Source organism: Microchirus variegatus (genome assembly GCF_963457635.1).
Source record: "Microchirus variegatus genome assembly, chromosome: 13".
NCBI lineage: Eukaryota > Metazoa > Chordata > Actinopteri > Pleuronectiformes > Soleidae > Microchirus > Microchirus variegatus.
Window position 1 is genome coordinate 8,998,279 of NC_139814.1, and position 144,179 is coordinate 9,142,457.

The 144,179-nt window shown below is 40.2% G+C and overlaps 8 protein-coding genes across 8 annotated transcripts; 4 read left to right on the forward strand and 4 right to left on the reverse strand.

Moving 5' to 3' along the window:
* Positions 1 to 673: 673 nt before the first annotated feature.
* psmb2 (proteasome 20S subunit beta 2) lies at positions 674 to 15,149 on the reverse strand. The gene is made up of 6 exons (XM_083900269.1): positions 14,960 to 15,149; positions 14,345 to 14,467; positions 13,960 to 14,030; positions 2,450 to 2,612; positions 1,939 to 1,988; positions 674 to 886 (listed from the first exon to the last, which is right to left on the reverse strand). Exons 1-6 carry the CDS (start codon positions 15,048 to 15,050, stop codon positions 785 to 787), a joined length of 600 nt encoding a protein of 199 aa, XP_083756395.1. The 5' UTR covers positions 15,051 to 15,149; the 3' UTR covers positions 674 to 784.
* A 195-nt stretch (positions 15,150 to 15,344) lies between these two features.
* cdca5 (cell division cycle associated 5) lies at positions 15,345 to 16,115 on the forward strand (the record flags this gene model as incomplete). The annotated part of the gene is made up of 1 exon (XM_083899462.1): positions 15,345 to 16,115. One exon carries the CDS (start codon positions 15,345 to 15,347, stop codon positions 16,113 to 16,115), a length of 771 nt encoding a protein of 256 aa, XP_083755588.1.
* A 20,270-nt stretch (positions 16,116 to 36,385) lies between these two features.
* On the reverse strand, positions 36,386 to 37,687 carry c19h1orf216 (chromosome 19 C1orf216 homolog; the record flags this gene model as incomplete). Its single annotated transcript, XM_083899463.1, has 1 exon — positions 36,386 to 37,687. The coding sequence occupies one exon, from the start codon at positions 37,685 to 37,687 to the stop codon at positions 36,554 to 36,556; it is 1,134 nt and encodes a 377-aa protein (XP_083755589.1). The 3' UTR covers positions 36,386 to 36,553.
* A 15,157-nt stretch (positions 37,688 to 52,844) lies between these two features.
* clspn (claspin) lies at positions 52,845 to 68,581 on the reverse strand (the record flags this gene model as incomplete). Its single annotated transcript, XM_083899464.1, has 24 exons — positions 52,845 to 52,964; positions 53,667 to 53,828; positions 54,758 to 54,843; positions 55,383 to 55,503; positions 55,660 to 55,787; positions 56,085 to 56,206; positions 58,738 to 58,899; positions 59,014 to 59,132; positions 59,260 to 59,347; positions 59,467 to 59,500; positions 59,698 to 60,232; positions 61,809 to 62,002; positions 62,124 to 62,176; positions 62,268 to 62,455; positions 62,546 to 62,712; positions 64,241 to 64,429; positions 64,507 to 65,105; positions 65,323 to 65,425; positions 65,538 to 65,610; positions 65,698 to 65,760; positions 66,656 to 66,808; positions 67,063 to 67,472; positions 67,737 to 67,854; positions 68,555 to 68,581. 24 exons carry the CDS (start codon positions 68,579 to 68,581, stop codon positions 52,845 to 52,847), a joined length of 4,014 nt encoding a protein of 1,337 aa, XP_083755590.1.
* An 830-nt stretch (positions 68,582 to 69,411) lies between these two features.
* Positions 69,412 to 96,065, forward strand: ago4 (argonaute RISC component 4). The gene is made up of 19 exons (XM_083899817.1): positions 69,412 to 69,593; positions 77,501 to 77,672; positions 77,880 to 78,000; positions 79,815 to 79,996; positions 81,151 to 81,287; positions 82,231 to 82,365; positions 82,884 to 82,971; positions 83,128 to 83,275; positions 83,372 to 83,491; positions 83,677 to 83,805; positions 86,513 to 86,646; positions 86,736 to 86,920; positions 87,073 to 87,232; positions 88,283 to 88,454; positions 88,673 to 88,816; positions 88,921 to 89,055; positions 89,148 to 89,249; positions 90,322 to 90,521; positions 91,206 to 96,065. The coding sequence occupies exons 1-19, from the start codon at positions 69,575 to 69,577 to the stop codon at positions 91,312 to 91,314; spliced, it is 2,592 nt and encodes an 863-aa protein (XP_083755943.1). The 5' UTR covers positions 69,412 to 69,574; the 3' UTR covers positions 91,315 to 96,065.
* Positions 96,066 to 99,629: 3,564 nt separating this feature from the next.
* cldn35 (claudin 35) lies at positions 99,630 to 100,319 on the forward strand (the record flags this gene model as incomplete). The annotated part of the gene is made up of 1 exon (XM_083900130.1): positions 99,630 to 100,319. One exon carries the CDS (start codon positions 99,630 to 99,632, stop codon positions 100,317 to 100,319), a length of 690 nt encoding a protein of 229 aa, XP_083756256.1.
* Positions 100,320 to 101,405: 1,086 nt separating this feature from the next.
* Positions 101,406 to 104,353, reverse strand: airim (AFG2 interacting ribosome maturation factor; the record flags this gene model as incomplete). The annotated part of the gene is made up of 4 exons (XM_083899465.1): positions 101,406 to 101,455; positions 102,123 to 102,241; positions 102,328 to 102,507; positions 104,085 to 104,353. The coding sequence occupies 4 exons, from the start codon at positions 104,351 to 104,353 to the stop codon at positions 101,406 to 101,408; spliced, it is 618 nt and encodes a 205-aa protein (XP_083755591.1).
* A 709-nt stretch (positions 104,354 to 105,062) lies between these two features.
* Positions 105,063 to 114,105, forward strand: cdca8 (cell division cycle associated 8; the record flags this gene model as incomplete). The annotated part of the gene is made up of 10 exons (XM_083899466.1): positions 105,063 to 105,153; positions 106,660 to 106,788; positions 106,910 to 106,950; positions 107,064 to 107,139; positions 107,261 to 107,328; positions 107,415 to 107,491; positions 108,987 to 109,085; positions 111,285 to 111,414; positions 113,714 to 113,800; positions 114,076 to 114,105. 10 exons carry the CDS (start codon positions 105,063 to 105,065, stop codon positions 114,103 to 114,105), a joined length of 828 nt encoding a protein of 275 aa, XP_083755592.1.
* Between the last annotated feature and the right edge of the window lie 30,074 nt (positions 114,106 to 144,179).

Below are 144,179 nucleotides of genomic sequence, written 5' to 3' on the forward strand. Positions count from 1 at the left end.
GGATAGGATACTGACACTTACTGTAAATAAGATTAGAAAACCTATCTACAGCTTATTTATATTAACTAAGACATTAAGTGTCATTATTTCTTCAATATGAAACAAATTCATTGTACATTTGGAGACTATTTTTCACAAAAACATTAGGTCTGTAAGTGTCTTTTAAATAAAAAAGTAATGTGATTTCAGTTACAATAAACTGAAAGTGGTTTGTGGACAAAACATTCAAATATTGTCATTTTGAAGTCTGAGAAGAAATTATCATCATAAAAAAAACAACTTTGTTTTAGCTCTACAAGCCATGAAAATATTGAAACTTTGAAATCAAGATCATTTTTTAAGCATATTTACATATTTAAGAATGATCGACTAAATAGAACTATATGTTACACTTTTGAGGAGTTGAACTGGTTGAACATCACACGTCATGATTTTACTCCTTGCTAAACTTAACTTATTAACTACTCCTATTTTGATGTAGTTTTTGATGTTCAGTGACAGGAAGTAACATTCTACTCTTCACGTACAAACACGAGTGAGCGTACATTAGCCATGCACACACTTGTCGAGAACAACTGCACAAGTACATGGGGAAAAGTACACAGCCAGAAGGCTGTTCTTTCTCTTTCTATGTGCAGATGAGCAGAGAGGAAGCACCACAGGGACAAAGAGCTTGTATCTCAACTGTGTGTCACTTTTTATTGAAAGAGAAAGAAGGTTAACAGTACAAAAAAAAACTAGAGAGAGCAAGGGGCGTCATGGTTTGTAGTTAAGCCGTGAGTGGTCACTTGGCGCCAACGGTGATCTTCTCCAGGTCATGGATGCCCTCCTTGTCAATCAAACGGACAGTGAAGGAGGGGAGGTTCAGGATGAAACGCCGGTTCAGCTGGAGGAGGAAGAAATGTGAACATATGAAACACAATTAATTACCTTTTTAACAGTGTTTCTGGGGTCGTTGACACAAAAACGATAGGAAGGCCAGGTCATTTCTCTAACTACATTGACGATTATATATGGTTGAAGGAATATATAGACAAATGTAGATTAACCATGTCAAACAGAGAGAAAATCTAGTATTCTGAAGATCCTTCCAGAATAAGTGAACAGCTAATTGTCCAACTGGTTTATTATGTTCCTTTGGTGCTTCCAAATACTTTATTTTTAATTTATCTTTCTTTACAAAAATGAAGGAGTCCGTTGCAGTAATGCCTCCGTTTGATCCAAAGCATCATTGATTCAAATCAAGACCCTTTACATGGTTTATTGCTCCATTTGTTTTGTGCTATATTTTTAGCTATGAGCTTCTAGTTCATACAGTAACTGAAGGATCAATAAAAGAATGCTGGTTTCTTCTCATTGAGCCTGGGAAAATACTGGGTTACTTTTCTCCAGATGACCTGCTGTCCATCAGTCTAGTTGAGACAGTTTTCAAAATGGAGGGCAACGTTTTATATGGACTCTGAATACTTCACTGGCTCCTACGCAGAGTATACATTTTGCCTGTGAAAGAAGGTTTCTTGACTCCAGGTCAACCTCTGAACTGTTCTTGTTGCACAAACAACTTTATCCTGTCCTGGTCTCCAATTTGCCCAAGTTGGCTAGAGGTGTCCAATCACTTTCCAAAAGGACTGGTAATATCATATGTTCAGCATCTAAAAGCCCCTATATATTTACAGCTTGAAGAGTTTACACGCAGCTCATGGCTATGCTGCTGAAACAGCACTAATTTGGAAATTCTGACGATGAAGGAAAAAAGTAGGCTATAAACCTGTAGGCTGAACAAGGCCTGTGCAAATGTGTTATAAGAGTAAATCTAAATCAAATCACACAGCATACACAGAACAACATTAATACCCCAGCAATGTAATGAACTATGAAATAAAATGCTTTTTATTGTTATTTACACAAAAAAAGATGAGTAAAACTACTTGAACTCACCTCCTCAATGCACTTCTTCAGCAGATCCACAGCCTCATCTTTGGTCAGATCTGAAACAACAGAAACAAGAATTTAGATTTAAATAAAGCTGAAAATGTTCATCGTTAAAAAAAACAGGGAATATAATTTATACCAGGGGCTGAAAAATGTATAGTGTCAAATTGGAATCACAAAATTCAAACAAAGCAAATAGCACACTTTTATATAGTTTATTTTTACTTAAGTATAAGTGGAAGATGCAATATATACATGTTGGCATTTTGAATGTTCTCATCTTTGCATTAGAAAATGAAGTTAATATTGGCAAAGAAACTTGTGAATCAAAGCAATCTTTAAAGTAAAAAAAAAAAGAAAAGATATTTGGCCTGATTTACACTATGTATAACTACGGAATATGCTGAGGTACTGAAACACTCCATGGACCAATATTAGATCAGTTGTGCACAGACAGCAGCAACAACATACAGCCTAACAAAAAACAAACACGCATACGACATTTCTCTGCACTGACCTGGTTTGTAGTAGCGATCGAGAATGGATAGAGTGAGAAAGGCTCCGTAGCCGTGGGCAGCGAAGGGGGCCTTGGCCAGGGAAGATAGGTAGTCCATGTAGAAGAGACCTGGGCCATCTGTGTCATCATAGCCCGCCAACAACAGGTTCACATGATATGGTGTCTGGAGATGGAGGAGGAAGAGAGTGGAGGTATGTAAACTAGAGACTGAAGTGTTGATGAAACTGCTTTGAAGCCACTTTAACAGCAACTCCCTGGTACATGCACCATGTTGACAGAGCGTCTTATCTTAATCACGGCATCATCTAACATGGTGGTGAAAACACAGCAATAGGTTTGAAACTACTGTAAAAACAATCAGTGAATCAAATTACATTCACTTTTTAAATAATAAATAATAAATAGAAAGGACAAACTCAAAAATAGGACAGAAATCACAGGTCCTACAGTTTGAAAAGGACGACAATTACATAAATTTTATTTGGGAAACTTAATATGGACTCCTTGGCTATTTTTAATATTGAATCAGCCAATCACATTGTAGCAACAATGTGCAGTTTGGAAAGTAGACGTGGAAGTTTGAGATTGGACTTGATACACTAAGGCTATTTTGAAAAAATACAAAACAATACATACTGGTGAGCGGATTTGCAGCTGGATTTGTAAATATGAGAAGGCAGAATTCCTACATTTTCAGCGTAGATGCCACTTGATGTAGTACGACTAGAACTATTCTAAAAAAAATGTCTTCCATCACCCAAGAGTGAGAAATCTTACCACTTGAAAAGTACAACTTCTCAACTCCTTCCAAATAAATTGCTCTTAATTATCGACTTTTTCTACCTTGGCGCAGACGCGGAGTGACGCACAGTGGCAACATTAACACGGCATAAACAACAGAGAGAGAGTGAGAGGAGGGGGCTGGAGAGTGATGGAGGGATAGGAAAGGTGAAAGGGTGTTACAGGACAGAGGAGGTGTGTGTGTGTGTGTGTTCTTGTGCAGGAGCAAGGTGTCACCGGCTGTGTGACATCTGCTGGGAGTCAGCACCCCCTGTTGCTCCCTCCATCCCTCAATGATCCTCCCCTTTTTTCACTCCCCCCCATCCCACAATTCTCCCTCCCTCTCCACCGCCTTCAACCCTCGTGCCCTGGAGAAGTGCCAGGGCTCATTAAAAACTTCTAAAGTCGTTCCTCTTTTGCTCCCTTTACCCCCCCACCCCCTTTTTTAAATTACATCTTTTACGCTCCAAGCCTCTTATCCCCTCTCTTCCTCCAAAACACTAATTTTCTCCAGTCGTTTTTTTGCAAGCCCCTCTTCCTCCATTTATTAAAGCCAGACAATTTTCAAAGCGTTTCACAGCACAGCCTGAAATTTTTTTTTGCATGTAGTGTGTGATGGAACAAGAAAAATGTAACATGTCACGCAGAGAGAGGCAAATATGATCCAATGACGCCAGGAGAGCTGTGAACTGCACACCTGCCCTCTCATTTCTATTTAACTCACACACAACATGCTTATTTCTGTGACGTACGTGTGTGTGTGTGTGCGTGCGCGTGTTCCGGCCGGGCCGTGTTTGTCACAAGGGTAGTGATGATCGTTATGTTCCCTGTGGACTGGAGTCGGCTTTGGTGTACATATGTGTGTGGGATAACGATGGATTTTGAATAGACACAAATGCAAGTGAGAAAGGGAAACAGTGTGTTTGTGAGTACACACCAGGGGTGTGACTCTCAAGATGAATATCTTATTGTGCACGTGTGTGTGTTTTAATTCCTCTGTGAGCTTGCGAATGCCCCGGTGGCGTCACCCCCACCCACCACACACCTGCCTCACTGGTTACAATGTAACAATAATACTGACTTGGCATCAAAATAACCTTCCCATGTCACCTCAGCCAGGCACCTTGTTTAGGGCCCTATGATTTCCGTGTTAACGGAATCGCGGACGGAATCGCGGAATTGGCCAATAAAAACGGAATCTAATGTTAAACGCGGAATATCGCGGAAATTGACATAATGTGACTGAAATGCTGTCATCGTGAGGAGAAGGAACGTTTGTCTGGAGAAATGTTCCGGGGAACGCTCATTCGTGGCACCACCCGTGCATCTCCTCACAAACACTCACCCGGCCAGGGTCTCCCCCAGTGCGTGTTGCTTGTTTATTTACTTTATATACACTTTTTTTTTCTAAACCGCGGAACAAGTGCGCTGCGCCCGCATGTAACCGGCGAGCGTCCCCTTGTCCAGGTGCCGATTGAAACCCAAGTCACACCATCAAATACGCCATTATTACGGTTATATTGTTATTGTCAATAAAGATGTTATATTTAGGAATGCACCGATAATTCGGCGGCCGAAACACGGCGAGTAAACTGTGGAACATGAAATGCTGGAAAGTCTCTGCGCAAAAGTGAAACTTATGAACTCCCCGCGACTTTCACTTCACAGCAGAGAACATTCTCTCTCTTTGAACAGTTAACTAAAGACATCGGCTCATCTGATGCATCTGTTATTCCCTTAATTGCAGAGTTGTAGGGGTAATATTGCGTGTAGAGAAACGATCCAGTCGGATACGGAGAAGCGCACGGCGCAGGAGAGGGAGAACAGTACAGCGCAGGGGCGGTGCGCAGAAATCCGTCTGCACCAGATGAGGGGGCACTACCACTTTTTTATTTATGTTAATTATTTTACTTTTAAATGTGACCAGCATTGCATGGCTTGTTTTAAGATTCACTTGCATTTACTTAATTAGGATTTAACTTAAGTCAAAACAATTGAACAATTGAGAAGTCAGTGGATTCAAGAAGAAAGTTGCATTTCAGTGGACATTTTATTCACTGACACAAAAAGCACACATTCTATGGTGGTAAAGTAAGTATAAAAGGTAAAAAAAACAGAATAAAAAATAAATAAAACGGAAAAAACGGAATTCTAAAAAATTAAAACGGAAAAAACGGAATTTGGAAAAAAATAAAACGGAATTTGGAAAAAAATAAAACGGATTTCATAGGGCCCTACTTGTTAACCCTGCCACCTGAACTCACACCAAGGTTCTCATGCAAACAATGCACATAGTATTTTTTTTTTTCTTCTCGCACGCTCAGCCACACAAGGCAAAATGCAGTGTTTTGCTGAACAAAAGACACACCTGTGTGCACGCGTTACTACCGTCGTCTTCAGCAGAGACAAACCAGACCCAACTGGTTTTCAAGGAGCCGTCTTGACATTTTGGGTACTGTCACTTTGAAGAGAGTTATACGGATACTTCCGTCACATCTGTGGTAATACTGTATATAGCGGACGAAATTTGGCAAGGGAACTTGTAACTGGAACTGTCAAGGGCTGGACTCTCTGCACTGACCCCACACCCTTGTGCAGGTCCCAAGCCTGAATAATTGGGAGGGTTGCGTCAGGAAGGGCATCTGTCACAAAATCTCTGCCAAAACTAATATGCTACCTCGGTGATCCACTGTGGTGACCCCTTGAGAGGATGAAGCCAAAAAAATAAATAATAATAATTATTTGGTTACCAAATGGACCAGAACTGGGTGGGGAAATCTTAGTCTAGGCAACAGTCTGACACATGTCAATGTAGTGAAATAGGATTAAAGGTCCACTGTGTAAGAACGGGTGATACCCAATGGTGAGAATACAAACTGCAACACCTCCGCCAAGCAAGTTTTTCCCTTAGTGCGTCAGGGAACTAGAGTGTCTTCAACATTTGCGTTTTTGATTCATTAATTGTGTATTGATGCAACTCTAGTGTTTCTTGGTTTTGGAGCTGTTGGTGTGGAATTCTTTTGTTAAGACAGAGACATAGAAGATGTATAATGTCTTTATGCTAATGGACAGAAGAGTGAAATCAATCTCCTCATCCAACTCTGGTCAAGAAATGTTGAACTATTCCTTAAGGGTAGCACATTCAGAACAAAGGCAGCAGCTTTGGCTGCGACACAAATTAAGGTCATGTTGCGACTACACCACCACAAACTCATCCCCTATCTCCTCTTCCACGTTCCAGCATTCCCTCCCCTCTTTCTTTCCTTCCTTCCCTCTCATCCCTCCCCCTATTTTTGTACTCCGCCCTGGGGCATGTTCTCTTTATTGGCATTTCTTCTCAATCTGCTTGTATTAATTGTTCATCTGTGCAGGAGCAGGGGAGCTGCATGCAATATGGCACCAGTAATTATTTGCGCCCACTGTGTGCTACAAAATATTTTACAAACCCATATGGGGCCAGCTGTGGATCACCGCAGCACAGAGGCTAACTGTTGCTGTGGCCTTACAAAAAAAGAGCTTTATTTACCAAACCATACATGGAGTTCAAATCTAACAGACAGAAAACGTTTCATCATCACCTGACAGCAGCAAACAACCACATATTTACACAAAAACAGGAGACTGCGAGGCTTTTACATGAAATGTGATATTTATAAATTCTCTGCCTCTCGCAGATTTTTTGTTGTTTGTTTGTTTTAATTTCACAAACAAACCAATGCTGTTCAACTTTTTTTCTCTTTATTTTTACCTCAGTGGTGAACCTGTCAATTCTGTATCAATTAATTTAATCTGTATTCATTTAATATACAACTATATCAGTGCACATAAAACAGGAGAAACAAACAGAATCAGAGCTGGAGCTGAATTTCTATGCCCCCGAAACTTTGCAGTTGTTGTTTTGTTCTGAATTTCATGTGTATCATTACTGATATTCATGCGGCAGAGTCGAGGCCTCAGGTGATTACACTTACCGCTAGTGTGTGTGTGTGTGCGCGAGAGTGTTTTTTCTTTGTCTGCTCTCTAAAGCTTGAGTGAATACAGTACTCCAGAGGTTAGAGGAGTTGTTTTTCTGGACAGCGGGCTGGTAAAGTACAACAGGCTTAAAGCCCAATTTATACTCCTGCGTAAAGTGCTCTGCGTAGCTACGCAGAGTCCTCTGCGTCGACGCAGAACCTGTCGAAGAGCCTCTGCGTCGTCTCCGGGTGCACGGAATATTTTTTAAGTGTCCGTCACTCCGTCAAGGGACTACGGAGACGGCAAGAGCTGCGATTGGTCCTCAGGACAGGCCGAGCTAAGCTGCTCTGTGCCGGCTCTCAGTGCGCTCCGGGCGTCCTGACAGAGGCGGAGCTGATCCCCGCCGATAACGCCGCTGCCGAACTATAAATACGTCATATCTTAACACACACAGCACATGTTTAGACTCTAAATGGCCAATTTCTCGCCTCAAATTATCTTAAAACTGCGTTCCGTGACACAGAAAAGTGAGAAACGGCCACTTTTTCAACAACAACAGTCTTTCTCTCTCTTTCTTTCTCGGACGCCATTGCTCACTGTAGCCAGAAGCACAACAACCTTGCGCAGCGACCCCTACTGATCGGGCGGGAAATTGCAGCGAGTGTCCGTCACCACGACGCAGAAGTATAAATGCTCGAGGCGTCTCCGTGGTGACGCAGACGGATAACGCATACGCAGTCGGAGAAGTATAATGTGGCCTTAACTCTGCTCTTACATGAGCTGCTGACGTTAACTAACCTCCTGGAGGTCAGAAGACACTTGGGTAATTTCATCTGTAATTGATCCTGCAGGAAAGAGGCCATTAGAACTAACAATATACAACTGATTAATTTATCAGTCAGTACTTGTTTTAACCCAAGGGTCTGGACATGCTGGCGGGATTATGGGATGGTTTGGTTTGTGTGTTAGGGGGTCATTATGATTATTTGTGATCATTATCTTGCCTTTCTGTCTGGGTTAAATTTACATCTGCAATGATTTAATCAGATTAATTAAAACATATGCAGTCAGCTGCTTCCCCAGACATGAAGTGAGAGAGGCTGTAAGTTGAATTTTCTCGAAGACAGCAAATGAGCTTAATCCATGTCTGAGAGACAAGCCTGTAGGCTCATATATCATCTATGCTGCACATAGCATACATCATTTATGGACAACAACAAGTTCACCTTTAACCTTTTTTTGTCTTATCTTTATAAGGAATGTTTGTCTCCATAACTCTATACTACATATAAATGGACACTAAAAAAAGAGATTCCTTTCAAAATGGGAGAAACTGTAGGTTTTGATTAATTTTTAAGTGTTATGGCTTCTGTCTCCACAAATGGAGGATGTCCTCCTTTTCTGTTGGTTCAAATCCTCATAAAAAAAGAAATTTGTCTTTATGTGCCAAAAGGTATCTATAACAGAGACCGTAGCTTAATTGCCGTTGAAAATAAACTAACCAAAAACCATAAACTAACCAAAAATGTAATTCCCAGCATCAGAAGTAATTCTAGCTGGTTTAAGGTGACATACATACTTTAAAAAGATAATTATTGGCTTAAATTAGGTAAAAGAAAAGCCAGACTGAAATTGTTTCTACCTTATGATAACTTCTCCTGCAATTGTATTCAATACCAAACAGCTGAAATTTTTGGCCGTCGATTTCTTTCCTTGTTTCACATTCAGATGGACAACACACATTACATATTCTACAGATTCAGAATGTTCTGTGTGTGTGCGTATGGGGGGACGACGCCATAAAAAACTGTTTATACAAAATAATTTGCAAATGTCCGTGTTCTCTGGAGATTGATGAATGTGAAAAGAACATAGCTGGAGGAAGGTGTGGGATGATGCACAGGAGAAACTGCTACTCCAACACTTTCTGCAGCACTCCTGAGAACATGGCATTGGTGATTCCTGCACTTGTAAAACCAAATTCATAACCGCGAGGCACAAATATAGCGATACAGCTACAACTTATGACAAGACTTGAATATAAATGTTATCCTCCACAACATGTACAGTACAACCTTGACTGAATAACACAATCCTATAGGTCCCTCTGTGTGCATGCTTATTGTAATCATGTGCATTTTGACTCGTTGTCTTTCTCACACTGTGTGGTGTTGTCTACTGGGCCCGCTTGTTCTCCCCCAGGACCCCCACTCCTCCTCCTCCTGCTGCTGCTGCTCTATCCCTATCCCCCGTTCGATGTGTCCCACATTCCCTTCTCTGCCGCACTAATTGTTTTTTGTAATTATTTTTACCCTTCTGCTATTGTGACAGGCAGCGGCTGCACTACTCTTAACAAATTAGTGCAAAAGATGCATTGAATTGAAGATAAATGGAGCTGAGAGCACATGCAAGCAACAAGAAAAACTATATGTTAGGAGAAGAAATTAATTACAATTCCAAGTAGTTTCTTGATTTTTTTTTTGTAAAAAAGGAACATACCATTTTCTTTTTATGATAAAACCATGGTTGATGACATAATGTATATAACATAATATTGAAATTACTGTCACACGATCAATAAAAGCAACAACTCTTCACAAATTAGCTGGAACAGCGACATGTTTGTCTATTGTGGCTGGTTATTTTTTGCTATAAATTGTTTAGGCACTAAAACTTTAAAAGTTGTACTGCAAATGAATTGATTTATCATTAGGAATGACAAATTGATCACCATTTGAACACTAATTGGTTGTGGCCTTACAATGTATCTGAACAGTTCCAATTCAAACAAGACCCAGAGTTCAAATAAATCAACAGATACTTAATTTAGGGATGTTGTTGTCAGTATGTTTAACATACAGTACAAAAGTCAACCCATAATTTAGCTACAGCACTTACTTATACAGCAAAGCAAATTCACAAAATAAAAAGTGACACAAGCGAGGGATACGTGTGCCAAGTGAATCACAACTATATTTATAATCAATAAAAGTGTAACAAAAACTTATTTTTTTTGGGGACGCCTGAAAAATCTCCTGTGGGCCCCAACATATTGCTGATGCATAAAACCATTCATACTCATTATTGACACCTCTTGGCAAGTTGTGGTCATCTCTTAAGGCCACATTATACTTCTCCGACTGCGTATGCGTTATCCGTCTGCGTCACCACGGAGACGCCTCGAGCATTTATACTTCTGCGTCGTGGTGACGGACACTCGCTGCAATTTCCCGCCGATCAGTAGGGGTCGCTGCGCAAGGTTGTTGTGCTTCTGGCTACAGTGAGCAATGGCGTCCGAGAAAGAAAGAGAGAGAAAGACTGTTGTTGTTGAAAAAGTGGCCGTTTCTCACTTTTCTGTGTCACGGAACGCAGTTTTAAGATAATTTGAGGCGAGAAATTGGCCATTTAGAGTCTAAACATGTGCTGTGTGTGTTAAGATATGACGTATTTATAGTTCGGCAGCGGCGTTATCGGCGGGGATCAGCTCCGCCTCTGTCAGGACGCCCAGAGCGCACTGAGAGCCGGCACAGAGCAGCTTAGCTCGGCCTGTCCTGAGGACCAATCGCAGCTCTTGCCGTCTCCGTAGTCCCTTGACGGAGTGACGGACACTTAAAAAATATTCCGTGCACCCGGAGACGACGCAGAGGCTCTTCGACAGGTTCTGCGTCGACGCAGAGGACTCTGCGTAGCTACGCAGAGCACTTTACGCAGAAGTATAAATTGGGCTTTAATCCTAACCGTGTGTTTGGACTACAAGAGGAAGCCAGTGTACCCACAGAAAACCCACACTTTCACAGTGGACCAGTAGACATGTACCTTAATCTCACGTGTGCCTTACATTGTGCTGCAAGTTTGCCTCTTTGGTCTCAAATAACAGCCTTCTAAATGAAGCACAAATGTATTACAGTTATTACAGGTATGTGTGTGTGCTGCTAAAGGCTCAGGTGTTGCCATGAAGTCTCTGAGGGGAATAAGTCATGACTCCCAACAAGCTGACAAATGTGCCTGCCTCTGTCAAAATGCATCTACTTACAAACACACAGGTACAATTACAGGTGACATCTGATTCCCACCTGAACTTGACTGCGACACCTCTATCACCATGACCACAGCTGTGTACTGTGTACAGCATCGAGACAAAAAAAGGCCTCTGCAGTGATTGTTTTCATTCTTTGTTTTTAGCCACTAATGCATTTCAAACAAAAATTTAAACATACTGCTGATATACATACAGTGAATTTTGCTGCAATTTGAATTAAGCATTATTTTAAATAATGGAAATTAGCCTGTGAGGCCATCATTAGTTCCCTTGGGCAAAATGAGACTGAAAATGCTACAGGATGTAATTAAATTTAAACAACAAAATTAAAATATGTATAGGTATACTTGCTTAACACCCGACAATGAATATGCATAACTCAGAGGATGACCACTGGTGCAAGGGATTAATTAACTTCTGTTTTTTTAAACTGAGAAAAGACAGGAGAATACAGACGTTATAATTATTTGACTTAGAAAAGACTAACGGATGAAATGGGAAAATTAAAGATAAAGAAGGAACAACTTTGCAAAGTGGATTTACATTTGTGGAGATGAACACTGCACACTGGACTGCGGTGTTTGTGGTGTGAATAAAACTGTGATGCCAAGATTGAAGATAACCCAGTATATTATGAAAAAACACAAATGACAGAAGTATTTATTGTTGAAATTAAATAATTTTGTTGGATGCCTTTTTTTTTTGGCACAGCAACTATATTTATGTTCAAATTAATGTGGCAATTAAATTCTCTTAATCTTGACCACCATTTCAGCTCATGACAATCATGAAATGATCAGCTGTGTTGATTTCAGAGGATTCTCAATAATATTGCATGTACAAATCATCTGAATATACACTTACATTTCCTTTATCAAAATTTAAAAGCTATAATTTGTAATGCTTTAAGAAATCTGGCCCACTAAGATTATTTATGTTGTGTGACTGTGAGGTTCAACCCCTAAACGCCAAAGAAACACTGAAATAAAAGCTACAAGTATTATTTTTATGGATCATAGTTCCTTAACAGACAGCAAAAAGTGCAGTATTTACATAAATTCAGTGCCAAAGGGGAACAAACTATGCATTATTTCTATTACATGTGCCAGGTAAAACGAACAAAATATTTTCTGCACTTTATTATGCTTTTTTTCTTTTTTCAGGGTCTCTGCAGGTTTCAACAAGTCAAACTCTTTAAGACTTTTTTAAGACCATAATGAATACAATTTACTAATTTCACACCCATACTGACAAAAAAGTACCAAAGCCATGAAGGAAAATTGGAGCAAAAAATCTTTGAACTTGCAATTCGGCTTAGCTGTGGGCTTTCTAGCACATTAGATAGTGGTGCTCGATAAATTCTCACCAGGCAGCACAGGTGGCCTACTTTAGTTCCGTGTTGTTACGTTATCGCATTCTCAAAAATAGAAAAATTTCAAAGCGAGACTGAAGTTTATGCACGTTTTAAATAAAAGTAACGTTAATAGACCTTTCGATATTGCATTTAAGACATTTTATGAGATTGTAGGAAAATGTAAGACATTTTAAGCCCTTAAATTCAAATTATTGGATTTAAGACTTTTTAAGACCTCGCGGATACCCAGTTTTTAAACTATAACCATACATACTCATTATATTATGCTATACTGCTTTAAGGATGGTAGGAGTTTTCAATGTATTGTAAAAAGACAGCTTTGATCTATTGAAGACAGTTAGGAGCTGGTTTTGCTTCAGTTTGCACAGTATATGAATTCCATATAAATTAATTCTACTACTGAAAGTTGCATGGTCGGTGGTAGAACATTTAGCTACCAGGCTCCTCTCCTGTGGAACCAACTTCCGCTTTCAGTCAGACAGTCTGACTCGGTCTCTGCCTTTAAGGTGAGACTGAAAACCTACCTTTTTAACATAGCCTATAGTCGAAGCTAGATCAGGTATGTCCTGATAAGAATAGTCTATCTTATGCTGCCATAGGCTTAGACTGCTGGGGGAATTTCCCATCATGCACTTAGAATGAGCACACAGACTTTGCACGAGCCACACTTTCTCTACCCCGTCCTCGATTTTTCATCCCTCACCACTTACCTGATGTACCCCCATGAGATGTAGCACATAAATCTACATATAGCACATCTCTAACTGATTTTAATCTCTTACAGTTCTGCTGACACCAGTGAACGACATGAGGTCAGGACAGGAAAGAAGACTCCGTCATCCTCAAGTCTCTGACCACAACAGTCTTCACTACAGGCTGTGATAAACCCAGTGATCCAGATGATCCTGGCATTTAAAGACTTTTTTTTTTTCACTTTTTATTCTTGTCATTGTGTATTGTATGTTTTGGGTAACATCTATTGCACGTCTGTCCGTGCAGGGAGTGGATCCCTCACCTGTGGTTCTCCCTAAGGTTTCTACCCTTTTTCCCTTTTACAAGGGTTTTTTTTTTTTTTTTTCCTGGTAGTTTTTCCTTACCCTGGTCGAAGGTCTAAGGACAGAGGATGTTACCAACCCTGTGAAGTCCCGTGAGACAAACTATGTTTTGTAAACTGTGGGCTATATAAATAAAGATTGATTGATTGATTGATTTGAATATGTTATTGATTTTAGCAAAATCCCAAATGGAAAGCATCCACCATTCATTCCCATAGTGCTGATTTACTATATGTGATAAGCACAAGTTATTCAGTTGTAGCCAGTTTCCCTCTGAATAAATGGATTGTGTTTCAGGAATAGTTACCCTGCTCCGAAGGTAGTCTGCAAGGTTCTTCCGTGTGAAGTTCGCTGCTGCTGCTGGACTGAGCTCATAACCTGAGAAATAAGGATAGGAATATGGCATCAGAAAAAAACTTTGAGTGAATATTATTGAGCAAATGCACTTTTCTATAAAAGATACCATCGTTAATTACTGGGGCAGTAAAACAAAATAGGGCCTGTTTTGTTAAATCATTTGTTAAATTACATATTTTTCAAAATAGTGCATCAAAAATAATAATGTCATAATAATGTGGTCACACAGGCCTTTCGTAAATGAATGCAAAACAACACCCAGCACTGTTAAAGACTAGATCATTTGTAGGATTATGCCACAGCCACGTAATATTCAGAACTTCTGTAGTTCTTACCATTCCTCATTTTGTAAAGCTGGACATTCTTCTGGATGTACTCTGCAAACTGTACCGTGTCTCCAGCTTCTCCGACACACAGCATCAAAATCTTCTCACTGAGCTTGAACATTTTGTCATAGTCTAGAGAAAAAAAATACACAAATCACACGAAATTAATGATTTAATTGACGTACTGTAAATATCCTGAGCACCAGTTCCGTACACGTTAATGTGGTATTACTTTCACTTTCACTACTGTAAGCCAAAAACGGTTTTAAAAACGTTTACGACTCGACTAAATTAAAACATCGCGTACATGGACACTCGACGTGTATTATTACATGTTACTGGGATAATATAAAACTCAAACGTCACAGAATCAAAGCATAATGCTAGAGATTCATGTGCTACTTAGCATAGTGCATGATAGCGTATTTATTTAGCTCAAGACACAACCAGAAACCAACCAGAAACTGTGATTCAGTCGAGGTTGAAAGCAGTGTTGTAAATGTACAAATAACGTTATATAAGACGGGAAATAAATGGTGAGTACTTGTCAACTGAGAAAAATAAGATTTGTGTTAACTGAGCAAGCTGCTCAGTGGCTAATGCTAAGCTAACGCATTGTCATACCATGTTTCATTTGAATGATGGAGCTGGCTGCAATATTATCAGCGGCGACGAGGACAAAATCCCGTCCTTGGATCCCCAGCAAATATTCCATCTTCAATATAAGTCGTACGGTGAAATAATTATAAAATACTATCAAACCGCAGGTGCTTCTTAGCCGGTGATACACGGATTACACAGCAAAAGTTACTCAGTACATAGACAGCGCAGGCGAATGTCGTCACCGGAAAACACTATTTTGTCATTTCCGCGCGACAAAGGCGGGCGATTTGAGCGGACTCACCGAAACTAACACAGCAGCGTTTTTATTTTTGAAAATAAAAACGACAAATTACACAGTTAATGCGAACTGGATGTCCGCGCGAACGGCGGAACGCATCGATACAAAATGCCCGAGTCGAATAAGCTCGACGTCTCGCTGCGGAGACGGTCTCCGCGGTTGAGTTCTCCTCTACAGACTATCGTAAAAACGGATACGAAAGCGGCGCAGGGCCCTGTGGCTGTAAAACGCTCGATAACTGTGAGGAAAATTGCTCCCAGAAAAACAACTGCGCCATCGGAGCATAACAAGGAGAATACACCAAGGTTGTCAGAGAGCGATGACAGCCAGCAGAAGAAACACAGGGCGCCGGACCCGGTTCCCATTCGGACCCGCAGCAGCAGCTCCTCGAGTGGGAAGAAAGAGAAGAAGAAGGCCGCTATGCCCTCACCGATTCTGCCCTCATCACCGCCGCCCTCTCGCCCCCAACAGCCGGCGGTGGATCCAGAGGACGCGGTGTGGTCACAGAAAGTTCGCCGGTCCTACAGCAGGCTCAGTGACAAGTCATTCAGCAGCCCCGACTCAAAAGAGACTTTATTCGGCTTCGATAAGTTGCGCACCCCGGAGGTTTTCCAGAGAGTCCGACATTCCAAGGCAGATCTTGAAGGCTCTGAGTCCTTGTCTGGTCTCAACTCGTTCATGTCTATGCTCGAGGCGGACGACCGCGGTTCGGGTTTCCCCGAGCAGGATCCAAACATCCCCGGAGTGGCTGTGGCGAAGGAGAAGAAGAAGAGAAGGAGGAAGGTGCAGCAGATCGACACCACGGAGCTGGACGCACTGGCTGCAGAGATGAACGCAGTGTTCGAAGAAGCAGATGAGTTTGATCTGGTTGTGGAGTAAAATATTAAAAACATGACACTTGGACAAACTAAAGGAACGATTCTCTCATTGTGGCATGTTGATTTTCTCACGGACATGATGGAATATTAGTTTTTGGGAGTGTTTTGTATCCATCGGAGACGGTTTTTTTGTATATTGGAAGTTCCTTACAATGTACATGTTTCTTTGACGTTTGCTGTTTTGCTCTTAATGGTGAGGTTTAGATCCTTTATGTAGACAGACGAGTGTTGTTTTGATTCCAAAGTGACTACTAGTAGTTAGATAAGTAAACCAAAAACATGTTCCTTTTTCCTATTGAATGTTAACTCTAACAATGAATAAATAAGTTAACAATCTGCAGTCATTTCTGACTGATGGTTGTTTTAGTCACATTTCAAGCAAAACAAAGTGCCACATACTCTGTTGATTCATGCCTCTCAGACATGGTAATCCATTGTGTTTCTTTAGGATATTTCATATTTGACATAGATAGTAGTGTTTCTGATACAAACCAGATAATGACAATAATCTGTGTAAGACACTGCTATGAAAACCAGTACTGGTTGCGTAATATAGTCACATTTGAATCTTAATCAGATTATGATGTCCTGATTAATTGTTTGCAGCAGTGGACGTAATCTAGAACACAACAAGTCATTATCACAATTATCAGCAGTTTAAATCAAACATTTAAACTGCAATATAAATGCAACAGTCCCTCACAAAGTAATGTAAACATTATAACCAGAATAATATCTCCTTCAGAACAAGGTCAGGATGGATTATCTGTCTTCATTTACATGTAGCCATGATAAACTGAATAACTCTGGTTTAACTCTGGACGTCATACTTTGTATTAATTAATAATGAGAATATATATATGCCGCCCTAATTATCCTTACTTTTTACCTTGATTTAGAGTGATTAAACTCCATTTGTATGCTTGTTTATAAACAGGCTTTGACCATGTTTACTGTCTCCAATTTGTACTGGTTGATTGTTCAGAAGATCCACTGTGGAAGACAAAACAGTTTAAACGGTCTGAAGTTAATAAAAGAATAGTTCCACTCGGGAGTTTTGTCTTTTATAACTTGAACTAGCATTACCCTTTCATAGTGTCTTCTGATTCTCAAAAGACTATTAGATGGCGTTTATCTATGCTTGATGGTTTGTATAAATGTATTGGAGAATGAGTTTTAAATGTAAATAAATCACCTTTAATAACCGACCATACCAACATATTTACAGGTTATTTAAATCACTCCAATTTCACTTTTTTCCTTTTTTTTAAAGCAATGTTTGGTTTTTGTGACTGATTTTAGTGATACTACTATCAACAAAAGACGTTCAGAGTATATATATATATATATATATATATATATATATATGTACAGTTAGGCCCATAAATATTTGGACATCGGCACAGTTCTCTTTATTTTGGCTCTATACACCACTACAATGGATTTGAAATGAAACGAACAAGATGTGCTCTAACGGTACACTTTCAGCTTTAATTTGAGGGCATTTACATCCAAATCAAGTGAACGGTGTAGGAATTACAACACTTTCTATATGTGCCTCCCACTTTTTAGGGGACCAAAAGTAATTGGACAAACTAAACAATCATAAATCAAACTTTCATTGTTTAATTCTTGGTTACAAATCCTTTGCAGTCAATTCCAGCCTGAAGTCTGGAAGGCATAGACATCAACAGACACTGGGTTTCATCCCTGGTGATGCTCTGTGAGGCCTCTACTGACACGCTCTTCAGTTCATGCTTGTTCTTGGGGCATTTTCCCTTCATTTTCAACAAGTGAAACGCATGCTCAATCAGATTCAGGTCAGGTGATTGACTGATAACATTCCATATTTGCCTTAAAAAACTCTTTGGTTGCTTTTGCAGTTTGCTTTGGGTCATTGTCCATCTGCACTGTGAAGCTCCGTCTAATGAGTTCAGAAGCATTTGGCTGAATATGAGCAGATAATATTGTTGGACTTCAGAATTCATCCTGTTGCTTTTGTCAGCAGTTACATCATCAATAAATACAAGGAAACCAGTTCCATTGGCAGCCATACATGTCCACGCCATGACACTACCACCACCATGCTTCACTGATGAGGTGGTATGTTGTGGATCATGAGCAGTTCCTTTCCTTCTCCACACTCTTCTCTTCCCATCACTGTGGTACAAGTTGATCTTGGTCTCATCTGTCCAGAGGATGTTCTTCCAGAATTATAACGGCTTTTATAGGTGTTGTTTGGCAAATTCTAATCTTGTCTTCCCGTTTTTGAGGCTCACCAATGGTTTACATCTTGCGGCGAACCCTCTGTACTCACTCTGGTGAATTCTTCTTTTGATTGTTGACTTTGAAACACATACACCTACCTCCTGGAGAGTGTTTTTGATCTGGCCAACTGTTATGAAGAGGTTTTTCTTCACCAGGGAAATAATTCTTCTGTCGTCCACCACAGTGGTTTTCTGTGGTCTTCTAGGTCCTTTGGTGTTGCTGAGCTCACTGGTGCGTTCTTTCTTTTTAAGAATTTTCCAAACAGTTGATTTGGACACACCTAATGTTTTTGCTATTTCTCTGATGGGTTTGTTTTGATTTTTCAGCCTAATGATGGCTTGCTTCACTGACAGTGACAGCTCCTTGGATCTCATATACAAAGTTAACAGCAACATATTCAAAATGCAATTGTCACTCCTGGAATCAACTCCAGAACTTTTACCTGTGTCATTGAAGATGAAATAATGAAGGAATAGCCCACAATTGTCCATGAAATAGCTTTTCAGTCGATTGTCCAATTACTTTTGGTCCCCTAAAAAGTGGGAGGCACATATAGAAAGTGTTCTAATTCCTACACCGTTCACTTGATTTGGATGTAAATATTAAAATTAAATTAAAATTAAATTAAAAAATCAAATTAAAGCTGAAAGTGTGCAGTTAAAGCACATCTTGTTTGTTTCATTTCAAATCCATTGTAGTGGTGTATAGAGCCAAAATAAAGAGAACTGTGTCGATGTCCAAATATTTATGGGCCTAACTGTATATATATATATATATATGTATAAATATATATATATATATATATATATATATATACATATGCTTTAAAATTGATTTGTTGAGCTGAAATAGTTGAGGTTGACGCTCTCATCCATTATTACTGAGTAAACATGATTGGGGTCTAATATGAAGCTGCTGGTGGAGTCTGTTGACTAACAACACAGTCCTGTTCACAGTCTCTAGTGACGACGACGATGAGGCAGACTGAATAAGTGCGTGGATGATCAGTCTGCCTTTAATGAGAATGGTGGACAGGTAGAAAGACTTTCCTCCAGAGTCTCTTTAACTGGACGTGTTGCATAATTTACACTAACAAGGACCCACCTGTATGTGTGAATGTAAACACAGAGAACCACCAGTGTAGATCAGAGCACTCTCTGTGGCAGAATAATTGATTCATAAGAACAATTACTGCCAACACAGTGCGGGGCAATAACAGGGTTTCTCTTTAGTGTTTCCTTTGATTTCATCACCATGTATTATATTTAAAGTTCTATTGCTCAGCAGTAATTATGGCTCTCAAAACTGGAACAGAATGTTTATTTTACTGATTTCTGCAGGTACAAAAATGTAACAAATATGAAAAAGCAACTATACACAGGCACATTTTACCCTCGTGATATTATTACATAGAGGTTTTGGGAGACACATGCACTCATTATTAAGTATGTACAGTAGGTAAATCACAAATCAAATTACTATTATGGCCATTGTAACAAGGTTCCTGGACTAATGTTCGTTTTTTTGGGGCCTCACTGTTTTCCCTGTCCTGGCCAGGTTCATCATTTCTTCTGACCCCAGAAAGCAACCACAAGATTATGTGGAGGAGGATTAGGGCCACATCTGAAATTTAACTCAGAATTCAGACCAAAAATGGCAGAAAATCTGATATTTTTTCTCTGGTGTCACACACACTGATGAATGAATGAAATTAGTAATTGAAGAAGAACCATGTTTATTGGTTTCAGCTTTGTATTTCTGATAAAAAATAACGCTCTTTGTAGTTAAATTCTCCAACCCACAAGCTGGAGGCCTCCACCATAGCTAATATTTTACTTTAATTCACTACATTTGTTAAACAATCAGATTATTGAGTCCCTGTGTGTCCGTGGCTCACGTTTAATCAACCCCCTGTTGTTAAAAACCGCCACAGCTTTCACTGTGACACAGTACTATCAGGCAGAATCATGATAAATAAACCATGAGGATCCATATTTAAATGATGCACATTGTCGTGGAGGATGCTGACAAGTATATATTCACCTGTTAGAGAGAGAGAGAAAAGAAAATCCCATGAATAAGCTATGAAGTCAGATGTTTACCTCTGCTTAGACGTGTGTGAATGAGGACGAGGCACGCAGAGAAATAATGAGTGAGTGAGTGAGTGTGTGTATGTGCGCGAGTGTGTTTTTGAGCGTGTCGCATATATAGTGAGCGAGAAAATCCACAATTTGCTCATGCATTTGTTTTCTTCCTTAGGTGCCATTTCATCTTCATCCTCTTCATTTGACATTTCAGCTCCTGAGGAGAGGAGACATTTTCTTGTCTGAGTTTTTTTTTTTTTTTTTTTTTTGCAGACACACACATATTGAGGCTTGACTTAGGTATAGTTTTAACAAGGTGCTCATGTGTACTTTATACTAAGACTGAAACCAAGTGAAGAAGGAGGGTTCTTTTGAGTTGCCACTGCCAGAAACTGTTATTGATTCACACTACTGCTGCTGCTGCTGCTGCTGCTTTGGAGTCTGTTCACTTTTTGGGGGAGGTTGGATGTTTTACATGCCCCCCCCCACCACCACCACCACACACGCACGCACATGCACCATCACCACCACATTTCACTCTCGGCAGTTGTCGCTGGTTCAGCTTGACTGCTTCGTTAGGGCTCATCATTTGCATTCAGATTAATTATCTAATTACCGACAAATGTCCGGCGGCCACCCCACACTCCGGCTCGTCAGCTCTCAGCCTGTAATTATTTTAATCATTTACTTTCATCTGGAGCGTTCCTGCCATACTCCTGTGTTTAGAGGCCATTCTTAATTACCCTGCCAAGACACTCTTTTCATGAGAGGGAAGGAGGGATAGAGGGAGGCGAGGGGTGGTTTTGGGGGAGAAGAGAGAGAGCAACTGGGTGAGGGAAACGTCTGTGTGTGTGTGTGTGTGTGTGTGTGTGTGTGTGTGTGTGTGTGTGTGTGTGTGTGTGTGTGTGTGTGTGGGACCAATAGGGACATGATCCAGAAGCTGTGACAGCACAGAAGAAGCTCCCCACACTGCTGCTGGATGCTCTTTCCTCTCTTTTCTTTTTCCTTTCTTTTCCCCATCCACCCATCCCTACCACCTCCCCCAACCAACCAACTTCCTCATCTCCCTTCCCCAACAGACACACACGCACACACACACACACACACACACACACACACACACACACACACACACACACACACACACACACACACACACACACACACACACACACACACACACACACTCCCACCCCCTCGTCGACTCCACGCCCTGCTTTTCTTCCACCGTTACACTTCCTCCCTTTTTCCCCCCTTTATCACGAGCACACACAGGAATCGCCCGTGGGCTTCAGTGCTCTGACTGCTAATACACTCACACACACACACACTCACACACACACACACACGCACACACACACAGGCAGACAACAGTGTCACGCGCCCTGTTTGTGGCACTCGTCACATCTTTCCACTATCTGCCTAGAAAATCTATACTCCTCTCTGCTCATCTGTCTGTTCCCGTCTCCCCTCTCTTCTGTCTCTCATCCATCCATTCCTCCCTCTGTCCATCCGACCTGCATGGCTGCACTCTACATGTCCATCCACATGCTGTCTGTTATCCTCCATGTCCATCCCTCTTTTTCTCTTTCCCTTTTTTTCCATTCCAGTATTTGGACAGCCACACATCAGGCCTGCTGCTCCCTGTCCTCCATGAGGGTCATCTGTCTCTCTCTCTCTCTCCCCTACTTCTCATCCTCCTCTTCCTCCACCAGTGTGACTGCCTCATAATGATGCTCTCACTCAACCCTAAAGCCACTCACCCTTCTCCCCGACTGCTCTTGTTAAGAAAAATAAGAGTGAGGGGGGAATGAGAGAAAGAGAGAGCGAAGGAGAGATACAAGCTCTGTAATTGGGCTCTTGAATATTTAAGTGGCTGGGGATGAAAGTTTAATGAAAAGATGATTATCTACCAGTTTATCACCACCACCGTTTCATATTTCATTCTCATGTTCTCGTTTCCAGCCTCCTTGTCCATTTGGCGGCTGTAGATACAGCGTTTATGATCCAATGAGCTGGAAAACACTGAGAAGATGGAGGAGACGCTTAAAAAGAGATGCATCAGGGAAAGCATTTAGAAACAAGAGTCCTGTAATGTTGGTTTGTCCTCTGTGTTTTGTACACAATTGTCCGGTTTGACAGATGTAACTAATTGAGCTACAGTAAAGTGTTAGATTATGCTCCACAAACTGTTGAAGAAGAGATGTTTTCAACATTTTGAGACCTGTATGATGCTATGTTGAGTTAAGAGAAGTTCATTAAAGTTGGGGAAAAAGTGAACAAACCACAGAGTCAGCAACTTTGAAGTGAACTAAACCAAACCAAATTATTATGTATCAACCAGAAAACAACTTGTAATTTCCACCACTGATTTAAACTCTTTCTCTTCATTTTCATTTTCATTTTGAATTTGATTGCTTCGTTAGTTAAGGAGTAAAGGCCACATTATACTTCTCCGACTGCGTAATGCGTTATCCGACTGCGCAACCACGGAGACCCCTCGAGCCGTCATACTTCTGCGTCGTGGTGACGGATACACGATGCAATTTCCCGCCCAGTCAGTAGGGGTCGCTGCGCAAGGTTGTTGTGCTTTTGGGTACAGTGAGCAATGGCGTCCGAGAGAGAAAGACTGTTGTTGTTGAAACAGTGCCCGTTTCTCACTTTTCTGTGTCACGGAACGCAGTTTTAAGATAATTTGAGGCGAGAAATTGGCCATTTAGAAACTTAACATGTGGTTTGTGTATTAAGATATGACGTATTTACAGTTTGGCAGCGACGTTGTCGGCGTTGATCAGCTCCACCTCTGTGGACGCTCGGTGCGCACTGTCAGCCAGCACAGAGCAGCTTAGCTCGGCCTGTCCTGAGGACCAATCGCAGCTCTTGCCGTCTCCGTTGTCCCTTGACGGAGTGATGGACACTTAAAAATATTTTGTGCAGTCAAAGATGACGCAGAGGGCTACGCAGGAGAATAAATTGGGCTTAACTCCAATGTTGGAGTCCCACTTGATGTCTTACTGTGTCTTCATAATATGATATTAAGTCTTGAATTTCATGCACTTGACCCTGAATCAATATCATATATTGGAAAACTATGGCCAAAATGACCCCAGAGTTTTATATTCATAAAATGTGAATAACAATTTGAAACATAATATGTTATAATACGTTTTAAATTGTCCCAGAGAAAATAAAATATTAAATTTGAATAGTAGAAATTTTAGGCCCACTACTGATTTATGTGTCACAAAAACAAAACACAATAAGAACACTTAAAAATGAATTTCTAAAAATTTTAGAAAGATTTTACTTCGAGTTGATTCCAATTACAATTTTTTAAAATGATTTTCAATTCAATCCACATAAATGACTCTTTTAAAATCAGACTACATGAATATTTAGGTGAAGGTTTTGTGTAACAACACACATGTCGTGGGCATATGTAAGTCATATTATGTGGGGTTGTGATTTTGCTGTACACACAACTGATAAATAGAGATGGAGTTTTTTTGTGAGCCTTGATAGATACATTTTAAAAGATGCAAAAACCATTACAATTTGAAAACACACCTCCCTAACAATAATAATGCTCATCCCTGAGACACATTTAAAGTGGCAAATAAATGAAAAATATAGAAGTAAAGTTAGACCATAAAAATGTATAAAAGTAATTTAATAAAAAGAAGGTAAAATGCTCTTCTAGGATCAGCAGTGCAACTGTTACTGGAGTGACATTGCCAAAATCCCCCGAATTCCCCCCAGAAAACACATTATCAGTTTTAAAGTTTTTCACCTAAGTCATACAATGAATCAGATTTTTTTGTTCCATTCAAACTGAATGTAATGAAGGAATGGATTGACTCCCTGCAACCTCAGCTTAACGCATCACATGGCAACTTAACGCGCCGATTTCAGCCCATTCTGTTGATTGTGTGTCACCTCCTCCACCCTAACACCCCCGAGACAGTTCAATAAGAAGCACAAGGACACTCTTTCCTTTATTTAACGGTGCCGGATAAACAGACGGCTGTTTGTTATTCATTCTCATTATTCATAATAGTGAGGACATTAATCCCTTTTTTCTGTAAGAAGGTGTGAATAAAAGCATTTGAGCACTGCTCCGCGTTGACATGTAGCACTTGAGCCAAACCCCAGTGGAATAACAGGGACCGCTGCAGAGTTTGGAGGGGGATTATGTTGAGAACACACACACAGCCTCAGGGGCCAACAACAGGGCCACAGTTGCGGTGGCAGAGATTATAAACCATGTGCTTTGCGTGGGGCAAGGAGGCCATTTCCAGGCAGAGATACAGGAAAACACGGTATGACGATCAGCTATGTGGTGACTTCATTCTGGTAATAAGATACAGACTTTATTGTCAATGCATTGAAAAAACTATGATAAGAGGTGATTGTTCCCTTAAAGGCCATATTGAGACAAGATAAATCTGTGAATTTTGTCAAGTCAAGTCAGTTTATTTGTACCCAGAGGGAGATTTGATTTGCAAGTTACAATTTACAATTGATAAAAAAAAAAAAAAAAGGTTAGATGAAAACTGGACTGTAAACATGTTAGCCTAAATAAAAGTTGGACAAACATGTTACCAGAAAATAACTTTGGTAGAAGTTGAAGTCTCTTTTTATAATATTGCTTCAGTAAAAAAAAAAAAAAGGACATTTACTGTAGTGAAGTATCAAAAGTAATTTTCTGATATAAAATGTACTTAAGTTTTAGAAGTAAAAACATTTAAAAAAGAGTGAGTTTTCTTTCAGCTGGAAGGTTATGGGTTCAATTCCTGGCCCTGTGAGTCTACAGTGTATGTGTCCTTGAGGAAGATACTTAACCCCATGTTGCAGTGTGTGAAAACTGTAGTGTAAAGCAGCTCATTAAGACTAGAAAAGCTCGATATAAATACAGACCATAATACCAACTGTTCTTCTGATTTTATTAGTTAGGGCAAATGTAGTGGAGTAAAAGTAAACTAAAGTAAACTATTATCTAGCTAGAACAATAAATAACAGTAAAGTAAATACAGTAAAGTACAGATACGTGAATTGTTTACTTAAGTACATTACAACAGTGCAAACACACCAGTTGTAAATTGAGCTACTATGAGCCAAACTCAAGCTGGACTGCACATTCTGTGTATGCGACACACAGCTAATACTTGTAAATTAAAAAAGAAGCCAGTTCACAGAGGAATAAGACAACAGCGACAAAAACATTGCAAAGTTCAGTTACATATTTTGAACCAATTTTACGCTTTAACAGCATCAACAACTAGTATTTTTTGAAGTTAATGGATGGTAGGAAGAATCAAAATGGTGGTCTGCATGCTAAACCAGACACTTCAACAAGCTGCAAGGGGCCTTTATCTGCCTCCTAGTGGAGCAGAGATAGATACATTTAATTTCATACATGCATTCTCCACTTGTGCTTGTTTACCGGGACAGTAGTTCAATTAAACCAAAGAAAATGGATAACAAACCAACAATAACCAAAGGAAGCGAGACGAGAAAATACGTTTAAAAAAAAAAGTAAGTAAAAAAGAGTCATATTAAAGATAAACTTAAAACTCACAAGAGTTAATATATAATAAATGTACTGCACCTATAGAATAATAAATAAATCAATTTGGTGAAAATAAAAACTATAAAAACAAAAGATTTCTTACATACAGCTCATTTAGGGTAAGCAGAGAGCGATTTGGTTTATTCTGATTAGTAAGATTTTAATTGATTCATCCTTCAAGCGCACACCCAAAATATATTTGTTTTTCATGATTAATGATTGTTCTTAGATTATTATTATTATTTTTTTTAATTTTTTTTACAAAACTTGTAGTGATAAATCCATGCCGTGCATTATTAAACAGAGATTGAGATTCATCTGAAATAAGTCTCCACTGTTGACAAACTCTCCACTGGTAAAAATCTCACTCACAATGGTAAAGAAAAAATGTCGGTTATTGGGAATGCAAAATTCAAGTGTACACAATCATTTCTTATACGTGTGCTCCATTTTTCTCAGTGATGTGTCATTTATGTTGCAATGCTATACGCCACATAATCTTTTAGACGTTAGCTTAGCCATTAGCATTTATTTTGTAGCAGTTCTAACTTTTAAAAACCTGGGACAGTGCATTCACACACAGGTGACACGGGTGATAAAAACACCACAGTGCGGGCCACAAGCAATGGGAACAGGGCTATTGGGGGTGTTAGCGGGTTTACAAATCCTGGCTGCACCCCTTCATTTTAGCGTGAAAGAGGCTAAAGACTGAGTTAACCCCTCGAAAGTCTCTCAAAATGTGAGGGATGCTATCTTTTGCACCGCTTATTGGTTTAATCCACAATTACACGGCGCTGAGGCGGGCGCGACCCTCACCGCTTGTCGCTTTTGTGAGCAGGGTGTCACCGTTTAGCATGATCTCCACGGCTTGGACGTGGGAGGAGGAAAAACCTGGGAGACCAGATCCATGTCTAGGTCAGGGCAGGGGGGAGGGTCATGGAGAGGAGAAAAGAAAAAGAGCAAGTTAAATGAAAGTGACAATCTGCAAACATTCCTGCCGGCAGCTGCACATGCATTCTCCATAGTTCAGCCACTCTCTGCACGCTGACTGACTGGGCCCCTGCGACCCCCCCTGAGCCTGGCACACGCACCTGCCGCTCCCAGCCGCATTTCGACCGACAGCCAGATAATCTATGGGCGGATCGCAGCCGGGCCTCCCCTCAATGTGCTCTTGAGAAAACCCCTTATGCGTGAAAAAGCCACCGTTCTCTGCCTTTTGTCTGACACTGTTTTATGGGACACCATTGGGCATTATGAGGTTTGGGGGATTTTTCATGGGACTCTATAGAAGGGTATAATCCTTTCAAGCACGAGACTAATGAAAAAGTTTTAACCTGCTGTTTTCATATTTATTAGCTGGTTAAAGCAGACGAGGCAGCTGAACCATCCACACACACACACACACACACACACACAAACCCTCCTCCTCCTCACACACACACAGAAGCTTCACGTCCTGGAATCACACAGTGACATGCATCTTGAGTGGGCTCCTTTATAATGGACCTGATTGCTTTAACTGAATTAGTCCGGAGAGTCAAGTGGGTGAGTGACACTCAGGGTCACAGAGGCCTTAACTGTTGTGTGTTTTCACTTGTCAGTCAACAGGTTGTGTCAACACGTAATCAGATGTTTCACTTCACATAAAAGTTTACCTTTTTTTAAAAGAGGATTTGATCTCCTTCGTTTTTTTTTTTTTTTGCCTTGTTTGTAAATTAAGCGTTTGATTAAACTTCCACTCAAGTCAAATTAAGCCAATTTTGGGAGAGAAAATCCAATAGGAGCATTTTGATGAGCTTGTAACTGTGCTGGATTGAAATTGAGAAAAAAAAAAAAGTTAAAATGAATGAGAAATGCAAATAACTGGCACAGTTACCTTCTGTTTAATTCTCTTTAAATTAAACATATGACACATTCGGTCATTCATTTGATCTTAAAGATAACCTATTAGGATAATTTTGGTAATTCTGCAAGAGTTTAGACAAAATAGTACCTACTTGTCAACTGTATCAGTGCAAATACAACATTTACAAATAGGAGCACGAATAAAGAAGAGAGCAGAAAATGGAAACCATAAAAAGTAAACTGCATCCGTCAATTTTTGTCTTCATTCATGTTAAAACAAAAGTACCAACAATATATAATAGTTGCAATTTGATCTTCAAAATATGTTGTTTTCACTCAAGAACTGTGCAAAAATCATAGTTAATATTTGTATACGGTGATAGGGAAACTCTTATTGGATCAATTTTAAAAATATGACTATATATAAAACTTGACTATTACATGAATACAAACTGATACAACAACTGATATCTATCTATCTATCTATCTATCTATCTATCTATCTATCTATCTATCTATCTATCTATCTATCTATCTATCTATCTATCTATCTATCTATCTATCTATCTATACTGTACTGTGTTGTTTCTCCTCTGACGACAGGTCTTTCTATCCAGTTCATCATACTCAGGCCTCAGGCTGCAGCCTTAACGCCCCCCCCCCTTCACCCCCCCTCACCCCTCCTCACCCCACCCTCTCCCTTTATCCCTCCCTCCGTCCCTCCCTTCCTCCCCACCACCCCCTTTCTGTCAAAGCTGATTGTTTCCACGCCAGCAGAGTGCTGCGGGCGAACACACTGTCACACTACATCAGGCAGAGGGAAGAAGGGGAGAGAGAGTGTATGATAGGGTATATATATGTATTTCTCTGTTCAAAAATAAGGAGCTCCGCACATCAGCTGAAGCCCAGACTTTTTCATGTCAAAAGCATCTGAACATAAAAACCACAGAGGCCGGATTTGTCTCGAGGAAGACATGGAGGTACATTTGTAAATTTGACAGCTTTTTAGCTTTTTAAGTTAAACAAACAAAAATATTAAGGCCAGTTTCCTTTATTGTTGCAGAGATTATTAGAATATATGCAAAGGATTTATCTTTTGCCAAAAATGCCTACAATCTGACACAGAAAGGCAATTTTCCACAACAATGAAATAATATGTTAGCTCTTTATAAACCACACATTGCCTTGTCCCAGTCTTTGTTTCATTCTTTTACTTGATTAAATCAATGTAGCTTTTACTTTACTTACTGACAATAACAACATCAAATCATCAACGTGTTTGTGGGAAAACTGGGTCAAATATTTAGTGTTGAAAAGTAAAGTGAGCAAAGTTACCCGACAAACTTACGATCGCGTAACTTTGTTATGATATTGTCAGAAATGAAAAATATTAAAGTTTTTTCGTGTTTTAAATCAGTCAAATCATTCAGAAGTTGAATGTTTTTGCGCAGCACTGTCGTCTTTTATAGACACTATAGTGGTGTGGACCGAACATATATTGGTAACCTATAGCCATAGTTTCACAAACTCTCTATGGAGACCCACAATTTAAAGGTGCATTATGTAATAAATCTAAAGCAACTGGCCATCAAATCCTCCTAATATGTCACAGAGACTCAGGAATAATGTTCATATAACAAACTGAACTCACCAACAACAACAGTACAGACAAAATATTTGCATTAATAACAATATTTTGCAGACTGCAAATCATGTTTATGTTTTGAAATCATGTTTTTGTTGCAGTTAAGTCAGAAAACGAAACCTAAAAGACCTCGGTATTTTGAATTTGAATGTAGTAACCGTTTTTGGCCACATTCTTACATATGGCACCTTTAAATATGACAAACAATTGACCCAAATCAAAGTATAAATCAGGACCAGAGCAAACTTGTGCATCATTTACAGTCATATCTCTCACATTGGTAAATTTAGTGGATGATTGAGAAATGAATTAAAAGTTAATTTTATGAATGTTAAAATTTTAACTCAAAGGTTGGGGAAATAACAATTTTCTTAAAATTCATCAAATTGATTGAAGCACTTTTTGACTCTCATAACTTACGCACAGACTGAATTATGAAACAAAAATGTTTGTGATTCTGTCAGAAAATGAAAGATAATGGTTTTTAATTAAACATAAGAAAGCGGAGGACTTTTTTTCTTAACATGTGTAACCCCCAGGAAACAGTAAATATTGGCAGTATTGGAACTGTGAGTACGATTAAAAATACAATCTACATGCTACAAGCTAAATACTACATTATACCAATGTTTCCAAACCATTTGACCTCCGACCACTTGAGCACATGGCGCCACTGTATGTGTCCTTGCTGTAAGCACTTTTTCTTTCCTCTTTGTTTTTTGTTTTTTCCTTTGAGAACATTTATAGAGCAACTAGACGCCTGAGCAAACGTAATTGATATTGTGTAAATGTGCTGTTATTAAACTTTCTGTCCTGTTCGTCGTCCTGTGACCTCTCACCTTTCTTGGCCCTGACCTCTGTGTTGAACTGTATGTCATTATTTAACACAGTCTTCTTATTCCAGTGGAGAACATTCATGGATCCCAGGTCCCCCCCAACATCAACACCAATACCTCCCCCCCCCCTCCAATAAATAAATACTAAACACACACACACACACACACACACACACACACACACACACACACACACACACACACACACACACACACACACACACACACACTGCTAGATAATCCACTCTTATGCACACCGTTGCCCCCTGGCGTCAAAACACAAAAACAATCACAGGTGATGGGCTGATCCAGACTGGTCTGTGATGGCGTGTCTCCCCCTAGTGGACATTGTTTACTGAAGCGTCCACTCGGTCAGAGAGTGTGTATTTTAAATGGGAAAATAATAATATTTTTTTTTTTTTATAAAAAAAAAAGTTTGGTGAAGAAATAAAGTGAATAGAAAAAGTATGAATAAATTAATGGTTTAATGCTGTTGTTGTTGGAGGTCTGTGCAACGGAAAATGAACCACTTTGTTGTAATTTTATCATCAATATCAATGCATTATTATGAAACAATGATATGTTTTGATGTGTTTATTTAAAATGTGTACATCAAAATATATATAATGGCAATTACCACATCATATGCATTTACAGGGGTAAAAAAGTGTTTCTGTGGAGCAAATATTTTGACAACTATAAAAAGTAAATAAAATAGCCTATATGTAAAAAATGCAAGCATTGGACTTATTTCAGTTATCCTTCAGATTATAAAGCTTTAATGTGTATAGCTTAAGCATAATAGACATTCCCCCGTGTTGATTATTTATCAGATACTCTGCCTGGGGTCTGAACAAGGCATAATAATAACAAAAAAAAATGACATGGAATTCTGCTAAATTGTATATCAAAAATCATTTCTTTATCTCTCACACATTCCTCTATTGTTAATCATTTACAGAAGCTGAATATGTACCCACAGTCAGAAGAGGCTGCTCCATACTGATTCTCTATTGTTATGTTTAAGGATTGGATCCAGGAGGAGCAGATTTGGAGCAGCTGAGTCAGCCCCAACTTTAAAATGTTCATTCATCACCGACACTCTGTCTCACCTGGACATGACCTGCAGGGCCCGTTTCACGAATCAGGTTCAACAAACTCTCAATCTAACCCTGAGTTGATCTACTCTGAGATAGGGAACTCTGAGTTTTGGGTTCCACAACAGCTGATTTGAGTGAGTTTGATCAACTCAGAGTAGTTGCCCAACAGCCCTGCATGTTTAAGATGTTTTGCTGTTTCCAACACACCTGACTCAAATAAATGGGTCATTATCAGGTGTTTGCTGATGAGCTGACCATTTGAATCCAGTGTGTTGGAGCAGGGAAACATCTTAAACATCCAGGGCAGTGGGTCCTCATGGCCAGGATTGAGAAACCCTGCATAATACTGCAGGTGTGGGGTTGTGATATGTTGTTTCACCCATTTATTTAAACTGGCTTTATTGTGTGTTTGTACAGTGGCCCAGAGGTGTAAGGCCAACATACAAACGCCACAACACAAATACAAAAGCCACAACACAAATACAAAAGCCACAACACAAATGCAAAAGCCACAACACAAATACAAAAGCGACAACACAAATGCAAAAGCCACAACACAAATACAAAAGCCACAACACAAATGCAAAAGACACAACACAAATGCAAAAGCCACAACACAAATGCAAAATCCACAACACAAATGCAAAAGCTGCAACAAAAATGCAAAAGCCACAACACAAATACAAAAGCCACAACACAAATGCAAGCCACAACACATATACAAAAGCCACAACGTCCTTTATTAGAGAGGCTTCTGATGACAAGCCTGTGAGTATAAAAACAATAGCGTTTGTGTTATTAACCATAGAATACAAGCATTACAATAAAACCCTTCAGTTGAGACATGAAACATAGAAGTTTGGGGCTCACTGTTGTTTTCTGAATAGATAAAATGTCAGTGTGAGGGTGTCACAGGGTCCAGCTGCTGCTCTCTGCACCCAAGGAAGTTTGATACTGATTTAAAAACTAACACTACAACTGTTATTAAAGGTGCATTATGTAATAAATCTAAAGCAACTGGCAATAAAATCCTCCTAATATGTCACAGAGACTCAGGAATAATAACAAACTGAACTCACCAACAACAACAGTACAGCCAAAATATTTGTATTAAAAACAATATTTTGCAGACTGCAAATCATGTTTATGTTTTGAAATCATGTTTTGGCATGTGGCGCCACCTACCGCCGTCTACCAATCATTGCAGTCAGTAGAGTCTCAGCTACAACCACGGGTTGCCAGTTGAGTCAGAAAACGAAACCTAAATGACCTCTGTATTTTGAATTTGAATGTAGTAACCGTTTTTGGCCCCATTCTTACATATGGCACCTTTAACATACAGTTTCTATTATTATTTATAGTACTCATGACCCATTCATTTCTTGTAAAATATAAAATAAAACAACTTTATTATAGATTATTGAAAATAAACTGATTCATTCACGTGTAAATGCGTTTCTGTAGCTATTTCTTTTAAAAAGACAGGCCTTTATTGAAACTGCGCAAGTAAAACTAAACCTAACTGGGGCAAAAGAGCAATATACATAAAAATAAAAGGTTTAAATATTTAAACAACCACTGGGAATAATATGAGAGGAAACCCACTCATGCAGAGTTCACTGTGCACTGACAGTTATTAAACCAAGGCATTTCACAACCCGGTAACCAAAGTATCACCTTTATCACCTTTTTAACAAAGAAAGACACTCATATTTTTATTTTCATATTCGGTAAACAGGGAACATTTAAAAATGGAAACCAGCTGGGGATATTTTCATGCTGAAGTAATGAACAGAAACACTGACACTTTTCTCCTGAGGCAAAGTTGCAGAAAAATGAGAGCTGTTTTCCTGTAAAAGTGTTATGTTACATCTTTTGGCCTCATTTATCTCCATGTTTCATACGCTTTTTTATTATTATTATTCTGTATGCATCAATCACACCTCTAGACCCTGGAATCACACCTCGGTTATTTACTAAATCACAACCAAAGGCGTGTTTGTCTCATTTTTCTTTTCAGAGGTGCACTGTTTTTGCTCGTTGCTTACAAGTCACCATCCCGGTGTTAAAACGTGTTATCCGCTCGGCTTTGACTCACCTACAGCCAGAGAACAAGGGATCAATATGTTCCGAGTAAAACTGTGATGTCTGCGTTCAACACACAGCAGATAAGCCCCTTTCTTTTTAAATGAACGGGCGTGAATTAGTTAGGATGCACATTCAAGGCCGGGGATTATCTCCAACTTGCCGCGGGGTTTGGCTCTTCACCGGACCAGCGTCTGTTCGCTGCGGCCGGATTGGACCTGCAGGGCCCCGGGGCGCGCACTCGCAGGCTCCCCGGGGCCCCCTGCTGCACGAAGAAGGCCCCCACCAGCCAGCGCGACTCAGCGCATGGATTTGGAGATTATAGGGTGGCAGCGTGGCTGTGGTATCTCTCTGAACACACACACACACACATATATATATATAAGAGGTGAGATGAAGTCTCAGTGCCCGCGGCGGCGGCAGCAGCAGAAGCAGCAGCCATGCCCATGAAAAAAGGACGCTTGAGCCTCACACGGCTATCACACACACACACACACACACACACACACACAGCGCCTTGTGATGAGCAGATACATACCAACTTTGTTCAGCTGACAAAGAAGCAATTGTGAGCTTAAAGGTCATTTACCCTGAAGGCTCCAGTCCTGCAAGTACACAGCTGCAGAGGATGTCTTTCTTTCTTTCTTTCTTTCTTTCTTTCCTTAAAGTGTCTTCCTTTATCAGCACTGAAGGAGCTACGATTAACCTGCTCAATGAAACCAACATGCTGGTCTGTGATAACACAACGGGTTCTTGCCCTTTTACAGGTCCACTCTGTGAAATCTAGCAGGATTTATTAGGAGAAAGTGAACATATACTAACCATGTTTAAGTGTATAATTGCTTCAAAATTAAAAATGATTTAGTATTTTATAGCTCAAAGTAGTTCATTTTTTTAGTAGTCAAAAATGTTGATTTCCAAGGTCATGGGTAAGGAACGCCCCCTGAACTCAATCACTTGTATATATTTTTCCCGACCCCTCAACTGGAACATGGTTGCTGCATTGTAGTGAGCACATGGAAATGACAAACTGTTAAGGACTTATTTTGTCACCACTAACCTGCTACTATACCTGTTACTCACATACTCTTCTTCTACCCTTCTTCTTTTGGAGCTTTTCCACTATATAGTCCTGGCTTGACATGCCTTTCCTCGGTTTGGTTCATTTTCCATTATTACTGTATATACCTCCTCAACACAGGCTGAGCATCATAGCATGGCTGTGTGAAACTGCGGTGACTTCTTTAAACATGAGACACAAACTAGTGACTTGTAAAGCAGTTGTTTTGGGTGTAACTGAACCATTAGACGCGGTTAATTAAAAAGATTAGTTCAGTACTTCCTGCATGACCGAAGCTTAGACTCTGTCTGATACAGGGACTGAACTGAAATACCAATAAATGGGTTGTGATTTGGCTCACGATCGCCAGCTTTCAGCAGTGCTGTCACTAAATACACCAGACTCCTCTGTTAGGACGTGCATATCACTTTTTTGAAGACGAAGCAGAGACTATATATAAAAATATGTGTGGTCATGATGGTTGGTAGTTAGCCACTATTGGCCGACAACACTGGTTGCCAAAAGAACTATGGTAAAATGATTTACATCCCCAGTAAATATTTTCCTGGGGAGTTAATGGCCTTACTCTTCTTCAATCGAACATGATGCAAATTTTGTAAATTATGTTTCCATTTAGAGGAAAATAGATGATACGCAAACCTATATGAATTGACATCAGAGTGATTGACAGCTTGTGTAGTCCCATAGCAACCTAGTTGCGGGTGTGAATTTCTGGTTTCAAAAACTGACTCTGTGGCAGTCTATCTTAAGGCTTCAAAACTGGATATTATTCTTCTGCATAGCTTTCATGTTAGCTGTGCTCAGAGCCACCAACATGTTTCCACTCATAGCTGTTGTGGGTGGAGCCGAGGTCACAAAGGCGTCTCTGACCACCTCCTTATGAGGTTTGGCAGATCGGATAACAATCTGTGTAACGTGTATTTACACTTGTACTCACATTTTAATGCCAGGTGTAAAGGAGTGTATGCTTACTACGCAAACAAATAACATCCTTTCTGCTATGTGAAGGCCAATTTAGTTACCTGACGCAATCTGCAATCTCGCCACTAGATGTCGCATATACTTGCATATCCAACCTTTAAAAAGAATGAAATGAGCTACTAGCACTGCACTCCCCCAAGATAAAGTGACAGATGTGAAATAATCGATCATCATCATCATTAAACATAAAACACAATATTAAAGCGTGTGGTAATTTTATTTATTCTTTATCTTATATATATATATATATATATATATATATATACAGCATCTATAAACCATCTGTTACACCGATACATCTTTTAGCACAGTTAAAGTGTTCTATACTCATGTCTTAGCAAGCAGTGACAGCAAAAGCACACGGACCATTTTGGTTTAAAACATGACATTAACATAACAACAAAGTCATTAATGTTTCCATAACTTTAAATAGAATATATTCTACTCTTTTTTGAGAAGAAGTTAATACAGTGCTGATCATTTATCTCTACAATTAATATCTTAAATGCCGTGTCACCTGGTGACACATAACAAGTGATTTGTTTCACAAAAAGGTGCCGATGAAAATTTTCAGAAGTGAATTCTACTGCTCAAAACAGCAAATGCTTCTTGTCCCCATCCACTGTGCTGCGGGTGTATAAACACTAACACCCCCTCAGTCAGGTCTGATAGTACTGCCTGACAGAGCCTGTTTTCAAATGAGGGACACAGCATCGTGTGAATTTTAATGTTTGTTGATGCACCGAAACAGAAATTCAACAAAAACTCAGGTTTCTGCATTATAACGATCGACAACATGACTGTGAATCTTTAACGTGGCAAAGAGGATGATGGGGTGAGGGTTTTTATTGAGGGAAAATGTCTTCAGGTAAGAGTCAAAGCAGAGTAAAAATGCTGTTTTAATAACTTCCTGTCTTCCAGTCCGCACCCTTCTCTCTCTGTTCATCATTGTCCGACAGCAGTGGGAGGAGTGGCGTTTGCCACGGCGGCGGCGGCGCCCATGCGCAACAGCTCCTTTCTGTGAGTGAGTATGACGTCGAAACTGGACTGCAGGCGGTTCTGCTGCTCCTGGACGTGGCTCTGTAGCGTGCGCACCCAGCGGATGAGCGCCAAGCGGCGGTACATGGTCAGCTGCACCTGGTGCTTCTCCATCTCCTGGGCCTTGAATCGCTCACGGTCTCGCAGCGTCCACACCGCGTCCATCAGCTCTGACTTTTCGACGTCTGTGTCTGAAGACTGGTCATCGTTGTCTCCTGCTCCTCCTCCCTCCTCTGTGAGGTCTCCCAGGAAGCTTCCAGCCAGTGACTTTTGACTGAAGCTTTGTTGTCGTGCGACCCATTCCCTGCTGGTGTTTGAGTACTGGTCGTCATCTTGGGGGCTCAATTTTGGTTCACCCACTCCGATGCGGTCCCATCCTCCCATCAGCACCCTGTCTCCTGTGCCCTCCAAGTGAAGGGAGGACATGCTGCTGCCAGACTGGTAGCTGTCCTCAGACCCAGAGTCACTGTCTCCCCATTCGTCATCATCTTCCAGCTTCAGGATGTCAACTTCTCCCTCTTTTCTGCTGAACACCATGCTACCTTTCTTCATCTGCAGCTGTTTCTTCTCCCGCTGCTTCATCTCACTCAGTCTCCTCATCATCCCTCCCTCCTCTTCCTCCATCCTCCCTTCTTCTGCTCCATCTGGGGGAACCCGACCGAACCCATCCTCCACACTCTCGATCTCGGGCAGGGGCTCCAGTGGACTCCAGCAGGGCATTCTGGGCCGTAGCGACACACTGGAGTTGTGATATCCAGACAACGGCAAGGAGTTTGGAGGGTCGCGACCCAACGGGCCCAAACTACGCGGGCGCACCTGGTTTCGGTTCTCATCTCCTCCTCCACTACCCGTGAAGTCTTCTTCATCTTTACCTGGCAGGAAGTTGAAGTTGCCGTCTTTGTCACACTTCCTGTTTCGAAGCGAGGAGGAAGATGTGTCGTTTGTGCCTCCCTGGCCTCCGTAGTTACGAGGCTGGTCCTGATGGTGCAGCATGGCTGACCTCGACTGTGCGTCACTGAAACGAACAGCGAGACGAGACATGTTTGTCAACAAAATACATCATGTTTGCTCATTATATCAGTTGCATCTTTGACATTTTTTAAATTCATAAATTCAGTTTTATTTCTTTTCGACAGGCAAATGTTTACATCCATATTAAAACAACAAAAACAATGAACATATAGAGACAATTTCAAGCACAATAAATAGTGAATTTTAATTTTTCACATGAAGGAGTGTATAATTGTCACACTGAAAGAACAAAATGGACACAATTTAAAAACAAAAAACTATATAATTGGTAACACCCACATGAATTCAGTTCATTCAAACTATGTAGGAAAGTTGTATGAACACAACTTCAGCTTACTTTATTTCAAACTAACCTCTCACTTACTTTAAATTGTAAGATTTCAAAGTCATTTTCATTGGCATTTTTTCAGCATTCAACACGAGAAAGAGAGAAGCAAAACGGTAAAGTCCAATGTCAGTGACACAAACACCAACCTTATTATGGTGTAAACAGACCCCATAGACTCTCCAGTTATTCATCTCGTCTTATCATCTCCACTTAAGACACAAAACACAGCTTGTATGATCACCATAAAATCGGCAGTCTTCAATTCCAAGAAGTTCACGAGTTAAATTCTTTAAAGACAAGTCAGGCTTTCAGCTGCTTGGTGTGATAAAACCGACTTTGGCAGCTATAAATAAAGCAAACATCGCGTTCACTGTGACGGATATCTGAAGTAAGTTTAACTCCCGGCTCTGGGAGCTGTTTACAAGCATGAGTCAACATCAGCAGCTGTACATGAGATATGTTAAATATGTAAACAGCAGCGTCTAAAAGCCAAAACAGCTCAACAGTGACTTAAAGAATATGAAGTTTTGAGTGAATCTGAGAGAAAAAAAACTCAATATGTGAACAATATAAAGCACACAAGGCTTTGCATAGGACATTGCATCTGGACAGCCTAAACAAAGCATTATCTTTAACCTTAACCATAACCAGTTAATGGCTAGGGATGGGACGATATCACACAGGGTCTCTGCAGGTTTCAACAAGTCAAATTGTAGACTTTTGAAGACTTTTTTAAGACCATAATGAATACAATTTAAGACCCATTTCAAATCCATACTGGCAAAAAAGTACAAAAGACATGAAGGAAAATTGGAGCCACAAATCGTGGAACTTGCAATTCAGCTTAGCTGTGGGCTTTCATTAAGTTTTCTCCTCTGCTATGCTAGGCTGAAACACACCGCGGCGCGCGCACGGCACACTAGCTAGTGGTGCTCGATAAATTCTCACTGGGCAGCACAGGTGGCCTACTTTAGTTCCATGTTGTAGTTATGTTATCAGCATCCTCAAAAATAGAAACATTTCAAAGCGAGACTGAAGTTTATGCATATTTTAAATAAAAGTCACGTTAATACATTTTTAAGACCTTTCAAAATTGTATTTAAGACCTTTTATGAGATTTTATGAGAATTTAAAGATGAAGTAAGTAGTTTATAGTGTGGAGAGGCTGAAATTTACAACAATGAACTGCTCCTCTGCTCACCCCCTCCCTTCCCTGAGCGCTACGGTATCCTCAGCCGGTCAAATGTCGTCCTCGTCGTCTTTCTCCGTGGTGCGGGCGTACGGTCAGGTACTGGTGTTCCTTTATCCGCTGTAAAATACGTGTGCTCCTCCATTCTAAACGCGTAAAAAGATCCGCTCTCAGCCTAGTCTCGGCACTCGTTTTGTTCTCTCGGGTTTGTCTATACAGGCTCCCGTAGAAACATGGCGTCGTGGCAATGCAACAGCGGCCCGCGACCATGTTATTTTACATGACTTTTTAAAAACACTACGAAAATGAAACAAAAACTACTATACATCGACTAGACAATGCAGGAGCACATAATATGTATACAAAAGTGGTTTTTGGGGTCATATAAACCCATAAATACTACGCAGTGTCCCTTTAAATTCAAATGATTGGATTTAAGACTTTTTAAGACCACACGGATACCCTGACAAACTCTAATATCTACTGATACTAGTCCTATGCAGTCATTTTAGACCATTTATTAACTATGAAGCTGTTAATTCATTTGTGCTGAGTCATTCCAAAGACATACTTTTTCAAATGTGTAACAACAAATATTGTTCTCCTCAAAAGAAGAAATAAACAGCCCAAACATAACAGCAAAAAATGCTTTTGCTTTTTTTAAATTGACATTTTTACAGTTTATGCACTTTTGGATCGTATCGGATTTTATATTTGTATCTGTTCAATATCCGATACATTGATTCTGATTCTCATCCCTAATCTTAAACCTAACCAAAGATTAAAATCTGAGCTCTAAATTTAACCAGTTGCTCACAAATGAAGTTCTCCCTCATTAGGACCAGGTTTTTGGAGGAGTCCTGGTCCTGACAAGGTCACACACACACACGTATGTCTATACCTACAGGCTGGTGTGTTCACTCCACTTCTATTAACATCAAACATTTACATGTCTGCTCAGAATGGAAATCTCTCTAATCCTGACTTCAGGCTGCTGTCAATCAGTCTCTCCCCCCTCCCCCCTTTCCTGCCCAGTGCACGCGCGCCCACTTGGTGCTGGAGGACAGCGACTCTGGGGCTCGGGAGCGCGCGCGCACGCAGCGGGCACACAAAAACATCATAGAGAGATATAACAAAAAAAAAAGAAAAACATAATCATCCTTCGTGTAATATAAATATGTCCGTTTTGGGTAGAATGTATCAACGCGATTTGGTCGATACTGTCACCAGAAAAAGGCGCATTCCGTCTGTGTGTGTGTGTCAGTGAAGGTGTAACCAGGCGAAAATGAAATAAATCAAGATGTAAAAAATACAACAATTATACTCGATTCGTCCTTGTGCTGAGTGTATTTGCGTGGGGAAAAAAAGCAAAACAACAAAAATCAATGGCGCCGCATGTTTCACAGCAGCTCTGCAGAGGAAGCTGCCCTGGAAATATAATAAATAAATAACAGGAATGAAACCGTGTTACATCCTCATCCATTCACAACCCGAGAAGTGATTCCACATTTCTTCTAAAATGGTAAAAAAAAAAAAAAAATCAATAAAATGGCAGAGAGAAAAATGCTAAATATTTGAATATTTGCGTTTCAGTCACGTTATGTAAAGCTCACCCCATATCAGTGCTGTCTGCTCTCTCTCTCTCTCCTCAGTAAAAAACAACAACCTCATGCAGCAGATCCTGCCTTTCATCTGCTTTTACACACACACACACACACATGGGAATACATTTGCATGAGCTTTTGGATCATTCTTACCTTTTTTCGCGGCAGACTTTATTGCTCAGTGGTGGAGGAAAAAAATCAGTGGACGCTGCGCCCTCCCAGTGTTTCCCCTCCTCCTCCTATGTGATGTTTATCTTCCTCTCTCTCCTCCCCCTCCTCCTCCTCCTCCTCCTCCTCCCACCATCCACTCACTGTCACTGTACTTCTAGGGAGGAAAAATTAAAGGACTGTCTGAGTAACACTTCCTAAACTGGCTGGGACTGCAGGAAGCGGGAGAAATGAGGAGGATGAGGAGAAACAATGTGAGGACATCCGCAGCTGAAACAATCACTGCTGTATACAGTTTATGACATACTGTGTACAACAGTTAATGATTATTTTAAGAATGACTTATTTCCTGGATTAGACAGGACCGGCCCAAGTCTTTATAGGTTTAGGTGAAGAATACTTTCTTCTGTCCAAAAGGAGATGCATTTTTAGGAACTGAAACCATATTTTTTGAATACGCCTCCCAGAGTAAGGAAATCTCAAAACACTTGAGAAAACAGCGAATACAATACTTTAGGAAAACAATGACGTCATATTCCTAACTCTCTCTTGCTCTGTCATTCATAGTCTTGTTTTTGGAGATTGTTTGACAGTTTTTACCAACTAATCTGCCAATGAAAAACTAACTAGTGTGAGTTGACACTGCATATCAATAGAACATGTCTTGTCTTTAGAGGTTTCACACGGGGGTGAAACAAAGTGTTGAAAATGTGTGTGTGTGTGTTCTTGTACTTGTGGCATACTGAGGACCAGTGAGGGTTTTTAACCAACAAAGTGAGGTCATTTTTACGAAGTGAGGACATTTTGGCCGGTCCTCACTTTGTTTTCATTGGAATCACTTCCTTAGTTTGTAAACAATCTATACTGTTATTGTTTACGTTTTTTAACATTGGTCCTCAATTTGGTACAAAAATCCGGTACCACCTGCAGACATTTTTTGGTACTGCACCCAGTAGTTTTTTATAGATGTCATTCATGAAGTACATATTTGTAATTGTATTGATTTATGAAGTGGAAATGCTGGTCTTCAGTATGCGGCAAGTACAAGAATGTGTGTGTGTGTGTGTGTGTGTGTGGACCGCAGCAGCCACATGATAACACACTGCATTGTATTGTATGTTTAATTGTTTAGATTCAGCCTGTGGCAAAAGTCTGCAGAACACTTATATAATGTGTCCACACAGGCTGTGTGTGTGTGTGTGTGTGTGTGTGTGTGTGTGTGTGTGTGTGTGTGTGTGTACACTTCAATGGTTAATGACACCCAAGAAGAACAGAACAGTGAAGAGCATTTACATAACTGTACATCAGACTATTAACTATACCTGATCCATACATGTGATATTTCAGCACAACATGTATTATTTTACGATGTAATAATATGAAGTTACATAATCATTCTCCACTTGATTCATTTATTTATGTTAGGTTTATGAGTTGAGGAGCTTTAGTGTTCATATACAGTATAACTCAGAGTGAGGTCTCTGGTCTTGATTATTCCCAAAGTGTGGGTTGTGGCCCTCTGGTGGGTCATTAAGGTATTACAGCATTAAAAAAAAAAAAAAAAAAAAAAAAAAAAAAAAAAAGTACAGTTAGGTCCATAAATATTGGGACATCAACACAATTATCTTCTTTTTGGCTCTATACACCACTACAATGGATTTGAAATTAAACGAACACGATGTGCTTTAACTGAACACTTTCAGCTTTAATTTGAGGGTATTTACTTATTCCATTAGTCTGAAGTCTGGAAGGCACAGACATCACCAGACACTGGGTTTCATCCCTGGTGATGCTCTGTGAGGCCTCTACTGACATGGTCTTCAGTTCCTGCTTGTTCTTGGGGCATTTTCCCTTCAGTTTGGTCTCCAGCAAGTGAAATGCATGCTCAATCAGAGTGAGATCAGGTGATTGACTTGGCCATTGCATAACATTCCACTTAGTTGCCTTAAAAAACTCTTTGGTTGCTTTTGCAGTATGCTTTGGGTCATTGTCCATCTGCACTGTGAAGCGCCGTCCAATGAGTTCTGAAGCATTTGGCTGAATATGAGCAGATAATATTGTTGGACTTCAGAATTCATCCTGCTGCTTTTGTCAGCAGTTAGAGCATCAATAAATACAAGGGAACCAGTTCCATTGGCAGCCATACATGTCCACACCATGACACTACCACCACCATGCTTCACTGATGAGGTGGTATGTTGTGGATCATGAGCAGTTCCTTTCCTTCTCCACACTCTTCTCTTCCCATCACTGTGGTACAAGTTGATCTTGGTCTCATCTGTCCAGAGGATGTTCTTCCAGAATTATAACAGCTTTTTTAGGTGTTGTTTGGCAAATTCTAATCTTGTCTTCCTGTTTTTGAGGCTCACCAATGGTTTACATCTTGTGGTGAACCCTCTGTATTCACTCTGGTGAAGTCTTCTTTTGATTGTTGACTTTGAAACACAAACACCTACCTCCTGGAGAGTGTTTCTGATCTGGCCAACTGTTATGAAGAGGTTTTTCTTCACCAGGGAAAGAATTCTTCTGTCGTCCACCACAGTGGTTTTCTGTGTTGCTGAGCGCACTGGTACATTCTTTCTTTTTAAGAATGTTCCAAACAGTTGATTTGGCCACACCTAATGTTTTTGCTGTTTCTCTGATGGGTTTGTTTTGATTTTTCAGCCTAATGATGGCTTGCTCAAGGAGAAACAGATTCCAAATGCAAATGTCACTCCTGGAATCAACTCCAGAACTTTTACCTGCTTAACTGAAGATGGGGGTAATGAGGGAATAGCCCACACCTGTCCATGTAATAGCTTTTAAGTCAATTGTCCCATTACTTTTGGTCCCCTAAATAGTCGGATGCACATATAAAAAGTGTTGTAATTCCCACACCATTAGCCTGATTTGAATGTAAATGCCCTCAAATTAAAGCTGAAAGTGTGCAGTTAAAGCACGTCTTGTTCGTTTCATTTCAAATCCGCTGCAGTGGTGCATAGAGCCAAAAAGAAGAGAATTGTGTCGATGTCCTAATATTTATGGACCTAACTGTATCTATTTTAAAAAGAGGGACAACACACATTAATGATAAAACACATGTAAAGGTGTCAGATTGTAGCCATGGGCTAAATTCCATCTGTAGTGATGTAACACGTAAAACACACAACCATAATGTGCAGCCACAAATAGATATAAAGCATATAATAAGGTAAAGCAGCAGTAATATGAAGTGACACAGAGAACTGCACATTATCCTGTATAATGTGCAGTGTAGCTGGCATTGTTTATTATTACACATTGTCCGTTAATATTGCACGTTACCAGTTTAGATTATGCATTGATACATGTTTCAGTTTAACCTTTTACGTAACCATTAAAATGTTACTATTATTATATTGATTATCCTATATAGATAATTTATGGAATGCTTCATTTTGTAAGTTGCTTATTTGGGGTCTTGCTGTTGTATGTATATAAATAATATGCTATGTATGGAAATACTCAATCCTTTATCCTTGTGTTCTGATCATTGTAATTAAAGGTTCTGCAGACGATGACATGGTGATGTAATAAAGCTCTTTAATTCTGTGTTTCTCAATCCCGATCTTTCACTGTCCTGCATGTTCTAGACCTTTCTCTGCTCCAACACGCCTGATTCAAATATTCAGCTTGTCATCGAGCTCTGCTAAAGCCTGATAATGACCCATTCATTTGAATCAGGCGTGTTGGAGCAGGGAAACATCTAGAACAGGGGTGTCAAACTCATTTTCACTGAGGGCCACATCAGCATAATGGTTACCCTCAAAGGGCCAGATGTAACTGTCATACAGAAAAAATTTAACTAAATGTAACCAAATATAATGTAAAATAAAGGTAACTACTCCCTAAAATATTGATAAATAACTTTATGTATTTATTACTTAGTCAATTTCACTTGTCGCATGATGCATATACAATGATACACTGCGATCTAGTGGCGGTGCCGTCACTTTGCGGGTAACGCAATCGACATGCATTGTGGGAAATGTAGTTTATGGTCAACGCACGCCTTAAAGCAGCATAGACCTATTTTAACACAGATTTTTAAGACCAATTAATCACTCGCGGTGCCACATAAAATGACGTGGCGGGCCACATCTGGTCCCCGGGCCTTGAGTTTGACACGTGATCTAGAACATGCAGGACAGTGAGCCCAGGATTGAGAAACACTGTTTTAATTGATCAGTGTGTGGTATTTAACGATATCCAGGAGGCGGAATTACATATTGCCACCATCTAAATAGCTTTATGTTCTCCATCCAAATGAGGAACTACAGTGGCCTGCAGGTAACATACAAAAGCTCCCCCTTGAGCCATGTTAGATTTGTTCATTCTGGCTTATACTACATGGTGGCACAACATGGCAGACCTGGGAGGGGACCTGCATGCTTCCATTGGATAAAAACAGTTAATTTTTTCGAATTTTAATCAGAAATATTTGCACACACACCAATAAGTGATAGTGAATTTAACCAACACTTATTGCACACCAGTAATGAACACACACACACACACACACACACACACACACACACACACACACACACACACACACACACACACACACACACACACACACACACACACACACACAAGCCAGGCATAGGGCAGCATCCGGGGAGCAATAAGTGAGGAGGGGATTGGGTGCCTTGCTCAGAGGCACTCCAGGGATTTGAACCATCAACCATCCAGTTACAATTCTTACAATGCCTTTCACGTGGCCGATGAGGAAATGAATTGGGGTTGTAACCAGAAGGACACCAGTACAAATCCTGGGAACAACCAAGGACTGGGATGATTGGATACCTTGCCCCTGAGCTTTGCTCCACAGGTGCAGATAAGTGCTGTCCGACGTGTGTGTGCTCACTGCTGGTAAGTAATAAGAATGGGTTAAATGCAGAAATGAAATTCAATATGAAATAAAAAATGAATAAAATAACCGGATGGCCTGCTGCTTCTAGCAGGACAAAAACACTACAGTTCTTAATTTTCAATTATAAAAAAAAAACCCACACAATTATGAATGAATAAAGATGAACCTTGAACACCAGTCGACATTCACTACTAACACTATGAGCGTGGTAAATTAGAGTGAAGGTGAGAATTGAGAACAAACTCAGCTTTTCCCTATTAGGTTATGCAATATTTTGCTTTTTCCAGCCAGGTGAAAAATATTGAAGTTTAATTGCAAGTTTATATATATACATATATAAATATATATAAACTTGCAAGATATCGCTGTAACTTCAGAAATAAAAAAGTTTATTTTTAAATTGTTCAACAAGAAACATTCTCATTATAACAAGAAAAGGCTTAGATATTTGTTTCTTTACTGTGGCAGTTCTATGCCTCCATACAAATGAAAATTCATATTAGAAATTACAAATTGTTTTAAGGCTATTGTTTTGTTTTTTTTAACAATTAAAGGGACACTGCGTAGTATTTATGGGTTTATATGACCCAAAATCCACTTTTGTATACATATTATGTGCAACTGCATTGTCTAGTCGCTGTATAATAGTTTTTGTTTCATTTTCGTAGTGTTTCAAAAAGTCATGTAAAATAACATGGTCGCGGGCCGCTGTTGCATTGCCACGACCCAATGTTTCTACGGGAGCCTGTATAGACAAACCCGAGAAAACAAATCGAGCGCCGAGACGAGGCTGAGAGCGGATCTTTTTACGCGTTTAGAATGAAAGACCACACGTATTTTACAGCAGATAAAGTAACACCAGAACCCTGACCGTACGCCCGCACCACGGAGAAAGACGACGAGGACGACATTTGACCGGCTGAGGATACCGTAGTGCTCAGGGAAGGGAGGGGGTGAGGGGGTGTTATATTGCATTGGAAATCACATGATGTATGAAATGTGATTCACTATGTCAAAGCTGATTAAACCTCTTCATAAGATAGTTTTATGATCTTGACTTAAATAGAAGGCTATACAGCTGCCAAAAGACATAATTTTTACTGGCTCCATTATTAGAATAGTAACCATAACCTCTCTGGCTACAAAAGCAACTATTTGTGGCTACACTGTTTATCATTGATCCACATTAAACTGAACAGATGGTGGTTTTAGTGCAAATACGTTTCTGCTGTCATTAGTGTGTCTGGATTTCGGGGAGGTCAACAAAGAAAGCTGAAGATTATTAAATCTTGTTGATTTGAGTACTGCGTTTGTGTGTCTCAACTTCATCTGTTCCACAACATCCAAACTTTTGTGGATTTAGGGTGAATTCCAATTCCTTGCTTAACCCTCAATCTCAAAAATGTGCGCTCCCTCTAGTGCAAGTGCTGTCCCGATTCTCAGAAAAATTAAGTTGAGGGGCAAGTTTAAGGGCTGTATCGCCCTCAATATTGAGATTTTCCGAGACCACCCTTGGGAGCAAGGGCTACCCAGAATGCATTGCATGTTTTCACATAACAAAGATGGCGTCGAAAGCAGCGAAACGAGTGCGATACAAATTTTCTTTGTCAATAGAGATATAAAAATGATGAAAACCATTGTATTATCTTAGTTTAGGCCCATATTATGGATTACTGACGTCATTGTTGCAACATTTATTTTTTTGTCAATAGCGGTGTGGACAAGCGATGGTTTGCTATGGTTTACTTTTCAATAAGCCGTGGTGTGTGGTAACTGTCAGCTGAAAATGTCCGTGGTTGTGGTATTTGTATGAGTATCATCTTATAACTAACTGACAACCTAATAACTTGACTGACAAACGGATCGTAATAAATAATCGTGATGTAAATGTGTTCTTCTTCTTTTTTGGAGTTGACAGACTGGACGCAGCTTTCACGTTATTCTGCCCCCCACAGTCTGAAGACGTTTCTGCATTTAAGGGGTGTCCCATTTCTAAGTGACAAAATAACCCTCAACACTTGGTTTTGAGGGCCAGTTAAGATTAAGGGCTGAGCTTGAGGGTTAAGATTGAGGGTTAAGATAGGAATTGGAATTGGCTTAAGTTTAAACAATTTAATCCACTTAAACTGATAACACCTCACTGTCCTGTGAAGTTAAATGCTTCACTTGTCCACCAATTGTCCTCTCTCTCTCTCTGTCTCTCTCTCTCTTTGAGACTCCTTTGACTCTTTCATTTCACTTTTTCTTGCAGGTTTTGATGCATAATCGCAGTTTAGAGACTAATGATTTGGCAAGTGGCTAATAATAGGCCGGCATTAGAGGGAGCTTCTTCTAACGAGCCCTTTCATGTCTCCATCTCATTAGTAGCCATGGTGATTAAGAGGAGGTCCCGGGGTTATGCGTGGTCGCAGGAGGCCCCATTACACATCATTAGGGGCCAGTGTGAGGACGGTCTGGAATGAACCCCATGCTGGGGCCCCTTCCCTACTGCGAGCTGTTGTACCTGCAGGGTGGACGGGGCCTGGTCCTAATGTAACAGCAATGTTAACATTTTAACTGTGTCACCAGGATAGTATTTTGGGATGTCTTTTTTTTTCTTTTTTTTAAGAAAGAAACATCCCAAAATAAAAGCTGAATTTCTGTAAAATTTAAAAAGGCCCCAATATGTATGAAGGATTGATGGATTTTGACGTGTGGTTGCATCCATCATTACTTTTGAGCCATTACAACGCAATTAACCGAGATAAAGACTTGATTTCAAATCCTAAGGCTCTTTGCAGGGTCAAGAAGATAAGCGATCAGTCCTAATTGGAATTTAATAGGAGTAATGTCTTCGCAAGTTGGGAGAGTAACACGCTAATTCGGCTTTTTAGTTCTATGTCTCTGCATCAGCACTATACCCACTTCTAACTGGATTTCATAACTTTGCCGTGTGTAACTTTTAGGTCCTATTCTATATTCAGCCGGTCTGACTTTAGTGAAACAAACATTGTTCTCTTCTCACTTATCCAGTCATAGATATGACGGTTCATATCAATTTTGTTCAAGAAAAATGAACATTCATGTTTTTTTCCGTCAAGGGCTATTAAAGCTGTAGCACGTAACTTTTTGAACGCATATATTTTTGATATAGATAATTTTCAGTTACATTCAAACCATTGTCAAATGTTGAATTGAAACTCAGCTCTGCAAGACTCTCTGTATTTGCCAGCATATCAGTGTTTAGATCTTGTGTCGCCCGGCGACATTCAAGTGAACCACATTATTATGTATTACGTACTATGAGTGACAACAGCATCACTGAAGAACCGTCCATGAAAAGTGTCAGAGGTGAATTCTACAGCAGAAAAAACCTGGTAGACACTTTTATGCGATAAAGGCTTCTTGTCCCTGTCAAGCCCGCGCTCGAGCTGTATACACTCAAACGCTCCCTCAGGCTGGCTTTACACAACAACGATCTGAACACACAGGACATGAGGATAGCCAGTGTGAGCAGCTCAGAGAACACTTTTGCGTTTTCAACCCTTTAGATGGGAACGCGACAGCTTCCACTCTGGGGGGTGGGTTCATTTTTTTTGCGTTTTTAAACCCCAAAAACGTTGTCGCCGTCTAAACGAAAGGCACATCTGATAAAATATGTTGTCGGTTTCACCCGGGAGCGTTGCTGTGTAAAGCCAGCCTCAGTCAGGCCTGGTAGTTTAACTTTTCTTTTCAGATGAAGAATTCCACATTATTTATGTTCACAAAGACCGAACAGAGGCAGAATAATAACACCAGCAACAACGACAAAAAAAGTTACGTACTACAGCTTTATCCTTCAAGCTCAAAGTTCGAGGGCCCACTATCCCCCCATCCCCCACTCCCCCATTCACTCCCCACTTGAAAGAAGAGGAAGGTTACATGTTTTGGCATCGAGTCCCAGCTCCTAAATATCTAGAGGACACAGATCTGACTTTAGTCAGATTGTGAGGCGGAGAGGAGGCAAAAAGAGAGTGGAATAATTGAAGTGATACTTGAGCTGTTGCACCCAAGGATGTGTTGGTGTCATGATGTATGCACTGTGTGTCTGTTCACATCTACGGCTAAAATAAAAGCGTATAATTAGTGTGTAAAGCGACCCCCCCCCCCTCCCCTCCCTCCACCCTGAATGTAGCACGTCTTGGCTGATTTGGCTGGTTGTTATTTTTTTGTAAGTTCGCTGGCTGTGAGCTCAACGTCCAGCAGGCTTTCTCCCGCTCTCTCTCTCTTACAGTCTCCGTGCATCTCAGCACCAAGGATCTGACAGAGTGGCCCCACGGGGGCCATTGGCCGCCCTTGGCCACTGTCACAGCCGAGACTGGTGCTGGAGCAGATGTGGAGCTGAACTGAGGGAAATGGGTCAGAGTGCTTGAGGCCGTGTACCATTCAGACAAGGTCTTATTATGCACAAGGTAAGTCATGCTCCCTTTTTTTTTTTTTTTTTCATAAACTCATTTTTTTTGTGTGTGTGTGTTTGTCAAATGGTGTCAAAATTAGCCTACAATAATCTTGTGTTCCCTCAGGAGGCCTCGCAGATGACCTTCACTCCTCTGAGTTCACTCTATCTCTCTCTATCTGTGTCCCTCTGCAGTCGTCTTTCGTAACTTGGATTAGAGTTTTTTTTGTTTTCTTTTTAGGGAGAGAGAGAAAGAGATGAAGGGAGAGATGATTTTGTGTGTGACGAGGCCTTGGGCGGACGCCTGTGTTTGATGTATTTTTTATGTGCTTAGGCTACAGCTGAATGATGGGAGGGGAGGGAGGAGGGGAGGGGGGGGTGACGCCTAGAGCCGATGTACTTGAATGGGGATGTTGTTGAAGGAGAGAGAGAGAGAGAGAGAGAGAGAGAGTGGAGGATGGAGACGTGTGTGTGTGTGTTGAGGTCGTGGGGGGGGGGGGGGGCATGAGGTTCTTTCTCTGCCTTCAGCGACGACATGTCAGCGAGATGAGGGTGAGAAAGATTGAGACAGTGAACACTTGTTAAGTCTTTCTGATGTAACCTCCTTATACGCACACACACGCACGCGCACGCACGCACGCACACACACACACACCTTCCAGAAAACCCTCAGCCCTCTGCCACCTTGCCCTTTGATCTGAGATTGACGATCACAAAAGCAGTCACTCACCACATTACACTGCATCAAATCCCCCTGTCTGTCCTTTTCGATGGCTTGAGATTCACAGTGCATTGTGGGTAGCATTTTGTCTGCCTTTTTACGTTAAAAACACTCACTGCAACTGTTGACATCATGTGTGATTTTGGAGTTGTTTTCTGTTTCTTTGACTCACTCAAACATCAACAACTACACGATGATGCGTTCCAGGTCCAACTAGAAGTATTGGAATTTACAGTTCTGCCTCAGATGAAAACAAATCGTTTCACCATTTCCCCAAGATACTTTTCTATGAGCACCAGAGGATGAGCATGATGTTGCTTGTTTAATCTAATAAGAGGGAATAATAAAAGAGTAGTAATACAATATTGCACACAGATTATGTTTTTCCAACAAAATGAATGTAAATTAAAAAATGATTTATAATATATAGCGTTTCCATGGCAACTGACCGGAAAAAGACGCATGTGACGTCATGTTTATGTCACTCCCAATTGTTAAAATGAGTCTCTAGAGCAGGGGTTCTCAAAGTTTTGATACCCGAGGGCCAATGTAGGAACCCAACATTGGACTGAGGGCCGCCAAAGGAAAAAAAAAAAAACAGAAAGAAATCCCATTTGTAATAATTTTAATGACCAGATTGCAGTTCTACAGTTTAGCGTTAAGTAATATAAGCGTTAATATAATGTAATTTGAGCATTACTATAATAACGCTTTATAATTTACTGGGTAATTACCCAGTATTTTGGCCATTGTTCTTACCTTCTAATTACAGGTTAATACCAAGTAACACATTTCTGTTACCATATATTTACTGGGTAAATAGAAATTGGGGGCTGTAGCTACCTGCTTAGTACCAGCTTATAACCCAATAATACACTAAAATTCACCATATAGAAACCAGGTAAATACTAAGTATTTTTGTTTACACTTATTGTATCCAGTATCCAGTAATGTCCAATAAACATTTAACATGCTTAGTACCTCCTGGATTAAAACTATCAACTGTAATTCACCGCGGACCACCAGAAATGTTTCTGCGGTCCGCCATTGGCCCCCGGGCCACACTTTGAGAACCGATGCTCTAAAGTAACGCAAAACTTTAAAAACAGAGGCACACGCACGCAGTACACAGGTATGCTGGTTATTTGTAGCGCTGCTCTGTTCCTTTAATAAACAGACCGTTCCAGTTCGACTGTAGGCGCTTTAAAGGACACTCAAGGAGCTAACGGAGCTAACTGCTAATCGGTGCCTGGACTCTGGTGCCGTGGCACGAAAAACAAATTTTAACAAGCGGCAGGCACGTAAACATGACGTTACACGCGTCTTTTCACGGTCAGTCGTCATGGAAACTCGTCATGCGTTAGAACGCCGTTAATTGCCCAGCGCTAATAATATACGTTTTAAATGAAATTATGACAGCCACGGACCAGCCCAAAAACCGGAAAGAGAACAGCTGTCATTTCTGTTGTAAAGACAACCTGAGCAATGTCTTAAAATACACTTTTATTTACACTGTAAAACAAATACAATTTAAATCATACAAAAAAAAAAAAACCTTTTCATTTAAAAATGTAATAACCATATTTACATGATAAAACAACATTGAATGGACAAGCTGAAATGAAGCGGTCCAAATGAAGTCAAGTAAACCAGTGTAACCAGTGACCACTAACATTATGTGCATTGACACTGATGTGTCGATGTGGTCACTGTGACCCGTCTTCCACCATCATTTAACGATGCCATTTGTTTTCCAAGTCTTGGATGGTGAAATACTGGATGTGGGTTTGCAGGTTCTGTCCCTTCCCAGCTGGTCAGAACTTGCACAGGCGTGTAGTGTGGTCAGTGTTACAGGAAGTTGAAGATGCTCCGCTGTTGGTCTTTTGCTTGTCCTGCAGCTTTGTCGTCTTTGCGGAGCCTCTTCGCTGCGGGGTTCAAAGCCTCTCTCTGTCCCCTCTTCTTCATCACCTGACGACAAAACACATGCGTTAAAGCAGACAAGACAACCATGACATGAAAATAAGTTATTCAGTAAAAGACAATGCAGTGTTGTCTGGTTCTGTCAGAGATTTCTTCCTGTAAAAAGGGAGGCTTTTTTTTCTCTCCACTGATCCGCCTAGTGCTTGCTCATTGTGTGAACTTCATGATGTTGTCTATGTACAGATACTTGAGATAATGTATGCTTTTATTTGGTGCTATACAAATAAAATTTAATTGAAGGTTGTATTGTAAAAAAAATTTTTTTATTTTAATTTAAAAAAAAGTTTTATTAAAAATATTAAGGTTTTTCAAGTATATTTTCAGCGATGAATAAAGATGTTTAGAAAAAAAGCCAGATGCACTATATATTGTAGCAATAGGATTAAATAAGAGTGTTGGGCTTTGGCTCCACCTAGAGTCCGTTTACAGAATGACAACTATATTAATCCCCCTCAGTATCACATGACTATCACACTTGGAAATTTCTGTTTTTGCGCCATTTTTGCACCATTTATAATCATCACAGCAATGATTGTATTCATGGTTTCCAACTTTAAACTAAGTTATGTCAATTAAATAATTGACAAAGCTTCAATTGTTGTTTCTTCCTTTTTTTGAGTTATGTCATAAACTTCCAGCCAACTTCTTACTGAACCACCAATTCATTGTTGTGCCATTTCTCTCACTCACCTGTTTCTGCCGTGCGTTCGATGTCGTGCCGTCCTTCTCTGGGGAAAGAGTTTGAAACAGGAAACCGCGGCTGTTTCTCGGTGCCAGAGGATTCCCATCTGAGATGGAGGCCAGTTTCTGGAGTACAGACTGAGGCTGATTCAGTAGTGAACCTCTCCTCACCTGGAAGACACCAGTATTTGCTTGATAAACATCATATAGAGAGGAAATACATCACTGGCATCCACTCACACCTCATCAGAAAGCATGTTTGGATGCTTTAATTCACCGATCAAAGGGCAGAAAAAAAACATTCCGAGTGAGTTTAGTGTTAATTTTGGATTTGTCACATTTGTTTTACACAGAAACAGTTTCTCTGAGAAACTTCCAGATATTTTCTCAGAATAAAACAGTATCGGGTGACAAGTGCGTCATATAATCCCTGTTTGAGAAAAAAAAGGTTTATGCAAGATGCATCTCACTTAAAGGCTGGCTGTATGCAGCTGGGTTATTTCATATATAGGTGAAGCAAAAAAAAGATATTCCAGTCTCTTACTGCTGTGGCAAATTAAATATTTACACGAACACGCAGAACTCAAAATTATTATTTAAATGTTTTCATCACATTGAAATAGATGAAATTCTGCTATAAGCAACCAACATTGGAAGGACATTGAAAGAAAACACATAGGTTCTATGTTTCAAAATAAGTTATGTGTCAAATACTTGAGCTATTTGTTGGAAAGTGTATATTATTACAATTTTTAACACTGTCAAATAGCTTTATCCAAATTTCAGACATGTTTCAAAACATTATCTTCTAACATTGGCAAGGATTTCAAGCACATGTACACAAACCTGTATAAAATGTCACCTACATGATAAAATGACAAACTTGCTTATATTTGTAAATGCAGATATCCATCGTAAATGCATGAAAGGTCTGTGTGTTAATCTCATAAAAACTGTCCAATGAGTCACATGGCAGGCAATTTACTAAGGGCAAGTTAAGAAATGAGAGCAGACATTGCAAAGAAACAGTCCTTTTAGCCAGAGCTCACACTGGAACACAGTATTCACCCCACGATTAACCCTTATGAACTATGACGTACCTGTGATGACGGTGACGGTCTCTGGAAAGGATTAAGAGCTGATGATGTCGTCTTCTTCTCCTCTGGCTGTGGCACCACAGCAGGTCCTGGTTTAAAAATGATGAAAGATAGTTTAGTGATGTAACCACTCAACCTGTCATAGCCTCCCAATATGATGACAACACATTTTTTCTTCTTTTTTTTTTAACAAAAGAATAGTTTCATTGTGATTAAATCATCATTTGTAATTACTTTTAAAGCATTACTGACTTTATCAAAGTTATGTCATTAAATGTTTTACCCTCTCCTTGTTACATGAAGTGACTCCCTTTTGGTTTGTAGGATGAGCCAATACGATGCTATTGGTATCAGTTTGATACTGGTCAAAAATCACTGGTAAAAAAAATATCAGCATTTTAGCCAAGTCACGCTGTGGACTATTTAGTTCTTCAAGTGAGAACAATATTTGTCACTCAGTTGGAGAACTATGTCTTTGAAATAGTATGGAATGCTAGCACAAAAAGGTCTAAAATTACTGTATTGTACCGATAGAGGTATCGGCAGATACACAAGTTTGTGATATTCTAATTTTTTTTCTCCATGGCGATATAAAGACCATTATTGTAGACCACACAGTGATACTAACCTTTCTTCTGCAGGGTCTTGGCAGTCACTTTCTTGGCCAGCTTCATAAAATGACTGTCTTCGTCTGCGATCCTTTCATCATCTGCATCCGCATCTTCTCCTTTTTTGGCTTTCTGTTCAGACTATAACAAAACATTCAATTTCAAATTACACATCAAATATGTATTTTCAAGTCATAATTACTGACATACAGGTGCACAGGACTCTTAAAAGAAATAAACACAGTTCTTATTTAAAAAACAACAACAATAACGACAACAAAAAACAGCACCACCTACTTGTTCTCTGAGCCACTGCTCTCGCTCAAGTCTCTCTTTTCTCCTTTGAACCTCACTTGGGTCGATGCCTTCATCTTCCTCCTCTTCCTCACCCTCTGGTCCCACTCTGTCTATGTCTAAACCATCATCTGGAGATAAAGATTCAAACAGAGACACTGAAATTAAAACACTGTAAGAATGTGTTGGGGAGTGTGTTTTCCATTTGACTATTTTGTATTTACTAGTTCTCTGCTGCTTGTTGAACATATTTGCTGTATGTACAGTCAGTTGTGTTTTAGGCTTCTTTAGTAAAGCAATTTCAGACTAGCTACTTGGTAATTGGAGGCAAAGCAGGACACAAGCTGATCTTTGGGGAGGGTTTAATTCCAGTGTACAGTAGCTGTAGGTGCTAAATATGCATATATTTCTTCATCCTTGAAACTCACCAATGTTTTTCCAGCGGAAGCGACGAGCTCGTCCGGGGCCATCGGAGTGCAGGTCACCATCAGCGAGGTAACGCTCCTGGTAGAGTCTCAGACGACGCTTGTCGTCATCGAGTATGTGCTTCCTTTAAAAACAGACATACAAACAATTACTTATAAAAGCAATCTGCATGTTTTTATTCAAGTCTTCATTGCACTTCTAAATAGGGCTGGGCGGTATACCGGTTCACATCAAATACCGGTTTTTATTTTTTTTAATTTTTGTTATGATATTTATTTTTAATATACCACCATACCGGTGTATTTGATTACACAGCATCCACTCAGCTGCGGTGTGGCTGTCTGCTTTGCGAGCGAGCGTTTCATTAATGTTTATATATTTGTTTCAATCACTGAATGAAGCCTGTCTTATTTGGAACAAGAGTCGGGACGTTAAATTGCTTGCACAACACTTTTGATCAGCACTCAGCATTTGTTTGTTTGTCATTTAAACCAGTATGAGCAGAGAGCGCAAAGCCTTGTTGGCACGGGGCGGGAGGGAGAGAGAGCAAGCGAGTGAGGTCTGCGGTTTTGGTCATTCGTTCATTTACTTATTTTTGTGTAGGTAATATGTTTTGAAATATGTTTAAACTTAAATAAACTACACATACATGTAGTTATGTCTCGTATTAGATTGTCCTGTTATTGACGTCATGTTGTCATCGCCTGACTGTCTGACTGATTGAAAGCCCCCAGATGCAGCGGATGCAAATACTATGAGAATAGCAAATACTATGAGAATATATTCGAATATCTGTGTTTTTTATATACGAATATCATTTTTGAGTAATTTTGACAGCCCAAGTAAACATGTCTTAGAATTAGGGATGGGAATTTCACACATTTTTAGAGTTGATTGTCGTGGTCCACATGTCGAATTTTTTGTAGACTTTTTTTTTTTTTTTTACAGCAGCATCAACAGCAGCAATGCGGGGTGTAAACTATTCAACACTGTACTACTTCATTTTATGCTCAAAACATGGCTGTAATGTCCATTATTGACCATCAGAACAGCGATAATAAAAATGAGGGGCAAAAAAAGGGGAAAAAAAGCGGACTCTCCATTGGAGAGTCCGTGTGTCGCCAGACGGCTCAGGTTTTTGAACCTGCACTCGTTAGGTGTCCACCAGAGTGAAGTACAGTGATCCTGACTGGGTGAGATGCCGTCTTCATTTCTGTAGCGCTTGTGTAATGTCCCCCACCCCCGTCCTAAACTTAAGCGCAACCTCGTTCGCACAGCACGCACACACACACACGCTTGGACGCGCGCACAGCCACTGAGAGAACGAGCCGGTGACGCGCGCAGCCGCGCGCCATCATGTCAGAGCACAGGGAGGCTGGACAGCAGGATCACCTTTTCGTGCACAGCTTCTTTAACCTCCGTGGTTGTGAACTTTACGTGCTTGTGACACTTTCACTTTTTTTACTCGTAATTTTTTTGTCGAGGTGCGCACTTGTCGATTGTCGATCTATTTGTCGACAAAAAAGTCCCATCCCTACTTAGAATGTCAAGAATACATGAATAATCCACATCAGCAGGTAACGCAGGGAATTTTTATAAAAGATATTGATTTGCACAGTCAAAGTTCTGTATTTTGACTGCAATTGTCTTTGCATTCCGATTCCTTACTTCATTAGAATCATGAGTAGCTCTTCTTTGTAAACAGCATCATTTTCTGGGGCCATGCGAACCTGTACTAGTGTGGAGTTATTCTACAGCATTTGTTCTCAAAGTGCGGCCCGGGGGCCAATGGCGGCCCGTAGAAACACTTCTGGCGGCCCGCAATGAATTACAGTTGATAGTTTTAATCCAGGAGCTACTAAGCTTGTTAAATGTTTATTGGACATTACTGGATACAGACCAACAAGTGTAAACAAAAATACTGGGTATTTACCTGGTTTCTATGTGGTGAATTTTAGTGTATTATTGGGTTATAAGCTGGGAATAAGCAGGTAGCTACAGCCCCCAATTACTAGCTATTTACCCAGTAAATATATGGTAACAGAAATGTGTTACTTAGTATTAACCTGTAATTAGAAAGTAAGAACAATGGCCAAAATACTGGGTAATTACCCAGTAAATTATAAAGCGTTATTATATTAACGCTTATATTACTTAACGCTAAACTGTAGAACTGCAATCTGGTCATTGAAATTATTACAAATGGGATTTCTTTCTGGTTTTTTTTTCCTTTGGCGGCCCTCAGTCCAATGTTGGGTTCCTAAATTGGCCCTCAGGTATCAAAACTTTGAGAAGCCCTGTTCTGCAGTATTCATGACAGTAAAATAGACCATCCTATGTTAATCTACTGCAGTAATTCTGTTCTCAACCACTAGAAAATGCTGTGAACACCTGATTATGAATGAAAAAAAAATATGGTCAGATACCGTGAAACCGTTCGAATTTTGAAAAATACCGTGATATATATTTTTGGTCATACCGCCCAGCCCTACTTCTAAAACACACAGTTGCTCAACAACAGTGTCTCCCCCAGTTTTCAATTCAACGCATTTAAGCCAAAGCTAAATGAATTATGTGGATTTTCACTGGTGTAATATCAAACGTGGTGTAAAAACGTGGTGTATCAAACGTGGTGTAAAAGCAGCTGCCACTCACATGTGGATCTTGTTGACCTGATCCTGTAGCTCTTCATCAGAGGGTAGGTCCTCCAGAAGCTCCTCCTCCTCGTATTCACTCCCTCCATCAGCGTCCTCGTCATCGCTGCCCAAGTCGCTGCCTGACAGCTCTGCCTCCGAATCCAGGTAGTCGTTCAAACGCCTGTGAACAACGAGAAGCAATTACAAGCTATCCTGCCCTGATTTAATTCTGCCACGTCACATTAAAGGGTGAAATACGCATGAGCAGGATTTTTTTTTTTTTTTTCAAACTTACATTTTCTTTTTCTTGATCCGAGAGGGCGCAAACACCCCCTCCATCTCTTCCTCTTCTACATCATTATCGTCTTCCTCATCAGCATCCTCTTCCTCCTCTCCGCCCTCATCATCCTCCTCCTGTAAAGCCACATCATTCGCATTATATATCTACATATCTAAAAAACTATACAATTAGTCTATGCCTAAATACTAACAACTGTATTACACTGAGGTTTATGTTTTCATATGTTTTTATTTTTTTTACCTTTTCACTTTCTATGTCTGACAGAAGCCGGAATTCACAGCCTTCTTCCTCCTCCTCTTCCTCCTCCTGCTGCTCTTCCTCTTTTTCACTGTACAGAGATATATCACCATTAGAATCTGTCATGACAAATAAATATTCAAAGCATATTCCTTGAACAAAATGTACTCAAATAATGAGTACACTAACACAAAGACCTTTGTACTGTACCTGTCTTTTGCTGGTGAGGTCTTGTGAGCAGAATCTACATTTGGTGGAAAAGAGAACAATTTTTTTTTATGTGAAACTGAAAGAAAAAATTAATGTAAAACAATGCATCGTCATATTTTAAAACAGTAATGTGTATGTAAATAAAAAAACTAAAATAAGATTGTTTCCACTTTTAACAACTACTACTTTTTAACCATATCCTTAGAAACAAAGGATAACACACTCATTTACCTGGACTAGGGAATTTTCCTGAGCACATTCCCAGCAGTTGCTCCATGCCACTCTCAAACTCTTCATCCTGTCCTCCCCCTTTACTCTCCTCTCTTCCCATCTTCTCCTCTTCTTCAGCCTGCGTAGGTGGAAACGCTCCAGAACACAATCCCAGCAGCTCATTCTCTTGCGTTGATCTGAGGGCTGCGTGCCGACTGGAGCCACTCGTTGCAAAGACACCAGAGCACAAACCCAACAACTCCCCCATGTTGGCGTCCATCGCGTTTTCATCCAAGCTGTCCAGGATCAACTGTCTCTTGTGGGAGTGAGGTGCACCGGGGCGGGGCCCCACATTGAGGAAGCCGTCTGCGTCGAGCAACTGCGAATGTGTGTCGTCTTCCAAAGAAAAGTGACCATGGGAGTCTCCTCCCAGACCAGCGACAGAGGCAACTGCACCCAGAAGCCCAGAGTCAGCACCAGGGGATGGAGGAGCATAGAGGTCCTGGGAGTCCTCGACAGGGAGGCAGAGAGATGGCTCTGATAGTTTCCCTGAACTCTGAGGAGGGAGAAGAAAAAACAAGCCGCAGTTTAAAGCTTTGGTGATTTTGGCCAATGTTTGAGCTTCTTCAACAGAAATAATGTACTACTTGCCCTGCCCTTTGTGTGAATACAGCAACAATACAAGAGCAAGCTTGGGTAAAACGCATTTATATTAACAAACTACTGAATGTGAATGATTTCTGAGCAGGAGACAGACATTTGTTAATGTTCAAAGGTTACACAGAAACAACATGGTTCCTACGTTGAATTTCTTTCCTGCATTTTCTATTCATTTTTCTACAATTATATTTTATGTAAATCTGCTCAATTTGACCCAAATTACTCTTTGCAGTGCTTTTTAGTGCTACTTTGTAGAGCACATGAAACGGTAATTGGTGTCATAACAAACAAGCAGAAGACATTTACCTTTAATACTTTCTTGTACAAAATTGAGTCACTTTCAATGACCCCTGTATACAGGGTGATTTTTCAAAAACCATCAAGGGCCTTGGTTTTTTTTGTAATTCACAAACCTTCAAGTATTTCAAGGACCCATGGGAACCCTGATAAACCTGCTGTGGTGGTTGCTTTAAATCAGTAAACTTATTAAATTATGACAAACGTTATCTTCGTTTATCTAATGAAATCTTTCCTTTCGTTATCTGACTCTTCTACAGGTGCTTTTGCAATCTGAATTAGAGCTGGGACGACTAGTCGACTTCAAAAATTTGTCGACATTAATATTTTGCGTCGACGTGTCGCCCCCCCCTGCCCTTTTTTTTCTGTTGAAGCCCCGTTCCAAACAACCTACTAGATGAACTCTCGATCCAGCCCAGTGATGGTGGTAAATATGCACTAGAACGCTCGTCGCCACTCGCATAGACAAGCGAGTTTAAAACATGAGAAGAAGAACTCAACAATGGCAGCGGCAAGCTGTAGCGGGAGCACCGAGGTACAAACAGCAAAAAAACACGTCTACGGTCTTCAAAGGTGTGGGAATTTTTTACCCTCAACTCTTCTAATAATGCGGTTGTTTGCAGACTATGCAAATTTACTTTGGCGTACCACAGCAGTACAACAGCAATGCACGAGCATTTGAAACGAAAACACCCTGGAGCGCTGGTTCAGGATACCAGCAAAACTCTGTATGCTCTGTTGATTTTCCCCCTTCCCCGCCCTGAAATGTTCGTTTATCAAGCAGTCGCAGTAGTAAACCAAAGAGAAACGCTACGTTAGACAGCTGTTGTCTAGTTATTGATTCCGTTTAATAGAGAGTCACACAGACAGACAAACATACATACTCTAATTGTAAACAATTAGTCGTCAGAGTAGTCGACTAATCGAAAAAATAATCGCTAGATTAATCGTTTGAAAAATAATCGTTTGGGACAGCTCTAATCTGAATGAACTCTGCAATTGTGATTAACCCACACAGTTTGGGGAGGAAATGTAATGAACAAACAGACTTTTTATGCATGTGTGTGTATGTGTGTGTGTGTGTGTGTGTGTGTATATATATATATATATATATATATATATACATATACACACATATATACATATATATATATATATATATATGTGAATAATACCTTAGAGGCTGAGCCAAGGAAGCTAGGCCTGAAGAGGCTGGGGGAAGGTGAGCGGAAAATGGAGGAGTTGGAGATGCCTCTTCCTGTGGAGCGCTGATGATTGACTGGCTGGTAGGACGTAATCATGAAGCCTGCAAGCTCAAAGCTGCTGTTGTGGCTGTTGTCCTTTACCAGGGACAGAGAGTCGTCCTCTTCTGGAGACAAGAGCGTCAACAAAACCATTATAACCATGCTTAAAGCATTTGCATTCTTTTTTTTTGTCAATAACATCTGTTTTGAGTGTACAGCCAAAGCAGTAAGTTTTGAATAACTCACCCATCTTATTACTGCTGTCCTGTCCAGAGGGACCAGACCTTCTTATGCTGTCACTAAAACATTAAAAAAAATTAAATTTACCAACTATGTACAGGAAACGTATAATTATAGGAGGACACAACCAGAGATGCCAAAAAAAGGTACCCAGTGCGAGAGCAGGAGTTGCCAGGGAAAAGCATGAGTGTGCCGTCTGTGTTAACAAGATCCGGAGTCGGCGAGGGTCCAGTGAGTGCCACAGGAGAAAAGCTCCTGATAGCACAAGACACACTGCCTTCCTCCTCCTCCTTCTCATCTTCCTCCCCATCATCACCTCCCAGTAAGTCGTCTACACCCTTGGAAAGAGAAGATCAGGTGTGACGTAAGAACAAACGTCTGTATAAACTAATGTGACTGTTAACTGAAAAAGGAAAACATAATCGTACCATTTCTTCCTCGGAGTCTGTTAGCTCTTCCTCCTCCTCCTCTTCTTCTTCCTCAGCGCATTCTTCATTGTCGAGTCGATTCAGCTCAGCCTTGCGCACCCTCTCCTCTTTCCTCCGTTGAGCCATGGCGAGCAGCAGGCGCTGCTTTAGGGTCAGTAGCTTTTCCCCTACACAAAAAGACCAGAAGATGCAAAGTTAAGAAACACCACAATTCTCTCATTAGCGTTTGTGCAAATCCCCTATTTTTCACATGGCTCCTACTTTGTATGTAAATGTGAAACAGTTTACCAATCTAGGCCCACCTGTCCTGACATTGAAAATTGCTTGGCATTAGATAAATACTTTGTATGGACATTGGTTTCCTGCTGCAATCACTGGGTATTTTAAAACAAATAATGCCTTAGAGCAGCGGTTCTCAACCTTTTTGAGTCCGACCCCCAAATTTAACATGCAAGGATGTCCGTGACCGCGGTTAATGAGGGGTAAGGCATTATTGTCTATCAGATGAGAGTTTGTCAACCATTATCATTGTGTTTTTCTGGGTTTCTGTAGCATTTCTAAACCAGTAGATGATGCCAACTGTCGATTATTTTGATAGAAAAGGGTATGAGCCAAGTAGGAGGTTCTTTGCAGAACAATCGATACACAGGGCAACCTTCAAGCAGAAGGATTTAGAAAATATAGACAGTATATGAATAAATGAGTGAACAGTGAAACCTAATATGAGGCAGAGACATCAAAGCAACCTTCATGTCTGTGCTCAATAACAGCTCAATAACCCCAACCCCTAACCCTAACCCTCCATCATTCTTCACCCCTTAGTTTCTGTTTTCATGTTCTTCACTCCGGGACCTGTTCACAGTCTTTTTGAACTCGCATAACAAAATCAACTAAATAGCACCATAGTTCTGCTCATTACAACCTGCATTATATGAAAATGCAAAACACTAATTACAAATTTGACAAATTCTTTATAGAGATTTCCATAGAAAATCTAGATCAGGGGTGTCAAACTCAAATACAGAGTGGGCCAAAATTTAAAACTGAACAAAGCCAAGGTTGAACAAATTAACCTTTTAATAGGGACCCAAACAAGTTTTGCATTGAATATTGAACAAGCAAGGCTTATATAACTTTATAGTGACATGCAAAATCGAGTTTCAAATAATAATAATAATAATTAAAAAATATCAATGGCATATCAAATAAAATTTTTATAAAAATTGAATGCACCCCTAAATACAGGATAAGCGGTAGATAATGGATAGACAAAAATTGAATGCCTCTTTTCTATTTGCAAACTTCTGAGGTAAATATCAAAATAAACTTTTTCCACAGGCTAATAATAAATTTGAAAATAAAATAACAATAATAATAAAAAACAAACGAAAAAACATCAATGGCATATTAAATAAAATTTAAATAAAAAATTGAATACCGGCGGGCCAGCTCTTATGTTAATTTGATATTGCCTCAAGGGCCAAATGAAATTACACGGCGGCCCGCGGGCCAGAGTTTGACACCCATGATCTAGATTATCATGTCATTGGCATTTTTTAAGACCTTTAAAGATTGAAGGATTAATTGTTGTTCTGAAGGATCTGTGGACACCCAGTAAAAGTGAAATAAAATATGTGAAGCTGTTTTTAAAATGTTAAAAGTAGTACATCATGCATTTCACACACAAATTCTTACCAGGTTTTGTTGGCACTGGCTCATCTGCTTCCCCCTTCACAGTGACAGTGACCGACTCAGTGTGTAACTCTTCCTGCCCAGACGGGGTGATGTCTTTGCGGACGATGTTAAGCTGCATGGTGCGCTCTGCTTTGGGCCTTGCAGGAGCATGGACTTGACGTAGGTATCGCTCTTTTAAAGCCACCACCCCTGATTGAGGAGGACACCAAGGTTAAGGCACATTCTTGTATTACAGCTTTTAAAATCCTTAAAGAATCATGACTTACCGGGGTTGAGCTGCAGGGGCTCAAGCTGAACAAAGGCTCCATCATCTGGACACAGTTTAGGAATGGGTGGGGGGACCAGTCCAAGCTCCTTCAGTCTGGCCAGTTTGTCCTTCTTGGGCTTGGTGGGTTGCGGTGTAAAAGTGGTTGCTGATGAAGAATCAGTGTTCCCACACTGAGCAGCTACAGGCTCCACAGAAGCCACAGATACAGACTGCTTGAGCAGGGATTCAGATTCAGATGTGACTGCAGTCTGGCTTTGCTCTGTGGGGACAGCAGAGGTTTCCTCCCCAGAGTCATTAATAGTTTTCACAACATCATCTGCTGTGACTGATTCCTGCAGACTCTCAGAGAGGTAAAGCATCAGGCCAGATTCCTGGTTGGCATCTAATCCTGTCGTTTCTTCTGTGACCTGGTTGTGGCTTTCCTGCTGAGGTGAGGAGGAAGCGGCTGGGTGAGATAAAGGCTGAATCTGAGTGCATGAAAGATCCAGAGATGTTTCCTGTTCTGTTTTTGGCTGTTGGGGCTTCACATGTGGCTCTAGAGGAGGTGGAGGAGGAGCTGCTGGCGTCTTCAACATCATGACTGAATATTTTGTGGATCTGATGAAAATAAATCAAATTAAATCAAATTTAGATGTGGATAATCAACCTTGTGACCACTGATTACATTTGCATGTAATTTATGAAAGCAAATTTAACTTCAACTTGGCCAACAATTACTGTGAAGTTAACCAGTAGCTGTCTATTATAAAATAACACCTTTTGGGTAAGATTGTAACAACAGTTTGGATATTTTTGTGTTAACCGGTGTCTTTACTTCAGTAAAGCCATGGCAGGACCCTCAGGTCTGGATCTCTTCTTAAAGAACTGGTCAATGGTCTTGGGCTGAGGCATGTGGTAGGGCAGGCCCAGCGTGGACTCTACAAAGGCAGAAGAACATGTCGAGGACCATGTGTCAGTAACATACATTTAAGATAATCCAAAAATTTAAACACAAAAATAAAACACAAAAGACAAGAAATTCTTTCTTACCTCTGACCAGCCTCTGAGACTCACTGTGGAGATGTTTCATTGCCTCCTTGCTGGCACGTGCAGCTTTCCTCTCCTAAAAACAACACGTAGAAAATAACGTCTTAAGTTGCGTATTACCTTTATAGCGTTATGAAAAAAATTGCATTTTGGCACTGCATACCTCACGCTGAGGTTTCGCTGGTGCCTCTTCATCCTCCCCATATTCTTCATCCAGGACAGGTTCCTGCATTAATATTTAATACTGATCACACAACAGCCTTTCAAGCAACATTTACCAAAGTGTCGGTCTACACACACTCACTTTTAACCCATTGACGCCATGAAAGCATTGCCGAATTTCTACTATTAGAGCCGGGAGAGCGGCAGCACGTTTTATTCTCTCATAGAAGCCGGTAAAGCGGATACGGCAATTTTCGGGGTGGATATAAGGGTTCTTCGGGACATTGTTTTGAAATTTCTTCGAGCAAACATGGAGGACTGACATTGGAGAGATTTCTGAAGGCAGTGATTTTGAGGAGTTTCTAGTCTTCAATGAAGTGTGAATGTTTTATGTCTTAACCATTATCGCCGACAATGATTAAATACCGTAATCGACAGAGTGTTTACAACCGCGCACCAGGGGTGACAGTGGATTTACCTGCAGATGCCACAGCGCTGTAAGCACCATCACATGTGAAGCAGACTGTTACAGTCATTAAATGCTGTTCTTGTTCTTCACACTCCATCAGGACTAAATCAAGGCACTGACACAAGTTGATATTACTTTATTTTCTTACAGTTTTTTAATTGAAAATAGTTATTCACTTTACTTTTACATTTTTGTATCTAAATAAACTAGATTTCCCAGGAAAGCCACAGATGTAAGCTCTCAAATACTTTCTGAATTGTGTTCCTATATCTGCTACAGAGGCTGAGAAATCAGTCATTTAGTAGGCATTGAACCTCAGGTATTAGAGGCATTTTTTCCAGGCGCTTCAGGCCTTAATGGGTTAAAACACATTTCTTTATAACATTTAACACAAGCATACAAAATAAAAAAATCATTGCCATGATTTAAAAAGAGCAAACAAAAACATGGAGAAAATTGATTATACAAATTCAAATCATCGTTTACATACCTTGTGTTTTTCCATCTTGTGCTTGACTGCAGCTCGGATGGCATCCAGGGACTCTTCCTCCTCCTCGTCATCATCATTGAGACCGGTGTCAAACAGATCCGTGTCACCCAGCAGACACCCGCTGTCGTTCAGAGCCCGAGGAAGAGGGGTGTCCTGAGGAAACAGGAAAGTTGTAAATCTTTCAATCAAGAATTTCATCTTCCGTAACCCGATTTCTTTTTTGATTCCTCAAAAAGGTACCAAATTAAAATACAACCATGCCTTAGGAAACATACAGAGTGACATGACCATAAACATGTATTAAATAAACAAAATAATAAAGTACTTTTATGAGGACGTCAAGTATATTACACGCAGTCTGAATGGCAGAGAAAATGTATCAGAGAGAAACAACAAGCCACACATACCTCATCAATTACAGAGAACCTCTCTTTCTTTTTCAGTTTTTCCACTGCTTTGCTTCGTTTCTCCTTCTTCCCCTGATGCCTCTGGCTCTTCTCCCTCTTCTTGCGTTCCTTTGAATTTGCTTCCTTTTTCTCTTCATGCTCCTCTTCCATCACTCCTTGTTTCTCTTGCTCTGACTCACTGTCCTCGCTGTGGATCGGTGCTCTGCTTATTCTCTTCCTCTTCTGTGTCCCCTTTTCCGTCTTCTTGTCCGCCTGACCCGTCTCCATGTCCTCCCCGCTGGAGGCAGACAAAACCAGAGCCTCAGCCATGTGGACACTGTCAGCCTCCTCCTCCTCCTCCTCACTGTCTCTAATGGCTTTACGTCGTGACTTCCTGTGAGCTGTGATGTCTTCATCATCATCATCAGAATCTGGAAGCAAAGTAACAGTTTAATAACAGTCAAACTTAAAACCAGGAATAGTGGAGTTTGAGATGTTACAGGCAAGTACTGTGAAATGTATGAGGGTAAAGATGGTTTCTCTCATTTTGAGCCTCATTCACACTAAAATTAAGGAGTGTCTGAATTGTGACATCACAAACGCACCAAAAACAAAATAAGTAAGAAGAAAACAACACAAAGCAGCTCAGTAACATAGTCAAATTCGTTATCAATGTTATTGTTGTGTTACTTCACCTGGAAGTTCCTCTTTATTGATGGCCGTCTCTGTTACCATCTCCTCCACTGGAGAGCCCACCCCGCTGTCTGAATCGCCCTCTACTGCCGTTTGGGCCACAGCAGGAAGCTCCTCAGCCTGTGACCAAGAACACAGAAACATTATTCAACCATTTGTAGTGTATTCTTTGTTGCATTTCAGTCATTAAATAATCGTACAACACTAGGGCCGCACTTTCAAGAAAAAAACAATATGCATTATTGACATTTCAAAAGAAGATTGGATTGCAGCTGTTCATAACAGTGCAACTTCCTAGATTAAAAAAAAAAAATTATGATAGTATGAGTCTATTTTATGCTGAAATAATGACAAAATGGGGCCGTTTTCTCTAGAAGTTAAAGTTAAACATGGAGGTCGATCGTGTAGCTTCAGGCAGCCAGAATGTGGGAGAAGATACACCTTCCTTTCACTCTTTGCACACTGCTAGGTACGATTTCCTTTTGTTGGTAAGGTTGTAAATTCAAGTTAAGAGTCCCGTGAATTACAACCGACATATATTCTAATAGTATTGAGCACAGTCAAATGTCAGGAGGACAGGTTTAATCGACGTGACACTGATAACCAGCAAGCCATCAGACGGCTAAACCTAACCTAGCAAGCAAGCTACCTAGCTACAGCTAACAATACTAGATATTTGCATCTTTTGTTTAACTGTGAACGCTGTTTCATCTTATTTTATTACCTCTAACTTACAGTGACATGTGTTTCAACTTGATAACAACGTGTTCTATAACTGGCAAAAAAACTACTTTGTGATTTCTGAGAAAATTTCCCTCACCTGTTGTTGAGAAACCAGCAGGCTCATCTTTGTCCGTCGGCTAGTTTACACTCTTCTATAAAAGGAAGCCAGCGTCGACGACGATTTCACAAATCTCGGCAGCTACAACAAATGTCAATAAATAAACGTCTGCGTGAAGAAGGGGCTATTTCACACCGTTACAGCACATTTACAGAGCGCTTTAGCCGAGCTGCTCCTCTTCCTCCCGCCTCTTCCATACAAACCAACAGAATAGTTCGAGCTTTCGCGCGCCGTGACAGCTGGCCCGCAGTTTTTCTCCACCGGGGTGTCAATCTGCCGTCACTCGCTTTCCCATTGGTCCGTTGGGAAGATTTGTTTCCGCCTATTGTGACGACGCAGTCATGAGGAGCATTTTCTAAAAACCGGGGTTGCTCCCGCGGGCGGGGCTAAGTGAATCTAAGAAAATGTATAGCTGATTTATGACATAAATAAATGAACTACATTTAAATTACTTAATTTGCATGAGGTAAACTGACCATTATATAATATAATTAAATTAATAATTATCTATCTATCTATCTATCTATCTATCTATCTATCTATCTATCTATCTATCTATCTATCCAGCCTTGATCTAGATTGATCCGCTGGGGAAAGTAATAACATTAAAAAATATATTATTGTGGATAACTTTGGTGTTTGGTAAAAAAAAATGTTTATTCCCATTATACATCATTATATTGTTTTGTTTTATAAGTATAAGCATTTGTTTGTTCACGTCCATTTTCTCTCACATCTGCCTGTGCGATGCAGAAACAATACGCATGCGCAGTTCGGTTTAAACGGCCTGTGGGTAGCGCATGCGCAGTTACAAATCGTCAGAAGCAGCAGGAGGAGCGGCAGCTCAGCTCCGTCGGTTCAGTCGGCAGCCGTTCACATAGCTGTCTATATTCCCCTTTTCTTAAATTAGCCACTTTAAGCTTCGCGATACCGCCCCCAATTTCAGCGTCGGTACGGAGCCGCCAGGCCGGGACAGAGACGGAGAGAGAGGCCTCGGCCATGGAAGCGCTCGGACCCGGTAAGAATTTGAGAAGCGGGGGGAAACGGTGGCAAGCGGCAGCGCTGAGAACAAGCCGTGTGTCTGCAAACGCGACGCGTCACTGGGGGCCGCGGCTGCAGCGAGGCCTCGAAAACAAACTGAGGCCCAGCCCGTGCGTTTGTGTACATGTGGATGTGTGGCTGTATTTACGTCGAGCGGAAACATGTTTCTTCTCCGTACTAACAAAGTTGTGGTTTTTTTGTCGCGTATCTGGTCGTGTCTACGCGGTTTTATTTACACGCATGGCTCGTCGTGTCGGGGTTGACTGGCATTGTGTGACTGGGGATTTAACCAGGACCTTCCTTCCTCCTTCCTTCCGCGTCGTGGTGTGTTTACGTCGTTTATTCACAGTGCGTATGTGTGTGTGCGTTTGTTTTCTTGCCAACACAATTGTGACCCAATTTCGACGTAAATATCCACGCAGTGTCGTCGAAATTTGACAGAAAAGAGCAATTTTCCCGTCTAGTGTGTGCTCGGGAACAGCGCGTCTCTTCGTGCTGCCAAGATGACAGCGATGGTGGGTGGAAATTACAAGATGAATGCCAATAAAGCACATGTTACTCGTGTTGCATGAAGAGAGGTGCGCTTATTTTTGTGTGGTTTACTGGTGTTTTGTGGCGCTGTCATTGGTTTACGCACTTCTGCTCTGGAAGCAGCCATGCGCCCGTGAGAGAACAGCAGGGATGGATGGCGCTTTTATCGATCAGATCTGCAGGTCAGCTCCATATTACTCATCTCCCATATGATAACAAAGGCACTTGATGTGTTTTGCAGCGGTGCAGTGATCATGCAGGCGGATGAGAGGCGGACACTCACTTGCACACCGATCAACACAGTGCATTTTTATTATTGTTCCCTGGAAAAACACATGCATGTTACGAGTGTTGTCACAATCTGTTGTTTTTTTCATCATAATTTTTTTTGCATCAGGAAGGAAAATACTGTAACTTTTTGTTGGTTTTGTCCACACACAATGCCCACAAATAAAACCAACGAGGACATCTGGGGAACATTAGGAGTATTTTCACACAGATGAGAGAAGTAGTTTAGACTGTAGATTATAGTTTTATACAGCCATCCACAGGTGTGTGACTCTTAATTGTCTCACATAATCTGTGCAGGGGATCTGGTTTTAATTTGACAACAAACTGGGTTTTTAGAAACAATTGTTTTACTTAGACTAACCATTTTTGCCAGCAAGCTACCTTTTACCTTCCTGTGTGGAGTGTGACTGCATATTTTGTGTTGCACCCATGATCAGCAACACAGTCTAATAGCGATAAATAACTCTGCAGTATAATTTTTCATTAGAAGTTATACAACATGCACACCTAAAACATGTTTCTCAAGTTTTACAGAAGACTGAAGGTTGTGCTTGTGTGAAGCAATTTTCTTTTACAGGTTCAAATGCAAGTTTTAAGTCGTATAAAAAGCACAACTTGTTTTGAAATGGGGTTCCACGTTAAATAAGGCCTTTCAAAGAGAGATGAAGTAATTCTCCTTGGAAGTTGAGCTGATGATGGGAACGTTAAATTTCACCTCTATAACCAGCCAAGTAGTAGCAGCCAAGTCAGACCGGAAGGTTGCTGCATTGCCCCACATCTGGATGTCATGTTGTGCAGTGGCTCAACAGTCGAGCCTCCTCTGGTTTAGTTTCACAGGATTTCACAAATGTACACTTTTTGTGGCCTGTGGGTTGGTGTAGTTGGGATTATACACACAGGAGGACCCCTAATGGCCGTGTGTAATGATGTGTTCTTACAGCGCAGCTGGTTTAAATCCGGTTTTCGCTCTTTTTCGAAAGTTTGTACAGTCCAATTTCAAAAGTATTAAAATCTAAACTGTGACAGGAAATTAATAGTATAAATCGTGGCAATGGGGTGTTGGATGCTGTGGCCAGGTTGGCTCAGCTGAAGTTGACATATTTTCACCTTGAGTAAGAGGTCCTTGCTTATTTCTCTATGTATTGCTTCGTTTCATATCTACGAGATTTGTTAATCAATACAAAAGCGTGGCCCCTCATAACTGAAGCAGCTATAGTTTGTTAAATGAGGGAACATTTGATAACGTGTGCATAAATGCTTCTATATACAGACAGTTTTTACACTGATGAATATTACGTATTTTGTGAATAGAAGCCTTTCCCGAGTTCACAGCTCAGTGTATTGCATCTCAATCCAGGTGATTTGCAGGTGTGGGCGTCGGAGCACTCACTGCTTGTTGCCTTTCTAGTGTGACTCATCACCAGGCACAAGCCATCATACACTCACGCTGAGTTTTAGCCCAGCTGTCTCTCTATGATCACATTGTTGTTGCCAGGGACACGCATAGTGTTATTCAGGTCTACAGTGTGTGAGTCAAAGCACACATCGCTCAGCCAGTGAGAGTTCACGGCACACAGACATCGTGTTACTCCATGAACATTTCAGCTGTCAAGTTAGATTCAACTTTGCGTGAATCTTTCACTTTCTTTACTCGGGGGGGGGGGGGGGGGTAATTTCACATCCTCTGTGAGTCGAGCCAGATTCTGATCGGTCTCACTGAAAAAAATATACTGCAAGCTTGGTTGATGGGTTGTTTAAATCACAACTTCAGTGGCTACAGAAAATACTACAGATGTGTAATATTAAAAATGTTGTATTAAGGCACACTTGCTAAAAATGTGTATGAATAGTCATAAAAAACAAATGCTTTTTAATCCAGACTATGAAAATAAATATAAAATCATGATGGTAACATTCATAAATAATAATAATAAAAAAGATTAGCCTGATAGTCTTCTGCATCTGTATAGCTTTAATTGTTTTCAGTGAAATAGTAAATATGCCGTATTGTGGTGGAAAGCCCCAGTGATCAAGATGGGATGTTTATCTTGATTTGGGCTATGCCAATATTTCCCTCCTCACAATTCTGGTCCATGTTAAAACTATACAGTATGCTCACCTGCACACTTGAAAAAGTGTGCATGTGTGTTTTGCTCCTGTCACAGTGGCATTTCAAGAGTGTGCCTACATTTATTTGAAGTATCCCAAAGCATCTACTACTGTACTGGCACAAAACAAAGTAATGCAAATAAATCTGATCATTCTGAGATGGGTGTGGTGTTGTTTAACAGACGAAATGTGAAGGATGGGTCCGGGTATTTAATGTTGAGACACCCGTACATGTTTCAAAGCATGGTCGTGCAGCAGCTGAGGTGGCTATATATAGATCTTGGTCTGTTTTTGGTGAACGTGGGAGAGGAAACCCTCATACCTTTTGAGCTTCAGTCACACTTAGTTAAAAAAACAAAAACAAAAAAAACCTCTGTAGGATCTGTGCATGCACCCAGCATTCAGATAAACTTGTAATGCCTGTGCATTTCAGTTCTTCTGTGCATATATGTCTGTTTTGGTGTTGTTTGTTATTCTTACATTTAAACCACCAAAGGCTATTTGTGGTTCAGGAACTTGAAAGTGTTTTCTGTAATTCTGAGACATGCCTCTGGACTTGAAACATTATTAGATAAGTTGATTTACTTAATTGCCTTGAGGAACCCTAAATAGAGAAGCACTGCAAAGTGATTTTGATATTGTATGGAAATGGATCTGTATTATTGGTATAATGATTTCTGTGGTTATAATTTGATTGTGTGTTTTGTGACATCGCTATGATATTGAATTTTCTGTAGTTTTCATGGTTTTATAAGTTGTTACTTTTGCACCACCAACTGGACTGGAATGGCTGAAAGTGCCATAGGGAGCATGCATGGACAGCATAGAATCACACTAGAAGTGTGCATAGATTCGTCTGCATCGGGTCTGAAGTTGGTGGGTGACCAAATTTACATCATGACATACAACTTGATGTATACACCATTGACTAAATAAATCATGGTGGTAAAAGGTTCCTGAATTACTGTTGAATGTATGCGAATCTGTACACATGATGTTCAGTTGGCAGCATAGCGTAGAGCTCTCCATGTGCCTTTTTATTGTTGTTATCGTTTAAGGTCAGGAGGACAAAGTAGAGAAAAAAAAACTGTGTGATTGAAGTTAAAATGAAAGTGATGGCGAATGAAGCTGGAATGATCCTACAATAAAGCTATTGGTTTTTTTATGATGGAGAAGAAGTGGGTTTTAGATAGGGTGGGTAGGTATGTGTGTGTGTGGGGTTGGGATGGGGGTGGTGACATGGGGCCCAGGCTTCACGAAGCATGTTTTCAGGAAGTGATGGGGAGGGTCCCAATTGTCTGTGTTCTCTGGCTTCACATGCTAACTGGAGCGTGTGGGTACATGGAGTTCAGGAGGACCCCAGCAGTCTCTTAGCCGTCAGTGAACAAAAGCCTTAAACAGCCCCACCCCCACAGTATTTTACCTTTTCTAATTTTGATTTTTTTTTTTTTCTTATGTTATTTTCTGCAAATCACATTTTGCGTGCTTGAAGTTGGGGCTGGATCATGTGGCCAAAAATGTTATCTTGATCTAAAAAAAAAAAACAAAAAAATTATATTAGTGATCCTCACAATAAAATGTGGTGTTAGTAAAGAGTAACCTCCTGTTCCTGAGTGAAAGGTTCAGAAACCAGTTAATTGTGATTTTGAAAATTACACAAATGGAGAAACACTAAACAAGTCTGAGGCCAACCACTTCTCAAAATGTGTATGCACAGTGCAAAAAACGCCATTTCGTTAGTATAGTCTTCTTTTTTCATGTCCCCATTAAACGGTAATATTTATAGGAGGTACACACAGTGAGATTATCAGGTTCACCAAGCAGAATTTTGCATGTTACGTGTTGTGGAGTGATTGTGTGTAAGGTATATGAGCGTGACATGTAAGTTGTAACGGTAACCTTTGTTTCTGCGTATCACCCCTCCATATGGCCCTGCTGCTGTCTGTCTGAGAGGCTCTCGGCCTTTGTCTCAGTGTGAGGGTGTGCGTCCTCTGTGTCTGGGTGGAGTTGGGGGGCGGGAAGCAGGATAATTGTCGTCATTGTCTTGCCTGACCCTTGATGACCCACATAGGTCAGGCGTCCGAGTGGCCCATTAGTCAAAGCATACATAGGTATATGAGGCCATTTCTGTGCATTCAAGCAAGTGTCACTGATGAGGTGGTTAGGAGATGGCAACATGTTTGGCCTTACACTGCACACGTTCTTCCTTCAAATTTGACATTTAATGTAGATTTCAATGCATGGATATTGATGATAATTAAAAACTACTCAGAATTAAAGGTGCATTATGTAATAAATCTAAAGCAACTGGCCATAAAATCCTCCTAATATGTCACAGAGGACCAGGAATAATGTTCATATAAAAAACTGAACTCACCAACAAAATTAGTACAACAAAAATATTTGCAATAAAAAATATATTTTTCCGCACACCAAAGTTAAGTTTATGTTTTGAAATTATGTTTTGACATGAGACGCCACCTACCGCCGTCTACCAATCATTGCAGTAAGTAGAGTCTCAGCGGCCGAGCAAACACTGGTGGCCAGGTACGTCTGAGCTACAATAGCAGAGAAAACGAAACCTAAAAGACCTCGGTATGAATGTCAAAAACGCCAAAACAAAGTTTGCGGCAAAGCGAGGGTCTATATAGGACATGCTTTTGAACGGTGGAGAGAGTTGAAAGCTGAGAGGAATTTCAAAACAGATGCAGAATTGGCTACTTCTTCTTATATTTTCAACTGTTGAGTTCTGTCTTGAACTGTTCCCTCGGTTTTGTGTCATCAGAGCAGTGGAGAATTTTTACAAACCCAAGAGCACGGATGTGGCAGTTGGGTGTGGTGAAGGTAGCGTGATCAGACGGCTGGACAGAATCAGGTAATCAGTCAGCAATATAAGCACGTCTGTAACCTGGTTCTGATGACTCGCAGTAGGATGGGTCCAGACACAGAGAGAGAGACATAAACAGAGGGAGAGTGGCACGAAGAGAGAGAGCGGAGCGCAGCAGAGTGTAGACATGGCATGGACCGCTGTTTTCATTTGTTTTTCATATTGCTGATAATAAACAAACTATTTACACAAACACCACCGTCTCTCCATCCTTCCCAAACAAACTGTGTCTGGACCCAGCCTACTGCAAGCTACCAGAACCAGGTTACGAACGTGCTTATGTCGCCGACTGATTACCTGATCCTGATCACCGGCTGAGCCTCTCCTCCAGCAGCTGCTGCCTTCACTGCCACAACGGATTTCCAAAACTTAGGGAACAGTTTAGAAATCTGAGGGAACTGAGGAAAACTTAGCCAAATTCAAGTCCTCTTTAGGTCTTTGCATGTATATCACCATAAACTATATAACGTTATAAAAGGGAAGGCAAAAATGAAGGACAGTTCTGTCAAATATCATGCATAACGTTGTTCCATAAAATATAATTAGGGCTGAAACGATACACAAACTCACGCTTTTATTTGTATCACGATTTTTGACCCACGGTTCGATACATTCCACGATTTTATTTATTTTATTTAAACATTTACTTATCTAACAAGTTAATGTAACATTTAATAACAAATATTTTGGAACAGATATGAACATACATAAATAAATAACCAAAGATTTTCTCTCTCTTCTGTAACAAAATAATACTGTTGAAAAATACAAAGTAAATGATCAATCAGACTGGGATTTGTCCCCAAAGCATGCTGGGAAGTGTAGTTCTTCATGAGAAGCAGTTTTGTTCCGGTGGAAAGAACTTGTTTTGATAAACAGCAAAGTTAGACAACATTACCACTTGTATTTCTTGAGTGACTTGTTGTTTTGCTCTTATTTCGGGGCTGGATCCGTGAATCTTGTTCGTAGAGTGATAAAAATGGTACCGTTAGAATCTGTGGATTCTCCGCTGTTTACATAATCACGCTGACGATCCGGTGCCGCTGTAACGTTTTTTTTCCCGCTCCTGCGGGTTTGATCTATCTGTGTTTTTTTAAGAATGGTTTATATGATCTTTTAGCTGAGTTTCTGACCTTTCTGTGGGTATGCAGCATGTCTGTGTTTGTTAAAGTTAAACATGGTTTTATGATGTTGTTGTCGCTGCGTCTGACGTTGCCCCCGGTACTGGGGACAGCAGTAAAGAAGAGATTAAAGCGATTTAAAAAAAAACAACAAAAAAAACAACAAAAAAAACATGCGTTATTGACTGTAATTAATCACAATTAACACGATAATTTGACACCCCTAATAAAAAATAATGGTGAAAGTGAAAAGTTTGGTAGCACTAACAGCTCATATCATGTGGCTGACTGGGAAAATAACTGGGAGTTAGAAAGGGTGTTTCACGATTCTGTTTTCTCACGCCGCGAGACAGGTTAGTGGCTCCGAGTGTCGCGATTTTGATTTTGATATGCATATCGTTACAGCCCAAATTATAATACATCTTTATCTTTGCTGAGAGAACAGAATTGAGCAGCTCATTTATGATAAAACGCTCACCATAGTCACTCCTCGCTCGTCGCTGACGGAGGACACGCCGCTCTGGCAACCTCGACTCTGGAGGGGAGGGGGGAGTGGGAAGCGGGTACGACTCGCCGCAGTGTTTTGATTTTGAGTGTTGTAACCGTTTTTGGCCACGTTGTTACAGATGATGCCTTTAATAGTTTGCAATGTTAATTTCTGAAGATCGTTTTAACTTTGTGCTTATTATTTGTTATAATATAGAGAATAATTAATTATGCAGTGATGATAAATATGGTAATATAATGCAGTGTTACCTCAAGGTTTATGATTTCGGGGGGCACCGATACAAACGTACACAAACACTTACATTGTGAGGTGACACCTTTTGAATGTCTTCCTCCATCATACATATTTATTTGAGATTTTCTGTTGATAACCTGTCTTGCCATATCCACTCTGTCCTAGACCTTTTTTAATTGCTTTTTTCTCCTTGTTCTACCCAGGGCCACCAGCCCCAACCTCTCTCTTCCAGCCTCCTCGTCGTCCCGGCCTTGGCACGGTGGGAAAACCCATCCGGCTCCTTGCCAACCACTTTCAGGTGCAGATTCCCAAGATTGATGTCTATCACTATGATATCGACATCAAGCCTGAGAAACGGCCTCGGAGGGTCAACAGGTAAAACCTCCAGAGAGTTTTAGGAGAAATGCAATTCAGTGGATGACCAATTTAAATGCACCTTTTAACATCATAAGCACAGGCAGCCCAAGGCAAATCTCTGGATTCTGGGATGTGGAGAAAGGAGACTGATGTAAAATTGCATTCTTATTGTCTCCATTGATATTCAGTTACCACTCTTATACTTGTTTCTCATTTACCTTCCAGGGAGGTGGTGGACACCATGGTGCGGCACTTCAAGATGCAGATCTTTGGAGACCGACAGCCTGGGTATGATGGGAAGAGGAACATGTACACAGCACATCCACTGCCTATAGGAAGAGACAGGGTTGGTATCTCAAAAACCTCTTGTGTCATGAGCACATACAGTTATCACATTTTCTTTGAAGAATGTTTTGTTATTGTCCTTTGGAGAAGTCGGTCAGCTGCAAGTTCTCATAAAGGGAGACATTTTTGGCATTTAAGATTTAAACCAAACTATTTTAGCAAATGGCAGGCAGACAGTGGATTAGGATGTGAGGTTGCTAGATCAATAAATCTTCAGATAAATGTGGAGAACCTGGACCAATAATGTGGTCTTTCTAAGAAATCATTCACTTGTCAAATTCACCGCTTTGTGGGAAGTAACTCTCATGTGTTTATAATGTGTTTCTCGCCACTTCATATTCTTGCCTTGTAACTTCATATCACGTTTTTAGAATGTAGTTACTTTTTCCAAAAATCATGCTTGAAAAAATGATGTGTGACACACTATGCTGTCAAAGATGATTGGAAAAATCTTTAACAGGTTTTTAAGTTTAGAATGACAGCTCTACTACTAAAAGTATAGAATTCCAAATAAATGACTGCAGCTCCAGTAAGAGGATCTAAATGTTATACCACAAATGGTTTAAATATTCTGCGGCATTGTGAGTCATGAATATCTTGGTCATACATTTCCCTGTGCAGCTTGACATCTAATGGTGAAACTGCAAAAGTTCAACAAATGAACCCCTTTTGTGCATCCAGGAACCACTGTCGTTCTTCTGCTGTAGAAGACGCAAGCCTTGCCTAAAGTACAACTATTAGGTTTATTATTGTAAAGTGATGATACACTTTTCAGACATTATGGGTAACCTATTCAATTCATTCCAATAAACCCTCCTAAAGTTTACACACTGGATTTTTAAATGCAAAAGACGCCTCTTTCTCATTGACACTAATGTAATACAAAAACCTTAGAATTGTAATGTTTCAATGTGAAGATGAAAGGGTTTGATAATTCCAATGGAGCTTCCACCTCAATGTTATTTTGTGTGTTAACAGGGTATCCGTGGGGTCTTAAAAAGTCGTTACTTTTATTTAAAACATGCATAAACTTCAGTCTCGCTTTGATATGTTTTTATTTTTGATGATGCGATAACATAACTACAACATGGAACTAAAGTTGGCCACCTGTGCTGCCCGGTGAGAATTTATCGAGCACCACTAGCTAGTGTGCCGTGCGTGTGCCGTGGTGTGTTACAGCTTAGCATAGCAGCGGAGAAAACGTAATGAAAGCCCACAGCTAAGCCGAATTGCTTGCATAAGATTGGTAAATGCAAGTTCAACCATTTGTGGCTCCTTCATGTCTTTTGTACTTTTTTGCCAGTATGTATTCGAAATGGGTCTTAAATTGTATTCATTATGGTCTTAAAAAGTCTTACATTTGACTTGTATAAACCTGCAGATACCCTGGTTAAACATTTCATAGTAAATGAGGTTTTTACCAGATGGATTACAGATGGAAAATATAACCGTGATTGCAAAATGAAAGGGAAAAAAAGCTTCCTTGTTTTAAAAATCCGGAATGCAATGTTTTGGATTTTATTACTATTACATAATTTTTCTCATAAATGAAATGAAAGGAAATCATGTTCTCAGCTTGTTGACACCTGATGACTGTGTACTAATGAAATGTTTCAGTGCTGCCTCTTCTGTTGCTATTTCAAAGACAAATTGATTCTTTGCTGTTACTCTTTTCTTCTCCTCATTACTCCTGGGTATTTATTACTAATCTCTGCATGCCACCTGTTCAAATCAATTTTACATCACTCTTTCCTTTGGCCCTCCTTCCCTGTCCTCACCTCTTCTCCCTCCCTCTCTCTCTTTGTCTATCCTCAGGTGGATCTGGAGGTGACCCTGCCTGGCGAGGGGAAGGATCAGACGTTCAAGGTGTCTTTGCAGTGGGTGTCTGTGGTCAGTCTTCAGATGTTGCTTGAAGCTCTGTCCGGTCACCTAAACGAAGTCCCCGAAGACTCTGTTCAGGCTCTGGACGTCATCACACGACATCTGCCTTCCATGAGGTACCACCACTCGTCCACTTATGCAATCATTTAAGTTTTACAATCACATTTAAGCAACTTTCAAACAAACAAATCAATTGTTTGATGTTCTGTATCAATCTTCTATCTTGAAAGCAATTTATACAGACATGCAAACTCCTCACCTTTCGGCAAAATTTGCCATTTTGAATATGAAATGGGTGACTTGCTGGACTTGGATGATTTCCGCGTTAACGGAATTGCAGAATTGGCCAATAAAAACGGACTCTAATGTTAAACGCGTAATATCACGGACGTATTGACATGTGACTGAAATGCTGTCATCGTGAGGAGAAGGAATGTTTGTCTGGGGAAATGTTCTGCGGATACTACCAGGCATACTAGTGAGAACTGATTTGATAGTAGAAATAAGTGTCTGTTTGATCCTTCTCTCTTAAGTATATATAGGATATTTTGTTTTTCATTTTTATGAGACACCGTCACCTACAGTGTGAATTCCCATTTTTATTGATGTATATTGCTGGCCACAATACAAGCGTTTTCTGTAAATGAGTTATTTTGTAGTTTGCTTTCTTTGTAAATGTGTGGTTTTGAGTAATTTTTTACCCCTTAGTTAACTATGCACTATTGGTCTCGATGTCAATCGTGCTTGTTTTGTGACATAACGACCATTTCCCTTCTCGTGCACTCTTCTCACCTTTTTCACCCCTGACCAGTTTGCATGCCTGTTTGTCTTTAATCTCTTATCCTTGCATTAATATATAGAAGTTAATATTCTGATGACATCTAACCTGGTAATGATTTATCTTTCAGAATAAAAATATTAATTATGAAGTCAAATTCAACGTCTTTCCCCCAACAACCCAGTTTTGTGTCTTTTTGCAAACACTGTGTTTGTGTCCATAATTCCTTTGATTTAAAATATTTATTTGCGCAGATCAACACCTATTTTTCACACGCATCTGTCTCCAGCTGCTATTGACTTTTAAATAAAGTGCTAGCTTTTAGGCTGTGATGCATTGTGGAATATTGCAATTGCAATTGTGTGGCATCAATTTTATAGAAATAGTGATGATCTTATGTTGACTGATCCTGTCCAAGTTCAGATTTTGGGGTGACTTCATGGATCCAGTGTCATCATGTCTGTGATTGATCTTCTGTGTTTGTGCACACAGGTACACTCCAGTGGGGCGTTCCTTTTTCTCTCCTCCGGAGGGATATTATCATCCTCTGGGTGGAGGCAGGGAGGTTTGGTTTGGTTTCCATCAGTCTGTCCGTCCAGCCATGTGGAACATGATGCTCAACATCGATGGTAAACATTTTTTAGCACTGCGCTGAATCTACTTGTTAAAAAAACTGTGTTAACAAACAGATTTGTCATCAGTGTTGTCTGACTATACCCAAAGGTAATTCTACTGTAAAGTGATATGATGCCTCTCGTATTGGCATTTATTGTGCTTAAGCCTCTGGCACAACAGAAGACTGCTCAGCAATAAGTGTATTTTCTATGCTCAAAATCTCTCTGTGAATTTCCTCCCCACTTTCAATCATCCATATTTAAACATATCTCCACTGCAGACCTTTTTGTTTTTCTTCTCCTCTGGTCAAAATGTATTTGAGTCTTGAAGTGTCTTGAAGAGCTACTGGCTGTGGTGTTGGGTGGGTGGTGCAACAGACCAAAACAAACTTAATTTGCGGCCCACAAATGAAAATGTATTTTGTCAATATTCTGGCTGCACCATTGATACAAGTGAATCCAGTATTGTCATTTAATAGTAATTTTATGCCTTAACGTAATGAATTTATTTCATATTGTGTTGCATCTTTTTAAATCCTTTGAAGTCAACATGTGCCTGTAATGAGTCTGTAAATAGTCTAGACTGAAACTGCATTGGTCAGCAGGGACTAACAACCCCTGGGTGGTCATTTCCATCTTTTTTGTAACAAAGGGTAGGGTCATTCAGGTATCGGAGACCAAATTACCTTATGTGATTGGGTCTTACTGTCGAATAAACGTGTAGGTTACACTAAGACAACAACATCAGTGAGGCAGTTGAAATGAGGAGTTTCATTATTTCTACAAGGTGCTTCATGTCTCTGAAATCGTCTTTTATGTTTGTGCTGCATCTCGACTCCTTGAGGCTGCAGCCATGGCCAGACTGCCTGTGATACACACCATCTCGGACTTACTGTGCCGGCTCGTTGTTACTAATTTATGAGACCATTTGATAAATAAAGCCCCATCTCTTTTACAGTGTCCGCCACTGCTTTCTACCGTGCTCAGCCTGTGATAGAGTTCATGTGCGAGGTGCTGGATATCCAGAACATCAATGAACAGACCAAACCACTGACTGACTCACAGCGTGTCAAATTCACCAAGGAAATAAGAGGTGAGCTAGCGTTACCAGCACACATACAAGAGCTTGGCATTCATTGTTTGACTTTAAATGGTTTGAATTTACTTAAGCAGAGGACGGCTAGCACTAACAGGCGCACACACATTACAATACAAGCATAACTTGTGTGGCTCAGTGTGTATCCAGTTCATCAAAAATTACATGTTGGCGTAAGCCTGCAATAATATGCATGTTTGTATGTGGTGTTAAAAAAAAAAAAAAAACACCCACTCCTGATAAATTATCACACTCCTTGTGTTTTTTGAACTTGATTTGACTTAATTTTTAAAACAGACATTTGAATCTTAACATTGTACTTCAACAGACTCTCCATTCTCTTTGCACTTTCTCTTGACGACATTTATGATCACTGTGAACTGAAAAATCCATTACAAGAGACCAGCACAATGCCACTCGTATAAAGAAATATTTGAAATTGCTGTTGGCAGGAGGAAGCTACTGCTCCATTTGATTAATTTTGTAATCATGTTTTCTTGTGTATGTCTGAAAAGGCTTAAAAGTTGAGGTCACACATTGTGGTCAGATGAAGAGGAAGTATCGTGTGTGCAATGTCACACGTCGACCTGCCAGCCACCAAACGTAAGAATTGTGTACTACCTCATCAGTTTCTTTATCCTCCCATATCACCAATGGCACTGTTTTACGTGTAGTGTGATGAGCCAGGAGCTCTAACATTGCAGGGCTTCATGAATATATCATCTGTGGTTTTCGCCCACCTATTCCTTTTATTTGCAGGTTCCCCTTACAACTCGAGAACGGCCAAGCCATGGAGTGCACCGTAGCTCAGTATTTCAAGCAGAAGTACAATCTGCAGCTCAAGTATCCACATTTACCCTGTCTCCAAGTAGGGCAGGAACAGAAGCACACTTATCTTCCCCTCGAGGTGAGACACAGGCTGTTTTTGTGATACTTAAATTAATTTTAGAGTGGGTGTAGAGTTTGTATAGCTTAATTAAAGCTTAATTTTCCTGCTCTGTAGGTCTGCAACATCGTGGCAGGCCAGCGCTGTATCAAGAAACTGACAGACAACCAAACATCCACCATGATTAAAGCGACAGCTCGTTCAGCTCCTGACAGACAGGAGGAGATCAGCAGACTGGTGAGCTCCCTCTTGGGTTAAGAATAAGAACAGCAGCTCGAGCAGCTAACGCATGTTTTGATGCATGTGTTTCAAGCTTCAATTGATTCTTTAAATTCAGGCATACTAAAATGCTGAATAAGAGATAAACTCAAGAATAAGCTACAGAAGCTGATTTTGTAACCTTTTTTCCCCTCCACATCCAGGTCAAAAGCAACAGCATGGTCGGGGGCCCAGATCCGTACCTGAAAGAATTTGGCATTGTGGTGCACAATGACATGACAGAGGTGACTGGCCGAGTTCTCCCAGCTCCCATGCTGCAGTATGGGGGCCGGGTGAGTACAGACACCGGGAGGGACTGTGGCAGGGTGAGTACTGGGCAGGGGCTGCACTCAAGGGGGGCCGCAGGCTTGTCTGAGAATGAATGGAGTGGGTGGGGGTTGGGGGGTATCACGGTGTGATTGCTTGAACATGAGTGATGATCCAGGTTTGCAGAGAGCACTAATCAGAACGATTACATTTGTATTGGCTACATTTATTAGAGGATACAAGGGGTGTTCTAAGGTAAAACCTTATTAACCTCTTCTTTACAGTTGCCCCTGATACCGGGGGCAGTGTCACACGCAGCGACAAAAGCGTCATAAAACCATGTCTAACTTTAACAAACACAGACATGCTGCATACCCACAGAAAGGTCAGAAACTCAGCTAAAAGCTCATATAAACCATTCTTATGTTCACGAAACACAGTTAAAACGCCGATGGATCAAACCGGCAGGAGCGGAAAAAAACGTTACAGCGCACACATTGAAAAGCGTCACCGGAGCGTTAGCGTGATTATGTAAATAAAAAAACACGTTTCAGCTGGACAGCAGAGAACCAACAGATTCCAACGGTCAGGGAAGAAGAGGTTAACTGATCTTTATCCCAACTTTGAAAGCTACATTTTGGTTTACTTAAAGTGCTGTGCTTTCACAATGTGCTGCTTCAGAGCCTTGTAAAAGATGTTGATCTGTATCTTGTTGCTGTTATATTCTCAAATTGATCTGGCCGAATCACTATCGAATTAGGAAAGTGATGCTGTTTAATTTATATTTACATAATAGTTTGGTAGTTCTGATGATAAATGTTCTTTGCTGTGTAGTGCATTATAGTCATTTGTCTATTTAAAGGTAAGCAGTAATAGATTTGGCTTTTTTAAATATTTGATTGTCTATAATATAGACAATAAAAAATTGAAATAAATGTGAACTGTTTTATTAATATTAATATTAATCAAACATTTGTACTGGATCAAATCATATTGAATTGTATCAGTCCATAATAATAAAAAGTATCACAGCATCTCTATCTGGATGCATGTGAGATGGTCCTCTAAGGTCCTCTTCCAGCAGGACAATGACCCCAAACACACTGCTAAAACAACACTTGAGTGGATTAAGGGGGAACATGTAAATGTGTTGGAATGGCCTAGTCAAAGCCCAGACCTCAATCCAATAGAAAATCTGTGGTTAGACTCAAAGATTGCTGTTCACAAGCGCAGACCTCTAACTTGGAGCTGGATCAGTTTTGCAAGGAGGAATGGGCAAAAATCTCAGTGGAATGATGTGGTGAGCTCATAGAGACTTATCCAAAGCGACTTGGAGCTGTGATTGCCGCAAAAGGTGATTCTACAGAGTATTGACTTTCGGGGAGTGGATAGTTATGCACAATGACTTTTTATGTTATTTTGTCCTATTTGTTGTTTGCTTCACAATAAAAAAAAAATCCTCAAAGTTGTCATGTTCTGTTAAATTAAATGATGCAAATCCTCAAACAATCCATGTTAATTCCAGGTTGTGAGGCAGCAAAAGGGGGTGAATACTTTTGCAAGGCACTGTATGTATATGTGTACGTGTGTGTGTGTGTGTGTGTGTGTGTGTGTGTATGTATGTATATGTGTATATATATATATATTTGCACCGCCACGGCAAAATAAAAGCCACCACAGCTTCAGAGTTTTTGTTGTTTTTTTAACCTTGTTTTTATGTTTTATCTTTATATTAACGTAAACATAACGTAACATGGTGTTTTTCGTGAAATGTGATGCTACGCTGCAAAGCCTACCCTTATTTTGAAAAACCAACACCGGAGTCACCAACTGCCTGTCTAGCTGCGGCGTGCGAAAGACAAAGAGAGTTGAGAGAACAGTCTGACGTGGAGGGAGAGAAAAAGGGTGAAAGATGGGTACCTTAGCTAAGCTAGGTTATATTTGATATGGTTTTGTAAACAACATATTACCTACACAAAAACAAGTAAATGAACGAGTGGCCAAGACCGCAGACCGAGCTCGCTCACTCGCGCTCTCTCTCTCCCCCTCACGCCCTGTGCTAACAAGGCTTCACGCTCTCTGCGGACACTGGTTTAGATGAACAACAAACAAGTGCTGATCAAGAGTTTTGTGCAAACAATGTAAGGTCCCGACTCTTGTCCCAAATATGACAGGCTTCATTCAGTGATTGAAACACTCCCAAAGCAGACGGCAGTGCTGTGGCTGCGCAGATGTGTCCACATTTGAATATTCATCTTCACCTCCGAATATCTGTTTTTAAAACCTATTCAAATATATTCTAATATAGAATATCCATTGACAGCCCTATAATGTATAGATGGATTAGACTACAGGGATAAATGTGTTATTGATTGGTTAATACAGGATACGCATTATTTCCATTATTATTTCAGAGAGATTTTATTTTTATTTTATTTTTGTACCATTGACACTTGTTAAAGAGAAATTACTTTAGGCCTAATAAAGCATGTCATTTTCGAGCAGGGACTCCAAAAAGAGGGTCAGGGAAGAAGAGGCTACTATTGACTATTGGTCAAACTGTAACATCAGTATTGACCAAGCATTATTACAACAAGCCTAACAATTTGCACTGGGAATGTATGGGTTTTAAATGTTTGTGTGCATATGAAAGAACAATCAAAGTATATGAAGCCTCTGTATTGGCTCATCCAATCGGGGGGTTGACTAAGAGAACAGGGACTCTCTCCGCAGAATAAAACCGTGGCCACACCCAATCAGGGTGTGTGGGACATGAGAGGGAAGCAGTTCTATGCTGGCATCGAGATCAAGGTCTGGGCTGTGGCCTGCTTCGCACCACAGAAACAGTGTCGGGAGGACCTGCTCAAGTAAGTGTCGGGCTTGGATCAGTTTTTATTAAGTTTGTCTCTCTCAAAAAACTGCCGATTTCTGACAAACTTTTAATGCCTTTCAACAGGAGCTTCACTGACCAGCTGCGGAAAATCTCCAAGGATGCTGGGATGCCCATTCAAGGCCAGCCCTGTTTCTGTAAATACGCCCAGGGAGCTGACAGCGTGGAGCCCATGTTCAAACACCTCAAACTATCTTATGTAGGTCTGCAGCTGATTGTGGTCATCCTTCCTGGCAAAACACCCGTGTATGGTAAGATATTATCCCAAACTTTTGCATTTCACTGAAGTCAGAAAAGATTGAGGGTTGCATTCAGAACTGAACTTCATTTATATGAACCATTAGATATTAAGAGTTTCTGAGATATTGAAATATATCTTGGTTATCTCCGTGTTCATCTGCAGCCGAGGTAAAGCGTGTGGGCGATACTCTCCTTGGCATGGCCACCCAGTGTGTCCAGGTGAAGAACGTAGTGAAGACCTCGCCTCAGACACTCTCTAACCTCTGCCTCAAGATCAACGCCAAGCTGGGAGGCATCAACAATGTCCTGGTGCCTCATCAGAGGTAAGCAAGGATGTGTTTGTTTTTTTTTAATAGCAGAATTTATAAAAACCCGGAGTCCAGGCACCGTTTACCAGTTAGCTCCTTGAGTGTCTTTTAGCGGGCTTACAGTGGAACTGGAGCGGTCTGTTTATTGAAGGAAAAGAGCAGCGCTACAAATAACCAGCGTACCTGTGTACTGCGTATGTGTGCTTCTGTTTTTAAAGTTAAGCGTTACTTTAGAGACTCATTTTAACAATCCGGAGTCACGTAAACATGACGTCACATGCGTCTTTTTCCTGTCAGTTGCCATAACGTTAACGCTGTATAGTGCCCAGCACTATATATTATAAATCATTTTTTATTATTTTTTTTGTTATCATGTAATATTCATGAAACATTTAGGTAACAAGTAGGGCTGCAACGATGAATTAATCGATTTAAGAGGGGTATTTTTTTGTTTTTTTAACAATTAATTAGCTTCTTAAATGTGAATATTGTCTGGTTTCTTTGCTCCATTTGACAAAAAAAAGAAATAAAACTAGGTTCCAGATTTGATAAACTCAACTAAAAATCTACTTTTTAACTATATTTTGTGGACAAAATAAATAGTTTATTAATATTCGATTGAGAAAATAATTGACAGATTGATTCTAAAACTAAACGGTATACTGGAAAGACATCTCTAGCAGTGTTTTCACTTGAAGATGGAAATCGTGGCACTAAGGCCATCTCTCCCAAGATGGAAGTCTCTGTGAATAGTGAAAGAACATATACCTTTTTTTTTTTTTACATGGTTTAACTTTTCCATGTAGGCTACTGCACTCTATTTTAATTTTTGAAACAATACAATGGCGTCGCGTCATGGTAGGTGCACCTTTGCATCATGGTAGGTGCACCGTTTCTTTTCCTTTATATTTTTGTCCTTTGCCAATCACACCCCTGTAATTTGTATCTATACTCCCTCATGTTATTTCCTTCATATTCATGCTGCTGAATGATAAGTATGATGTACAGGCCGGTGATACAGAGTCTCTGTTTTTTCTTTTTTTGCATTGCCTGCTTTTGGTTCAGGCCCTCTGTGTTCCAGCAGCCGGTCATCTTTTTAGGTGCCGATGTGACACATCCACCAGCAGGCGACGGGAAGAAGCCGTCCATTGCAGCAGTGGTGGGCAGCATGGACGGCCACCCCAGCAGATACTGTGCGACAGTGCGTGTCCAGACGTCTCGACAAGACATATCCCAGGTAACCTCTTCTGTCTTGTGGGTTTTTCAAAGTCAAAATGATCTGAAACTTAGTTAAAGTTATTTGTACGTAAAATTTCAGTGTCAGTTTTAGACTTATGGCCATATCTCTGTCTCCATTGTCTAAAAGAGGAATAAACTGCACTTTTCTCTACTAACCTCCTCTCCCTGTTCTGAGTCTAAACCAGACTAAACGAGACCAAATGTTTCTGTTTCCAGGAGCAGTTCTTCAGCCAGGAGGTAATCCAAGACCTGACCAATATGGTTCGTGAACTGCTCATCCAGTTCTACAAATCTACGCGCTTCAAGCCCACACGCATTATCTATTATCGTGGCGGTGTGTCTGAGGGACAAATGAAACAGGTGAAGGACTGGCATTTTTCATTTTTATTCTTGTGAATTTACCTTTTTTTTTTTTTTTTTTTTTCTAAAGAAAGCCTGAAATCATTTCATTAATTTGTGTTCAGGTGGCATGGCCAGAGCTGATAGCCATCCGCAAAGCATGTATCAGTCTGGAGGAGGATTATAGACCGGGCATTACCTACATTGTGGTCCAGAAACGCCACCACACTCGGCTCTTCTGCTCCGACAAAGCGGAGAGGGTCAGTACAAGTTCATTCTCACCATTTTCTACTCGATAAACTCTGCTTGGTGTTGCAACTGACCTGACTGACTGCCCCCCTGTCTTCTGCAGGTTGGGAAGAGTGGTAATGTCCCAGCTGGCACCACAGTGGACAGTACCATCACACACCCGTCCGAGTTTGACTTCTACCTGTGCAGTCATGCTGGGATCCAGGTGAGAGTTAACACATTCACATTGATTTTACAGACAGTCTTGTATACAAACCCTGCAATTTTGCAGCCTTGGATTGGTGTAGAGATTTTGCACATTGATGTGCAATAAAGCACAGATTTTGGTTCAAACCAATAATTTTAAAGCGGACCTAGAGTGGTCCTGTTGCACATATATGTGAGTTATGGAGGTCTACTTGCATACATGTTTTAATGGTCAAAAACCTCCTAGTTGCTGTAAACGAGCCGATTGAAATCCTCTTTTCTGACGCTGTTCCTGAGTCGCGATATTTCAGAGTGAACACTCACCCCCAGAAGACAGATTCTTGTGATTGGCCAATACTATTTAGCACATCTGCTCTCAGAAGCACAGCTCCCCCCTCTGGAATGGTGGATGCACTGCTCCTCATTATCAAAACATTGTTTTAACAATGTTTAAAAATAGCTTTGCTGTAGTCCCTTTTATGACTTTGACCCGGAGTCAGACCCAGAGTCAGAAGACCCTGTCGCTCGTGAAACACCTCCACAACAGACGTTTTTCTTCTTCTGCGGATCAATGTATGCAACCGGATGTGCCCGGACTAGTGCCCTGAGCAGGAGGATCTGCTGTTCAGGAGAACCGTTGTTTACGTAACCGGACTGGGTTTTTTCAGAGCCCGAGATTACAATAAAACACAGCGTTCTCAGCAGTGGCTGAACTGTTTGTTTAGAACCTTCAGGGCTTCATAAACAAGGTAATGACGCAGATACACACTAAAAAACAGCGTTAATTTGAACTTCCGGTCTAGGTTCGCTGTAAACTTGACCTTAATATGGCAAATTTGCTCTGTGGTTACTGCAGTAATGATGCTTAACAACAATAAACGACATGATTCGGATGCTTCTTCTGGCTATTATTTGACCACAAACCAAAACACTTGTCCCTTTTTTTAAATGTAAAATGACTGCAAACAGTAGTTCATCACATTATGCCTATTGGAGAGCTCTTTCCCTCATTCATTGAACAGCCTGTGAGAAGCAGTGCATCTGGCTTTGTGTCACTGGGTAACTTAAATGTATGTCTCGTCCCTCCTCAGGGCACCAGCCGTCCTTCCCACTACCACGTCCTGTGGGATGACAACTGTTTCACGGCCGATGAACTGCAGCTCCTCACCTACCAGCTGTGCCACACCTACGTCCGCTGCACTCGCTCCGTCTCCATCCCAGCACCGGCCTACTACGCAAGGCTGGTGGCTTTCCGAGCACGCTATCACCTGGTGGACAAAGACCATGACAGGCAAGTAATGTTCACATATCTGTGGTTCCACATCAGGGGAGCTTGCATTTAATTGTGCCTATAGTGTCCTAAAACCAAAGCAGTAATAGTTGGTGTTTCATTGTACATTTCAGTTTCGGATTGTGGTCCTGTTGATTTCGGATATTTTTTTTTAAATGGTGTGTCTCTGCTAAACACTTTTTGGATCAGATATTGGCCATTAGAGGCTCATGTGCTTCTAACAACCATTGTTGTACATAAATGTGGTGAAAAACACAAGCAAGTTTGAAGCTTCAAGACTTACAATCTGTTTGAGACCTTATCCTTTTTTGAATTGTGTGAAAAATATTGAGGAAACATTATTTCATTTTAGTCTTTGACATGAAAGTTAGGTGTTTACTTTACTCGGACACCAATTCATATACTTGCACATTATGATTTTCTGGACCTTTGTTTGTGGAAGTTAGTTAGACCTCTCAGAATATCAATACACCTTTTCTATACCATTTATTTTCGGTAACCAAGGTTTTTTTCTTACTTATGCAAAATTATATAGGTTGGGGTTTCAAAGCAATAGATCACCAATAAAGAAAATAAATTTGGCAGGGATCTGTAAGAATACAGGGAGAAAAAAAACATACCCAAGTGTGATAAATTTTCGGATGGATTTAAACTAAGCCTTGTCTTTTTTTTCTTTGATTGCAGTGCTGAAGGCAGCCACGTATCGGGCCAGAGTAACGGTCGGGACCCTCAGGCTCTGGCCAAGGCAGTTCAGATCCACTATGACACCCAGCACACCATGTACTTCGCCTGAGCTCTCAGGTCCATCAACCAGTCCACCTGCGGATTCCCTACTTTGTTTCTGTCTCTTTATTTCTTATTTACCAGTCTCTGTCTTGCTTGTTTTCTCCCATATCTCTCCCTCTCTCTTTTTGTAGTCCATCTCCTTCTCTTCAACGTCACTCTACATTTTCTGAATCTGCACCAAATTGGCTCTTGGACAAGAGAATCTGTTGTGACTCCCTTTTGTCCAGCAGTTTCTTATTTTTTTTTATACGGAACAATTTCCAACCAGCGTTCCCAGTTGAGCTGCCTTTCTAACCAGCAACCCAGCACTGTGAGCCTGTAAGAGGGTTCACTGTGCACTAAAAAGAAAAGAAGAAAAAACAAAAACAAACCATACATACACGCGCGTATATTAACTACACGTTGAGCCATTATTTTTCTGTTTGTTTTTGTTTTTTCTATTTGAATGTCTGCACTCTTGTGTTTGTAACATACACTGAGCAAAGGGAGTGGTTGGGCACAGTCTGTGTCGGCGCAGCTCTTTAGCTCTCCCAGCTAAGCAGGACTCGTATCTACTTTTACCTCAAAGCCTCTTTGGGCAAACTCTGTCACATGGTCTTGGGTTTATTGGGTTGTGGGGAGAGGACTCGATATGAAAAGAGATGGAGGGGTGTTGACCTTTTGAGAACGATATATATATACACACACACATATATATATATATATATATATATATATAGTATATATTTTTTTCTTTTTAAGAGTGTGTGTTTTAACTTTTTCTCCTTATAACAGTCTTTTACAAGCAAGGTGACCAGGGTGTCCATGCTCATCATTACTTTTCTCCCATCTTGACAAATAATATGCTAGTGTGTGTGCGCGCGCATCTCTGTATATACATGTACTGCTGTCTGAAAGTGCGTGTGTGTATGTGTGCCCGCGCGCGTGCGCATGTGTTTAATGGCAGGCCACTGAATTGTAAAGGGAAATCAAGGAGATAACTGCTGTAAATGCCTCAGATTTGTTTTTATATTCACACATACAGTACAAATAGGCATATATTTACATCTCTAGAGACGGTTTTGAGACATACGAATTAAAGCTGGCTTCACGGAGGCTGGTGGCGGGTATTTGTATCAGTCCTGGGTCACTTCTGAATTGAAATGACTTGAGTTGTTATGGTGCGTCGGCCTGCAGCTAGTGCGAGGTGGCCTGGGTTTGCTTATTTGCCTCGTAACACCATTAAAACCAAGTAAAATAAGCAGCTAAATCCATTTTAATTCATAAGTGAAATCAGGTCCAATGTGTAGCATTAGTAACTGAGGTCTGGCTTGTGACTGGCTCAGCACTGGGACCTGGTGATTGGCTGAAGGCATTAGAGTTAGATTTTTTTTTTTTCAGCCTTCCTTTCTGTTTGGCGAGTAGCAGGATCTTAGGACCCGAGTATCTGAAAAATTATACGACAACTTTGTTGGATGTTGCTTTTCTTTCTTCTTATTTTGTTCTTAAAGTAGTTTCAAGAGCCACAAACCAACAGTTTTTTTTTTCGAGGTCTCGAAAATACTGGCCAACTCATTGCACTGACCCAGGACGCTAGGCAAGCAACAGAGGGCACTCTCAATCTCTCTTACCTTTATGCATTTATACATATGAACCAACAAAGCAGATTTGTAAAAGTTTAATATAAGATGTTTTGTGGTTATCTTAAAACAAAAGAAAATGGTTGTTTAGAATAAGTAGTAACCATCGATGTTGTTGTTGTTGTTATCGTTGTTGTCACTGTTGTTACTATTGTGATGAAATTTTAAAGGACGGCAGCAAAGCCAGTTATATAGTTACTAGTGCGACTTCAGGAATAGACATTGGTTGTTAAGCTGCAGGTTAAGGAGTAGAGATTTTTTTTGGTTGTTCTTCTTTTAGCGTTCTGGTTAATGAGGAGAAGACGAAGGCCATATGATGGAAGAATCCATGCTTCCTTGGTTCCGATGTAAGATTTTCAGTATGGAGCATCGCTCCTGCTGGTGAAAGAGTTTGGCTGCAGTGTGTAACACTCGGCAGATATCGCCTGGTTTTGATCTAATGGATGGATCATAGGCTGCATATAAAAATGGACATAGTCTTCCGGTTTGAATATTGAAGCCTAGAAAGTAGGACAGACGTAGCAGTTAGCCACCAGGGTGCAAAAATACGATGTTTGAATGGAAGTCTCTGAGAAAACAAGCCGTCATCTCGCACATCAGTTAATGTTTTCCTGATGAAATGGAGCTGGACTTGCACGTAAAGGGTGGCGGCATCAACTAAAACCCTTCTCATTGACTTTGATCGAAGTGTTTGCAACGTGGGTCCATCACCTTGCTTTGGTTGCGTTGAGTGTGAAAGAAGTTGAGAAATGTTCAACTTTGCAAGCCTCAGCTCAAATGTCAGTCAATGAAAAAAGTAATACAAATATTCCAGCACAGACACGAACCAATCAGATAATCTTTAACTTCAATCCCCCCATTGCCCATATTTTTGTCAAAGTGCACTCAACAATAACTTAAGCAACTCCCATATGTAGTAAGCATTGTGTGTGTGTGAGTCCAGCATTGAGGCTCTCAATCACTTATACGTTAAGTTCCTATTATATAAGAATAAAGTAGCAGGTCAGATTGACGGCTAGTATCATCTAATGGATGCCCGGTTGCAGGTGACGTGTGGAATTTATGGTTTCTAAAACGAACCAAGTGCCGATCTAATCGCATATCTCAAGACTTCTCAAAAGGAGTTTGTTTTTCAGTGGGAAGACTATGTGCATTTTTCTAAAAGGTCTATGGGAGGAGACAATCGGAGAATCATCAGTTGAACCCAGATTAAGGGATTTGTTTCACCGTGGTTTGTGATAGGCAATGAGTTGAATTTTTAGGCTTGTTTTAAAAAAAAAAAAAAAAAAAAAACACAAACGTTTTTTTATATTACTCTTGTGTGTATTTGAAGTATACCCATGTTAAAGTCTCTACTATTTAACAGTGTTTGTTTCCTGTTTTAATGCATTTTTAACACTGGATTTAATGAATTGACAATAAGCATAAGCACTGCCCTTGGACCCCACCGTACGAGCACCCCACAAACTGTTGCCCAAGAGAAAAGCGTGACATGGTGACTTTTGCGTCAGTGTTGTAGTGATTGGACGAATATGGATGGGTGAGGAGGAGGAGGAGGGTCGGCGTGCACGCCTCATCAGGGGGGCACAGCTCAGTGAAAACTCTTTTGTAATAAACCACCCATAAAGCAGCAGGTTTACTATGAATGAGTTTGAGCACCTGCCTGTTGTGGGCGTGGACGACAGCGAGGAGGCAAGAGAGTGGGGGGAGTGGTGGTTGTGAGGGAGTTGTCCAGGCATTGCATGCAATAAGTGTCAGTTTTTGTTTTTAAAAGGGGGTTGTTCCATTGTTTTTTTTTTTAAAACATGCACTAGTTTTACAAAGCCAAGTGGGCTGTGACTGAATATTCACGCGGCATCTCTGATAAGGAATGATTTGACGTTTTGAATCACATTTGATTGATAAACTCCAGTCTGATTAAAGGTTCACTCCCTGTTTGTAACATGACATTGCAAAGCAATATTAACCCAGTTCTTGTTTTCAAATGTCAAAAAACAAAGCTATAATTCTACTCATTGTGGTTGTCGGTCTAGTTTTGCTATTGTGTCTGTACTTATATATATATATATATATTTTTTTTTTTTTTGGTTTACATTTTTGTTAAATTTATTTGCTTGTATCAATCAGTGGGAATGTGCATTTGGTGGATTAGTTAATGTAGGCCTTAGACAATTTTCTTTTAAAAAGTAAAACAATTTTAGACTTTGCTCGCCTGCATGCCAGAGTATTGTCCTTTTTTTAAAAAAAAAAAGAAAAAAAAAGAAAAGAATCTTTTTGGAATCATATTTATGAGAAAGGAAAAAAATATAATTGCTTTTTCTGTGGGGGGTAAATGTTTATCAACTATTTTAGACTAGCAATATTTGATGTATTTTAAAGATTCCTACACTAACGTCAGTAATTTGGGAGGTACAAGCTGTTTTCCGAGGCAAGGGGCTGCCGTCTCTTTGGCGTTGCGTTGAAATTCAAACGAGGTACTTTCTTCAAATGTGCGCCCGTTAAAGAGCGAAGCCCCTCGTCTCTGCCAGGTCACCGCAGCGGGGCTTCTGTTTTGGTTGCCTCGTTCCTGGTTTGTACCTTTTTGGCCATGCCTTTTGATGATAGGAGGGGTTACTCCTGTCTCCACGGCAACTCTGCTGACCCCTCACAAATGCACTTCCTCTATGTGAAGGTGTCCCCATGGCATTGACAGAGCAGGATTACCTCTTTTTAACAGTTTTTTTTTTTTTTTAATCCATAATTCTTTGTGTGCCCCAGTAGAAAGAGAGCATGAGTTATTTTTTAAATTCCTCACTTTGATATATTGTTATATCTGAACAGATTTGTAATTTTCACATTGTGTATCGTGTATTTTATTTTCCCTTGTTGGTTTGTTTTTTTGGGGGGAGGGGGGACTTATTATTGCTCTGCTCTGTGTTCTTTTTTGTGTGTGTGATTGTCTAATGGCAGTAGACCTGAATTGGAACATTCCAACTCTGTGAATGGAATGTTCCAATCCTGTGATTGAACAGAACCCCCTCTGACCACTTGTTGAGAGGGTAGGTCATGTTGTAACTCCTACCCGCCAGCAGAGGGCCATTCACTTACTGTTATTGCTATTTTGTGAAATGTTCAAATCTTTTTTTTTTTTTTTTTTTTAGCCTGCAGGGAATTCTTGTGTTAATGTGTAAGTAATAAATTGGTATTTTATGCCTAAAACAATGTTTTTGTGTTTTTGTCTCACTACAAATGTTGGGTTAAACTATAAACTATTCACTTCATGGGGATAATTAACCATTTATCAATAAGGTCTGTGTTTGACCGTTCAGTCACTAGATGGCATTCTCTACCTAAGCCAATAGAATCACTAGATTTTTTAAAACAGTTGTTACTATTATCTACAAAGTGAGGAAGTGATTTAAGCAGCTTTTTTTTCTAAATGGATATATATACTGTATCTTGCATATGTGGCCAGCCATGGCAAAACCGGTCACATCTACAGAGGGACATTTTGAGTCATTTGGAGATTGATTTCTAAGCTTTCCAACAATGTCCAACACATGCAAATTGGGTAATATTTGAAGATGTGGCCTTTTGAATGTAGGCACTCCTCAAACTGCTTTAGGGAGAATTTTAGCCTCAAAGATTTACACCTTCTGAGAGCAAAGAGACCGAATCATCACATTTACATAGAACAACCCCCTCCTGGTCTGAGCTGTCAGTGAAACCACACCTCTCTGTATGAGCACAGATACTGCTGTTGTGAGCTACACTGCTACACAGAACAATACATATACAATACACAAAAAGCTGGACATAATATCCTCTTAAGATTTGGAATGAAATATGGGGGGGGGGGGCGTATGACTACACGAGTGTAGTCATACAGTGGTATGCAAAAGTTTGGGCACCCCTGTCAATTTTCATGATTTTCCTTTACAAATCATTGGTCGTTTGGATAAGAAATTTCAGTTAAATATATCATATAGGAGACACACACAGTGATAATTGAGAAGTGAAATAAAGTTTATATGATTTACAGAAAGTGTGCAAGAATTATTTAAACAAAATTAGGCATGTGCATAAGTTTAGGCACCACAAAAGAAAACATTTGTGCATCCTCCTTTTGCAGAAATAACAGCCTCTAAATGTTTCCTATAGCTTCTAATTTAGAGTCTGGATTCTGGAGGAAGGTATTTTGGACCATTCTTCTTTACAAAACATCTCCAGTTCAGTCAGGTTTGATGGTTTTGCCCTGACACAACTTCAACCCTGTCACTGATTCCTGGACATTACTGCCATACAAAAAGTATATTTTTCTTTTTGTATGGCAGTAATTCCTCCTGGTAAATGGAGTGGGAAAACAAGGCTGTATATTACCATTAATATAATTGTTGTAAGAGCTGACATTATTTTACGTTTGACTGTTTATGTGATCATTAACCACAGTTTATCTCATAAATGAAACGGAAATCACTTGCAGATTGCAAACTTTCAACAATGTCCCTTGGTGACATTGCAGTCCCCTATCTGGCAAGATTAACAATCTAAATGGATTTAATCATTTATTTCTTGGTCCATAATCTAAAGTCATTCAAATTCATTCATGATTTTCTGTGTAATGCTGCTCACAAACATGGCTGGAAACATAATAAAGGGCAGAAAAAAAGTACAATATTTGTCTTTATTACAAATCATACAAGGCTGCATTGAAGGCACTCGTATACAGTACAGCACATCTGTCTAGACAGTCATCATTGGTATGTGTCACCTTTCCTCTGCCTTCCCTTCGAGTATCTTTCCCTCTCAACTCCCATTTCCTGTGTCCTGAGCTGGTTGTCATGGCCACAGTAACCAGGGAGAGCGAAGGCTACAGAAGAAATGAAACACGAACCATGGATCTTGGTGCCCATGATATTTAATTCATCAGCACAATGGAAAACCCAGGATTCAGTGTAATGCAGATGGAGTGAGAGCAGCCTTGGGTGAAAAAAAAAAGGGGGGGGGGGGGGTTCTGATCTGCTGTCACATATTTCAACATATTCAGAATGAAAATAAATGACAGTACAGCAATTTCAACCTCAATGTGTTGGAAGTCATGAAATAACCAGGTTTTAACAGAAAATATGCAAAGTACAGCATCAGAACTGTTCAGTTAATTCATTTCCTCATCGACCAAACCAAACTTCATCATACACAATGATGAGTGAGTGTTTAGCTTTAGCCTGTAGTTTCTTTGTCCTGATGATTTTCGGCCTTTTGAGCTCATTGTTGGAGAAACTGTGACTCTGTGAAGCCGTTTCTCTTTTTCACTGCTGTCAGACAAAAGGGCAAGTGAAAGCTTTTTTTTTTTGTTGTGAAAGCTCCTTTAAAACTCATGTGAGTTTGTGTGGTTTGGAGCGATACAAACTGCAAAATCCCCACTGGCAAAGCCCCCCTATGTTTGTCTTTGTGTTAACTGATCCACCTACAGACACTGCTCCATCCATCTCACCCTCCTTTTGTTGTCTCACCCTCATTTGCCCACTCCTCTTCTCTTCCCTCCCTCCCTCCCGCATCACTGCTCGGTCAATGTTGCATTCACAGGTTTGAACATCCACATTACAGCCGTAGTAAGGATGCGAGGGATCGACATGATGCTCTGTTTACCCAGAAGTCTCCTGGTGCGGCCCTGATTTGTTATTTATGAACTTGGTGGAACCTGTTTGACCCATTTGGGCTGTGTGGATACCAAAGGAAGTGGTTCAGGGGGAGGGCGAAGCCTGGCGAGCGGCGGCTGAAGACTGAAGTGGCCTCGTCGAGGCTTGGACCCCGGCGTGTTTATTGTTAACAAGGACACACTTCAGCTGGCGGCAGCAGTGGCAGGAGCAGCTGATGTCTGATGATGGAACCTGCTGCTTTTCCCCCTCTGGAAACATGATTTTCTTTTAAATTCTGAATTGGATTAAGCAGAGTGACAGGAAGAACCCCTTTTAATTTACTTGTAAATCTCTTTTTTTTGCACGGACAAAAAACTACATTTCTGTCAAGTACGGGGTTAAAAAACCTGCGGCGATCTCATCAAGCATCACTATTTTCCTTCTTTGCTGTGACAGGATATACTTGCAGCAGCATCAGTTGCTTTGAATCCAGGTATCAGGTGCTAACTGATCCACAGAGGTAAGGCTACACCAAACCAGGAGAGGCATTGAAATACAACTGAAGCTCAATAATCCTGAGTGTGATCTACGGTCCAAGGAAAATAACTTTCATACACACAACAAACCAAGACTGGCTCAGATCCACTTCTCCCACAAGGCTTGGACCGTGAAGCCTGATTGATCCTGCTTCTAAGGGCTGCCACAGGTGGCTGCACAGCTATTGGCTACTCAATAATGCATTAACTGAAACTCAGGAGCAAAATCAGGGGAAAGTGAGCAACCCACTGAAAAGGTGCATAACAGTCAGGGTAAAGCTGACTATTATATCTGGATAACCCAGCAAATTGGGGGACACAGGAGCAGATGTTGAAGAGGAAAAGAAAAAGAGATAGAAATGGCTGCTGACAACGTGAGACTGGGGTGAGGATCTAAAGAAGCTCAGTGAAAAGAGTAAAAAAAGGAAATCGAAGGAGTGGACTTTGAAGTTAAGAACAAAATCTTGCAGTAGGCACAACTGGAGTAAGATACTGATATTGGATATTATCACTCTGAAGAAGCAGCAGGTATAAAGAGGTGTCATCATCATGGTGAACACTGGCATGCAGCTCATCAGCTTCACCTGCGCGGTGACTGGCTGGATCATGGCGATCGCCGTCACGGCCCTGCCTCAGTGGAAGGTTTCGGCCTTCGTCGGTAGCAACATCCTGACCTCAGAGATAAAGTGGGAGGGCATCTGGATGAACTGCGTCTACCAAACCACCGGCCACATGCAATGTAAAACCTACGACTCCATGCTGGCCCTGCCTCCGGACATCCAGGCGGCGAGGGCCCTCATGTGTGTGGCCATCTTCATGGGCTGGCTCTCCTGCACCGTGTCCTGTTGTGGCATGAAGTGCACCACCTGTGCCGGGGACGACCGCCGAGCCAAGGCCGGCATCGCTCTGGCAGGCGGCATTCTCTTCATTCTCACGGGCCTGTGCGTTTTGATTCCAGTATCCTGGACCGCCAACACCGTCGTCCAGGATTTCTACAACCCTAACGTTCCCGTGATGCACAAGAGAGAGCTGGGTCAGGCCATTTACCTGGGCTGGGCAGCTGCCGTCATTCTCATGATCAGCGGAGCCGTGCTGAGCAGCACCTGTCCCCTCATGGCTAGGAGTGGCAGATACCGAAGAGGGTACATAGGTCGGAGCTTCGCTAATTCACCTGCTTCTGCACCAGATCCTCCAAAACCCATCACATCCAATAATCTACCACTAAAGGAGTATGTATAGACAAAATTAAGAGGGTGAAGATGTCAATAATAGGTTCTTTCCATAGACTGTATATAAAAATGGACGTAGCCTTTCAGTTTGAAAAACAAAGCTCGGGAAGTCACAGTTAGCCACCAGGAGGCGACTCCACTGGTTGCAAGTATAGACTTTATATTAAAAAAATGGATGTAGTCCACTTTGATGCTGAAGCTAATCAGGACATAAGAATATGTAGAAAAGCCACCAGGGGCGACTCCACTGCTCTATATAATTTGATTTATGACATCAGCAAATCCAGAGGTGTTAATGATCTCAATCACTACTCACTTTCAGATATACTTCAACATAAAAGTATGTCAATTTTGTAAGTTATATTCATTTAAAGGAAAATAGACAATAAATCATGCCACATGAACTGACAAATCTCATGGCTTCACCATGGCACCAGCAAGAGTATGTCCATTTTATGTACGGTCTATGGTTCTTTCCCAAATTTAGTGTGCCTGGTTTTAGGTCCATGACTATTACCGCAATGTGAGATATAAATATTTAACCTTCATTTTGCTTGGTTTGTACATCTCTTTGTTATGTTCTTATAACTTATTTTAAGTATTTAAAACAGTTATGTTTTTTATGTAATCTGACCTTTACTAACCAGTGTTGTCCAAAAGAGCCTGAAGAAATCCCATTACTGTCAAATCGCCACCACATTGACAAAAACATGCAACTGTAAACATGGCTTTTATGATGGCTTGTTTTGTGAAGGTTTGCAGTGACTTCTTGTTTAGTTATTCTTTGACAATATTTATTACCTCCTGAATATTTATTACCTCCTGACACATGATGCCCCCACTGAGTTTGTACATCAAAAAAAGAAGAAATAATAAAAAATAGTTTGCTAAAGTGAGTTTTTGTGTGCCGGGTTTCTCTTCACATATACTTGCTTAGAGTGATTTGTGCGATTACAGACAACGTATTACAAAACACTCTTCCCATCCCAAAAAGTTCCGATCTCACCCAAGCATTTGAGTCTTGTTCACACAAACTGTTGTTGTTAGTCTTTCTTCCTTTGAGTTCTTCATAAAAACGCTGCCAAGTTCACTTCTTTTACTTTTCTAATTCGGACTCCATGAAGAAGGACACTTTGCAGAGTATATCTGAAAGAGAAGAGAGAAATAATTTGGTCTCCTAAAATGGCAGAAAGTCTATTGGTCTATGGGTCAGCGTAGAGTAGATATGATGGTGAAGTTTCATATCCCTCACCTCAGCCTTCACTTCAAAGTGTTTTTGAGAACCTGATTTATAAGAAATCTTATCTTTAGATATACTTAGGTATCTAAATAGTGTTTATCTTAGGTTATTTGGTTTTTATAATGTAGGTGCTCATTTCTGTTTTAAGTTTTAAAAAAACATAGTCATTAAACTAGTTCACTTATTTAAATGAAGTTCAGTATCACCACACATAGTGCTGCACTTTGATTCCAAAATTGCAAATGAATACTGGGCCAATTTGGTGATTTTACTGCCCTCTCATGTTAAAACCGAGGGTGACACTGGTTTGGTGTAAATTAAACAACTGTGTTATATTTGCATCAATAATAGTCAAGCATATGAGGTGGTGGGAGGCCCCCCCCCAATCAAGCTCTGCTTAGAGCCCTATAAACGCTTGGGTCGGCACTGGCCATCAGTTTTCATCAAAACTTTGTCCGTCGTGGGCTACTGTAAAAACATGCTGGTCCAAAATGGTCACCTCCCTAGAGCTGACCAAGCTCCAGTCTTCATTCTGGTTTATTGAAAAACAACAATTCATACTTGATGTTTTACCTGTGATACAGTCTTCTGCACTCGCAGACTCCAAAGACTTCCATCTCTGGGGAGCAGATTCTACAAGGGAGAGGTTGTTGGCTCTGAGCATCTGCAGCAGAGCTTTTCTCCTCAAAAATCTGCACCCACTAGTTAAGGAAACCAAAAAAAAGACCCCAAGCACAACATGAATCTAATCTAAAGAACGTCTGAACATTGAGGATACTGTTGTCTATAGTGACGCTCTGCGTCCTGCAGCCAGCCCAGCATGTCAGTGATGGACGGCTTGGTGGCCGAACGTTCAGTCACAGCGAGCAGATCCAGACTGTCTGTGTGCAGCTCGTACAGCTGGAGGACTCCAGAGGCATGGCTGCTGATGGTGTCTCTGACAGACTGCAGAGAGGACCTGAGGGAACCATGATAAAATAGAATACATTTTAAGCTGCTATTGTGCTCAAATCTAACATATTATATACCGTCCTACATAAAAATGCTTGTGCAATATTTTTTTCAGCCACATTGCTGTTGTGTTGGCATCATAAGGATGCATTGACAGTGCAGACCGTATTCATTCGTCAAAATAGTTTGAAATAAATGGCCTAAATATCTTATAATTGTCATTTATTAACCCTTTAACACAGACCGTATCGCTGGTGACACGTTTGCACAAGCGTAGTTTGCATTACCAGTTACAAGACAGTCGTGCTATCGGAAAAATTATCACGCTTTCTGAAAGCTGAGAAGTTGCACGCCAGAGCCAACATGTCGTTATTACAGTAGTTTCAGGAAGCCGGCATCTTTGTTGCCAGAGTGGGAAGAACACCTGTACATACATACATACTTTTGGCCTGTTTTTGGACATTGAGAGACAAAGAAACATTGAGAGACTCAAATTTTGTTTGTTGTAATTATGTTTTATAGTGTTCAAATTTAACATTTAAAATTCAACATCTGTTGTTCGTGTACAACTGGAGTGTTATAATAATAACAACAATAATAATTTCTTCATTTTAAATTGTTAAAACAGTATTTTAACATGCAGTACATCGTAAATTACTAAATAAATAAAATGCAAGAGTTTATACAGTTATTCTGGAAAAATGGGCAAAAGCACTTAGTTACAGGACATTATCTGGTCCTTTAATGGTTAAAATATGTCCATTTTGAGGGTTAGGCATTGCAGGGTTAATTTTTGTATCTTAATTTGTAGGAGTGTGGGAAAAAAATCAATTCACATAGGAATCAGGATTCTAATCATCCACGATTCTGAATCGATTCATAAACTTCAAAAATCGATTTAAAAAAAAAAAAAAAAAGTTTAAATTTCTATTTTGAAAAACCACACAAAACACCAGTTTGTGTTATTTATGTACAGTTTATTTTTGTAACTTCTGGGAGAAAAAGGCAGCTAGTCTAAGGTTTTATTAGTTATGGTAAGTTATTTTTTTGAACAGTAAGTACGTTTTTATTTGTTTTGAATGAATAAATGATACATATTGTCTTAAGTTTGCCTTTGAGTGATCACATTATCTTATACAAACTGTATTGTTTTGATGCCATAATTTGCCTTAACACACTATGCATTGTATCAATTTTTGAATTGAGAATTGAATTTGAATCGAATCGTGAGCCACCCAAAGTTTCACATCCCTAATTACGAGGTCTGATTGCAGAGGGGAGTAATGTACTATACCTCTGTCTGTCACCGTGAGACTGTATACATTCGTCCAATGTTGGATGAAGGGTGTGCATGACATTGTTCTTAATTATAATTTTCCTTCCCAACATAAAAGAGGCATGTTTGGGCCCCTTATTAGGGGTCCATTGTTATTGTTTGCCCTCTGGCCCCTCTAATAGCCTGAGCTGCCCCTGCTTGATTCTTGTTTTTATGGCCGATTATTGTGTGACCAAATCAGCGCTTCTTTGAACACGTTGTACACCTCAGATAGTGGGTGGGTCTCCGTCGTCACTACGTTTACTTACAGCTTGTCGTTGAGTTTTTCCAGCACAGTATCCATGGCTTGAAAGAGCTTGAAACGCAGGCGATCCTCCAGGTCAGGAAAAACTCTCAGCGGTGTGTCAGAGAGTTGAACGTTGGACAGCGCCTTCGACTGCTCTGCCAAATTCCCCAGCGACTCCAGCAGAGGACTGCACTCAGCCAAAGCACTCTTCCATACTTTCTGACAGTTTTCCAGATTCTTAAAGCTTTTCTGTAGCGCCTGGTGAACAGACGATACCGCCGGACTGGACATATCAGATGCCGGTTTTATACATGTATTGACCCCAAAAGAAATGCCGTAATGTATACAATATTAACAACGAAGCGCATTTCAAATGTGTTTCTACATTCTAAAAAGAGAACGCTTCTTTTAAACGATTGGTTTATACACATATATCATATCCACACACCGCAAATACAACATCACATTTTCACCATGTTGTTTCGACACCATTTCCGGTTTCCTGACGTACACACGTTGTGATTGGTCAATGACTCAACGTATCTGTCTTCACCGTAACGCAGAAAAAACGCGCGTCCTAATTGGCTGATTCGAGCAGCAGGCTCCTCCTCGCGCGAATATTTGAAAAGTCCTTGAGAAGAAGGAAGAGTCGAGTGTCCGAGCAGCGAAAAACAAACTCAGGTGATGGACTCGTGTCTAAGATTATATATATATATACATATATGTATACTTCACCGTGTGAGAAGGTTTTTTTTATTGTGTTTCATGAAATGTCTTTGAGTTTCAGTGAAAAGACAAACAAATGGCGTAGCAGGATAGGCTATGCTACTTACCTAGCATTAACGGTTAGCGTGCTAACATTAAGGTTGCTTATGAAGAAGGCACATGCCAGACATTATTATCATTTAAAGAAATGTATAATGCCATTTGGAGATATTACAGATTAGTATGTGAAGTGTGAATTAAATGACTTCTTTTTTAACACTGTCTGTATGCAGACATGGCTCCTAGGAAGAGAACCACCAGACAACGGAAAAACAACCCCAAGTCAGCGAAGCTCGAAGCTTTTCTTGAGGATTTCGACAGTGAAGGTGAATCATGTTATGACTTGTTCTGACAGAGGCTTGGATATATGTGGATTGATCTATAACCTGGATATATGGCAAGTGGAAATACATGTGCAAACCTTTACATAACTCTTCCTTGCCTTGGTGACTGAGAAATAGCAGCAGTACATATGAGTCAAGCCCACTGAACCCTGCCTACAGCTAGGCCTGGGCGATATATCGATTTTATCGATTAATTCGAGTTTTTTTGTTCCGGACGATTTCAAAAATAAAAATATCGATTATTTTCTCCCCTTACTACGGCGCACTTTTTAAACGCAGAATATCGCGGAAATTGACATAAGGTGACTGAAATGCTGTCATCGTGAGGAGAAGGAACGTTTGTCTGGGTAAATGTTCCGGGGAACGCTCATTCGTGGCACCACCAGTGCATCTCCTCCATGGATACATCCATGATCTCCTCACAAACACTCACACGGCCAGGGTCTCCCCCAGTGCATAATGCGTGTTTATTTACTTTATATACACATTTTTTTTATAAACCACGGATTTTTCTATCCGTGGCTGCGCCCGCATGTAACCACCGAGCGTCCCCTTGTCCAGGTGCCGATTGAAACTCAAGTCACTCGATCAATTACGGTTATATTATTTTGTGATATTGTTATTGTCAATAAATATGTTATATTTAGGAATGCACCGATAATTCGGCGGCCGGAACACAGCGAGTACACTGTGGAACAGCAACTATTAAATGCTGGAAAGTCTCTTTGCGCAAAAGTTAAACTTATGAACTCCCCGCGACATTCACTTCACACCAGAGAACATTATCGCTCTTTGAGCAGTTAACTAAAGAGATCGGCTCATCTGATGCATCTGTTATTCCTTTAATTGCAGCGTTATTGGGGTAATATTGGGTGGAGAGAAATGATCCAGTCAGATATGGAGAAGCGCAGGGGCGGTGCGCAGAAATCCGTCTGCACCAGATGAGGGGGCACTACCACTTTTTTATTTATGTTAATTATTTTACTTTTAAATGTGACCAGCATTGCATGGCTTTGTTTCAAGATACACTGGCATTTACTTAATTAGGATTTCACTTAAATGAAAGCAATTGAACAATTGAGAAGTCGGTGAATTCAAGAAGAAAGTTGCATTTCAATGGACATTTTATTCATAGACACAAAAAGCACACACTCTATGGTGGTAAAGTAAGTATAAAAGGTAAAAAACATCGCCCAGCCTTACCTACAGCTAATAACTTTGAGTGGCATTTTTGGATGTTAATAATTTATTTTCTAAGTGTCTGTATTTCAGGGTCTTTGCTCAGCTAGAAGATGATTTCTGTTCAGCAACTTCATAGGTCATTGTAAATGCTTGTTTGAGTAACCTTTCAGTGGCGCTAAGACATTATTAGATAATACATCAAGATGCATGTTTTAATTTGTCACAGTGGAGCTATGTATTTCTGTAAAATATTGCACAGCGTTATCTGTAACACTGCTTCAACATGTTCAACTCTTGTTTTCACAGTGAAGACCAGGGTTGGACAACTGAAAGAGAGGATCAACCAGCTGCTGAAAGATGTGGACAACAGCTACAACATGGCACTAATCAAGCTTCCCAAAGCTGTCAGGCAGATGTCCTGGTTGGAACAATGCAGTAAGTGCACAAACCCTCTTGGACTATCCTGGTTGTTACAGCATTTAATATTATTCGGTGCTTTTATACTCTACAATCATTAACTAAAAACGACAACATTTATTTGCTCATCTTTCTGAAGAGTCGGAGAAACCAAAGTCACCAGAAGTGGCTGCAACAAAGGTGAGATGATGATCTTTATCTCATTTCAATTTTCATGATTCAGTGAAGTGTGACACAAGACCTGTGTGTTCACATCCTGTGGCAGTATTTAAACATTGCTTGTCTGTTCACAGAGGCAAGAGGAAGCTGCAATTGTTGAAAGTGTTGTGGCTGAGGACCACGCAGTCCTTCTGAAATCAGTCAAGAAAAGTATGTGTTTTCTTGTCTCAAACAAACTACATTTAAGTATGAGTGTCTGTGCCAAGTTATCTCCAATCATGAATTTAAGGTATATTGAATAAACAATTCCTTTATTTTGTCAAACCCACAGCAACAAAGAAAAAAGGTAGAGCCAAGTCCAGCTCAGAGGATGAAAACAGCCCCACCACAACAAGAAAGGTTAGCAACTAGCTCACACATTCACATGCATAAAAAATGGTCATAGATTGTTATTTGTGCTCTTTAAATGCTGGTTCTTAATTTAGGGGAGAGCAACGAGGAAACCCCCTACTACATCAAAAAGAGCAAAGGCAGTCAGCAAACAGAATACCTCCATTAGAAGGTGAGACAATTCTTCTGTATTGAAATGTTTTAAATCCCCTTTATCAGGTTTAAAGGACTCGTATTATACCCTATTTCTACAAGTTAACCTAGTTCCCTGGTGTCCTAATGAGCATGACTGTGACATGCTTTGGTCCAAATACCTTAAGGATGAAGCACCATAGCAGTTCAATCAACCCTGCCAAAAGCCCTCTTCAGAACACTCGGTTTTGAGTGCCTGTCTCTTTAAATGCAAAGGAGACACAGGGAACTACATCAGTGTCACTGAGGCTCTGGCAGCTAACAGCAGTTAGCATTTGGAAAAGTGATCATTTGCAGACTCTAGTTGTATCCACTGGACACATAAATCCTGAGGCTGAGTTTGTGTAGAACTCTTCACAGATTTCGGCTCTTCCGGATACTATTGCCCTCGCCTGCACTTGTTTAGGGACAAAGCAGAGCTCTGCGATACAACAATTCCAGGAATTTATCAGTCTAACGTCAGATTGTGTGTGTGGAAGTCAACATCTCTTGGCGGACTACAAAACCATGACCGAGTTTTGTGGTCCATGTTTTTTCACACATTGCCTACTAGGGATGCAACAATATTCAGTATTTTTCCAAACCGTTCGGTGCCTGTTCCGCTCAATACGCAACGGCAAACTGTATTTCGGTACGTTTCAGCCTTTCAAAATGTATTCAAATGCACAATGCTGTGGGATTAGATCCACTCAGGAGCAGAGACATGCTGCGCACTGTGTGCAGCGCTGCTTTGCTCATGCCTCCTTCAGAACCAATCAACAAGCATGCAAATGTTGAGTGCTGGTGTCTGAACTCGGCAGAAACAATGGCAAGTGAGCGAGTCTCTGAAAAAAAGGAAATTTGAAGTCTTCATTTAAGTCCGCTGTGTGAGATCATTTACGATGAGAATGAGAAAATGAATGTCAACAAACGAACCACGGTGTGCAAGCATCTGTTATGCAGCGCAGTGAAGTTTGTTTTAAGTTGGATATTCCACAGACACTCTCTACAGCGCCACTCCGAGCAAGCCTCTCATTTGTCGCCATCACCCATCACTTGAAGCAGCACGGTGTATTTGCAGTTGTAGTTTCTGCGAGTGGGTTAAAATGTTGTTTATCTTTATTGGATAGCACTAACCTTTATTTTTAATTTGTGTGGTTTTATGTTTGCTGATTAATTTGTTCTGATAGTGCACTATTGTTTAAATAAAGTTTGTGGCTTTATTATATCTGTGCTTTTAATTATTTTCACAATGCAATATTGCCTTTGCTAGACTGAGTAGATTATATTATGACATCGAAACCGTACTTTTACCGTGGCCCAAAAAACTTGATGCATACCGAACCATAGGAAAACTGTACCGTTGCATCCTTATTGCCTACTCATAGGGCATCCCGGTCCCAAATATTACAAGTATTAAAATTATTAAAAAGTGGATTTTGCATAATATGTCCCCGTTAATGTAACAGTACTTGTGATACTGTGTGTGGTTTCAGATCGAACAGGAAGCCTATGGTGACGCCTGCTCGGAGCATAATGGATTCTTCTTTGATGATGGGACCCACTCCCCTCATCACTCCACGCTTTGACCCAAGGTAAGCATAATGGTTGACTGAGCATTTTTTTGAGAACAGGGCAGCTGATGGCTGCTATATTGATAACGATTCTAATCTATCTGAAACACTTGAGCGTTTTTTCATTGTGGGTAGTGTCACAGTCAAAGCTGCACTGTACTGCGTTTTTATATTAAAATATTTATTTTTAAGGTTGTGCAAAAAAGAATAAAATTTTCAGATTTATTGTCAGGTACACCTTGCTGGTGCTGCTCAGATATTTAACTATATTGAAACTAGGCCTGTCACGATAACAAATTTTGCTGGACGATAAATTGTCTCAGAAATTATTGCGATAATCGATAATATTGTTGTTCTGAGATAATTTTCATCTAATACAATGATAATGGTATAATAATGCAGGTACACCTTTTCAAAGAGAAATAAACTTTTATTTTTAGAGAATATTTAACACTAGAACACAATAAATTAAATTATTGCAAAAGCAATTAATAAAATGGGTTAGCTGCACTCTGCTGTGGTAGGCTACGCCAGGAGTCCTGCCTCCACACACACCATGTGACTGACATGAGGGTTCACTCATCATTACTCTGGCTTTACACTGCAACGCTCCCGGGTGAGACCGACAAAATATTTTATCAGATGTGCCTTTCGTTTAGACGGCGACGGCGTTTTTGGGGCTTAAAAACACAAAAAAATGAACCTACCCTCCAGAGTGGAAATCTAAAAAACGCTCCACTGTCGCGTTCCCGTCTAAAGGGTTGAAAACGCAAAAGTGTTTTCTGAGCTGCTCACTCTGGCACAACGATGAAGTTGAAGTTTTAAAGAGAACCGGGGGCGAATGTGGTGCCAACTTCAGCGTCGTCACGCTGGCTATCCTCCTGTACGCTGACGTCAGATCCATGTGCAGTACAGACAAACAACAACAAACATGTGGATTATAATCCATCAGTCGGACATTCAAGTCGCCTTAGCTGCTCTGATACTGATCCAGGAGTCATTTCAGCAATTACGCCGAGTCAATGTTTTGGTTTTCGACTGTGGGCTACTCAGCGCTACTAGAGAGAAGTAGAAGGAAGTTTCAGCGCATGCGCGCGCTCCTGGTGTTTTTGTATGGCAGTGCTTCACAGCGCCACCTGGCATGCATACTACATCAAATTTCACACACTTTAGGACCAGAGAGAGGGAGAGCGAGAGAGACGGGGAAAACAAAAAAGCATGAAAATTGCATTTATCGCGATAATTAAAATTATCGCAATAATTTTAATTATCGTGCGATTAATTGATTATTGAATATTGCGACCGGCCTAATTGAAACAAATACTGTGATTGTGCTGAATTGTATTTACAATGAGATGTGATGTCACCGCCGCTCTGGTGTTCAATCCAGAGAGAAGTCGGGAAACATTATGGAACTAAGCATATTCATAGCCATTCTTAGCAATACCAGTGAATAACGACACTCCCTGCATTGGTTCACACAATCAGCATAGCAATACGGATACAAGTGAATTACAGCTATACAGCTATGAAACGTATTAGACAAAAGTGCTATTGATGGCACCCATCTTGGTGAGGTTGCTCTGAGTTTCAGAGTTGGAAATCCAACTTAGGGAATGCCCCCTAACCTCAGAAATACAAGAGTTCCATTCACAAATGGAATGCATCATTGAGATGTTCACGTGTGAAATAAATCCAGTGGGTGGCAGCAGAGGTCGCTTTATCTAATGCAATGAATACCTGAAAACACACTGCTCTTGCTGTGAAAGGGTAAAGAAGCAGTGAAAGGGTAATCTGGTTGTTTTGAAATAGCCCTAATATTGACCATACTATTATTCTGCAGAAGTCTAATTATTGTGTTACTGTTACACAAGTCATGGGGAAAACCTGAGCGCAAAGTGGGAGACTTTCAAAGTAGGCAGATGCATGTTTTAAAACTTTCTGCCATCATGTGCAGCATCTTAGTGTCGGTGACGTTTTGATTATGACTATGAAAACTAGCTTTACAGCTCAAGGCGGAGATCATTCTCCCAACAGGATCCTAGAAGCTCACATGTCGCACACAATACATATTTACTTGTATGGTGTCTTATTTGAAATGCTCTTCTAATGGGCCGTCTTTAGTCATTTACTCAGTTTGAGCTACTGTTTCTTGTCAATATCAAAGACATTATTTCCCACAATGAGAGGTTTTCTCCCTTTGATTTTTTTTTTGCCCAGGCTTCCCAAGACCCCCGCTGTGAGAGTTCCCCGCCACAAAGAGAGGGTCTACAGCATTTCTGTCAACGGCTCTCCCATCGCAGCAGGAGACCAGGACATCGTGATCAACGTCCCCATCGGCAACGGAGAGGTGAGTGCGTAGTGAGATGGACTCAGAGTTCAGGAACATGCAGGACGATATTTCATAGAAGTAACAAATCGTCTTTGATAAACTGAACATGGTTTCCATTAGGGCTGTAACGATATGCGTATCGAAAACCGTAATCGCGACTCTCAGATCCACAAACCTGTCTCGCGGTGTGAGAAGGCAGAATCGCGACACGCCCTTTCTAACTCCCAGTTATTTAAACGAATACTCAAGGCAGAGTTTTTGCCTCAAGGAATTTTTTGTGATCAACTTACTCGAATCACTCGAGTAATCGTTGCAGCCCTATATTATATATCGCATTATTTTTGACTTCATTATCTTGACCTTCCAAAGCAAAGGTGGAATTGAGGATTTAACCACGCTCCTGTGACGTCCTGCAGACATAACAGAGGGGGCAGGAGGAGTTTTGTGGTTGTAGCCATTGTAGAACAACTACGCCTTACCACCTCCTGCTAACCTGAAGCTGCTGCCAACTAATGTTAACCAATATTTTGCATCCCCCACAAACGCTGACAAGAAAGCCACGGTGTGTAAACTATGTAATGTACGTGTGTATAGCACAGGACATCTCCACATGCATCATAAAGATGTAGACGTAACTACGAAAACAACTCATTAGTACAGGCAACTCTTCTATCATTTGGAGCGAATCTTCCACAAAATTCAACTCACACTTAAGTGATAAACAGAGCTATAGACGTTTTTGTAGCGTCAGATGTGACCTTATTCAGTGGTGGAAAACCCTGAATTTAAACAGAAAAATCATGTGCGTTCTTGTGGTGGATACAAACGCTGATCCTTATTCACGACAGGACATCGTTGGTATGCATGTCTTTCTGCCCAAGAATGCAGCCAAATATCACACCTTATTATTATAATATTATTATTATTATTATTGTATTTCTGTTTCTATTATTAATCGCTGTAAATTCCAATGTTTTGTTGTGAAGTTCCTATTTAATAGGTTCTGTTCTACGCTCTTTAGTGTTGTATACAGTGTTGTACATACATATGTATACATTTTCTTTTGTACTGAAAATAATAAGAACTTAGACGTCCAGTTTTTTTCCACCCGTTTCCCCCAGTCACTGCGCTCAGTGTGATCAAAATTAGCCGCAGGTTTTTTTTTTTTACCGGAGAACAAGGGCACTGCACCCCCATGTAATTGGCGAGCCAGGTGCCGACTGAACCCCAAATCACAAACAAATACTTCATTATTAGGGTTTTATTGTTCTTGCCAATAAACATGTTATATTTAGGGATGTACCGAAAATTTGGCGGCCGAAAGACTTTTATCACCTGAAACAAAACCATCGAAACGATGTTGTGATGACGCACACAAAAACTGCGGCCAGCACGCGCCTGTCTTTACCCGCTTAGTCTGTCCGAGATCAGTTTGGAACACCAATAATACGTTTCCAACAAGATGCGAGTACACTGTGGAACAGCACCTATTAAATGGTGGAAAGTCTCTTTGCACAAAAGCGAAACTTGGCTGCAAACAGCGCAGGTTATGAACTCCCCGCGACATTCACTTCACACCACTCATTCACAACACAAGATCTACTCGGATCCCCTGCACTTCATGGCGACTGTACTAGATCCTATAAGACCGTCGAACGGTGCAGGGGCGGTACGTAGTCTGTCTGCACCAGAGGAGGGGCACATCTATATACTATAATTGTAATGCCTTGACTTTAGTGAGGCAAGTACGCACTGTCCCAGCCATAACAACAACATTAGATAAAAAAAAACAATGCTACAGAATTGTTTATAATAATTTATTTCCTGATTTTTGGTTTCGGCCAACAATTTTCACTTCCATGCATCCCTAGTTATATTGTATATGTGCTCCCCCAGAAAAACGTGAATCAAATCGAAATCGCTATCTGCGAGAAAATTCGCAATTCATTTTATTCCTGAAATCTTTCAGCCATACCACCCAACCCCCCTCAAATGTTTAGACTTGTCTTGATATTTGGGTGGCCCAACATAACAATATTACATTTTGGATATCACCCAAGCTCTGAGACCACTTTGGAACTTGGTCTGCAATGCAATTTTGTTGGTAAGCGCAGCCGTTTGTGGAAACGAACTGTGTTACGAATATGTCGGGTAATAATATTGTGGGATATTGGTGAAAAATAAGAAAGAATGTAAGAAATAAATGTTGGTAGCATAGGTTAAGGACTGTATTTATGTAGAGATTATGCCAGTGAGTTTTATGTATGGATTATTAACATGGGCTAATTTACTCACACTTCATTTTGTGTGAATGCAGAGTGTGCAGCTGTTGGCCAGTCAGATGGACTCTGTGGATTTGTCAATGCTGGATGAAACTGCACTGAGGAGCATTCGGCTGCTGCAGGTAATCAACATGCGTCACTATCACTAGCGGTCATAGCGACCAATTTTTTCTTATTTATTAATTAGCAATTTTCCTCATTATTAATTCACCCCACAGAGTCGGAGTGAAGTGTTGTTTTTGGTGTCTCTGTATCTGTCTGTTTGTTTGCTTGCTTGCTTGTGTTTCTGCAATTGCCACTATGACCAGCAGAGAGTGCCAGAGGTTTGTTGCTTGAATGGGGTGAAGCCTGCCATCTCTGATTGCCTTTCTTCTTGTTTTTTCCCATTCATTCACAGAATCGCCTCACAACACTGTGTGGACAGTGACCAAACATCAACTACTCGGGTGACTCCGGCCATATTATAAAACAATGTTTTAGTGTTTTTATTAGGAAATGTAAGGATTTCCAGGGGTTCGTCTTGATTTGAGTTGTTCTGCCTTTGCAGGCTCTGTGGGAATTAAGATTATTTTACTGTTACTTCTTTGAATCTTTTGTAAATACGCTCTTATCCTACCTTCTTTTTAAAAAAATGTCAACCCACTGTCTGCAGTGTTTCTATAATTTAGTTTGCATTTTGTAATTAGTAGTGCAAATGTACACTTCATGTGCTGAACTGATAAAGGATTTTGACAGTTTTTAATTTGTGTGATATGTTTTATTTTGGATAACAATTTGTTGGTTAGAAGCACACAACAATGTAGTTGCAGTCTTTCTCAATTGTTTACACACAAATACTGGTACATGAGACACAATGACCACAACATGTTACTCATGCACCAACCCCCTCAACCAACTCTGCTAAACTACAAGCACAATTCCTGCTTTATACTCAAATTGCAGTTCTAAAACACACTTTTTTCAAAACACTACACATTTCTCGGCACAATTTTCATGAAGAAAATCTCTTGTTTTCACAAGAAACACACTGTCATTCAAAATTCTAAATTTAATTTCCCTACTATGAAAACTTATCACATGGGAAAACACCTGTGACACAGGTTTACAATTTGCAACCAGTGTGTTGGCATAAAAGGGCAGCAGGTGAGCTTTTCTGTTTTGTATGTAGACCACTGTGCTTTGTGTTGGTTGGGATGTACTGTGTATTTGTGTGTGTTGAGTATAAAAACAATCCATCCATTATCTACCTCTTCATCCTCCACCGGAGGGTGACAGGGCGATCGGCGGTGTCACACCCTGGACAGTTCACCAGTCCATCACAGGGCCTATAAAACAATATTCTAAAATATTTTACACACTCATGTATGTACTCTCTGTAGTAAGTGTAACACTAAACAAAAAAGGCCTAAGTCATTATGGTCAATGGAGAAGAAGTGTTTTCCATTCATCATAGTGTTTTACATTGAGCACACCAGTGTTCAATTGGTTCTTATAAACGTCTATTAATATGATGGTTTGTGTGTCATTTGAAAACAAAATACCATTTTGAGAAGAAATAACATTGTTTTGAATGTAAAGTTTCATTTTGCAGGAGAATTGAGGGGTTTTGCCCATTGTGTGTGTTTTTGGATTTGTGTGTAGAGTTCTGAGAGCATGAGGCATGCTTTCAGAAAATGTGTGGAAACAATCGAGAAAAACTAATACTAGCATTAATTACCTTCAAGCTGTGTGTTGTTCAAACTGACAGTATCTTCATATAGTGACCAGTAGGTGGCAGCATTACACTATAGAACATTTAGAGGGTTGTTCAAAGTCACTGCCAGGGTTCCTTCAATACAGCCAGTGTCCGACAAATGAGGTTTATGCTAAAAGCCCAATTTCAGTTTGTCTTTATTTTACTGTATTAACATAAAATGCAGATTTGTATCTTTATCTGTGAGGCTTGTTATGAAGCTTCAGTTCATGACAACGAAAGAAAAGTTCGAAATTATTTGCTGTACAGAGAGGCATTTTCATCAATATGACCTAAAAATAGAACTGCTCCTGGAACAGTAGCTCCTCTCTGACTTTCTCTTGTGTGTGTGTGTAATCTTTCTCTATAGCAGGGTTTCTCAAAGTTTTGATACCTGAGGGCCAATTTAGGTACCCAACATTGGACTGAGGGCCGCCAAAGAAAAAAAAAAAACCAGAAAGAAATCCCATTTGTAATAATTTTAATGACCAGATTGCAGTTCTACAGTTTAGCGTTAAGTAATATAAGCGTTAATATAATGTAATTTAAGCATTTATAATTTACTGGGTAATTACCCAGTATTTTGGCCATTGTTCTTACCTTCTAATTACAGGTTAATACCAAGTAACACATTTCTGTTACCATATATTTACTGGGTAAATAGCTAGTAATTGGGGGCTGTAGCTACCTCCTTATTACCAGCTTATTACCCAATAATACACTAAAATTCACCATATAGAAACCAGGTAAATACCCAATATTTTTGTTTACACTTATTGGTCTGTATCCAGTAATGTCCAATAAACATTTAACAAGCTTAGTAGCTCCTGGATTAAAACTATCAACTGTAATTCATTGTGGGCCGCCAGAAATGTTTCTGCGGGCCGCCATTGGCCCCCGGGCCACACTTTGAGAACCAATGCTCTATAGGCTGAGAAACTCTTGCTTTTGCTGATAACTTCTTTTGGTAATAACTTCTGCTCGTCCTTTTACCGACTTTGTTCACACGGGGGGACATTAGTGATTCACGTTGGCAAGAAGTGGCAGCATATTTCCCAACCCCTGGCACATGAATGTGCATCTCTGACTTTGGCATCATAACGACTCCACTTAGAAGCCTGTTAAGGTTGGTTAGGTCTGATGAGCTTGTTAAGAGTTCCCACCTAAAAAGATGAACCGGGTCAGACTGGGCTTCACCTTGGGCCTCAGACAGATGAGCAGAACCCTTTAGTTTTCCCCTGTAGGACTCTGCATCATCATATGTGACCAAGCCTAAGTGCCGGACCTGTGCCATGAGCTGAAACTGATTCAGGTACCTTCCATCTTCAGTGCTTTATCATCTGCTGTCTCTGACTGTTGCGGAGGTAAAACTCCGAACTCGGCATCTCTACAAAACGACAGATGTTGTGGTCAGTGTTGCGTGCAGTTCAGCTCCCTCGTTAGCGGAGCACCAATCCTTCGTGCACCTGCTCTACATGTCATCGAAATTTCCAAGTATTGCCTCTGAATGGTTCGCTCTCTCTTTTTTGTGGTGCTCTAGGTGGGTGGAAAATTGCTGTTTTGCACGGATGGCTTGGTTTTCAGTAAGTGCTCGGGCAGTGGAACGGTGACAGGTGTGGTATGGATGGGGCTTTTTTTTCAGGTCACAGAGCAGCGTCGCTACATAAATCATACACCGACGTGAAAGATGAGGGACGGGAAGCTGAGAGGAAGAGATTCAACAAACTTTTGATGAGCATGATCTTGTGCTGTCTCTAATATATTTCCTTTGTTGTCACTTAACTCGTTGTTTTGGTGTTATGGCTCATAATTCAACAATCTCTGAAACCACTGGCTTTATCGTCAAGTGACAAGTTTACGGCCGTGTTTGTGGTGTTGACACTGAATATTCATGCCTTTTCTTTTTCTGCTCACTGTATAGCGTTTAGTCTGATATCCAATGTGATTGCAGTTGACAAACGACACCCACAACCACTTCCTATCCACAACTATTAATAATAACTTGAATTTTTGAATTTTGAAAGTGCTTTAAATGTAAGACGAAATAAAAGCAATTGAACAGCGCGATAAACCAGATTAAATAACGTTAAATGTAATTAAAGGATTTTTTTTTTATATAAGTATGTATGTAATGTTTAGATCTACCTGCAAATGAATTGGGGCAGCAAGGATTAAGCAATAACAAAGATAAATTTATTAATCATAAACCATTGTTTATAATTGGCCTGGTCTGTCTTGTGGAGTGGGTTCTAAATCTCACTTAAAGAGATGAAATGAAAATCTCAGCGTCTTAAATGTGAAAGATATGGATTTACTGGTAGTTTGGGGAGTTTTCTGACGTACGAAACAACTGATTCATCAAAGTAACGGTACAAATAATCAAACTGCAAACTCGATATGAATGCAGATGAATTAAAAAGCTGATGCATTTCGGTCAATAAATGGGTTGCACCTTGTCTGTTTTACTTAAAGACAGCTAGCTGCTAAGGAGCTGAAACCAGAGAACCTCTGACCCCAAAATCTTGTCCCAAGGCGACAGTTTCTGCATATTTGCAAGATGATTCAGCATATTCACTTGCAGCTTCTGTTTATAATGCTTGATCATTTCACACATTAACATGTAACGACTGTAAACTACATTCTCTCCACTGTGTGCCTGCCAAATTCAGAAGCTATAGCTAATGGCAAATAGCAGAGACATGTTTTCTTCATCCATAACAGAAAATAATCGAGACGCACGGCTGTAGACCAAAGGAGAGTGGAATTTTTGCTCTCAGCATTACCTTTCCTTTGTTCCACCCTTAACCTAATCTCTGAAACCCTTACCCCACCGTTGCACCACCTCACCTCCCCTTCCCCCAGGGTCTCATTTTCTCTTCCCCCCAAATCTGTTATCATTAACACGTCTGACTCAAATGTGCGGTATTCCTCGACAAAGCCATCCCCCCACCCCAATCTGCCCGGATCTGTCGGTTAATGGAGCCCTCAGACCTGGGGAAACTGCCAAATTCCTCGCCAAGACATATGAACCCAGCAGAGACATGTTCTTCTACCAGCTAAATTAATTCTCTGGTGCGTCGAGGCCTCCTAAAAATCCCATCCGTCAAGCGCGCTGCTAATCGACATCTCCGTCTGCCACCGCCTCTCACTCACTTCCTATTGAGTCGGCCAGGGGTCGAGACTCATCTTCTGCTAAGTTGGTTTGTCAGCACAAACCAAAAAAAAAAGTCACTTTTTTCTGTCTGCTGTGGTGATGTAGAGACACAGGAATACACAAGCTGACAGTAAAGGGAAGTGGTGGAAGGGGAGAATGAGGTGAATGGCACTAAACTGCTCCCACATGATTCATTCTGTTCATCTGGTGGCCAGCAGGCTCCTTATGGCATTTTGATGGGCGGCCCCTCTGAGGAAGACTGAGGTGGAGAGGAACATCTGCTGCTGGAGGATGAGCTGCAGAAAGACGGCCCTGAAAATAACGAGCGGCTCTGAGGAGAGGCAGGAGGTTAACTGTCTTCGCTGACTGCACAGTGACCAATTCGCAGGCTATGAAATCTAGAAATGTGTCTGTGAGCGACATAACATTGTTTGTTCACAAGATGTGACTGACGTTAAAGCTTTTCTGTGATTCAAGAAAGCACTTTACGGTGGCCTAGAGGTGTCAGGCCAAATACAAACGCCACAACACAAATACAAAAGCCACAACACAAATGCAAACGCCACAACACAAATGCAAAAGCCACAGCACAAATACAAACGCCACAACACAACTACAAAAGCCACAACACAAATGCAAAAGCCACTGCACAAATACAAACGCCACAACACAAATACAAAAGCCACAAAACAAATGCAAAAGCCACAGCACAAATACAAACGCCACAACACAAATACAAAAGCCACAACACAAATGCAAACGCCACAACACAAATGCAAAAGCCACAGCACAAATGCAAATGCCACAACACAAATACAAAAGCCACAACACAAATACAAAAGCCACAACAGAAATGCAAAAGTAAAATAATTGAGATCAGACAAAAACAACATGATTCCTGTAACACATATAAACTAAAGCCGAAGTTAACGTGATGTCGGTATTCATGAAATCCGCCAGCGCACGTCATTAGCCTACTCCCATCATGCCTTTCGCTGTTCATGTATGCGTCGAGCAAGTCGATAATGCGGACGGCTCGTTCACATAGCTGAGAGACATTATGGTAGTGACACTACTGCGCAAGTCAAAAACTTTTTTGGCATATGCACTGGGTGAGCAGCTTCATAGGAATGAACGGAGCCAAAGGGGCGGTGCTCTATCCAGTTCATATAATACATCCATGGATGTTAAACAGTGAATAAGGATAAGAACGTTTATTCAAGTGCAAGACTCATTTTACTCTCTCACATTATCACCCGCTAACACATTAATGATGTGAGAGACAGTTAAGACCCGAAGCGTTTCATGCGCTGCAGTAGTCAGCTAATTTCTTCCTTGCGTAGCCAATTGATAATAATGCATTTATTTTGTATACAGACCAAAACAACATGGTCACGTTCATGTATGAATAACAGACTATCCACCACTTGTAGCTTAGTTTCTGAAGCTACTCCCGTTTGCCAACATAAACAAACGGACATAAGTCTCCAGTCCTGTTGCACATATATGTTAGTTATGGAGGTCTACTTACATACATTGACTTGTTTTTATGGTCAAAAACCTTCTAGTTGCTGTAAACAAGCCGATAGAAATCCTCTTTTCTGACGGTGTTTCCCAGCCGCGAGATTTGAGACAAATCTCTCACCCAGAAGACAGAGTCTTGTGATTGGCCAGTATATTCAGCACCCGCTCTCAGAAGCACAGCTCCCCCCTCTGGAACGGTGGATGCACTGCTACTCATTATCAAAACATTGTTTTAACAATGTTTCAAAATAGCTTCTTCACGACTCCCCGCCGCAGTCCCTTTTATGACTTTGACCCGGAGTCAGACCCAGAGTCAGAAGACACTGTCGCTCGTGAAACACCTCCACAACGGACGTTATTCTTCTTCTGCGGTTCAATGTACGCAACCGGATGTGCCCGGATTAGTGTCCGGACCAGGACGATCTGCTGCTTCGCAGAACCAGTATTTACGTAACCGGACCGGGTTTTTTCAGAGATCTCGCTGAGCCCGAGATTACAATAAAACACAGCGTTCTCAGCAATGGCTGAACTGTTAGTCTAGGTCCGCTTTAAGAGAGGAACTACTGCAAATTATTTGATCAATGGACACAATACAACATTTGCCCCAGTTATATAATTTAATAGTATTTGTCTTATCTTGTCAGTACTATATGGACAAGTATGGCTGTGCTGCAGGTATTTTTATAATGTTAATAGTAGTAAAGTAATGCATTTTGGGTGCAAGCAAACACAATGCCTCCTTTTTGTTTTGTCATCTTTCAAACACTCCTTTCACTATTGTTTTTAAATCCAGCTGACTAATAGCTTTCTTACATTTGTGTGCAATATATATATGACAATAAAATAATTTGTAACATTCGATTAACACTATATTTTAAACCTTATTTACCCCATCGCTTTTTACATATGGATAGGGAGCTTCATCAATATTCAACTGAAGAACGTAATACAAATGTGATGGAAAAAGTAACATTTTATTAACATTAAGGTAACATTCCAATGCTTAAAGTAGGATTCAACAGTTTTTACAGTCAAAGTGGCTTTACTTGGGGGACCCTGGCTGGGATCCCTACGTGAGCTTCTGCCTGCTTCTCTCTGGGGGAGAAGTTGTGTGGTTGGCTCCGGGGTAGGCGTCGGTGGTAGCTGTTGCGGGCTCCGGCCTGCCTCCTGGGGGCGGTCTGGGGGAGGCTCCGCTGTCTCTGGTGGTGGGCTGGGCTGCCCTGGGTGGGCCCCGGGTGCGGGGACCTGGGGCCTCAGGACCTGCCTGGGTGTGTGGTAGATTGGTCTGTGCCAGTGGTGTTGTCGCCGACTGCCCCCACCCCCACCCCCCCGACAAGTAAATTTAAATTTAAATGTAAATTTAAATTTAAAAAACATACATAAATAGCAAGTATTGCAGTATTACAGTCCTGTAATTACTCGTCCTGCAAACAGCAAAATCGACAGGTTAAAAAAAAGAAACAAACAAACAAAAAAAAACTTCTACTCTAAAAAACAGCTCAACACTTTTTGGATATCTAAATATATTTAAAGATATTTAGAAAATACCTTATAATAAAACATTTATATAAAGTATCTTTATTGTGTGTAGTAATTCTAAGTAGTACTCAGACTTTTCCTGTATTTTTTTGTTGTCCTGAGTAATATAATAGTTTATTGTTGTTGGTTTTAAAGTCAGGACAGCATTAATAGTGCAGGCACTAACTTGTCTTTTTGTTTGCCTTTATTCATTAATTGCTGTGCTGGACCTGGTGTGAGTTGCCTGAAAAACAATCCTTTTCTCATTTAGTGAGACGAATATGAGGCAGAAAACCCAGGAAGGAGTGACAGTGCGGATAAAATAAAGTGAATTCTCACCCCATTCATTAGCTCCATCAGAGAAAGAAAGGGAAAGTGACCATAAAATGAGCGGTGGAGCAATGGCCGCGATTGCCTTTGAGAAATAATTAAAGCCTCTTTGCAATGCTCCCCAGACTCTGGGAAAAATCCCCGTCTTCTGCGTGGTCTCCAATTGATGTTTGGTTTACCAGCGCCTCTGTATAAAGCAGACCTTCAATAAACTATATCACCCTATTTGCGAGAGTAATACAGCCCACTGCAGCCCTCAATTAGGTATAAATGACACAGCAAATTGGAAAATTAGGAGGAGAGGGATGGATAATTTGCTCCAAAACGGCCTAAAACCAATTCATTAGGACAGCAGGAGGAGACAAAGGGCCTGTGTCTGTCCCCCAACAGTAAATCCCACTTTAAGTCCAGAGGTACAGGCTCTTTGTGAGGCTGATCTTATCACTTATTATGACTTACCATATTATAAATATAGTGTGTGGAAATACAGATGCACTCATGGGTGATGTTTGAAGAGAAGAATATCATGGTAATGCAGTATGTTCTCCAATTAGACAAATGTTAATTAGAATAGAGGAAGATAACACCTGCCATTTATGTAATAATAATAATAATAATAATAATAATAAAAGAGTCAGGATCATGGACTCAAATGCACGAGATTAGAAGTTGGTTTCACAAAAAGGATTTATTTGCAGAATGAGCAAATCCAAAAAGGCGACCAGAGGTCCAAACAAAAACTCTGGGAGGGAGCAATCAGACTCAAAAAAACCTATTAAAAAAACAGAAAATAAAACTACAGACGCTGTGAAAACAAAAAAACAAAACGACAGCCGTGCTGAGGGGAATCAATACTTGGTCTTCTCTGAATACTCATATGTAACGCGTCTGCGTAGCTCTGTGTGTACAAGTGTTTACATATTGACGTAAACGGAAGCAACATAACAACAACTCAACAACATATCGCATTTGATTTGTCCAGCTCTCCATCACACTTGTAAAAGCCCAAACTTTTACACACACTTGACTTGAACCAGCGTGTTTATCACGTCAGGTTGTTCCTCCATGTCTCTACCATCTCTGACCTGACTCGTCGTCTCGGGCTGCCGAGACAACTCAAACCAGAAATAGACCAGTTTTTCTAGTTTATGTACGTTTATAATAATAATATATATTATTCGGTTTATATCGATGCAGATGTTTTAGAAACGATACATCTCGAGTTCATTCGGATTTTGAACCGATGCAGACGCTTGCCATCGATGCAACCGCATCGTATATGTTCATATCGATTTACCGATGCAAATCGGTCAATCTTCCCAACCCTAGTGCAGAGGTAATAATCACCAGGTGGTTACTAATCACTGGGGCGTGGTGAAGACAGAGACAGTGAAACACATCACCAAAATAAAACAGGAAGTGACGTAACAAAACCCTAAAACCCTAACTAAAAACACCAACTAAATTAACGTAACCGCCGCTTCGTGACAAAAAGGCAATTTCTGAAGAAGCAGCAGTTGGATCGCTGTCTTCAAGTTGATAAGATGAGTTCAGGTTTCTATTTTGAAAGAATTTGAAAATTAGTGCAAAATGAGAGATTGAAATGTCCAAAATCTGACTCACAATAATCACACAAATGAAATACTGCAATTATGAATGAGAATATCGCAGAGGAGGACAGGAGATATTGCATAACCACACATGACGTCAACTTGCAAGACGGGTTCCGGCACCGGTGCAAAAACAGGTGCAAAGACAAGTTCAGAAGATTATAAGAACATCACATTTAAAGCGGACCTCGACCGGAAGATCCAATTAACGCTGTTTTTTAGTGTGTATCTGCATCCTTACCTTGTTTAAGAAGCCCTGAAGGTTCCAAACAAACATTTCAGCCACTGCTGAGAACGCTGTGTTTTATTGTAATCTCGGGCTCAGCGAGATCTCTGAAAAATCCCAGTCCGGTTAAGTAAACAGCGGTTCTCCGGAACAGCAGATCCTCCTGCTCCGGGCACTAGTCCGGGCACATCCGGTTGCGTACATTGAACCGCAGAAGAAGAATAACGTCCGTGGAGGTGTTTCACGAGCGACAGGGGAGTTGTGAAGAAGCTATTTTTAAACACTGTTAAAACAATGTCTTGATAAAGAGTAGCAGTGCATCCACCGTTCCAGAGGGGGGAGCTGCGCTTCTGAGAGCGGGTGTGCTGAATATACTGGCCAATAACAAGACTCTGTCTTCTGGGTGAGAGAGTTGAGTCTCAAATCTCGCGGCTGGGAAACACCGTCAGAAAGAGGATTTCTATCGGCTCGTTTACAGCAACTAGGAGGTTTTTGACTATAAAAACAAGTTAATGTATGTAAGTAGACCTCCATAACTAACATATATGTGCAACAGGACCACTCTATGTGAGCTTTAAGAATGAATGGAATGGAAACAGAATGGAAACAACAAGGGTCTTTCTGCATGGAGTTTGCAAGTTCCAGCTTTCTCAACTTGGACTAACTTTCATGATGCACATTAATTGAACACAGCCATCATTACCTGGGATCTTGTTATCACCTGTGCCTTTTCATCGCGAATGTATCAAAGTGGCCACTGTGCAGAAGTCACATTACTATGCTACAGAAACACTATTCAAAGTCGTTGTCTATAAATTATATGACTAACTAACTTTTCCATTAGTTTCAGCAGCAGGTCACATTTGACATATTTTTGTGGTAAAATATCACAATTATAACTACAGTAACCCTAAATTGTCCTTGGCTGAATGTTTTAGATCAGAGTGAATTATGCAGACAGCCAAAGGATAGATTGTAGTCTCTCATTCATGGTCCCCAGAGACAGACTATTATAACTTCAGCACCATAATTAGCTTATCATGGGTATAAATTATACATTTATTGTGCTCTAATTAGAAAGCAAGTTTCTGTATTCACTCCAGTTCAATAAGAAAAAAACTAAAAAGAGAAAAAGGAAAAGACAGACAAAATAATAAGAAAAAAACCCACAAAGAATACAATTTAATTTTTTGATTGCAATTAAAAGTGCATACATGTAGTGTGTGCTTACTGGTGAAAGGAGTTCATATTGGAAAAATATTAATATTGAGACTCATGCAGAGAACAATACAGTTAAAAAAGATTAATTATTAGGTTCTTATTTAGCTTTTTTATATGCCTAATTCTAACTCTAAAACCAAGTCTTAACACCCCAAAAGCCCTTTAAAGGCAACCGGAAATATTTAAATTCTTGATCCAGAGTTAAACATTACATTTCAGTCATGTTTATCGTCATCTTACAAATATGACATCCATATGGTGTTGTATGTGCTTTATGAGAGTAAATAGAGTGTTTATTAGAGTTTGTTCCTCAAACCTTTCCCTCTCTTCTCACACATTGGAAGTAGGAAACGTGTGAGAATTCCTTACTCTGCATCTAGTGAGTAAAATCCTGACCTAGCTTTATACAACACCGGTGTGTTCTACTATCATACATTGCAGAGCTGTCAGACCTCCAGACCCCCACATTTGTGCCGTTAGCTGCAAAAAAAAAGAAGCTCCCAGCATGTGTCTATTCCTGGACATAACATGTAACACTAAAGACCCTAGAAAGCATATCATGACTGTTAAGTTGCTGAGTTGTGGGTTTCTTCTTCTCCTGCATAATCAGTGTAAATTACATTAGCGGTGTGAGGTTTGGTTGTAGTAATTTGCGTACCTCCTACGTGGCCCCCAAGAAGCACACCAACTGCTGATGGAGCAGATTAGAGCAGTTTTACTAAATTCAAGAAATTCATTTCAAAAGCTGCCGCCAGCTTGTACATCCTACATTTACATTCCATTTCTCATCATGCTTGGCTCTCATTAGCATCTCGCCTTTCACCCACTACTACTTAGAGACAGTGAATCTATTCATTCCCGCTTTCTTATTCGCATCGTGACACGTATTCTTCATTGGCAAGAGAACAGAATCAGTGCTCTCCTCTGGCAATTCTGAGTGCAGGTCGCTCTGAACTAAGGTTTCACGGTGATCATAGCCACTCTGAACTTATTCAAAGTGACTGAGCGGGACGACACTGTGGCTGCACCTGCCAAGAGCTTCGGTATAATACCACAGCTCAGCAGGTTTAACACAGATTACTGCTGTTACCCTGCTGAAACAAGCACACACACATACACTGTATTTTCCTTGTTCTCTTTTTACAAGAAGTGACTGTTACACAGACTGTTACATTTACAACAAGTTCAGACTAACAACATAAAGTTAAGTGGTTTAATTTAGTCTTTTATGAGGACTGGTTGTCTAATGAGTTGATGTGATTTAAACGTACAGTACAGTTTTTAGTCTGTTGTCACTGTTTTATCGTAGGAGGATAGGCAAGAATGGACCTAATCACAAACTGGCAAACAGTATATGTTGACATGTTTTGTGCATAGTCACAACGTTTTCTTCTGTGAAACATGCACATACTGTAGTAACAGCTGTATCAGATAAAACAGAGGCATGAATATGTGCCGTGACCTGAGCGTCAGATCGCACATCGGTACACGACTTAACCAACCATCACGTCATACCAGCAGATGATGAAAGAAAGAGGAAAAAAAGACTGTAAACAAACTGACATTTAAAATTGTGTGTTTGATTCTTGATGTGAAAAAAAAAACAAAAGCACAAGAAAATAAAAATGACCAAAAAAGACAAATGAGTAACACAAAATGGAGCTGCCTCTCTTTTTCTGCATTTACATTTGTTGCTTTTGAAATACTTTATTGAGCTTTTTATTTAATGTTTTTTTTTCTTATACTTATTTTACCCCTAAATGTTTTTAAAATCAGTCTGAAGCACTTACACGTACAGTGCACTTTGCATATTATGTATAATAATAATCTTATTCTTATTGTTTTTGCTGCTGTTGTTAATTCCTAATAATGTATTCATGGTGGTGAGAATACTGAACACTAATGCAAAATTTAAAAAAGAGAGTGTAAAGCATGCAGCCCTAATTTTACATTACATTATATGGTAAATGCATTACCTAATAAATACACCTCATTTAAGCCTTCTGTCTGTGATATGTACATAATGTATGTACAGTGGAATGTGAGGTAGCTTACTCTTGGGGCTAAAGAAGTATGCAAAAAAAGATTAATATTTAGCACAAGATTAAAAAAAAAATAAAAAAAAAGAATTAGAAAAACTTATTAATGGATGATAAATATATGTAATTTAATTGTTATTCGAAATGTTGAACATAAAATATAAGGAATACATTAGGATCCAGCTATAGGCCTGTGATCCTGTGATCCTAATAAGGGATGTGTTATAAAATAATGCAAATAAAAACAGTAAAACAACCTGCACTGAAATTGTTTATTGTTCCAAAAGTTTGAATGCAAGTCCAAGGGAAGATTTGCCCATGTCTCACTTGAATTATAACATCAGTAAACATTTGCCCAGGAAGTTGATGGTCTCAATTGCTAGTTTCGGGGTCTATCTTCAATACGAAATTGTGTCAACTTTGTAAATTATGATCCCATGAGGAGGAAAATGGATGATAAAGTATGACATATGTGAGTGGACACCAGTGATAATGACAGCTGGTTTCAGGTAACACAGGCCAAATTGCAATTCTGGCAGCTTCAGAGCGAGAGATTCTTTTGGGTGACAGCACAACTGGTTGCCACTTGGTGTCAATCACACTTTAAAAAAAAACCCTGACCTTTCCCTCTGGGGGCATAAGGAGAGAATGTGTCCTCGGCTGCACATGTTGCTGAAAGGGCTTTCAAATGTTGTCTTACGTCACCCATCAGAAGTAAACAAACTACATAAAACACCATTTATCAGTGAGAGAGAAACACAGTGACATTTTTGATTGGACAGACAGCGGTGAAATTGACTGACTCTCACCATTTGATGTGGAGGTCGCGGCGGGAAAAGAACTGAAATTGACGATGAGATTGACTTTTCGGCGACCTTTCTCCTGAATGACAGCTCATTCCACTCGCTGCATGAAAGCACATCAACTGACAAATGTAAACAAGTAAAAAATGTCCAAGTGCAGGTATAAATGCCATGCCATACTAACAATAACTTATGTTAGTATCACATTATTTAGCACTTATGTTACATAAGTGCTAAATAAGACACACATTTATATAACAAAAAAAGAAAAAAGCAATATTTTTCAGCTGCTCTGAATGAAAATGATTTAAACCACTGGAGGGGAATTTTCGAGCTGCTCGAAAAGTATGTGCATTGATCTGAGACTGAGCAGCTTTAATACTGAATCGATACATGTCAGGGCGACTGTATATGTGCAGACACATTAAGTGTCACATGGAGGTAATGAGAGGAAACTCAGCTGTCAGATATGACCTTATTATCAGGCCCAGTCAACAAGTCAACAAGTTATGAGTTCACTGTGCTTTAACTGTTGCACAGCCTTCTGAAGTTAGACCAGAAACACCAATATTAGTATATTAAAGGGACAATGTGTAGTATTTATGGGTTTATATAACCCAAAATCCACGGTATTATACATATTATGTGCTCCTGCATTTTCTAGTCGCTGTATAATAATTTTTGTTTCATTTTCGTAATGTTTCAAAAAGTCATGTAAAATAACATGGTCGCGGGCCGTGGTTGCATTGCCACTGTTAGCAGCGAGACGCCATGTTTCTACCGGAGCCTGTAAGGACAAACGCGAGAGAACAAATCAAGCGTCTCTTTACTTGTAGCGGAAGTTCCGCCTCCACTCTCTCCGCTTCATCTGCTACGGCCGCGGTAGCTCGCCCTCTCCCTCACCTCACGAACCTCATCAGCTGACATGGAGAAAGACGACGAGGACGACATTTGACCGGTTGCGGATACCGTAGCGCTCAGGGAAGGGAGGGGGTGAGCAGATTTTGTAAATTTCAGCCTCTCCTCCAGATGGCACTATAAACTACTTACTTCACCTTTAAAGTTGCAGTGCGAAACTTTTGCTGATTTTGTTTTCGTTTTGTTAACGTTGATATTTGTATTCTGTCTCTGATGATGTGACATTGTTTGTATGTTGCGTCGTTTTTTCTGACAACAGGCTCTGTCAAGCAAAACTATCAGACCTGACTGAGGGAGCGTTTGTGTGTATACAGCAGCAGACCAGGGGCGGGTGATGACGAGAAGCATTCATTCCATCAAACAGCTAAAAGACTTTGTTTGTCTGTTTGTTTTTAATTCAATAGAATTCACTTATTGCTGTTTGCTGTCTCTTGAAGCTCTTATAACAAATCACTTCCTGTGTGCAGCTTGGGATCTAAACACTGATACATGTGTGGAGCTGATCGACTGAATGTAACTGACATTTGTTCATATTTGAACGTTTCACACTTCAGTTTAATAGTATATTGAAAATAAGCCACCCTAAATATTACACACTGAACCTTCAATAGTAGTTTGACATGATGAAACATATGCCACCTTGCTTCAAAACAACAGATTACATATATAACTAATTAAACAAGAAGAATCATATAGCAGTAAAATGTTCAATATTTTTGGCTTTAGGATCACAGAAATATCTCTTTGCATATGCTTTATCATGTGACGAATGAAAACGCATTTCATAAGATATTTTTCTTGCCTTGCTTTGGATCCTTATTTGACTCCAATCCCCTGATATCTGAGTGGCTATATTACACAGCTGAGTCTATCTTTGCAGGAATCGAGGCAATAAAAAGGCTTTATTTACCTTTATCTGGAGAAGCTTCAACCCCCACCTTAAAAACTCTACAGATACTGTGTGAGGCACTTTCAACAAGCAGCTCGAAATAGGAAAAATCTCCTCTCGGGAGATTTTTCTCTTTTATTTTCATTTATTAAAAAGTCTTATTCCTTGTCATTGTACATTGGGTACATTATTGCATCAGATTTCTCGGTGAGAATCATCTCCCATGAGCTGGTGAAGCTAATGGAGAAACGGCAGAAAGAAAAAGGACGAATGAAACCTCGGGTTGCGAAAATCAGTTCTTGCCTTTGACCACTTAATAATGAAAAGCAATTACAGGCAGGCTCGGTGAAGGAGTTTGCGTTTTCCTTTTAATTTATCATACCACCCCAGCAGCCCTGGAAGCCTGTTATATGTTGTCAGGGATAGTTTTAAGCACTGCTCTCTATTTTGTTGCGTTTCCTCTGTTGGAAAAAGTCTCTCTTGCTGATTGTTCCATGTTTCACACCTTGAAATGTCACTTATTCACAGAAGCGAGCCACATTTCACCTGAGCAATTCATTTTTATAGCACATCCAAGTTTGAGATTTTGAATGTACAGATGAGGGACTTTAGGCTGGCTTTACACGGCAACGCTCCCAGGTGAAACCGACAAAAAATTCTATCAGATGTGCCTTTCGTTTAGACGGCAACAGCGTTTTTGGGGCTTAAAAACGCAAAAAAAACCCACCCTCCAGAGTGGAAATCTTAGAAACGCTCCACCGTTGTGCTTTTCTGAGCTGCTCACGCTGGTTATCCTCCTGTACGCGTTGAGTCAGATCCATGTGCAGTACAGACAAACAACAACAAACATGTCGGATTATTATCCATCAGTCGGACATTCAAGTTGCCTCAGCTGCTCTGATATCTATCCAGGAGTCATTTCAGCTATTACGCCGAGTTAGTGTTTTGGTTTTCGACTGTGGGCTACTCAGCGCTACTAGAGAGAAGTAGAAGGACGTTTCAGCTGGTGTTGTTGTATGACAGTGCTTCACAGCGCCACCTAGCCACCTGGCATGCATACTACATCAAATTTCACACACTTTTGCGTCACCGCGTGCATGCAGATTTCCACCCAAAGACGCTCGTCTAAACGCAAAATAAAAAGTGGCAAACGCAACGCCACTTTTACGGTTTGTGTTCAGATCGTTGTCGTGTAAAGCCAGCGTTAAATTGATACAGTAAAACTGATTGATTTTCAAAATGTGTAGTCACTGATGGTCCTGGACTCAGTCATACCAGTACTCGCTAGACATTATGGTGCTATATGCATTTGTATAGCACCTCTAAATTTGAGAAGATTTTCATATAAATGCACATTATAAATTCTGGAGCAATTTGTTGTCTGTATATATATATATATATATATATATATATATATATATATATATATATATATATATATATATATATATATATATATATATATATATATATATATATATAGATTAAGCATATTTGAGTTTCAGTCATTCATTAAATCATTTTACATAGGTTTCCATTAAATATTTTTGAAATAAATTATTATATATATATATATATATATATATATATGTATATATTTATATATACACACATATGATAATTTATTTCTGTGCTGATTAAGTCACTGCTGTGCATAATTGTTTGACTATCTATGCTGTCTGCACCATGTGACTGAATTAAAAGTGCTACCACTACTATAACTTCAACTATTACTAGTACTATTATACCTTTAGTAGTACCTCTAGTATTACTACTCTTGGGAAAGCAAATATTCCAAAAATATTTGATGGAAACCTATGTAAAATTATTTAATATATGACTGAAACTCAAATATTCTTAATCTTTTTGAGCCTTTCTACAGTTGGATACTTGACATTGCCTCCAGCTGCAAATTGTTTGAAAGTCAGCATGGGCATATTGTGAAAAGTGACAGTGAGCTTTAAGGATGTTCCTGTGGGCACAAATACTGGCAGCTCACATGCATCCTGTGTGTATAGCACCTATATATAGCCTGGAGTGTCTGTTTTGTATGGTTATTAACAATAAGGTGATAACTCCACCTGGCTTTGTGCTAAACTGTGCTTCTCCTGCTGTTATAACTGTGAACCCTCACTATCATCCATAAATATTTCATCCTGCAAAATTATGGGATGAGTGACTCATGGCAGAAGGGGCTTTTGGCAAAATTTGTGACAATGCAAGGTGACCTTGTTGCGGTTGGCATTCCTGTGTAGTGATAAACACATTAAAAATAAAATGTGTGTCTAAAGTTGTGTGACAGCCACCGAGGCATTACCTGCGAGGTGTGATGGATGGTGTGAGCTCCTCGCAGCGTGTCTTTTTTTTAACGCAAGCTTTTCACGGTGGCTCGCCAGCGACCGGATGGGACGAGGCAGCATGTCGGGATGAAGGTCATCTGAAGCTGAAGTGTCTAATTTGCGGTGTGAAATGCGAATTAAAACCGAACTCTTCTCAACACAGCAATGTTGGAAATGCTCAGAGCACCGTGACCTCTGTGGTGTAAAGCACTTATCACAGGAACAGTCTGCGAGAAACAGGCCGGGCCTGTTTCACACAACAGCAGAAATGTGGAGTTTTTAACCCACACTCACTAAAACTGCTATTAAATATTGTATCGACATATTATTTTCAAGTATTTTAACACTATAAATGACCAATTTATTAAGTTATACTGCGTGATGATGAGAACTACACATGTGTGAGCACCATAAATGCAAACAATCTCCCATTTGTATACTTTATTAAACTGCTGTAGAACAATATTTTTCACTTACAATTAATTCATATTCTTTCAGTCTGAGAGGTTAGAGAGACCTTAAGCTGTTTCATAAGCATTTCCACTCGGCCACGGGCTGCCCCTTATGTCGTATGTTGTCGTATGTCGTATATACATTTGACACCAGGACCTCATACTGTAATAACCTTTCAGTGGGTATGATTTATGTGCTCAAGGTGAAGAACATAACTATTTGTTTTACACAGGGTTATTACAGACGTGTCGCGGAAACACAAGTCAAAATTATAAACAAACAAAACATCAACAGCACTAAAATATAACCTTTGGGCAAATTTAACATTAACACAGCCACAGTTTAAAAAAAACAAAAAACAATGGGAAAAAAAAGTGTACAAGGACTTTAAGGTTACATGAGAGAACACGCACACCTTGATGACCCATTCGTAGTGAATCGTAGTTGTGTATCTTTACAGGACAACAATAAAACAGGTATCAGGTGTGCAGTCAGGTGTTGCTACAACAGCAGTTGGTTTCAGCGAAAGCTTTAATGGAACGAGAATGTTTTGATCATCAGCTGCAAATAAGAGGGGAATGAGGATGCAAAGTGCTGGATACACTTTTATCCTCCTCTGAGGAATAAGGAAACACGCTGCAGCTACAAGCTTTAAATATGAAGAAGCCACTGAAGTGTCCCTTTTGTCTGTTCATTTCACTTTGTTGAATATAAACCCACAGAAGATCATTCAGTACTAGAGAAGTGTCCGCACTATGAAATGCCAGTAAAACTTTCAAGGTGACAACGTAAAAACCAAACAATCATAAGTTTATACTGCCGACTTTTATTCATGAATTATTCCATTTCATTCATTCATTCAGTCGTCCACACCGAGCGACAGCACAAACCATTGACAAATGTGTTATACTATATAAGGTCACCTCCTCATGTCGTCCTCTCACTCTGATGTGGAACGGTAGCTCAGCGGTAGAGCGAGTCAAAGGTTGTGGGTTTGATTCCCGGCTCCGCTAGTCGACATGCCGATGTGTCCTTGTGCAAGACACAACGCCACGTTTCTGTTGAAGGTGTGTGAATGGGTATGAAAGTGTGAGTGAATGCGTGATTGGCAAAACTGCAGTGTAAAGCAGCTTTGAGTGGTCATCCAGACTAGAAAAGTGATATATTAGTACAGACCATTTACCAAGTTGCTCAAAATGTTCAAAAAAGCAGACAAATACAGGAAGTGTCGAACATAAACAGGAAGTCAGACCAAAGGATTTTAACTCACCTGGATTTTAAAAGAACCTGTAAGGAACACGTTTTAATAGGAGCGATGCTGCAGGAACCTTTTGGGAAAAAAGTTAATGAAAGCAAATTTTTTATTGTACAGGTCTTTTAAAATCAGATTTTACCAGATTTTGCCTCTTCCCCATAGAGAGATTGTCTCCTGCTTTTAAAGACTGTGTGTCAGACCCGATCAGCCTCAGTGAAAGTCGTGGATAAAAACATGTATAAACTGATGGTAAAAATCATTAATAAAGACAAACTGAAGGGTCGGGCTGACACACCATGGAGGGTTCACCTCAGTCTCGCACCAGACTGGGAGTCACTCTACAAACCACCGTTAACAAAAAAAGTTGGAGATCTACAATGGAGAATTTTACATGGTGCTGTGGCAGTTAACAGTTTTATATCCATTTTTATTCAAATGTGTCAGAAAACTGCCCGTTCTGTGTTTCATTGTTTCCTGCACTGTCAGAGGCTCAAAAATATGTTCCGGTTTTTAGAGGGAGGTTTTATTCCTTTGAACTGGTTTTAAACAAACAAGCATACATCACTGGTTTTAAACTCAGAAAAAATTCAAAAAAAGAAAGAAATGGTGTACTTTAAACTTCCTTCTGGGTGAGGCAAAGATGGCAGTGTACGTCAGTAGAAGAAACAAAATAGAAACATGTTCTGATTTTATCGCAGAAAACATAATGAAAAGAATGATAAAAGTAAGACTCAATATTGATTTTAATTTCTACAAGGTAATGAATGACGTGGACACATTCAGAGATGTGTGGTGTGTGAACGAGGCTTTGTGTTCTGTTGTAAATGGGGGGTGTTTGGGTTAGTGGATATTTTTTTGGGTGGTTTCTTGGTGTGGTGCATATTTTTGGTTAATTTTGTATTTGTTATGTATTTGTATATTTTTTGGGTTATTTTAAGTTCTTTATTTATATATTTTATTTATTATAATTTATTTCAATATTTTTTTCTTTTTTACATTACTTCTACAGTATTTTTGTGTATTGTTTGAGTGAATGTATTTTGTTTAATGTTTAAATTTAGTTAGTTAATGTGATTTTTAAAAATCAAAAAATCTTTCTTTCTTTCTTTCCTTCCTTCCTACATTCCTTCCTTCCTCCCTCCCTCCCTCAGACTGGGATCTGTGCACTCCATGTAAATATCCCCCCGTGACGTGGTTTCAGAACAAAGAGAGACAGATCTGGTGAGCTACCCTTGCTCCGAGCCCTGGGCTGAAACATTCCCAGTGGAGCCAATCTATCACCATGTGATTTATAGGCTTTATGGAGTTGAGGTGTAAGGGGGGGGGGGGGTGAAAAAAGTGGAAATGAAGGGGACTGCAGGTATGAATGGAAAGTTAACACATGGGGAAAGAGGGAAAGATTAAAATTAAACAATGAGAGATGCATAATCATCTTTTTTGTAAGGAGCTGACGGTCATTTCTTATTGATGAGTCACTTTATTACACATGCACTAATGAGCCTGAAAGTAAAAAGCACAAATCTAACTGAGTGTTGCTCAGGGTGAGAGGCCATATGGACGACACTCATGCTTAATCTAATCAGTGATGGTGTCATTGTGATGCAACTGGTGTTATTACAACACAGCAGCAGTTTCAGTCAAACATGGGCCCCATTTTAATTGCATCATTGAGGTAAAATGTTCTAATAGAGTTGTAATGTACATCAAAATATGTTTGGTGCATTCAGATATGATGTGCACAGCTGTTGTGAGGAGAAACTCATAGATTCATTTTTGGTATTTCATATCTGATCGGCATATCTGATAAGCACATACTGATTTTTTATCAGGCACTTTTACAAAAGGTTTTCGTAACAGAAGCAGTGAAAAATCAGACCATCTTTATTAAATGTATGAAATGTAATATAGCACAATGGATATTAATTTACCCCACTGATGGATGTGTCTGATTTTTATGAAGCTGATCATCAATGTATACTATGAGTGATGATTTGTACTGAATATCTGCTGAATGTTTTAATAATAATAAATAAAAAAAATATATATATTAATAATATCAGATCATTTTCTCTGGTCCAGATATTCTATTATCACTGAATGTTACATTAAATTTGATTTAACTAGGACATGATGCTTAATCAGAATTCTTTTTCTATTAATGTTTTTATTTTTATGTTTCAATCTACTGTACCCTTGTTTTATTTTATCAGTTTTTTGTGTGCTCTTCTTAACCTTTTTTTTTCTTGTATGACCTTTTTAACAATTTGTTAGTGATTGTATTTTTTGACTTTGTGTTTTTTTTTTTATTCTGTCTTTTATGTTGTTACTGTTGTGGATACAAATAACTTAAAAATACAATTAGCTTTGCCTTAAAATGTGACAGGTGAATTAAAAGCTATTGTACTTGACATCTTAATTATAGTTAACCTCAAACGTTTACATTCTATAATACCTTTTACATTTCCTCTTGCCTGAAACTGAACGATCTGGTCTCATTTGATGTATTTATAAATAACCTAGAGGCAGAAACATCTGGCTGTAATGCACTTTTATTGATTTTACTGAAATATGGCTTGTTTTCTGTATAATTGTCTGTATATTTTATCATTTATACATCATATTGAGTTTGCTCTGTGCTTGAAAAGTCAAATGAGATTTTTATTCTCATTGAGTTTTATTCTGGGTTAAATAAAATAAAAAAATCCATCCAATTTAATTTTAGTAATGAACGGATGGCGATTTATATATGAGATATGACTTTAAGATCTCTTCATAAAAAACAACAAAGTAGTAAACAGATAATAATGGAGAGTGAAGCACTGATTTTACACTTTATGTATGAATTTAAACAGAGAAAAGCTCTGAATAACCTGGTCCTGTTGCCTCCTGTATATTCACTGCTGCTGTCCTTCCACCCTGACCTCCCTGACAGAGCACAGCCCACCACTGTAGTGACCCAGAATGATAATAGTGAGGCTATCAGTCTGCGTCAGGCCACACAGTCCAGCTCTGTTTCCACTAAATCCCAGTCAATCACTTGCTTCTGTATCGCACCCTCCCAGATGGCAGTCACCACGTCGTCTTTGCCCCAATCCATCATACGTCTGCTTCTGTGAGGCGGCGAGTATTAAAGGTCTGTCAGCCTGGTCATTTTACTGCTCTGCAAACCCACAAACCTGCTGCAGCAAAGGTTAGAGGTCACTCTGCCCAGAGTGAGTCAACTTTGCCCCAACCCACTTCACCATCCATTACTCAACTCGGTTGTATAACCTCTGCTCACCTCTAATGGTTCAAACACTCTTAGCAATTTCTCTGCTCTTCTCAATGTCCATACATTAAATCACTGTTCACAAACACACAATCACACACACTCATACATCGCTGAACTCCATGTCACTCTACGTATCTATGACGTGTATTATTGCTCTAAAATATGCATATTTTTGTTTACATGACCTTAGAATAAGTATTTTATATTTGTTTTAAGCAAGGGCCTTTCTTTGCAGATGTTGCAATCTTGTGCCTCCGTGTTTCTACAGCCAGAGTGTAAAATATCATCCTATTATATAAATAAAGAACAAAAAAATGTCTGCACACATATACTCAGGCCAGAAACCCAAGTAAAAGAGTAAGGAGAGAGTTGTGAAAGAGTGTTTAAAGAGGTTCAAATTAACACTGTTTTTTAGTGTGTATCTGCGTCATTACCTTGTTTACGAAGCCCTGAAGGTTCTAAACAAACAGTTCAGCCACTGCTGAGAACGCTGTGTTTTATTGTAATCTCGGGCTCAGCGAGATCTCTGAAAAACACCGGTCCGGTTACGTAAACAGCGGTTCTCCTGAACAGCAGATCCTCCTGCTCCGGGCACTAGTCCGGGCACATCCGGTTGCGTACATTGAACCGCAGAAGAAGAATAACGTCCGTTGTGGAGGTGTTTCACGAGCGACAGTGTCTTCTGACTGTGGGTCAAAGTCATAAAAGGGACTGCGGCGGGGAGTTGTGAAGAAGCTATTTTTAAACACTGTTAAAAAAATGTTTTGATAATGAGTAGCAGTGCATCCACCGTTCCAGAGGGGGGAGCTGTGCTTCTGAGAGCGGATGTGCTGAATAGTATTGGCCAATCACAAGACTCTGTGTTCTGGGGGTCAGAGTTCACTCTGAAACATCGCGACTCAGGAACAGCGTCAGAAAAGAGGATTTCAATCGGCTCGTTTGCAGCAACTAAGAGGTTTTTGACCATAAAAACAAGTTAATGTCTGTAAGTAGACCTTCATAACTAACATATGTGCAACAGGACCACACTAGGTCCGCTTTAAATCATTTCCCTGATGCACTTGGGAAAGGGAGGAGTCCTCTCTTTGTTTGCACTCTGCAGTCTCACCACGAGATGTCACTACACACTGGATCTTTACAGTAACAACAGAGAGCATAAAGTATTATTTGAAATGTCTTTTATTCCCTTTGCAAACAATACAAAACGATTCTTATGCAATGTTTATAATTACAATACAGTAAAAATAAACTTTTTTAAATAAGTTTATAAATGAGTAAACGGATTTGTGAGATGTTAATTGTTCATTTGACTGGAAAGTCTGAGCGATTATTGTCCATTTGAGGGAGCTTGATACATTAAGATGTTTAACTAAACTGAATAAAATAACATTTTTGACCACATTGAAACATAAATTATGTTATATATTTATTAGTAAGGCAACGGACGACATAGATTTTCCATCTGTGCTCCATATCATTAACCCCAATATCATAGCCTGTGTCACGCAGCCCCAGGCCATTTATTATTTTAATAAACAACCCACCTGACCCTGTTGTCACTGTGGCGTTCCTCCTGTCCCAGTTCAATCCCTGGAGTTGGGCCTGCATGCAAACAGGAAGTAAATCATCGGTGAGTGAATAAGGTTGGCTACTGATGACCTTTCAACTTTCTTCGACCTTTTTTTTTGGGAGATGTTTGCTAGAGCATCCTCGTGGGAACTCATCTCTCTCTGCGCATGAATTACATTTTCATAATAAATAAGGCAGAGAGGATGTGGGGGAAGTTTGTTATTAATTGGATTGTAGAGTTTTACAGGCATCAGCAAAACGTCTACGGTCCTGTTTGCTCATTATTGCCCGCCTTTTTCAGCAACTTCATCCAGACACTGAGGGTTTTTACCATGTTCTAGTATTGTTTCAAGTTTACTGCAGAGGTGGAACAACACAAAGCCACCAGACACGTTATTCTGAGGTTTAGAGTCACTGTTGGACCCCAAATCTGATTACACAACTTTCTTGAGCTACAAAACATACACTAAAAAAATACTGCTATATTTTTGCAGTTTTTCTGAAGGAACAGTCAATAGGGTTATTTCATCACTCACAGTTTTATTCTGTAAAGCAAATGATGCCTTGGGGCCGAAACGATCTCAACCTATTCTCAAACTTTCAATGGGTAAAAAGCCAATTTTTTCTACTTTTTCTACTCCAAATGAAAAAAAATATTATACAATTGTAGGCTGTTTTCAATATATAATATATGTATATATACTTATATATACAAATATGTATATTACAATATTACACCCAACAGTCTTACGTTTATATTTGTGTGTTCCGTTCAGTTATCGTGCTGCTGCTGTAACAGAATAAGGACCTTTTTATTAAATATGCCTTTTAATGTGGGTAAACTATGTTGGTACCATATAGTTTTATCACATTGTGACCTGATTTTATTTAATGTTTTATTTGTTATTATTACAATATTGGTCTTTAAATTAATTAAACCAAGTGTTGGTTTTATTTTGAAAATATAGAACAGTGGCCAAATTGATTTTCTTTCATCATGACAGGTGAGGCAAACACGGAGCTAAACATGGAGCAACGGCAGCTCTAACTTCGACATTTTGTGTGTAAACATTAACCCTGAAGACTTGTAGATGTGATGCGCGTCGCAGTCGCCAAACAAAGTGAGAAAGTGACTTCCGGTGCTTGTGATACTTGAGCTAATTGGTCGAGATGGAGCACAAGGTCGGAGGATTAACTGTCGTCACAGCAGCGAGTGGATTTATGACGTGGTTAAGGACAATTCACCCCCAGGAAAGAAGACAAGGGTAAGACAAAGTCAGTTTTGTCTGTCCGTTTGCTTCTTGGCTGCCTGTATTTTATGTGCGTTTGTGTGTGTGTGCTCTCTGTTGTGTTATTGCTGTAGTCTACACATTCAGTACACGTGGAGCCTGTTGAGGTTATATTGAATATTAAATTGAATTGAACGTGGAGCCTGTGGGGAAAGTCTCTGTGGTTTCCTGAGAACACTATTTTCATCCTTGTTTTGTTTTTAAGCCGAGTATTATAATGAGAAGTTGTTATTAATCAGGCCTTGAAGGGTATTTTTTTTTTATTGCTGAGGAGATAAAAAGAATGTATAAGTCTCATATTTGATGCATGCATTGTTTTTCCTTGACTAATCTGTGATATATTACACCATGAGCTTTGCTGTGCATGTGTTTATACTTTAAGAAGATAAGACATTAATTGATTATTTTCAGCGTTCTGCTGACATTTACAGTTCAAAGTTTTTTATGTATGTTTTGAGCACCTTGGGGTTTAAAGGAATAGTTCTATTCTGTTTTTCAATTCTCACCATTCTCAAAAATGCCGGTCAGATGTTTACTTATGTGGCCCCCTCGCTCAGTCAGACACTTGTTTCCTCTTCCCCAGAGAATGGCTTTCTCGACTTCTTTTTTGCTGGCTCTGCCGTGATGTCTGAAATAATACTATCACTGGCTTCCTCATGTAGCTGTTACTGGCTCGGGTGTGTGTCGTGCCATGAAGCAATCTGTGTTTCTTGCAAGATCCGAGACTTTGCGAGACCTCCTGATTCTGAGGACTCCATGTTGGTGGCCCTGTTCTTGCAAGGCTGGTTTTCCGCTAACAGACAGTATGGGAATGACAAACAGCTCCAGATCTCCCTGCAACAAGATGCACTGTTGCCGCCTGCGCTTCGCCGTGCACCGAGAGTAGACCAAGTTAGAGCTGGACCCGTTAAGGTAAAACGGTCTTAACCGGGAACCTCCTTGAACCCTCCTTGAACCACAAACTGCAGACCAAGGTAAGCCCATACCAGTACAAACATGCATTTCTCCTCTGGATATCTATATTTAATTTATTCAGATATACCAAATAAGAAATGAATGCGCGTCATCTGTGAACGTTTAGTTGAACATGCTCTGGAAAAGCGTAATTACCTGATTTACAAAAAGTATTTTTGTTTATGGATTTCTTAGAGGATATGTGTGTAACCGCAGCCATGTGCGCGCCGCACACCGCTGTGCCAGTTAAGACCTGCCTTTCAAACGTGCTAAATATAGACGCAAAAATAAACACCGCAATCATTTTCAGGTTTGATAAATCACTTTGCGCGTGCCAAAATAACATATTTACATTTTCTCCTCCCATCACACGCAAAATAGTGTGTAAACGCCCCACATTGCATGTGCATTAAGGCAAGAACGCTAAATGGGTTGCGAGTGCTATTTTGCAAAGCTTTAGTAAATCAGGCCCTAAGTCTGTCCCAGTTTGCGAACCGCATTGACTATGCTAAGCCAAAATGATGTTGGGTGCTTGTGCAATCACTGTGGCTTTGATTAATGTTACCTAGTATTTTTAATTCTAGTTATTTTTTTGGTTTTCTTCCCCATATTTTTTTTACTGACCCAGTGTCAATGTTAAATTAAACTGTTCTCCAAGAGAGACCAGCTGGTCTGAGCCTGATCCCTGTGCTTTAAATGGGGCGCACACACTCTCTTCACTGTTCCCCCCTTCTTTCTTTTACTTAATTGTGTGCTGAACTTAAAACCTTCTGTTATGTATATACGGCATCACCCCAGAGTCCGTCCAACAGTTTACCTGCTACTAAATTTACCAGGACACGCACAAAACCATGCGGACATGGCCTAAAATCCTTAGTTCCAAAAAGAGACCGAAGAATATGAGCAAGAAACAAAGTTGGAGATGCACTGTGCAATTGCACAGTGTAGCAGTGCTGACATTCTTTCCGAAGACAGATTGTGGGAGTTGTGTGAAAATTTGCAGCTTAAGTGTGAAGATTCATAGCTGTAGTTTTTTTTGGAACAAAAACAGAAGTGGTACTTTATTATCAGTGTGGCTTGGTAAACAGCAGATGTAATTTGTTAGAGGCAGTGTTCTCTGAGGCTTTCCACTATGCACAGGTTCAGAAGAATACATTGGCAGATCTTTGATTTTTTGTTTTTGCTGAAAGAACAATAGGCTTCAACCCAAAAACATGATGATGGATTAAAAACAAGCTAAAGAAACTGACTTTTTTTTTTTCACAGCCATAGCATCAGCAGTTACACTGCAGTCCCAGAGCTGCCCACATCTCATACACCATCCCCACTGTTAAAAAACTTAACCACCAGTTTAAATAGCAATTGGACTTGGGGTCTTGAAGAGTTTTGCCTGTCAGTTTGTGGAAAAAAAATGTGTAAAATGTGGGCAGTTCTCAATCTAACTCCAGTGTTTCCTAACGTCAGTCGTTGGGCTTCTCCAAGGTGTGGTCGGTCTGTGGTCATATGCGGCTACATTAAATAAGTTGTTTCGGGCCCTTACACACAAGTTTTGGCACCATTTCAGCTTTTTATCCACACAGAATTGACATTTTGGGAGCCCTAAAAATTATAGTTTTGGAAAGCAGTTCAGTTTGAGTACGTACAACCAATTTGCAATTTTTGGAAAACGATGATGTCATAGCCCCATCTCTCACTCTCCACACAGCATTTGGAAGCACTGAAATGACCCAATGACTTTTCCAATCAGAATTGGTGGAAATGCAGGACTTGGGTGACTGTGCAAATGTTTTCTTCCTCTGTTTATTCTTTGTCAGTGATGCAAATTTATGCATTATTTCCGACTATTAGCATAACCATTAGCCAAAAAATGTTTTTTAGTGAGCCTCACTTTTTACAGCTTGGGACATTGCTCAAAATTGGATTATTTCATCTTGATTTACTTTGTTATTGCATTAAAATGATTCACTTATTGCTGAGTTTGAACAAGGGACTGAAGTAAGATAGGAATATTAATGAGTTGACCTTTGTCACTGAGCGCCATTGTATTGTTGTTTTCGTTTTTCTCCCACTTGTTTTATTTCTGGCATATTCACGGCACCACATTTCACACATGGTTAATGCACGGGTGAAATAAAACATGCTGCAGGTCAGGGCAGCCACTTGCAATGAGAATAATTATTCACTTTTTTGTCGCAAAGTTCAAAAATTGTGGATGTACCTGCTTATTTTTGTGTGAAGGAGGCATAATACAGCCTGTCACTTCACTTCAGATTCTTTAGTTCATGGACATTAAAGAGATGTTTGCTATAAAACTACCCCCCCTTAGTGACATGAGAAAAAAAAAATGACGAAAAAAAAAATAAAATAATTGAAATCTCGAGTTTCAAAGTCGAGATCTCGAGTATCAAAGTCGAGTTTCCCAAAAATATATGAAAAAATAAATAAATATATTTTTTCTTTTTTCTATTTTTCGGGAAACTTGGGATCTCAACTTTGAAACTCGAGATTTCAATAATTATTTTTTTTTTTTCGTCATTTCTTTTTTCTCATGTCACTGCGGGGGCTCCGTACCTGTCTGTCTTATATTAAAAAAAAAAAAAAAAAAAAAATACAATGGCTAGTGTCGTTCTGACCACCTGACTCCAACCTGCCTGTCCATCATATTTCCCCAGCTACAAAACTTCCCTCCTCCTCAGCAGTGATTCCTCTGTCTGAGATCTGTCTCTGTACAAGAAGAATTCCTCACCTGCTCCTCTACTTTCCACCGCGCAAACGTATCAGTCTGAGTCCCTTTACCCAGAATTCCTTATTAGCTGATAGTGTTCCTCTGCACCTGAGTAACACTGGCCTGTCCCCTCTTGCCTGACCTCCTCCTATTATATTGAGCTGCCGACACACTCACCACCTCATACTCCCTCAGCTTGTCAGCAGATGGACAGACGCCCAGGCAGTCTGGGTGACAGCTATCAGCTTGTTTGTTCTCCATCCTTCCAACACTGCGAGGAGGGCAGAGGGCAGTTGCTCAGGAATCTGCACTTTTTTGGTAAATAAGGAGACGACTTGTCGGCATGTCGGGCTGCTTGTCAGTCTCTCACTCACAGTCCACCTCAAGGCTGCTTCATATACTTGCCAGAGGTGGAAAAAGTACTAAAATATTGTACTCAAGTAAAAGCACCAATACTTTGCTGAAATATTACTCAAGTAGAAGTAAAAAGTAGTTCATTTGAAATGTAATTTAGGTAAAAGTTACTTAGTTACTTTGCGTGGGGTGTGAGGGTAGTAGAAATATGACAAGGGCTCAGAAATCCAAAACTGGCGCCCGGCGTGACACAGGATATTACGTCACTTTTGGCGCGCACCCTCTATGTTCACGCACCAGTGCTGGTGCTAATCACATCATCATTGGT

What these genes read in the sequence shown, in the direction of transcription:
- psmb2 (XM_083900269.1), bottom strand. Translation starts at nt 15,050, where the DNA reads ATGGAATATTTGCTGGGGATCCAAGGACGGGATTTTGTCCTCGTCGCC. An exon ending in CATCATTCAAATGAAACATG is followed by an intron (nt 14,468 to 14,959) that starts GTATGACAATGC and finishes TTTTTTCTCTAG; the next exon opens with ACTATGACAAAATGTTCAAG. An exon ending in CAGACTACCTTCGGAGCAGG is followed by an intron (nt 2,613 to 13,959) that starts GTAACTATTCCT and finishes CTCCATCTCCAG; the next exon opens with ACACCATATCATGTGAACCT.
- ago4 (XM_083899817.1), top strand. An exon ending in TGCTGCAGTATGGGGGCCGG is followed by an intron (nt 83,806 to 86,512) that starts GTGAGTACAGAC and finishes CTCTCTCCGCAG; the next exon opens with AATAAAACCGTGGCCACACC. An exon ending in TGTCGGGAGGACCTGCTCAA is followed by an intron (nt 86,647 to 86,735) that starts GTAAGTGTCGGG and finishes GCCTTTCAACAG; the next exon opens with GAGCTTCACTGACCAGCTGC.